Source organism: Ammospiza caudacuta, chromosome 3 (genome assembly GCF_027887145.1).
Source record: "Ammospiza caudacuta isolate bAmmCau1 chromosome 3, bAmmCau1.pri, whole genome shotgun sequence".
NCBI lineage: Eukaryota > Metazoa > Chordata > Aves > Passeriformes > Passerellidae > Ammospiza > Ammospiza caudacuta.
Window position 1 is genome coordinate 95,197,071 of NC_080595.1, and position 144,179 is coordinate 95,341,249.

General features: G+C 39.5%; 2 protein-coding genes across 3 annotated transcripts; one reads left to right on the forward strand and one right to left on the reverse strand.

The window, feature by feature from the left end:
* Positions 1-14,426: 14,426 nt before the first annotated feature.
* On the reverse strand, positions 14,427-19,548 carry TPBG (trophoblast glycoprotein). The gene is made up of 2 exons (XM_058802284.1): positions 19,517-19,548; positions 14,427-18,818 (listed from the first exon to the last, which is right to left on the reverse strand). The coding sequence occupies exons 1-2, from the start codon at positions 19,540-19,542 to the stop codon at positions 17,543-17,545; spliced, it is 1,302 nt and encodes a 433-aa protein (XP_058658267.1). The 5' UTR covers positions 19,543-19,548; the 3' UTR covers positions 14,427-17,542.
* Positions 19,549-50,042: 30,494 nt separating this feature from the next.
* IBTK (inhibitor of Bruton tyrosine kinase) lies at positions 50,043-103,573 on the forward strand. Of its 2 annotated transcripts, none has more exons than XM_058800731.1 (29): positions 50,043-50,203; positions 57,925-58,592; positions 61,916-62,012; positions 62,345-62,469; positions 63,302-63,412; positions 64,598-64,768; positions 65,859-65,976; positions 67,696-67,876; positions 69,239-69,362; positions 72,107-72,284; positions 72,988-73,162; positions 73,988-74,581; positions 76,065-76,151; positions 77,065-77,147; positions 77,248-77,285; positions 79,058-79,151; positions 79,539-79,640; positions 80,392-80,509; positions 82,155-82,215; positions 82,906-83,033; positions 84,358-84,470; positions 85,061-85,209; positions 85,399-85,562; positions 86,745-86,837; positions 87,952-88,107; positions 92,963-93,115; positions 99,490-99,558; positions 99,659-99,791; positions 102,085-103,573. In XM_058800731.1, the coding sequence occupies exons 2-29, from the start codon at positions 58,269-58,271 to the stop codon at positions 102,208-102,210; spliced, it is 4,065 nt and encodes a 1,354-aa protein (XP_058656714.1). In that variant the 5' UTR covers positions 50,043-50,203; positions 57,925-58,268; the 3' UTR covers positions 102,211-103,573. The 2 variants fall into 2 exon arrangements, with proteins under 2 accessions (XP_058656714.1, XP_058656715.1); XM_058800732.1 differs by having other exon boundaries at positions 87,955-88,107.
* The last annotated feature ends 40,606 nt before the right edge of the window (positions 103,574-144,179 follow it).

Here is a 144,179-nt window from a genome sequence, read left to right on the forward strand (position 1 = left end):
TCACAGACCCTACCATACCAAGTAGGGAAAATCATGCACTGTATATGTTTAACTGTTTAAGTACAGAGTTTACTGGCAAATGAATGAAGTTAATGTTTTCCTTACCACTAAGGTATATCAGATATTCTAAATGCTTGTTAGAATATGTCAAGTAGGCTCTACACTTGAAACATGAGGCTTTGTCTGTCTGCTAGCTGCAGAACTCAGTTTGAAACTCAGAAATGGCTGTATATGATGAAGTTGAAAAGCATTTTTAACATAGCATTTATTCCTGTTTTAAATGGCAATTGCTTTTCCTATGTATGTTATTGCTTTGAAATATTTCAGATTGTAGAAATGACCAAGGAATTTGCTAACAAAAAGCCCTAAAGCACGATAATTACTGCTAACTTTCTCTGCTTGCCCCTTTTTTCACAGTGTGTTTCTTCCAGCAAAATACTGCAACAAAATGGAAAAGTTGAACCTTCCCCTCTGGAAGCCTTTTAAAAGGGAGGCTATAAATGTTTTATATTGCATCTCAGGGTATTATGCTGCTTCCCCAGGAGGCCAAGTGTTCAATAGGCAACCATCAAAGTGCTTTAGGTTAGTTACCTGCTTCCTCATTTACCTGCATGATCATGACATCGCTTACACCCACCACCAGTAATGAGTGGCAAGGAGAGCAATGTCTTTGGCTGTATGAACACCTCTCTTGGAGACAATTATACTTGCAAATGAAGTGATCTTTCTGTCACTGGTATTTTTTCTACATCTCGTCACTGCTGATCAGCATGAAGAGCCTTTACAGAGAGCTCCCATTTCCATCTTAAGGGATCTTTTTCCATGATTATTTTCTTTTCCAAAGAAAAAAATGTCATAAACATGTGAGCCTGCTCTTCTCCTTGAAGGTCCATCATTGACCCTCTCTCTTTACAGCCACAAAAATCCTAGTTGTTTTTCAAAATGGCCGAGGACAATTAGGCATTGGTCAGGCATTTATAGAAAATGACTTTAAAAAAAATTCCTTATTTTTTGTTAATCTTAATGTTTTACCTCTGGCTGTACTGAGAGTGACACCACAGCTCTTCCTTGAGCAAAAGGAAAACTCTGAGTGAGCCTACAGAGTTATGTACTTACCTGTCTACCATGCAAATGGAGGCATGTGTAGCAAAGAAGTCAACTCATGTGTCTGCCTAAATATTCCATCTGGAAAACCCAGGACTGCCATGTTTCCATATGAAGCCAACAGGCAACTTTCCACCTCATGTGAGACCTAACTGTACAGCACAACCTCCAGACCCTGTTCCTTCTCACTTCTGCCCTATTAGGCTCTATGCTGATATTTTTGTCAAAAAACCTACAAATAATTACACTGTAGAGGGCTAGCACAGATTTTGGCCATGATATTTGCAGCTCATGACAGTCCATAAGGAACAGAATGGTCTTAAATGCATCATGAATACAGCTGTGATCATGGTAAGGAGAACCTTAACTGCTTGGAAAGTGACAGATAAAAAGGTTATTTGATACTACTGTTCAAATTTTAATAGTATTTGTTAAACTTCAGAATTAACATCTACAGCTATTAATGAGGACACTTTCCATCTCTTAGAATTACCACCAGAAACTCCTCTGCCTGAATCTGAAGGTGACCTTTGTAACTGTAGAGGTGAGGTATTAAAGAAAGCTGATTCATTAACTAATTAATGGAAGCTAATTATGCCAGAGCTTAAAAGGAGTTGTGGAACTACATATTGTGTTTGTATTACTGCATTAAACATTGAGCTGTGACTTGTGTAAACAAGCTTAGGTCACCAGACTAGAGGCAGCTCTTGCTGATGAAAAACGAAATGTGATAAATTTCTCCATCCCAGTATAATTTCTTTACTAAGGTTAGGTTTAATGAACAAACCTTGTATAAAATAAAACATATAGATGATTAATAACAGTTTCATATTACATGAATAAAATTATAGCTTTTATAGTTTCCTTTAATAATTACTTTGCAAATACTACCAGTGAAAAACTCAATGAGAATGCATTTTAATGAACTGTATTTTACAGCATGAAGTACTGTTTCACTGCTTCATAAAAGCATCTTTTTCTTGGATAATAAACAATGTAGAAATGGTGCGATCATTTTACTGAAGAAGGCCAACTTTAGCATTACTAAATAACTATACCAAAAATTGTGCTGATTGCCAAAGCTCAACTGGAGTTGAGCTGTAGGGGAAAATAAAAGATTTTTCAAATATATTAATGGCAACAGGCAGTGTAAAAATAACATCAGCCCATTATAGAGTGAGGATGGTCACCCCCACAAGCTCAGACACAGACAAGGCTCAGGTGTTTAATTCATTCTTTGCCTCTGTCCTCAACATGGATGATGGACCAAGAGGCTCTCAGTGCCCTGAGCTGGAGGTTCATGGCTGTGAGAATGATCAACAGCTGATCCTGAAACTGTGTGGGACCTGCTGCCCTGGCTAGATCCCTGCAAATCGATAGGATTCATCCAAGAATCTTCAAAGAGTTGGCTGATGTCATCCTAAAGGCTCTCTTAATGATTTCAGAGCAGTCTTGGAAATCTGGAGACGTCCCAGCTGACAGAAAGCTGTGGAGTGTATGATCTAGCAGCTCACTGGAGCTATTGGATGGAACCAAACACTTCCCTCTCTGCATGAGGAAAAGTTCTTTCCTGAAGGTACTTTCCAGAAGGGACAATTCTTGTCTTCCCAGGCCATGGAGGGCACCTGGAGCCACTCTGTGACTACATACCATCACAATGCAATCACTATCTCACTTCATTGCAGATCTGCACATGAACCAGGCAAAGTCATTTGGCTTCAGACATTTAGGAAGCTGATGTCTCCATGACCTTAAAAACCTGTGAGCATTCTCCAACCTTTCCTCTTTTCACCCCAAAGATTTACAAGATCTATGCCACAGACCTCATGCTTAAGTGTTCAGCCACTTCCTTCAAAAGACAGCAAAAAGATGAGTCTCTAGGAGCAAATCTGGGGTAAAACTCCAGCCACAGGAAAGAATTGTCCAAGGGAACAGCTTGGCAAGCAGGGGCTCGTAGTTGCTTGAATTAGTTGGCCTATTTCCTGAGCCAACAGGTAAAATAACTGCAAAATACATTACATGTTCTCTAAGTCACAATGTCCTAGAACTATTTCAGTCTTTCCTAAAGGGCTGTATGTATAATTACACATATAAATGTGAAATATATATGGAAAGCAAATTTGTGTCATAATTTGATAAGCAAATCATATTAACTTTGGTGATGGAATTTTTAAGGATATTTACCTGCAGTACAAAATAAGTGTTCTCAAGATAAGTTCAAGATAAGTTCAAGATAAGTTGGGGTTTAACAGGGCCTTTGGGTGATATAAAAGTCTAAAAATATGACATAAATCACACCATAAGAGAAGTGTACTAGTCTCCTTTTACTAATAAAGTCTAACTATTTGGTTTAGCAGCTCATTGCATTAACCATCTTTTCTAGTGATGAGTTTAAAAAATTATGAGAAAAATCACAATCTGCTCTCAGAACAGATGCAAGTCAATCACCTGTCTCTCCAAGGCTTTCTCTCAACTCATGAATTAAAAAGCATCATTGATGCAACATGATCAGAAGCATAATGTAGCTGAGCTATTTCAAGGAGCCAGAGGCACAGTGTCCAAAGAAAGCACATCTACTTGTTTTCCTTTGGAGCGAAGTCAAAATTTACAAGACACAAAATGCTTGGGAAAACTATCCTCTACCTCCTGCTGCAATGTGTTAAGGCTCTTTTCCTTGCAAAAACAATGCATTACTTTGTGAATGAGTAGCTCAGAAGTTCAGGACATGCTTATTTTGCTGGCCAGGAATATAAATAGTTCACTCAGAGAAATCACCTGCTTGAAGTACTGGGTACACATTTCTGAGCTCTCAGCTACTTTCAGATACTACACATGCAGCTCCCACTGAAGCTGATTAATTACAACTCCATACACAGACAGACCTTGGGAACTTCAGCTCTTTTGAGAAGGATAATGTAAGGTGGCCAGCTGGAAAAAACAGAGGAATGGAGCAGGTGAGCACCTGCCTTCCTCAAATGCCTGCTTACAAGGGCTGCTGTGTACTCAAAAGAGCTCAAGTTCCAGCAGAGGATAAATATTTGTTACAGCTAACAGACATCTTTGCATAAAATTAGCACATTTGGAAGCATGTGAAAGAAAATAAATGAAAGAGAAGCAGTGCAGTGTTTACATTACTTTGATACAAACACTTCAAAGCAAACTAGCCACAGTCCTTAGGACTGACTGGGCCACAGCATCCCTCAGAGGTTTCTGCAAATTCTCTTGCACAGACCTTTTTATCAATTTATTTATTAAAAGAAAGCTCATGATAAGGTTCATGGCTGTCCTCCTGCACAAGGAATTTGCTATGAGCACAGGTGCTGTGCTGAGGGACTGGGCACACCTGGCTGTCCCCAGAAAAGACAGCACAGGCTTGGGCTTTGACAAGGAGCCCTGGGCAGGCACTGATGATATTCACAGCAGCATGGATTCCAGCAGAAAACTTGCTCCTGGTAATAAAATCTAAATCATCTGAAATTATTTCATCCTCTTTCACTGCAGTCTTTTCACAACCTAATTCTTGTTCACTAAATAAGATGTCTCTTTTCATTTATTTCTGTATAAGAGATCTGTCCTGTGTTAATTTTTTTATATTCTTTTTAAGAATTGTTCTGGCAAAAAAGCAGGTATCTTTCTGCTGTTGTTGCTGTAGCCTTGAAAGAGGCAGTCTCTCTGGCAGAGAAAATTCTCTTGCAAAGGGTTCTGTATTGCCACAGCTAGAATTCTCATACAGAAAGCAATGTACTTTAAGCCAGCTCAGGAATCTCTGTATTACACTGGAGTCTTTCCCCCAGTTAAGCATGCAGTGTTTAGCTGTTTTAAAATTCTTAGGCCTGTCTCAAATTTCCTCATACAAAAATCTCTTTCCTGGCAAAGCCTTCTTATAATATTAAGTACTTTTTACCCAAAGATAGTATTTAGTCCATGGTAAGTATTGAAGGAGGAGGCTTAGGCATTTGGGGGATTTTTTACACTATTCCAAAAGAGCTGGTGGTGTTAAAGCAGTGCGTGTCATTGGAGAACTAAGAAAGGAAGTTAAGTGTATTAGTATGCACAGCATTACCATTATTTATTTCTAGTAGCATTTGGATGCTCCTGACAGAGAACTGTGAACCAGTGTACCAGGTAATGTGGAAATACAGAACAGAGTTACAGGTGTGCCCTACTCCAAAAAGTTCACCGAAAAAATGTCCCTAGGTGGCCAAGAAGGCCAATGGCACCTGGCCTGGATCAGCAATGGTGTGGCCAGCAGGACCAGGGCACTGGTTGTCCCCTCTGTACTCTGCAATGGTGATGCCACAGCTCAAGTGCTGTGCCCAGTGCTGGGCCCCTCACTACAAGAAGGACATTGAGGTGCTGGAGTCCAGAGAAGGGCAAAGGAGCTGGAGAAGGGTCTGGAGTGCACATCCTGTGAGGAGTGGCTGAGGGAGCTGGGTGTGTTTAGCCTGGAGAACAGAAGATTCATGCGTGACCTTATAATTCTGTTTAACTCTGTCGGCCTCTTCTCCCAGGCAACCAGCAACAGGACAAGAGGAAATGGCCTCAAGCCACACTAGGGCAGATTCAGGTTGGACATGAGGAAGAATTACTTCAGTGCAAGTGTTGTCAGGCATTGGAATGCACTCCCCGGGGAAGCTGTAGGTTCACCATCCCTGGAAATATTCAGGATAGGACTGGACATGGCACTCAGTGCTATGGTTTAGTTGGCATGATGGTGTTTAATCAAAAGCTGGACTCAACAACCTTGGAAGTCTTTTCCAACCATAGTGATTCTATGATTCTCTGATAGCATGTTTCTAAAAATATTGTTCCTAATGTAGGTAGAACACTTACCTATTCCTTCTTTAAAATACTTAATTGTTGAGTCATCATTTTGACCTCCCCGTTTTTGCACTATCACAAGTCCTGCTTTGCATTATCCACTAGTAAAATTAAAGTTTCAAATGAAATCAGGGTAATTACCCTGTCTTTTCCCTCCCTTTTTCAAAGGCAGCCCTCTCTGTTACTACTTTGTGCTAACGGGAAACCAGCAGCTGATTGGCCAAAGAGAGCTATTTGAGTACCTAGCACAAATTACACCTTAGAACATTTTTCCTGTCACTGCTAGAACTCTGCCTCCCCAACCAAATCTAAATTATCTCTGCCAAGAACAATTTATCCCCAGACCTTAAGGAAATACCTCCTTTTCTCCTGAAGCTCCTTTTCTCCTTGTTGGACTGCTCCAGGTCACACTGGGGAATCACACATTTTGTGATTTTGGAATAAGGATGGAGGTCTAGTCCTCCTCTGTAATCAGCTTGGCTTATTTCTCTTTGCCAGTACAAAACAGCCACCAAGCCAGGATAACTGGCCACAAAAGGATTTTCTGGCAGTGCAGAGAGACCAGATGCAGAAAGACCAAAGAGCCATCGCATGATGTCCTACATGACCTCCTTCACTACAATGGGTCTGGAGACCTGTGAGGTGTTGCTGTAACGGGAAGGCCTCTCTCCTTTAGAGCCCAGAAAATGAGCAATCCAGGACAAAAGCAGCACTGGATCTTACACCACCCTTCACAGAAGTGCCCTTGTTCCCCTATCACATTTGAAGATGGAGACCTTTTCACGTTAGAGAAGCAGGATGTGACACCTGCACAATGTACCTGCCATGGTGACACCCTCTCACAATGCACAAACACCCACTCTCCTGCTGACAAATTGGATCATCTCTTGGTAATTATCCTGTCGGTGTTTTGACAAGAAAATTCAAGAATATCCCAGTCCCTTGCTCTTTTTCTCTGAAGGCATACCGTCAGAGAGATGCAGATTTTAAGGAGAAAAAGTGTCAAAATATTGGCAGCATCCTCATGCTGAAGGAGCAATAAAAACAAAGTGAAGGCAAGGGAGTATTTTGTGCTAAACTATTCACCCAGGATAAGCTTCTGTCTGACTGTTTTACAAGTTACAGAATTCTAAGCTACTCAGAAGACTTAATAGATGCTAAAAATTGCCATGCTAGCCTGAACTATAATTCCTGTTATCAAAAGTGTTTATTGCAAAGCTTACTGCAATAATTAGTTCTAAACTAGTAGACTCTATTTCTTTTATCTAAAAAAGTAAACAAAATATAAATAGCTTTCAATTAGCATTATTTGCAAAAGCCTGCACATGAGTTAAAACTGAAATATTGTTTTCCAGGAAGAAAGCATGGCCTGCATATAAGAAATTTGTGTTTTTGTAAATATAAAATATGCAAGAATTCTAAAATGTACTATGTAAATGTGCATGTATATATATATAAAAATGCATGCACATAAAAATACTGAAAATGCAAAAAATGTATTTTATTATTTGTGTCATTATGAGTGAAGATATGAAGAGCAAAATGGTATGGACATGTTTCCCCTCATCCTTTAAAGACAGTAAGACCAATTCACAAGCTGACCAAGTTGCATGTGCATCTCCAACTCACCTTGTATTCTTCACTCAACTGCAAAGCTCAGATCAGTACATGCTAAATTTTGGCTGATGTAGAAAAGATATTAAAACCAACTGTGAGCTGCAAATATTGTTTATTTATATAAGAGGATGGCATTCGTGTCCTTTTAGCTGGATGGTCGGACACGGATCAGTCAGAACAACACAGGCTACAGGAGAGGAGAGAGAGAAGAGAGGAGAAAAAAAAGAGAAAGAAGAGGGGAGAGAGGAAGGGAAGGGGAGAGAGGAAAGTTCACAGGGTACTATGATGCCCACATTTGAGAGCTTTGCAGGATCCTTAGGGAGGGAGTTTATTAACTATGACGTACTTTAAAAACTTACTTAATTGGTAGGATCTTTACTCATTTTTTCACTGTTTCTAAGCAATCATTTTCCATGATAGGGGTTCCATCATGGTACTGAATTTACGCGCAGCTGACCTTCTATTTCCTGATGCAAAACATAATTTTAGGAGCATTTATCATATTCCTTTGGAAAGATTAAATTCTAGGACTAAATTAAAGAGGAGAAGAATGTCCCTAACATTTTCTTCTAAATCAGACAAAAGGCTTATTGCATGGGAGACAAAACTTTCTCCAAGCAGCAGGCTTTGCAAAAGAACTTAGTTGTCCGGGATTTAGGGAATATCATAAAGCAAACCCACCTTTAAGTGCAAGATGCTTTACTTTGCTTATGCCTTCTCTCAGAAACATAAGGCAACACAGTGCATACAGTATCCCTCAGCTATTGTGCACACTTCCCTTGGGAGGGAAGGAGAGAACAACAAGCACTTCATGCATTACTGGAAGGCACAGAGTGCTGTGTAAAAACTACAGGAAGAAAATGTATAGCACATTCTGGCACTGGTACTTTCTGGTGATCTAGATTAAATGTTAATGCATGAATTAGCTCTGGATCTAACAACATAAAACCCTGAACAAACCTAAATAAACCCTAAACTTATGAAAGAATCTGTACTATCTTCTACTACTGCATCACAATTGCTGCCACATCCTTCTTCAATAAGTATAAAAAGGAAAGTCATTACAGGAGATTTTTGGCTCTACCACCTTCCTTTCTTAAGGAAGTTTGTTCTGTCGAAGGTTTTCCCTTTTCTACTTCTTCCTTTCACATGGCAGAATAATGGAAAGTAAAATTAAGAGGGTCCTCAGTAGCACTGATGTACTAACCATTGATCTCCTTGTACTAAATATACCCTCTGCAAATTCATGTGCTTTCACTATTGAATGTATAACAATAAATAAATATGTGAGGCAAATATATTTCTGTGACCAACATTTCTTGAATTCTCATCAACAATAAGATCACTAACTATTAATTGTTTGACAGATGAGATTTTTGTCTATTAATTTGATTTACATCAACCAGTTCCTGTTTACTTCAATTTTCCTTCTAAATCATGGACAGACATACAGGTTTTGAATGAGGGTATAACTTGTACACAAAAAACCCTAGAACTGGACATGGTGCTTCACACTATATAAGAAACCTTTTGGATATACTATATTCTGTCCCAACTGCTAAATGCTAAGGATAGTTTGTATAGCTCTCTACAGTGACTAATACTCAGTTTTGAGTCCTTCCCTGCCAGTGAAAATGATTTTAGCTGGTGAAAGTACTAGTATCATCTACTCTAAGCTGGTGCACACTGCATCATCTGTGTGTGTTTGAAATAGGTCACTTCAATTCACGTTACTCTGTCATTTATCAAATCCTATCTGCTATCTCTGTAATTTTGATCGGAAAAATTGCTAAAACTACAAAATCTACAAAAAGAGCTTTATTAAGAACAACAGTAACCCCTACTGGATTGTGATTGTCTCCCTGGAAACCTAGGAGAAAAAACCACCTTGCACTGCTTCGTGAAAAAGGCACAGTCCGCATGACTGTGATGAAGAACGAGTTATTTCTCTGCTTGCAATAAATTTCCGTGTCATCATTTCCTGGATTAAATTGGAAATCCTGCTGAATTTACACTCGAGCTTGCTGAAAGACATCTGTTCCTTGCAAGCTCAAATTCAGAGCATTTTTTTTGTATTTACAGATAAGTTATGAAACCAGACGTATGCCAGCTAGTTTTTTCTATGTTAAAATTACAAGTACTAGAATGTATTTCTTTATATGCTTGAAAACAAAGGGACTTCACATATGAATAATAATAATAATATAAACAAATTAACACAATCTGCTGAATGCATGTCCTAAACTCATCCAAGTCCTGCTGGAGCACATCAGAGTGGTGTGGAGCTGTAGGGAGGAGAAATGGTAGCAGAGGTAGCACAAGCCACTGTAACAGAAACCTCACAGGCTCGTTAAACAGCATCTACATCAGCATCACAAATTCAGCATTCCAGCCTTTTCTGCACATCTAGCATTTCTGACAAATGAAGAATATGTTAGCTGAGCTATTTTCAGCGACATTTTACTATCCTGTCAGAAAAGTTCAAGCACTGTTTCTGCAAGTTTTTCTCAAGACTATCGTCACAAAATAAGATCTCCCTGTTTGTCCCTGGAAATTGGAATCAGAGAGTTTTTCTGGGCTACCACAGAACTTTTTAGTATGTTGAAAATGTAAACATAAAGGGACTGACAGCAAAAGGGAAAACCTAATGAAACACTGTCAACAAATATAACCTTAATAATAATCTGCTTGGTGATAAATATTGAGTATTTGATTTTATGCATGATTTGTTTCCTAGGAGTTCTACCTTTGCTTATCAATGTGAAGTAATCAAGTTTGTAACCACAAAGTTGATAGATAAAAGTAATCTGAATTAGGGATGATTAAATAAGATAGGGAAGAGGAAACATATTCTGGATAAATGGTGCTACAGAGATCTCAATTTGAGAAATTACAAAGAAAGCAAAGACTTGGGAATTTCAGGAATTCTTACAAGTAAGTATTTATATTTTCTCTCATATACCTTTTCACATTGAAGATTGTGAAAAGGCATTTTGTGCAATTTGCCTTAAAAAGTAAACAAGCGTAATTTTCCAAAAGGCGTTCAAGAACTTTTGTAAATGAAGCCCCATTAAGCTACTTTGAGAGAGGGACCCCAGACTGCAGACACTTTGGAAAATCTTGACCACTCAGCAGCAGTTTTTGTTAACTTGCTGCTAATGGTCACAGTAGGTGTGCTGCAACATGAATTATGACTTATGTCCTTCTCAGAGGCATTCCCCGCTCCCTTTAGGCACTTAGGTTCCCTTTTCAATCTGTGGGAAAAAAAAGCCCCTAAGCTAGCCAACAGAATGTTGGACAGGAGAGATGGTGTGTCTTGGATTTTACTTTTCTTCTGTCTCTACTAATTTTACATTATGTAAATATATTTATACATGTAGGTGTGTGTATGCAAAATGCTTCTGTGTACATGTAAAATAAAAATTCTTGTCTTCTAATGTTTAAGAATTCTTAGTCCTCTCCAGGCTAACTAAAGTACCCACCTCTGCAAAGATGGAACTTTGCAGAAAGAAAATCAGTGGAGTAAAACTCCTCACTGAAATGTATTTAAATGCGTAACTATCTGTAGGATTCAGTTATTGCTTGTTCATGAGCTATTAATGAGAATTAATGAAGACACCTACCTGAAGAAGAAAACTGTTAATGCAATAGCTTCTTCCTTTTTCTTTTTCCATCTTCAGAAGCAGCTTAAATTACTCAAATGCTCCAATGTGGTGTCAGTTCATGACTGCTTACAGCATTCTGGTAATAAACGTTACTTTTTTCTTATTTTGTTATTTCACTACCATTACTTGATGAAATATTCAGTGAATTATGTTGAAATGTCTATTTGACTTTTGATAATGACCATTTGGCAAAGGAGTTCTTTATTGTATCCATGCCCATGGCATCACACAAAGCTACCCTGGGCTATGCTGCAGAAGGGAAATTCTACTGGAACAAATGGAACACCTGAAGCAGACTGTGGCCAGATCCTACAACAGTTCAGCTCTGTGATAAAACTTGGGACAGATCAATCTACCATGTGCAAAGCCAAACTTCCTTCTGTGTTAGCTGTTCTAAGAACTAGCAAAAAATAATAGCAAACAATTTAGACACAAAACTAAGTTATCAGCTATTGCTCCTGGGACAACCCCAAAAGATTGTTCCTACCTAATAAAATTTTGGACATCTGTATTAGCTAAATATGAGAAGATAAACAGCCATTCTTCCCTTGGATTTCCATGAGGTTACAATATAAACAATTTCATTAAAAGAAGTTGCAGGAATAAAAGTTTGTCAACTGAATGCTTTTTTGTACCACTCTGGTTTTCACCTGTTTTCTCTGTTCCAGCAGCATTTTTTCTTAACAGTTCCATCAATAATAACAGCACCTTTATATTTCACTATGTAAATATGTATTTGAAGACTTTAAAACACAATCTGATATGGTAATGAAGAAGATGAAAATACATTCCTGGTTAATTTAGAATTGGCACCTAACTTGAAAATTAATACCATATATATTCAAACCAAAAAGAGCTATCAAATTATGTCTGTAATAACAAAAACAATTGAAGCATAATCTCTTATATTCACTGGCCAAATTTCTTTCTAAGTAAATCAATGAGGCCAGCTATATGGACCTTGCTTTTTCATTATTCTATCATGCAAATTCATAGTCCAACCATCAATTTGGGCTAAAAGGAATACAACTACTTTTAGTAAAGACCTCAAAATGTGTAAGGATTTATAGTAATAAAATAAACAGAGTGAACATATAACATGTATAAGCAATCTGGTAAATATTTTATTGGGGTTTTCCTCAAGAATATTTTTTTAATTAGGAAACCAAACTTCAATCAGAAAGTTACAGCTGTTTCTTGCACATCTAACATTTCTGTAACATTGAAACATTCTAGAACACAAGATTTCTAGCATTTTCATCACCGTATGTACTGAAATATTGCTAATTTATTCAGATGCTTTCATGCATAATTACTGGAAACACAAATCTGCTTTTCTGCTAGTCTACCATCAGATAGGAAAAGCTATCTAGTGAATACTTTGAAAAATGTAAGTAATTGCAAATATTAAATTATTAACTATACCACAAATATGCTGTCTAAAGTACTGGTTTAATTTCCTTAATAGTTTGCTTTTTCTATTTAGGCTAACATTGGGAATGCAAATACTGATTTCAAGCTTTGCCTACGCAACAGATGACTTCTGGCATAGCAAGGTTTTCCAAGGATGTGACAACACATAAATTGTAACACAGTTGAGAAAGTGAAAGTCCTTTTTAAGGACATACTTATACTGCAAACCTGTACTTTTCCTTCTAAAGGCTTGGTGGGGTTTTTTTCAATGTGGGAGAGAAGTGCTCTTACGTTTATTGTGTTGGTATAAAGCATCACTTTTCTGCTACTGCTGTATTGACTTGGGAAGCTAACAGAGTACACTTACTCCTGTATCACCAAAGGACCCTCAGCTCCCACGTGGTTTGCCTCTTTTCTGAGTGAAGTACCTAATGAGTGCTGCACTCTCCAAATGTTCTGCTTTCTATCTATCTCCTGGTTTTGTTTTTTTTTGTTTTTTTAATTGGGCTTTTATTGTTTGATTTCAAGCCAAGGTCTTTTCCCCTTGTAAGCAGCATATTTGCAAAAAAAAAAAACAAAAAGGATTATTAAGTTATGAGCTTGATGTGGTCATTATTAAATCAGCAGGCACTGAATTAAATTCAATCTTCTATTATATTCCACAAGAAACTCACAGTGGAAACACCTTCACTGCAAATATTGTAAGATGGGACAGCACTTGTTAACAAAATGTTTCTATTTATAGCAACAGGAAGAAATTTGAGCTGAACCTACAAAAATGACCAGAAGGTAATGGACAGATTCAATCAGGAATTGTTCCTATCCATAGCATTGTGACTTCCAGTGCTGACCCATTACGAAGAGGTATCTCTGTTTCATCCACAAGCTTCTCCCTTACACTTTCTCTTATGGAATATAAATGTCATTTTGGAAGCTTGAAACCAAAACATTTTTCTTACCAAATGCTATTTTCCTTCATCATATGCTGAGAATGAATGGTTCTTCTTGAAAATTCAGCTGCTAAAGAAAAAGTGCATATCAAATTTTCATTCTGTCCACTTTGACAAAGGCTCTTTTCCACATTAAGGCTTAAAGAAAAATAAAGATGCTAAACCTCAATATATTGGTGCAGTCAGACTGATTTCTCTACCTGTGCAGATTCATGATACTCTTTTTAATGGATTTCTTGAAAAAATGAGGCAAAAAAGAAATTATGCAGATGCAGAAAGACTGGAGTATACCACAGGGAAAATGCTAGAAGAATAATGAGAGTTGAGATCCTAGTGCAGTCATATTTTGAATAATTTGCCATGCCTGTTTTCAGTGACATCTCAGTCAACAACAGAATGTGGGTCTGAGCAGACTGCTCTGCTTGCTGCCGTGTCACTGGGGACTGTCACCAGTGCTGAAAAAGTAAATTACTCAGAGTGAAAAGATTTGAAGCAGTTGTTGCAAAACTTCAAACTATTTCTGGATGTCAGAATTACTGGCAATATTATGGCTTGGTAAAATAAATATTATCTAGAAAAATAAAAATTATCTAATTTAAAGCTACCTTGGTTAGAGGAGGTTTGGGGGAATTTGTTTACCTGGCAACATCACTTATCCCAAGTGTTTTAATAAAATATATTAAAACTATGTTAATTACTTGTGCTATTTTTCTAAGAAAATTATGAGATTGCTACAACTAAAACTAGCTTTAACAAAGCAGCTAAACCTTGGAAAAATTATCCTTTCTGCTTCTTAGCTGTGCAGCCTTTTATGAAGATTTATCCAGTACTTTATAGTCTGGATGTTTTTCAGCGACAACTATGTCACACAGAACTTAGGGGATTTATGTATACAAAACATATTTTAGAGGTATTTAGAACTACATGTGTTTTATCAAAGAATGAATGAATAAGCTGCTCTGGAAACAGTCAGTTGGAAGTAGTCAATTGGAATCCCAGGTGTCAAAGCAGAGTAGGATTATAAAATGTGCTTCAGAAGAAAGTTGAAACTAATTATTTTTTAAGTGTTTCGTTTTTAACCACATTCTGGAGTAGTGTGGGAGCTACTTTTATGTGTCATCTGAGTACCACTGTTAATTATTTTGTAAAAGAAAAGCAAAACAAATTTCAAGCACTGTTTATGGAAGGGAATTTAAGATCAAATAATGCATTGTACAAAACACCAAAGCATTCACTGTTGGTCAAACACTGTAGGGGAACATCATCCAACACAACACTGACACATGCTAAATGTTACATCCTAATAAATACACATGTAAGCAAATAACAAAAATTGTTTTTAAGCAGCTGTCACCAGATCTCTAATAAATTTCTATTACATTGACTAAGATACAAAAATAATAGTAATAATAATCTTTAGAATAATATGTGTAGTAACAGTAACAACAGTTACACTTGCTCACTATACAAATACTTGCTCCATTGGTGAGAGACTGCAATGAAAGTCGTTGCCTATCCTTACACAGCTCCACAAACACACGGCCGTTACATTAACACATCACGGATAATTGCTTTTACTGTGGTTAAAGTATCTGTTCACAAAACTCAGGAAATTGCCCAAGAAACGGCTTGGTTTGCACATATTTTATCTATTGTATTACAGGAGCATCTTAAGCAAGGATGATGCTCTACTCCTCTTGGCACTGTACAGGTATGTGTAAGTTGATAATCTCCAGGATAACGGATACAACGAAGCACACGGCACAGCTACTGTAAATTCTTACATAACCTATCTGATGTACACCAAGTATGAAGGGTTTGCATAGTGGCAACAGCAACAGTTCTTCACGCGGGGGTTTTCACACTATCCTTAAAATATGGGCAGCTAATATTGAGACGGGCAGCCTGCTTTGTAAGAATTGACAAATTTAATTAATATGCCATTATCCAGATATTGCTCATACATTCAAATTACAGCAGGAAAATATGCTATCACTCATTCCACATTAATTGCAAAATATACTGATTTACAAAACGATAGTTGTACTTAATATCCATTCTTTTTTTACTTTTAAGGGTAAATGCACATAAGTACATTAAAAAAATCACTGCTGTTAAACAAATCCAATTTAAAGCAGTAGAAAATTAATCAAAAGCAAATTGTGCTACTTGCTTTGTCTGAAGTTGCAAGATGAGAAACACTTTTGAATAATACCAATGCCCAAAATAGATTATATTTCTTCTGATACTTTAAAGACTATTTTGTATTTGAGCTCTTACCAAATGTATACATCTATGAGAAAACTGTCACTTTCGAAAGCAAAAGGAATTAGCCAGCAATTCGTAAAATTTGAGAGATGCTCAAGAGCTTCAAGTAACAGTGACCATGGAAAAAGCTCCACAGATAAACTGATATATATCAAGTCACATCACACTTTTACAGCTGGTGTATTTTTTTTTCATTAAAAAACCATAAATATATTAGAAAAAGTGCACTAATTATTGGCAGCCACTGCAAGGTTCTTGCTAACCTTTCTATATGTGGTCAGAGTTGCATCTTAAATTAGGCATTCTGAAGGGTTCTTTTGCATGCTTTATCTATTTACAAGAAAATGCATTCCCAAGCAAGTAGCAAGCAACATACCATACTGAAGTGCACCTGTTAAATGCATAAATATAAATGTAAAGTTCCATCGAGTTACTGGAAGTAGATCGCTACAGAACCTCACAAGTACCAAGACCTTAAAAAGGAACAGCAATCTAATAACTGCTGTAGTGATGCATAAGCCTAGAGCTTCCTGACTGCACGATTGAGCTGCATTTAATTTAGTTCAGGACACACAAGTATAGTTTTTTATAATAAGCCATTCCATTCAGGTAAAATGTTCTTTAGCTTACGTACTCCACAATTTAATTTGGTTGTTTTTTTGTTTTTTAATTTGGTAGAGAAGACCTTATGAAAATTCTATTAGCTTGTACCTTCCCAGGAAGGCAGACCCTAGCATCTGTCTTGACATTAGGCAGGTGCTTTCAGAGGGCAGTCTGAGGGGTTTGTGCCAAGTGAAACTGCTCCCGTCGTTTAATTCTCAGTGTAATTAAGCTCAGTGTAATTCTCCTAGCATATATCACAAAGTTGTCAAACATTTATGGCTCTAAGCTACACATTTGTATAAACTTTTATTCATATTACTACTTCAGGGCTATTACTTCGGAGATTATAGCACTATTCACATTCTTAGATGTCCGTACTTTTCTCATTGAACAGCAAACACAACAGTTCTTGTAAGACTGTTTATTGAATCTAACAATTCAGACTGAGTTTAGATGGAGTTTAGATGGAGTTCGTATAAAAAAATTCTGTCAAGTCACGTAAACTGCAATCAAAAATAACTACAAAATAGTAAGAGACTTACTGAGATCATAAATTTCCTAACATGTAAAACTATACAGTATTTGTGCATGCTTGCTATTTGATTTCCTTCTGAAGAGCTGTTAAAAGGAGTTTGTTTGGTTTTTAAAATCTCAAGATAGTCTATGAAATGTAATCATCGCGTCTCAATTCAGATATACAAGATCAAAACTGGCACAGAGGAACATAACATTTTTTTTTCCCAAAAAGTTGAGGCAGCTTTTGTTGAATGGCGTCTGCATTAGTAAACGTTTTATAAACTCTGGTGGCTTTGGATCATCAGAGAGAATCCTTTTTTTCTTTTGGCAACTTGAAAAATTTCCCACAAGTGCAGACAGGTAAGGAGGAAAATAAGTAGCAGCTTGTTTCCTACACACAGCTGAACGCCATGCTCAGCAGTTCAGTGTCTCAAAACAAAAATTAACTTGACATCACAGGGAGGCATATCCCCCTCAAGTTACAAGCATGTCTGAGACTTTTCAGGGGAGATGGAAGCAAGCACAAGCATAAGTCTACTTTTCATGCATAGGTACTTTGAACTGCCCTGCAACCGGGGCATTTTGTCAGACATCCGAGTTGGAGCTGAGGTTTGTTAACCTGGGGTCTGCGTTGATCTCGTATCTGTAGTGGTAGCCCTCCATGTGATCCCTACAGGCATCTCTGATGTTGTGCATCCACTTTTTGATTCCTTTTCGGTTCAAGTACAAAACTAGGAGGAATATGGCCCCAATGAGAGCCAAGACTATCCCCAGGAAGACGTATGAAGTCTGAAGCTGGGAGGGCAGGTCTATGGGCACGGAGCAGTTCAGGTCCGAGCCATTGATCTTCAGCAGGGCTTTGCCCAACATCTTGTCAGGGGAGGCACAGGTCAGGGCTTCTTTGCCCTCCACCTGGTCACTCTCTTTAAGCCAGGCCACCAGGTCCTCGATGGCACAGTCACAGACCCAGGCGTTGTGGCGCAGGACGACGTGCCGGAGCGCGGGCAGGCTGCGGAACTGGGCCAGGGTGCTGTTCCACAGCACGCCCAGGGAGTTATCGCTCAGGTTGAGGCTCTGCAGCTGGCCCAGTCCCTGGAAAGAGACATTTCGCAGGCCCACCAGGGAGTTGTTGCTGAGGTCCAGCAGCCGCAGGGCCGGCAGGGCGGTGAACATGCCGGCGGGCAGCAGCAGCAGCCCGTTGTCGGCCAGCTCCAGGCGGCTGAGGTTGCTCAGGGCCCCGGACTGCAGCAGGGCGGCCAGGCTGAGCAGCACGCCGTGGTCGCGCAGGGCCCCGCGGAGGAGCAGCTCCTCCAGCGGGCTGCCGCCCTCCCCGAACGCCTGCGGGCTGAAGGAGACCAGCGCGTTGCCGCTGAGGTCCAGCTGCCGCAGGGCGGGCAGGGCGAGGGAGCCGGCCTCCACGGTCCGCAGGTGGTTGCCACTGAGGTTGAGGGAAGCGAGGTCGGGCAGGCGCTGGGCGGCGAAGGAGCCGGCCGGCAGGTCGGTCAGGGGGTTGCCGGTGATGAAGAGGCTGCGCACGTAGGGCGGCAGGTCGGGGGGCACCGCCGTCAGGTTCCTGTTCACGCACTTCACCGTCCTGGCCGGCTCCGAGCACTCGCAGAGGGCCGGGCAGCCGCCGGGCTGTGCCGATCCGCAGCCCAGCAGGACGGGCAGCAGCAGCCCCAGGCAGAGCGCGCCGCGCCCCGGCATCGCGCCCGGCCCGGCCCCGCACGCAACTTTTCCCTTCGGGCGCCTCCGGCTCCGGGCGGCGCGGCGAGGCGGGGGCCGGCTCCGGGCAGCCCCTTCTTCGGGGGCAGGCGTTTCCCCTCGGGGGCTGGCTCTGCTCCGCTTCCCGCAGCGAGACCTGCGGCAGGGGAGGAAAGGGAGACGGCAGCGGCGGGCGGCGCGGCTCCTCTTGCCCGCGCCCACCCGCCCTCCCTCGGCCCGCGTCTCGCCCCCCGCCCCCGACAATACGCGGCTCTCCCGGGTGGCTCCGGCCCCGCGGCAGAGCGGGAGAACACGCGGAGGGAACAAGTTTTCGCCCACTTCCAGCTCACGCCGCCACCTTCCCACCCGACCGTCGACTCCACCGGCGGAGCGCGGAGAGGAAGAGGAGGGTCTGACCCGCCACCGCCCACCGTGTCCCGCCGCTCCCCACCTGCCCTCCCTGCCCCGGGGCTCTTCCCCTCCGCTCCGCGGCCGCTACAAACTCCCGCCCCCAAAACCCACCGCGGAGAGCAGCGGAGCCGAGCCCGCTCCCGGACCCCGTCCCTCACCTCCCGCCCCGCGTACAGCACAAACTCCGCCGCAGCTCGCCGCCGTCTGCCCCCAGCCCCGCCGCCAACTCCGCGCCCACCCTCGCCGCGCCTGGCCCAGCCTCCGCGGGCAGGAGAAACCAAGCGCCGCCCGGCCAGGGGGAGCCGCCGCCCGCGCCCCGCCCGGCTCCCGCCCGCCGCCCCCGCGCTCCAGCTCGGCCGCCGCCGCTGCCCGGCCCGGGAGCGGCTCCGCTCGGCGTCCCGAGCCCCGCGGCCCCCGGCCCAGGTGCTGCTGCCGGAGACTCACCTTGCCGCCGAGCGGGGCCGCGCCATGTGCAGCCGCGCCGTGCGGGGCTTCAGCTCGGCTGGCCGGGCGCGAAGCGGGTCCCGCCCGCCTCTGGAAGGGAGAGCCCCGCGCTCCGCTCCCCGCCCCGCAGCGCCGTGCTTGTGCCTGCCCCGCCGCGGCTGCGGGGCGCCCTTCCCCGCGGCTTCCACGATGGGCGCGCTCAGGCCGGCGGCAGGATGGGGAGTCCCGGCGGGTTTCGGGCGCCGGGGTGCCGAGCCGGCTGCTGGCGGCCGCTGCCCCTGCCCGCCTACCCAGGGATCGTGTTTCGGGAGAGGAGGGAACAACACAGCCACAAAATACACCGAGTGAGCTCCAAAGCTAAAGCAAAAAAGCCCCAAAAAATCCGCAAACAAATCCCAAACCAAAATAACACCAAAACTACACTTAAACCCACCGGGAACTTTAGAGCTCCTGAAATATATAATAGTAGTGATTTTTAAGAAAAGAAGTGAACCTGCAAATCGACAATTCAAGACTGAGATTTAAACTTTATTATGGTGAGGAAAAGCCTGTAAGTACCTGTCTGCGTGTGAAATGTTTAGCAGCTTCAGTCGCTGTGGCTGTCCCAGAACAGGGACAGGCAGGGCTGAACAAGCCGGGTGTAACAAAATCTGGTTTGCAACCTAGTAACTCCCTTACCTTAACCTACAGTGGGGATATTTGAGGAAGTCGTGAATGATGTGATCTGCCATGTGGGCTGTATTTAGCCACTGGTCCCTAGAAAGTGATTCAGATCATTAAATAACACCTAATTAACACAAAATATTCACCAGTGTATACAAATAACCAGCTTCAGCAATGTGAAACAAAGTTTTGAGGCGATGACTCCTTTGGGTTTTCCTTATCCTTCTGTTGACTGCCTACACAAGATTTCCTTCTCCCCATATGTCAGACTTACACTCCTGCTTTCCTGATAAACTGTGTTCCTTTTTTTGGTAGAGTCAGCAGGAATCGCAGAGCTGCCAAAAGCCATAGGGGAAATGAAGAGATGAATCCAGTATGAAGTCTTGATAAAATCAGCCCCAGAATCTGGAGAATAATGAATTGAAGCACCGGTTTCTGCCGGATTGTTCTCTCTCTAGCCTGACAGTGGTGTTACAGTGCATCAAAGTCTGGGACTGGGGTGACAGGCAAGGGCTGTCCAGCTGATGGAGCAGCACAACATGAAGCTTATGGAGAAAAGAAAATATGCAGTGGCTGAAGTAATAGTGATACAAATGAGATCTTGGACTCACAAGAAGTTCCAGAACTTTGGGAAGTTATTGCTTTAATAACTTGAGTGGCACTACACTGCATGAGATTTTAGTTGGTTGAGAGGTTGCTGACATGCCTCTTAGTATAGTGCTCAAAAAACCAGATAGGTAAAGATATCTTGCATTTTGTGAGAGAAAGACTTGTTCTCCTAATCTATGAAAATTCTTTGAAAAAGTCAAAGAAACACCCCGATCCTTGAATTGGACAGCAGTAAAATTCAGTGATCAATAAATAGTTTCCAAAAGGAGATGGCTTTTAAAGATACGTAACTGAATATCAAAAATAAATCAAAGAAAAAATACTAAATCAGCATAAACATAAACACCTTTGATAAAATATTTAGATACAATGTCATTTTGAATTAAATAATACAATTAAGAGCAATTACACTGATCTGCTCATTGTCCTGACCATAGTTTTCCTAGCAGTTCAGACTCTTCCTGACTGTCTAGATGGGACTATGCCTCTGGTCCTTCACAGCAGGTTAGCTCTCTGGGCAGATGATATGCTTTCTTTCCATCTCTGTGAAGTTGCTCACTGACAGGTGCTTGAATGTACTGCAATAATGCAAATAATAGATAACAAGTATTTTCCTAGTCTTTCCTATTATTCCAGTAGCAAATTGTACCTGCAAAACCTGCTTAAGCTTGCAAGAGGAAGAAAATAACTTGTAATCTGATTTCTTTTCCTCTTTTTTAGATAAAACAATTTTTCTCAGAGGCATACTCTGAAAAAAAACAATATGGTACTTTCTGGTGAATTCATCTATACTAAGTGGATTTCCTGGATGTGTTTGTAATATGTACTCAGAAAATGAAAAAAACCCAACCTTGATGTGTTTCAGATCAGTTTTGGCTGTTATGATTGATTCATTTGTGAATTTGCATTGCACAGACCATGGAATCTCATCTAGTAGTTTTTTGCATAAAGATTATGCAAAACTTCTGCCTGAGTTAAAGTAAGGGTTTAAAAATAGATTGTCTTGGATAAAGGACACAACCTGGAAAGTAATTTACCATTAGGAAACTGTTCCTGTGGCTGATATTTCCAGGGCTTGACTGAGAAGCTCATGTTAAACAATGTGGGGGTTGAGACAATGCTTCAGTCTGCTGCTCCAGGCTGAGGCTGGATGATGTGCTGGCCATCTGGAATCATGAAGGAAACCTCTGATCCTCCTTCTCCAAAAGGTTAAAGCTTGCTTCGTGTGACAGTGATGAGATCTGCTTGCCTTTGAAAATCAGTACTGCAGTAATTCACCTTCCACAAACTGAAAACCTACCTAAGGGGCTGCAGAGTCATGGGGACAACCTCTGATAACTGCATTACTTGACCATTTTGGTGTTGCTATTCTTTTAAGACTCAGCTTAGAAAGGAATAAAGTATCATTTGTAGATGCTCATGTCACTCCACTGTCCTTAGGAAAACCTGAAAGATTCTTTAGATACTGAAATTTAAGGCTGTTAATTAAGCTCATTGAGATGGATCCCATCCTAAACAATCTTCTCAGTGCCCCTTTGGACAGATACTAAACAATGCTGGATATCCTTTTTGAGTGGCCTGACTGCAGCTGATGTCCAAGGAGTTGGAATAACTTGGGGTAGGACTCAATGCAATAGTGGTCATCTCTTTTTTTATTTTTATTTTCTTTATCAATGGGGACATTTTTGTTTCATCTGTGAAATGTTTCTACATTGCTTCAACATTGCATGAAGATACTCAGCACTTCATAGGAAGTGACCTTGGAAGCGTATTTATAATGTGCTAAAGATAATAAACTAAGTGAGCAATTGTACAGAGACCAGAATTCTTTTCTTCTACCAAAAATATCTTCCCACAAAAGTGGAAGAACAAGCTGCAAGTTCCATCTGCTTCCTCACATAGAGAGATCCAGCAGGTCCTCCAAGGGACCCCTTGTTTCTCTTGAGGCTTCACTTCCTTTGAACAAACACCATCAGAATCCTTAAGATTGTGTCATAAAACTACTTAGGTAACCAAATGTTGCCTTGAATTCTTGTTTGAATTTTATTTAGCATTCACATGTTCACAACCATAAACATTCAGGCTCCAGTTTTCTTTTTAGGTATACTTAAATTCATGTGATAGTTTTGGATTGAAGCTGTAGAGAAGACAATCTTCAAGGAATAGATATTTGCATTTTCTTGTATGCTTTCCATTTTTTTATATTGAAAAAATGGAAGTTAATTTAATACAGAGAATGTTGATTTTTAATACTGTGAAAACATAAAGTTTGCCAGAACTAACAGAAAAAAATATTTTAGCTGAAAGTAACCTTTTTTGGGGGTCTTTAAATATGTTAATTGGTTATCAGTGCACTGTTTTAATTTCTGGAGACTCCTGCATGATTAGCTGGGAATAGAAGGGACCATAGGAGACAAAGTGCCCCCATCTGTATGTAAGCAATGCTGAAAACTGCTGCAACTGAAGATGGACCCTTCAGCTGCTCCCCAGGTTTCATGGTAGTGTTTTATTGTTAAAACCTTTTACTCAAATGAGAAAAAGCTATTCCTCCAGCAAAACCAGCTACCAGACCTGGAGTCAGGAATGTACTAGCAAAAAAGATTGGGGAAGAGGACTTGCTGTATTCCAGATGCTGTATTCCAGGTAAGCACTTTGTGCTAATTCCTCTGCCTGTACTCCAGCTCTGCATGTTCTGACATGTAGAGCGTCTGCAACATGATCCAAGCTGCATAACTGCTTACAAGATCATCACAATATAACTGAGAATTTAACATGCTTAAACAGGTCAGGCTAAATTTTCAATTGTGCTTTTATTCTTTCTTTGCTCAGGAACAATGCATGTCTTACTTTTAATCTATCTTTGATGGACTCCTATATGTATTTTAAAATGGTAATTTCTTTTTCATTTTTCTAATTTTAAGTATGCAAGTTTAGTTCTTAGACCTAGGCTACTTTCCAAATACATTCTACTTAGAGTAAATCACTACAGTGAGTAAAACTCTTCCTTCTACAAAATAAGCTTTCTGATTTTAGTCCTTCTTGAATAACATGGTTTCTGATTACTCCTTATTACTCTGATTCACAATGCAGGGTGGATAATATGAGTAGGCTTCAGCTAGAAATCTTGTGTATTTGTGTCCTTTTGGGATATCCATCTAGATGTCTGAAGGCAAACCTGGGAAATTGGCTGAGCAGACTATTTGTTGGATTAGTATTGCTCTGGGCCATGGTGACCTGCCTTGCTGCCCACAGTCACTCCCAGCTGAGGCTTTACTCAAAATCCTGCTTTTTTAGCCAACTGGCGATGTTGTCTTCTTTACAGTGTGTAAGGAAGGCACCATGTTGTATTGAGGTGCTGGGTCCCAGTTTTTCTAGAGGTCTCTTAAAGGATGGCATAGGTTGGGGCCATCCCTGAGCTGTAGTGGAGAAAGGAAGGGAGAGCTGAAATACACTGCTTTCTTCTTTGTCTCTGAGAAGCAGAAACCCAGATCTGCAGGGAATTTGGGCCAATGTGTTCCTCACACTTCTCTCGACAGTCCCACTCGTTCCTCACTCCGCAGGCAGTGCTGTGCCAAGGTTTTGCAGCCCCTCGTGGTGCCAGGGGTGTTTCCCAGTTTGCCCTTGCTTCCCGGGAAAGTAAGGGTGGCTGACTCCAGCTCTCAGGGTTGTGGGAGCTCTAACCACAGAGGACTGCAAGTTGGGAGTATTTCCATGGAAAGCCTTTTTCATGAAAACATTTTCGTCTATTGAAACTGGAAGCCTTTGTAGGGAAGAGTTGAATTTTACGAATTCCCCATTAAACAAAACACAACAAAAAAACCCAACCCAAAAAGGCATATAAAAGGCTCAGCAGATTTGAGAACATATGGGGTTTGATTCTCCCCTGTCTTACACATTGTGTTGTTGTTTACGATCTGACAAAGCAGACCTCTCTGCCTGGGTAGGATTCTCCTTTACAAATATGATTGAGCACACAATATTAAAAGGCTTGGTGAATCAGTCTCCTGCTTCTTTTCCTTTATGATGGTTGATAATTTGTTACCTGCATTTGACCACTGTGGCACATGTAGGTTTTCTTTGCCTTCCCATCCTTCTCCATCTTTAGCTCAAGACTTTGCATCTTTCTGGGTTACTACATCTGAAATGTTTTAAAAGGAATGCATTCTTAGGGATTGCATTCACCCAATGAGGGTGGGAGGAACAAGGAATACAGTGATTTTTTTTTTTTTTTTTTTTGTGGAGATGGCATATTCTGTCAACAAAGGAGGAGGAAGATACCTTCCTTCCCCTTTAGTATCGATGACTACACCTGAAATACTGCATTCCATTCTGGCATCCTATGACTGGAAAAAATGGCAAGACGTAGATAAGAAAGAAAAGAAAGAAAAGAAAGAGAAAGAAAGAGAGAGAGAAAGAGAGAAAGAAAGAGAAAGAAAGAGAGAAAGAAAGAGAGAAAGAAAGAAAGAAAGAAAGAAAGAAAGAAAGAAAGAAAGAAAGAAAGAAAGAAGAGAAAGAAAGAGAGAGAGAGAAAGAGAGAAAGAGAGAGAAAGAAAGAAAGAAAGAAAGAAAGAAAGAAAGAAAGAAAGAAAGAAAGAAAGAAAGAAAGAAAGAAAAAGAAAGAAAGAAAGAAAGAAAGAAAGAAAGAAAGAAAGAAAGAAAGAAAGAAAGAAAGAAAGAAAGAAAGAAAGAAAGAGAAAGAAAGAAAGAAAGAAAGAAAGAAAGAAAGAAAGAAAGAAAGAAAGAAAGAAAGAAAGAAAAAGAAAGAAAGAAAGAAAGAAAGAAAGAAAGAAAGAAAGAAAGAAAGAAAGAAAGAAAGAAAGAAAGAAAGAAAGAAAGAAAGAAAGAAAGAAAGAAAGAAAGAAAGAAAGAAAGAGAAAAAGAAAGAAAGAAAGGAAGGAGGAAGGAGGAAGGAGCAGTAAAAGTGATTTGGAGGCTAGATGTATGCTGACTTACATGGAAAGACTAAAATAAATTTTAAAAGCTTAGGCAAAGACTTGCTCAAGGAAAAAGGCTACAGAAGATATCTCTGTTTCAAAACAGGCTAAAATTGAATGAAGAGGGGAGCTAGTTGTAGTACTTCAAGGTGGATAGAGGTGACTGGATGACATTCAGGAAACAAAAATGCATGCTTAGTATAAAAAATAAACTTGCCTATACTATAGATTTCTGCCCTTAGTACACTGAATTAGTGGTAGTTTACTGTACCTTTTTATAGAAAGTATGTCAGAATTCATAGAAGTTCCCTGTGCTACAGTCAGCTAAATGAACTGGTGAACACATGGCTCTAATACAGGCTTACATTTCTGTCATGCCTGAAAAGAGTCCCAAATATCACAATGGCCAGTGGGTGTACGTGAATCTGTCTGTGTGAAAGGCAACTCTTATTTTTTCCTGACTGCTTCTTGTAACTTTGGAAATCTCATTCCCTTAGTTCATGGCTGTGAACACTTACAGATTTTGTACAGTTTCTGGCTATTACTTCAGTCCAAGTACCTCTCACTAGAGTCCAATCTTTATATACCTTGGAAGTTCTATATCTATCTGTCAGTCCACTATGGTAACAGATGAAAAGATAAAAGGGAACTAATGCGGTAATTGAGTATTTTAAAGAATGCATTCTTAATTTTTTCTTTCTCTGTTTTTGTGATGTCATAGCCAAGAACCACAAGATCCTCTGCAATTATATGCAGAACATATAACTGTAGTCTGTTCTGGCATTCTTTTTCCAATAAAATTAAAGACTGGATCAAAAGATCTCAGCTTTCTTTGGCCAAATTTGCATGCTTAAAAATATGCTAGCTTTAATGATTTAGTGCAATATTGAAGCATGATACATGTCATCACCAGCTAGCCATGGAAAGTTAATGTCACTGGGCTGAACTATTTTAGTATCTTTTATGGGTAACACAATGTATTTTACATTACAAAGTCTGTTATAATTATCAGCTCAATGTTGTAAAAGGTTTGAGGTCTACCCCATTAGGTTTCTTATTTCTGAATGTAAACTGGAAAGAATTTCAGTTCCAGAAAGAGAGCCAAACTCTTGCTATGGCATTAGAGCAAAAGTCTGCTTAGTCCAGCATATTGTTTCTTATTGTGGCCAACACACATTGCTGAAGAAAGACATTAAATTCTGTTCAAACATGAACTCTTCAACATTTTTCCGAAACCCTGCTGATTTGTGACTGAGGGACTTTTGAATCAGAGCTTAAAAATCTTCAGTACTATGAGCATGAGTACTGTTTGCCAGTTCTTTTCACTTGGAAGATTTTACAATGAAAATATTCTCTGTTGAAATATTCTTTTGTTTCAACCTAAAGTTCAAAAACAAAATCATGCATCCTTAGTATCTGGAAAGTTTTTTTAAAAAAGGTAAAATAGTTACAAGTTTACACCATCCCTTTTCATTTTCTAGCTCTGAAAGATTTCAATCATAGGATGTCAAAAGATTGGGAAAAACGGAAGTGAAGCTGTGGCCTTAATTAGTCTGTTTACAGTCTGGGACAAAATGGAGAGAGAGAGACGAGAATAAAGGGGACAAAATTCTAAAATATCTAAATTTAAAATGAATGGTATTGAACATAAGGAGAAACAGAAAACATTTTATTTTTTAGATCTATTTCTGATCCATCTTTCCATACAATACTATTAATTAAGTGACAAGAAAAAGTATTTAAACATTTTTCTGGGAGAAATTACATTTTTAACCAATTTTAGTAATGACTTTCTCTAGCCATCTGAATATGTCAACTAAAATATTTATTAAGATATTCAAGATTTCCTGCCTTTAAAATTCAGTAGATAATATAATGTTAAACATATTAATTTTAAATTTCCATATATTTGTAATACACTTCAGAACCATCGTGTATGCTTGATATTATTGAATAAACTGTTGGAAATGCACTTGCACAATATACATCCTGCAAAATCTTTCTGAAAGTTTTGTTGGATGGTTTCTTTGTTTCATTAGGGCCTCCCTGTGTCATATTCAGAGCAAAATGCCCTATAGAGTGTAAAATGGCTTTCTGAAGCTCCTTCCCTTCTCTGGGTGCAGACAGCCTCTACAGAAAATGGGGAATGGACATAGAACATTTTGAAAAGAATATTAGTTTGAGAGTGAACAATATATACCTGCAATTTACTGCATGGATATTGAGGGTGACAGAGACTTACTGAGGCTGCTCTGACTCACACTTGGGACAGCACAGTCACAGCCTACAGCACAAACTCAGACTCTCAGTCCCCATATTCTTTTTTCTACAATTCATACCCACAAAAGGGTAAGATAAAAGAAGTAATTGGAAAAAACAGTTTCCAGTTGTGTATAACCTCAAGGCATTATGGACACACAGATATAGAGGTTCCCCTAAGTGGAAGAAATGTATCACTGGAAACACAGAATAGTGGGGAAAAGATGGCAGCATCACAGCCTGCAATGGAGGCAATGCAAGATAACATATCAAAGGTGTTCTTGATGAGGATTTCCTGCTTGAAGAGATTTATGACATGAAATTTGATCCAGAATGGCAAGAGCTTTTTTTATGACTAGGTTAAAATATTCTGAAGTTTGGGATGCTAATACCAAGTATATAAACATGATTCTTGAAAATTAACGTGCTGCTGGGGAAAATGGCTGAGAAGCAGTTGTTAAGATAGTTAAATCATCTTAAAAAAAAATGCCCTGAACTTTTCAGTGCTGTATATGCTTTATTGTTTCTCATATAGATGTTGCTGATGGTAGTTTTTTACCATAATTGACAATTGATCACACTGGGCATGGAGGTCATGCTGCATTTAAGCTGGACAAAATGATACTAAGCTATAAGTGCTTTCTTGAATGGAAATCAGTTTCAGTATTTAAGAGTTATTTTAATGTGAAAAAAAAAAATTTTAGTATTTGCAAAACTACAGGGGCATTACTTGTTACATTTATATATTCCTATTCAAAGGAATGGGAGATGAAGAACACTTTGGCATTTTTTGAGGCTGCAAGTAAAACTTCTTTTTTTTTTTTTTTTTTTTAATTTACCATTCTACAGTGACAGAAAAGTAATTTTCTCTCTTTTTAGTACTTTCAGTATTTTATTTATTCCTTTCAGTCAACATCTTCTTTCTGACATGTTTAGACAAACTGCTAACTCATGTGCCTCTACAGAACAGCTGCAATCCAGGAAACAGCCAGGCAAGGTGGTAGGGGAACCAAAAAGGACCGGATAAATTCATTTGCTCTTCACTGTGTTTTTGACCAAACCCCAAAAAGTATTAGGAGGATCATAATTTATTGGTTACATATAGTAGTGGTAGATTTTCTACATGCCATGAATGCTAAATCTCTAGTCAGTTGGCATTTGTCCATCATTTAGTATCAGTTTGAAACATGCCTTGACTTTGCCAACCTCATGCTGCCAATTCACAGTTCAGAGCTGCATCAGAACAAAGGCAAAGTCAACTGCTGGAAAGATACAAGAGAAAAAAGATTGGCCTCTTTCATTTAATGAGTTTAAGATCTCATATAATGCTGCTAGGATATCTACTGCTGGCTAGATCTGTTTCAAAATCCTCTATTTTTACTCTTCCTTCAGGAAACAGTATTTTAGCATACCTTGAATCCAGTGGGGCCACCCAATGGAAAAATAACTCTATAATAATGGAACATTGCTTATTTATATATTTGCCCTGGATGGTGTGCAGTTATTTTTAAAAAGTCTTGGCCAGTATAGAAATTGAGCCTGTGTAAGGAGAGAGGGAAAACATATTTGAAAAGCTGTCACAAAAGACTAGGACCAGTATTTTAACCAAGATGTACATGAGACAAATGATGTAAAGTTTTGAAAGCCACAGGTAATGTGACACTCTGCAGATGTTTTTAATCGGAGGGGAAGCTCTGTAGAAATCTTTTTATCTGATTACAAAGTTACTTATGTTGCAGCTCAGAATTTAACTGTTTCCCCATTCAGATAGGACAAAGCAATTCCCAGGTTCTATTTTTGTCATTTACACTGGCAATACTAAGTCTGAAGGCTAGAACAATCATTTTGTTATCTCAAATATTTTTTCAGGTTTTTCAAAAGAATTGTAACTCATATCTTCCTCAGTTTAGGTCCTTTGTTTGTTTTCTTCAGGTTAATTGATAATAGACTGACGATTAATCCATCAGCATATGAATTCAAGTTCTGTCTGATGATGAATTGCTTCATTCAGAAAAAAACAACACTTTGGCAAATGCCAAAGTGGTTCCAGGCATTTCATTCATTGTAAGTTACTAAATTCTCAAGTCAGGGCACTTTTGTAGAGCTTCTAACTATTTCCTTGTTACAGAGATATTCTTGTCCTCACTATTCACTGTTGGTGTCTCTACAAGGTAAATATATACTGTTTGCAGACTCTGGATAAGTAGAACAGCACTACTCAAAAAATAAAGCTTCTAGATAAAATATCAAAATATCATCCTTGGGAATAGGAAAAAAAACCAATTAACAACTTTTGTTATTGACTAAATTTTTCTACTCAATCTATAAGGAAAAAAAATATTTATGCTTATTAAATCTCAAGTCTTACCTTGCCAAATGTATTCTTAAAGAAGGCTTATTAATTGTTCAGGCAATGCCTTTAATAGTGAAACATGAATGGGAAAAATGTATCCCATAATTACTTTTTGATGGTAGCTTCTTCTTGAAAGAAAACTAAAAGTGCTATAATTATTTAATCTAAAAATAAAGTTAATTTGTAAAAAGCAATACCAAGAGTGTAAAAAGGTCAAATGTTGAGCTTCAAAATAAGAGAGCTAAATTTGTCAAGGCATTTGCTAATTGTATGTAAGAGAGGTCTTCAGTTGGATGGGGAAGAGAACTATTTTTTCATTCAATTAATTAAAAAAATAACCTTCTGTCAAAACTTGGATTAGATTGAACAAATAATTTTTTTTTTCATTTAAATTATATTTGCTAAAGGCTTGGACTTTTTTTAAACTGAGATGTCAAGTGAATTTTGATAGGAGTATTTTTAGTTTGTTAAGGCTACAACTGACTTTCTGTATCTCAGTGGTTTACATGCAATAATAAAACCTTTCTAGTTCTGGAAATATAGCCTCTCTTATTTATACACTCAGACTCGTTTATATTCTTGGATTAGTACGAAACCACTTTCTCATGGATCTATGCTGCCTCTCTGGAAATGAACGTGGGCCCACGCATATAACTCCAGCCTTTGGGAAGAGGGGAGATTTGCAGGAGAAAACCTTTGCATGTGGCTTTCTTAGGCTGTAACCTCAGCCATTACACAGATTCCTTTTTATTTTTACCATTTCCTCTCTGGCAATGACATTTGCCCACCTGGTTATGTTGTGTAATATGGAAATGTTTTTGTGTCGATAAATTCTGTTGGACTGTTGCACACGCTGTCAGATAGCATTGGCAATCAATGAGGCATTCAGACTCTGTAAATTTTAAGTTAATCAGAACTTTTCATTTTATTCAAAATTCAAAATTCATCACTTATGTTGGCTTCTTTTGTTTCCTATACTGGTTGCTCCTTATCAACCTGCTGTAGCTATTTTCATTTCTTTTGCATATGAGATTGCTTTGACTGTGTTAATATGATGAGACCTGCTATTTTTATAGGAACAGAGTATACTTTTTCTTTTTTCTTTTTCCATAGAATATTATATAAAACACCTGGCAGCTTAAGAATCCCAGAGATGCATTACATGGAGCTGAAGTAAAAGTCTGCCTTTGTTGAAATGGGCAGAAATTATTTTGGGCGCAATGCTAAGTGCATTATAGAATATATTATTTTGCTTACGAGATAGTCTTTGAAAAATCACAATAATGTGAAAATAGGTAAAACCATTATTTTTCAACAGCTTAGGTGACTTGTTTACTGTTTCGTTTTAAAAAGTTAACATCTTTGAGCATTTTCAATTTTTGATGAGGCATTTTTTATCATGTTCATTTTTGCTAAAGTAACATTTCTTCAACCTCAGATATGGTTCCTATTACAGTGATGATAAACTTAATTATAGAACAGGAATAACTCTGCTGGGTCAGAACAAATTTAAAATTACAAGAGCTGCTTGACTAAATTTCAATGCTGATTCTACAAACAGCTCTATATGTTACATTCCTGTTCCTAGCCGAGTCCCAGGAAGGGAGCTGCACTCCATACTGGGCTCTCTCTATACAGAGACAGAAAGAAAATCAGCCCTGTACTAGCATTTGTATCAACTGAAATATTTCTACTTGCCAGTTGGTGAGTGTAAGAGTAGTAAAAATACAAATCCTTGGAATAAGGCAATGCTTATTTCTCCCCAACTTGAGAAAATTTTAATTTACAAAAACAAGTAATGAATAAGAAAGGATTACATGTATTGTTTTTTAAAGAAACCATCCTGCATTTTTCCTCTGGAAGGCACTGATTCCATTCAAGCAGAGTTAGTGCTGAGTTCTTTTAACCCAGTTATCTTCCTTACTAGTTTCTCACTTCCATTTCTGGACTTTTCTGGGATCCTGGGTAAAGTTATTTACTAGATTGCATCTCCTAGATCACACACCATTTTAATAATGATGATGGTCTTTTTTGGTACTTTGGTATCCGAAATGTATCTACAACTTCCATGGCTCTCTGATACTCATCTTCTGGACAAAGTAGCCCTACAGCTGTCAAAAAGCTTCTCTGATAATGTGTAGAGCATCCCAGAGATGTCCAATGCTTTTCTTTAACTCATCATAAAGAGCAGCCTCTAGACACTGTAGCAGATCTATTCAGTCTTAATGGTTCACAGCAATCATCAGATTTATGAACTCAGCTGAACCGGATTTTTTTTTTTTAGTATCATCATTTCTCACAGGACAGCTTCAAAACTTACATTTTGAACAAGCTGACAGTTTCAAACTTCTAAAGGCTTCCCTCCCCCTTTTTTAACTTTTATCAAAGTCCTTCATAGGGAGAATTGGGATTGTTTTAGTGAATTAAAATGTTGATATCATTTGGCAAGGGGGATAGATCTAATGGGAGACAAAGAGTATTCTGAGGTAAAATGGCTTGTGAAAGGGGTCATATCTGTAGTGCTTTGAGTCAGCCCCATTTGTTTAGCAGCACGTAGAAAGTTTGACTAGCACTGGTATATATGATTATTTTATAAGCTGCACATATGTAACATGCACAAACTGAACTGAACTATGCACAATCACTATAAATGTCTACAGCTGCATGTACAGCACTACAGATATGGTAAAAAAGGACTGATTAGATACATTGCAGAGTCACAAACCTGAACTTTTTCCAGCAGCTGTAGTTTTATGGGGAGGCTCTCATGTGTCCCAGGAGACAAAGGAATGCTTTCCTCTCTCCTTGTGCAAGGGGCACAATGGGCAGCTGTTGAAAGCCTGGTTTCCTCATCGAGAGGCATTAACATTTTCAGTACTCCTCTCACAGCACGAGAGATGCTCTGGTAGCATTCTCTCTTGCACTAAGAGAAGAAATTACCTCCCCACCAGTTTTTCAGGTGCATGAGGCAAATGCCTGGCACTTCAGCTATATTGTTGTAGGCATTGCTGTGCCAGGTAAGTGTGCAATAGAATGAATTACTGCTGTTTGCCAGAGTGACTGAGCACTCTGCTGAAGGTAACAGGAGGACATTTGTTCATGTGCTTTCAGAAAAAACTCCTTAAAACATTCTAATGGACTTCCTTTCATTATGTAGCTAGCTACATTTTAGGATCTGAGGAAAGCAATCTGAGATGAAGTGCATGAGGTCACACTGGAATTTTTTTCTGCTTTCTTGACTGATGGGAGAATAATGGTTTTGTTTATCTTTTGTCTTAGCAGCTGGTAATTCCTATTGTCCTTTCATCTCTAGATTGTTTTTCCTTCTGCAGGACAGATTGGAACCACAGACCTAATCTTCTGCTACTTTATATCCTATGCAGCCACTTACAGGTGTGTGTATAGTTCACCTTACCAAAATAACAATGCTTTACAGAGACATAAATTAGAAGATACAAACAGTGAAAGCAATTTAAAGAGCAAGACAGGAGATAATCAAGTCCCAAGGAGACAGAGAAACTATGTTTAAGTCTTATGCCATCTGGACACAACTTTTTGTGCGTGCTTATGAGTTTAAAATATCTGTAGGTGCTGAGGCATCTGAAGGTTCAGCGACATATGCCATTTTTATGCGACGAGCAGCTGAGTCCCAGATCAGAGATTTACTAGCTGTTAAAGGGAGATACTCCTTTAAAGACTGCAGCTGACAAATTAGGCTTCTTAGTTTTCAGAAGCTGCTTTTACAGAAGAAGTTTTCTGTATTTTCTTCCCCTTCAGCTTGTCCTTTCCATAAAGCTGTTCTGGCTTTGGTTTTTGGCTATGTGCAAGACATGGCAAATGCTGCTGTGCAAGGGTAGTGCCTGTACTGCTAATACAGAGCTCTTTGTTGGACAGAGTTGAGAAAAATCTGGCTGTATCCTTTCATGCTGAAAAAGACTGAATACAAAGCTTTAAGTCATATAAAAGTAGGCTGCAGAAAGGAAACAACCCTGAGGAGGGCTTGTAGCAGCAATGTCCTTGCAGAGTAACCCGTGAATCATCACATTGACTACATGATATCATTAAATCCCTCCTATTTAGGCCTGTTTACTGCAGAAACTGTGTTTTGTGTCTCATCCTTTTCACAGCTGTGCAACACCAGTCACTTAAAAATTTCTTAATGGGTCTGTTACCTCAGAATACCACCTCTGGGTATCTTTCTCCAGCCTTGTTTTTCTGTGCTTTGGTGAAAGGATAGCATAATGCCACGCAGTATAAAACATGCCTGCACTGGTAAGAAGAGTATAAAGATTTTGTTGTGCTGCCATATAGCTGGCCCAAGGCATAAGACAGAAACATTGCTGCAGACTCTTTCCTAAGGCAACTAAAAGACAGACAAAATAATTTTTCACAGGTTGGTTCTTTAAGGATGCTATTGAATTATAGGGAAAAACAGGTTCCTTCATTGCTTTTTTGCCTTTTCTTTTTGCTTGGGAGCTGAACCAAGTCTGCTTAATGAGCTTTGGCATGAAAAATGATCTTTGTTTCTTTCTACTATTTTCTATAAAAACAGAGCTGAGAGAGCAAGGAAGAATACCTGAAATACAAATGGGCATGTTCAGAGAGAAATGAGCAGTTTCCTCAAGATAAAGCAAATGTCAGAGCACAATGGGGCTGGGGACTGGAGTGGCAGGGTCCCCCCCATGAGCTCTCAAGGTCTCATAGCCAGGAATCCCATCACCACAGCCAGCCAGCATGGCAAAACCCCCCAGGGTTTTCTTAACCATGTAATTGCTGAGTAAACTGATACCCAGCAGCGATAGCTGAGAGGTGCTTCCAGTCCTTATTTCTTTTAAAATCCATTTTAATCTGTGATTTTTTTTCACACAATGTTACAAGGAGTCTGTAATCTTGTCACTCCCTATTCCATTTACACTCTCATTATGTGAAGGGATGGAACAGAACTAGTATGGTGAGCCAACCTGGAGTGTCCTGGCTCTCACAGTGATTTTTAAATATTTTCCCATATACCTTGGAAATGTTACATACCTTGGAAATGTTACATACCTCTGCTAAAACACCTATTTGTAGTCTGGGTACTATTATGCTATTATTCCAGTGTTATGGCTGATAAGAAAGATGTCAGAATTGTTCTGTGAACTGTGTAACATCCTGTGGTGTATTCCACGTTTTCTTTCTTTTTGCATAGCTGGCCCATAAGATTCCTGCCTCTCCATCCTGTCCTCTGTCCTACACGTTTATTGCCATGGCTCTGCTGCAGTTCTGTCGCTCTCAAGCAGGTTTGTGAGGCTCTGCTGAAAACAAGATCTGGTCTGATTTGGATTAAAAAAAGGAGTACTTTTGAAATCCGCATCACTTCAGTATAGATCTAGTGATGTGGGACTACATTACTGACACTGATCTGAGATGATACTTACTGGCTAAGCAAAAACTTAATCCAATCCGCTCTATAATCTGCCCTGAAAAGTTGATTCTGTTAAAAAAAAATAAAAATAAAAGCAGCAAGTAGCAAGCTCATAAAACTGTTTTTCAAGAAGTAGCAGCCACATGTTCTGCAAGCAGTTTACTGCTGACCAAATACTTAAGCAGAAACAGCTAGGGAAGATGTATGCATGGCAAAAATTACTTTTACAAATGAAGAATGAATGAATGAATGTTTTTGCATTTTTAACATCATTTTGCATTTCAAATACTACAGGTTTTAATTCATCTTTCAAAGTACTGAACATTCACTGAGTTGCCACTTATAGATTCTGAGCACAAATCTTTTTATCTCACTTCCAAATGATGTCAAATTAAAACAGTTCCATATTTGATCAAAACAGCATCAGAATTACAGCAGAGTGTCACTCTTAGCTGATGCTCCAGGCCAGTCTCCCTGTTCTGCTCACCTATCCAAGCCTGGAAATGTTCCTGCTGCCTGCAAGTAGCTTGGGCAGGAGCTGAACAATATTTAGCACAAGGATAGCTTTTCAGGTAACTACAAAACCAAATAAATGTGGGACCATGTGAACACATTCTGGGTCAGGAGAACTGCACATATTTAAGAGATAACTTCTGTTTCCAAGAGCTAGCAATAGGATTGCAAGTTTGCTTTAGAGCTGGATGGAGTCCTCCTACTCCATATTATACCTTCAGAGTAATGGGAAATATCTTATTTTCTTTATTATTGGAGAAAGAAGATGAAAGAATGGTCCAGCTTATCAGTGACTTTCTTTTTCTCTGGGCTGTTGGTTATTAGCTGTCTTTGACATGAGAAAGAATAGAAGTTTTTCAGCTCAGTGAGGAAAGGATATATACTCCCAGATAAGAGGACTGGCAAAACCAGGGAAGAACTCACAATTTTGCTTGGCCAAATGAAATAGAAATTTCACATGCCAACTTCTCTCCCTAGTTTTGATTCTGTAATGAAAATGTAGGCTTGCAAGTAGGCTTGCAAGTATCTGACAGAATTTCATTCTGTCTCTAAATAGTCCCATAACTATTTAAACAGCTAAATACAACATGAACTCATTTACTTGCAGTAGTCTGAAAATATGTTTCCCTGGTTCTACTTCTGGAAAGTATACCATTTTAGCTAGAAATTTTAGTTTCTTAGACTGTATTTCCCCCATTTTAAGAAAAAGGCTATCCAAAATACTGCTTAAAAATATATCTTGCCATTCGTTTAATTTATTTTTGAGTAAGCCGGATCAAAGACCAAACGTGTCTCGACAGTGGCATCTAGTGGCCTAATACGTGCGATGTCCTTGAGAGAGCTGCAGCCTGTTCTTCTCAACTGATCAGTGTTTGGTCCACAGATTTGTACCTTGGGAACTCTCCCTGAGGGAGACTTGAAGGCTTCTTCCCTCCAGAATAGATGAGGAATACATGTAACAGTTTGCACGGGAGATGATGTTGTTCTGGGGAAAGAGGTCCATGCCTTTAGTTCAGTTGCGAGGAAAGATTTGCCCTTTGCACATCTGAAAAGATTTGCTGTGTAATGAAACCATAAAGGGGGATTGGTGTCTTCTGAGAAAGTATTTAAGCTAGTCTGACACATCAAGTCAAACTACAAGAGCATAAGGTCTTGAATCTGACCATGAATTTGTGCTGGGGAACAGCAGAAGAATGTCCCAGCAGAACTAACAGGAACTATTTAACCACTTGAGTGCATAAAAAAGAAAAGAAGGAAAAAACCCTTTTTTCCCCCTGTTTCTAAATAGCTTCACTTTACTTATGTTTGTGCTACTGTACTTATAGTGTGTCCACTACACTGCAAAACTCCAGCCTACTGTCATGAAGATGTGGATCATCATCTCGAGTCACGATCTGGGACATGAGATTTACCTTCCCAGTCAAAAGAGGAGAGAGAGACACCTATCCTATAGACAGCCATGATTATCTACAGCAATGTTGTCTACATGTCATCATTGACTGCCCAGCACTGAGGAGTTCAGAATGGATGTAAGGATAGGAGCTGACTTGATTCTTGAGAGAATTCTTTACAAAGATGAGATACAGGTATGAGTGCAGTGAGATACACTACAATTGTATTATTTGGACTCCCATTTTTGGAGGTCTTAGTCCCAGGACATGGGGCCAGGTAGTTGAATTTACTGTTCATTTGGAAAGGAAAGCAGGAGAGAGTTGAGTGGATTTTTTGTAGTATTGTTGCTCAATCCATGCTGTCTCAGAGACATTAATGATCTTTTGGGCTATAGTACTACTAAAACACTCCTTTGTACCTGCAGTGTTGTACTGGATGCTCACACTGTATAATCAACGCTAAAAGAGGAGATAGAAACCTATTTCATACCTGGAAATAAACAAAATTAAAAATCAATCAGAAATAATTACATCAAATTTGGGATTACTTTATTAAAATTTAGAAATCAGCATGGTGTATGAAATCTATCAAATCTTGTGCATCTTCTTTGTGAAACTAGAACAAATAGAATTTATAATTTCCATATATGTTTATTACAATGGCAGTTCACAGAAATGCTGCTGCTTAACTTCTGCTATTAGAATCCTTAGCAGAAACTCAAACAGTTATATCAAAGTTGCTAGACTTAATGTTGAAAGCTATTAAGAAAAAAAATCCTTAAAGGTGTTAATTGGAAAAAATCTATATGTTTTGTGACATAATCTGTCTGAAATACAATGTGTTTATGTATGATCTATTTACAGTGGGGCTAAATGATAGCTGGGTAGGTTGGAGCTATCTGTGAGAAGAAAAATGAGCATTTTCAGTTTTCCTATTCTTTTTCCCCTGCAATTTGGCATATGTTGGATGTCTTGGAGTGAGTCCACAGGAGGGCCACCCCTCCTAAGAACACAAATGAGAGAGTTTGGGCTGTTCAGCCTGGAGAAGAAAAAGCTCCAAGAAGGCCTTACAGTAGCCTTGCAGTACCTAAAGAGGCCTGTAAGAAAGATGGAAAGTGATTATCAGGCAGTGATAGATAAAAGTCTAATGGTTTCAAACTAAAAGAGAGTAGGTTTAGTTTGGGTATTAGGAAGAAATATTTCACTGTGAGGGTGGTAAGGCACTGGAACAGGTCAGAAAATCTGTGGATGCCCCATCCCTGGAAGTGTTCAAGGCCAGGTTGGATGGGGCTCTGAGCAATCTGGTCTAGTGGAAGGTGTCCCTGCTCATGACAGGAGATTGGAACAAGATGACCTTTATGGTTCCTTCCAACCCAGGCCACTCTGATTCTGTTTTGCTGAGGAGTCAGTGATCACGAACAGTTTCCTACAAGGGACAATTTAAAACAGAAAAGTTAAGTTCCTGTTTTTAGCAGTCCCAATAAAGGTGCTAATTTAGATTGCTGAGACAGACCATGAGACTTCACCATGGAGTGAGGAAGGATGAATCCTCTTCCCGCTGCCTGATGCAATGTTTAGCAAGCCATTGGCACAGCTGAAACTAGGTCAAGGGAAATGCCTCGAGTTCCGAGCCTGCACTCCACAAGCTAAACTTGCAAAGAAAACTGCGGTGCCACAGTTTTTGTTGCAGAATTGCCTGCTAACTGAGTAACACTGAGGCGTCATCTGAGTGTCGCAAGACTTTCCCGACTGTAGATGGCACTGCAAGGTAAAATGCAAAGGTGTGTCTCTAGTAGCTGTAGAGATTTTATTCTCTTGAGATTGTTTTTTTATCTATCAACACTGATATCCAGAGAGCATTTTATGACTAAAGACCTAAAACGAAGTAAGGTAAGGCCAGAGGAGACCTGTCTGGAGGTGATGGAAGGAAAGCTATGCTATCTTTGCCAACATACTATTTAATGCAGCGCTACTGGGGACCAACACCTTCCACAAGAGCAGCAAGTTGCTACAAGGATGGACACGAGTGGTGCAGGACAATTCCAGTCTCCCTCTGCCACCCACACTGAGCACAGCAAGATCCTACTGCCAGCATGGCCACTCTACGTGGGGCTCGATGCAAGAGAGGGGGTCAGATGCCTTTTTCAGGGATAGCACCAACATAGCTGCATCTGGGCATGAAATGGACAGGAAAAAAAAACCAAAACAGCTGTACCATCAACAGGATGTTTACTTAGTCTTTACAAAAAGTTTTTTAAAAAAAAATCTCTTTCTTCCCCATCATCAGAATAAGGAAAGAAAGGCAGTTTCTCTCTGTTGCCACAGGTTCAGAAGAGAAAACCAGATCTTCTTTTTCTCTTAGCCACCATGATCTTTCCTCTCCCCTCTCTGTGAGACTGCCAAAGACCAGCAGTGTTATTTGCCATGGATGTGGACTCTGAGATTTTCACTGGAAAGTCAGTATGAAGCCCAAGACATTGGCTTTATTCTCTTGTCTTTTTGTCCATCTCTCTTCTCCACAGAGGGTTGATGCTCTGAAATAATCTGCAGCCTTGCTCCTTCTATTCAGTAAGATAAGAATGATGCAGGAAAGACAGGCCACAAAGTAAATTTTTTGCTGCACTTGTACAATAAACTTCCCCCAAAATAAAAGAAAGTCCAACAACCACTTTATTTAAAATCATGCTCTTCTGCAAAATATTTCACACACAACAGATGCTACTACAATAAATTTACATATACTGCAGTCTCTGATTTTATTGAAAATTACATTTTAGTAACTGTCCCTTTACCAGGTTCCACAAAAGTTCTTTTAGTACCTGTGGGATACCATTTTAATTTTTGTTTCATGTATGTTAGGCCCTTTATCACAGAATTTTACAAAACATTTTTTAAAAATACGGGAATTCTGAACAAATGGAGGACAATGCATTGTCACCACACACGTCTCATATCACTGATAACAACCTATCCTCTTTGTGTACCTGGACAACTACAATAACAGAAAAATCTACCTTGGGGATCAGAGAGGCTCCCAAGGTCTAATTAGACAAGCTGGAAATCCTGGAAGCTGAAGAGGAGATGTTGGAGTTTCTGACATGGCATGGGTACACAAAGTGCTCCAGCCATGCAAGATGAAGAACCTGCTTTTCTGGAGCCATGGTTTGCTGAGAGAAAGCTCCTGGAAGCTCCCACCTCTCCATTTCCTACTTCACAGGGGAACTCTCAAGTAGATTGATCAGTCTGGGAAGCCCACATCCATCACCATTGTCATTTCCATGCTGTTTGATCCTTGGACTTCTCCACACTTTCCTTAGATTGTTATACATCAGGAATTTAATGACCCAGTCTGTTTGAGTAAGAGGATAAGCTTTGTTAAATCAAGATGCACATAGTTTTAGTGAATTTGGAGACACTTTTTTTTTGCAGGCTTTCCCTTCTAAGAGGTGTTACATTGAATTTTGCTCTATTAGTTCTGTAATACAAATTTTCTAGTATATTATACTTGTTGGAGAATTTTGCTCAGACATGGCTTGAAGGAAAAAAGGCCATGAAAATATATAGCTGATGGAAAAGTAAAAGGCAGCTGTAAGCAGCTAATTCTCAAGCCTGTTTCCCAGGCACATTTCTGTAAACGGCAAGAGTTCTCAAGCCTGTCTTCAATAACAAGTAAACACCTTGTCCTTGGATAAGTGTCGGGAGTTTAGTTCAAGCATGGCTTAAAGAAAAAGGCCACGAAGCCATGCAACTGAGAGAAAAGTAACAGGTAGCTGTGAAACAGTTTCAAAGCAGTTTCCAGCCTGACTTCTATAAACAATTAGTCTCTCTCAGGCATCCTTGTATAAACAATAAGGTTCTCAGGCAGTCTTCCCATAACAAAGGTAACATCCTCTCTGGGAAAAGATGGCACCCTGGGAACAGTTATGGAAGTTTTGAGAACCGTTCGTATCACAGTGAGAACACAGATTTTGTTTAATGTAAACAATCAACGGTATTGTAAAACAAAAGGAGTGGTTAGAGTTTTCTCTGTTAGCCTATCATAAAGCTGTATTTTGGGATATGCATGAAGTTCGTTAACACTGTTATTTAAAGTGACTGATCGATCAATAAATTCGGAGTTCGATGCATTATAGGATGGTCATTCTCCCCCTCACTTCAACAAATTGGTGACACCCGGACGTGATAGCGGACACGACGATCGCGGCCACCACGGGGATTGCGAACACCAAAGGATAAGTGAGGACTGGTTCAGGCTCCGAAGCAGCGGGAGCGGCAATAAGCGCGAAATTAAAGCGGAGGAAAAAAGAAAACCGCCGATACGCGCCGTGCCCTGGCGACAATATTAGATGGGTCCAGCTGATGCGTGCGGCAGAAGTCTGAGAAAACGCTGCTAGGTGAAAGTGCGCACTTAAAAAGAGGTATGGAAAGACAAGCCGCATATGAACTTTTTATTATGTTTTTGCAAAACAGGCAAATTAAGGGAATAGACTTATGGAAGGAATTGCAAGGTCTTTTGGCTTATGGTCTGGAACGGGGAATCTTTGTGAGTCCCCACACAGTTTACGAGTTAACGGAATTGCGTGAATTCGGTGATTTATTGTCAGAGGCTGCTTTAGAGAGTGGTAAAACTGCCAAGAAGCTAAGCAGGCCATGGCGAGTGATATATGGTGCACTGTTTTACTGTCTCTCTGAGTGCAAGACAGCGGCCGCAGCTCGTGGCGCTTCCGAGTCTGTGCTACTCCGAACTCGGCACGGGCGCTCTGCCATGGGGAGCAGCCGCGGTGAGCGACCGCCTAAAACGCTGCGCTATAGCGGCGGGAGCGGAGGCAGCGGCGGGGAGAGCGGAGCCGCCGCCGCGGGAGCCGAGGCGCGCCGCCCCGGGAGAGAGCGAAGCCGCCCCGGGAGAGAGCGAAGCCACCGCGGGGGGAGAGCGAAGCCACCGCGGGGGGAGCCACGGGTGCAGCGGTGCCTGCAGCGGAGTCAGCCTGCCGGCGAGTAAACAAAGAGCCCAGCGCAGGGGGGGGTTTCGCCCGCTCCGACACACGCGCCGCGGGACTGGAGCGCTTTTTGCAGCGGGAGCGTTTCTCCCTCCCCCCTACAGCCGGCAAAAGCTTCAGTTTAAGACCTAACAGCCTAATGGATGTAACTTTTGTCAACAAAAGGAAAAGATCCCTGTTGAAATTAAGAAACAAGTGATGGTAAACAAGGAAAGTTAAAGGCACTTTAGTTCTTCCTGGCAGAGACTGAAACAGGAATCAGCGTACTGTATGCATGGGTCAAATTTCAGCCGGTTTGGCTTGGCATTGGTTATGCTGTCTTGAAATCACCTGTATTGGCAGAGACTTTAACATCAGAAGCCCAGATGGCTCAGTCAGTGGAACATCAGACTCTAGAATTATATTTTGAAAAGTTTAAAAATGTTAAGATATGTTAGACTGATTGTATGAGTGAGATGTTGTGAGTGTGCTTTTTGATATAGAAATGCTATAGCAAACACGTGAACAAAGTTATTTTAGCTTAATATTTTAGAATCAGGCCTGTAAGTAAGTTATAGTAAATGCTATATTTTATGTCTATAGTAAGTTTTATCTGTTATTAAGTAGTTTAAGTTAAATTAAATGCTAAATACTATTAAGGTTAAGTTTGTTAAGTTTATTTGCTGTTAAGTTCGAGGTCTGTTAAGGTTAAATCATATTAGGTTTAAGATAAGTTAGATTCTGTTAAGTTTGATCTTACATTATTTACAAATAAGTCTAAAATCAGTTAAATTTTGTTATAGTTTTGTTAGAATTAAGAGATTTTACATGTAAGTTCTGTTGATTTAAAATTCTATTAAGTTTAAGTAAAGATAAGTTTAAGTAATGTTAAGTTCTATTAAGTTTAAATATTTTAAGTATTTTAAGTATAAGTGCTATTAAGTTTAAGTGATGTTAGATAGATTTATGCTTTTACGATAGGTGTTTGTTTTATGACTTGTGTTCAAAGTGCTGTTGTGAACATCAGAGAAACCTTGCTAGCTGAAAATACTATTTAGTTATTAGAATTGCCTATTCTTATGTTGCAAAGAGTGTAGCACAGTTAGCCCATAGAATTTTGAAGCCAGTTAAGTTCTATTAATTTGAAAATAAGTCTGCTAAGTTAAGTATTTTAAGTGCTTCAAGTGCATACTACTTTCTCACCACTCCAAATCAACAAAGGACTGAGAATTACCCAGCTGATACCATTTCAGCCAAATGACTAAAGGATTACAGACTATAAAACTGATTTTGAACATTTTTGAGAAACCCAGGGAAGAGGTGGATGTGAAAATCTCAAGGACAGAAAGGATCATTTTCAGACTTGCCTTTCACCTCCTCTCCAGGTTTACATAAATGAAAACAGCTAACAGCTTTCTTTTCTTAGTCCAATTACCACCTACCGTGCAATGCCTGATAAGGCCCGACATTGTGGCTCAGCTGAGGGTGGTTTTAACCCTTTGGGATAAAACGCTGTTGCCAGACGACCAGGGAACTGATTGACATTATTGAATCATTATCATCTTTCCATATAAAAGGACCGGCAAAAGAGAACTGCCTTGAATGTCACAGCCCAAATTGTGCTGCTTGGGTGGCACTGTGTTGTGGGGGTTGTGACAGGACCTTTTGGGTGGATCAGTTGTCACATTTCCATTTATGGTGTAACACCTGTAATTATAGACATACCTGAAAACATAATTGGGAGTGGGCTCTAAGGAACGAAACAGGACTAAACACTGCCTCAGCTTTAGATCTTTATGAATCACATGAGCAGAAAATCTTGGCTTATTATCGGTGGGAGGTACAGTGTATTTTGAAAAGGGTTAAAGGTTAAAAACTGATAAGAAAAAAAAGGTCAAAGTAAAAACAGAAAAATGAGGTTTACTTTTGTTATATTGCTAGGTGTAGTGGTAGCTGAAGAATTAAGGGTAATACAGTTTAATCAACCTAGAGATAATGTATGAATAACACTTGCTAGACAGATTAATCAGTCGTCGCTTTGTCTCAGCATTGCCAGTATCGTCTCCTCAAGAATTCTGCAGTCTTATTAATAATCGTGCTTTATGTATGCACAATATGGTAAATATTAAATTGCCTGCACAGAAAGGGTATACTGCCAGTCAGAGTGATGGCTACCAACAATGTCTGTTAATTCAATCACTTAATACTCTTTGCATTCTCCACCTGAGGAGTTGGAGCTTTTTGGAAGTGCAAATGCTAGCATGACCAGCACTTCCAACAGTGGATGGTTTAGCTTTGATTATTCTAATCCTCAAAAGATGAATCCATATAAACAAACATGGGCTACTCTGGATTCAGCTCTAAAGCCAAACATAGTGTCTAAACAACTCTACAGCCATTGTAAAGGCTCTAGCATCATGACACCTAAGAAATTACCTACAGGAATATTTCTGGTTTGTGGAGATAGAGCCTGGAATGGAATACCAGCCCAACCTCAGGGTGGACCTTGTTATTTAGGCAAGTTATCACTATTCCACCCTAATATATTTGTGTTAATGCAATTAAGTCATAAGACAAGCAGGCAAGGGCGCAGCTTACATGACTTGGACTGTAGTCCAGTGGGGGATCCATGGTTCTGGAGTAGATTTAAACAAGTGATTGTTCCAGCTCTCCTACCATGGGGTGCTGCAAGCAAAGCCATGACTCTAGCAAAACAAATAGGGTGTTGGGCTAAGGGTGAACTAAATAAAACTTCACAGATATTAGATATGTTAACTTCAGATGTACAAAGTGTTAATCACGCTGTTCTACAAAATAGAGCTGCTATAGATTTCTTATTATTAGCACAAGGCCATGGGTGTGAAGAGTTTGAAGGGATGTGTTGCATGAACTTATCTGATCATTCTGTATCTATTCATGCTAAGTTAAAGGAGCTATGACTAGGGCTTAACAGCCTTAAGGAAGAAGAAGGATTGGGTATTGATGAGTGGCTTAAAAGTTTAGGATTGGGACCATGGCTAAGAAACCTTGTAAAATATGCTATAGGGATATTAGGTGTACTCTTATTGCTTTTGCTTATCTTGCCTTGTTTCTGTAGCTGTATCCAAAAGATGGTTAGTAGGATGATAGAGAAAATGTGGCAAACTAACCTCCTTTCTTTTAAAGAAAAAGACGGGGGAAATGTCGGGAGTTTAGTTCAAGCATGGCTTAAAGAAAAAGGCCACGAAGCCATGCAACTGAGAGAAAAGTAACAGGTAGCTGTGAAGCAGTTTCAAAGCAGTTTCCAGCCTGACTTCTATAAACAATTAGTCTCTCTCAGGCATCCTTGTATAAACAATAAGGTTCTCAGGCAGTCTTCCCATAGCAAAGGTAACATCCTCTCTGGGAAAAGATGGCACCCTGGGAACAGTTATGGAAGTTTTGAGAACCGTTCGTATCACAGTGAGAACACTGATTTTGTTGTAAACAATCAACGGTATTGTAAAACAAAAGGAGTGGTTAGAGTTTTCTCTGTTAGCCTATCATAAAGCTGTATTTTGGGATATGCATGAAGTTCGTTAACACTGTTATTTAAAGTGACTGATCGATCAATAAATTCGGAGTTCGATGCATTATAGGATGGTCGTTCTCCCCCTCACTTCAACAGATAAGGTATGGGAAAGCAAAAGTGACAAACATGGAAGCCTTGAGAACCTTTCATATTGGGGTAAGAACACAAATCTTGGTTTCAATAACAAACCACAGGTATTGAAAACAAAAGGAGGGGTTGGTGTGTAATCTGTGGCAAATGATGAGCTCGGGTTTTGTAATATGTATAAGCTTAATTAACACCACTATAAAAGTGTGTAAGTGGGATCAATAAATCGGAATTCGATGCTGATCAAAGGATGGGTCGTCTCCCTTCACTTTCTACATATACTCTTTTTTTTTTCAAGTTCATTAAAGAGAAGGACTTTTTCAGTAGCAGAAGTTAAACTTGATTAATATTTTCTTCAGCAGAGTATTACTGCTGCCAATAACAATTATTACTCAAGGCTCCAGAGGACACTGGTAATAATTAGGCCAGCTAAGGCACATAAATAGATATGTGAAGACAGAAATCTGTCACTTGACATTTAGTATAGCCAAAAAGGAAAGAATTAATTGTTTTTATTTTTGATATATAGATTGAACTTTTTGATTACTCACTTAAAAAAAACCAAAACACTCTTTCCCCTCAACATCCAGGATCAATTTTAGACAGAATAAAGCACAAAGTTCTTTTTTTTCCTTTCTGTCACTTAAATCTCCTCCTCTAATTCCTCCAGTAGCCTAAGTCTGGTGCAGACTACAATGGATGGATGGAAAAGATTAATAGGTCACTAGAAAGCTGCCTAATGGGGTAATGTCCTCCCTATAGCCTAGATTTATCTTCCCTAACCTTAAATGAGTACACACATTTAGAGCTCAGTCAATTTGTAATTCTTCAACAGTCAATGAGCTGAGAAGCATATAAAGACAAAAATACACTCTGTAGGCTAGTTAAGTTGCTCAAAATTGATGTTCCTCCTCAAATTCTGAAGATGGCAAAGTATACTGGTTTTCCTTTTTAAGTGTTGCTCTTCCTTCCTTTTTATGGATCAAAGTCTAGAGCTTCTATAAAAAGTAACAACAGCAGTTAGAGACATATTTTTTCCTATAATTACTTGTTTATTTCTGATAATTCAGATCTTTTCGTCACAGACTGAAAAAAGCCAGATGAACAGTTCTTTATTGACAGACACATGCTACGTGTGTCAGGAACTTACAAATCTGGCTGTTGGACTGCCCAATTAAAAATCCTCTTCAGTGACTTGCTGGCTTTTCATCTCCACATCTGTAATTTTTTCCAAAAGACTTAAAATAGTATTTTATGCAACAGTGTTGCAATTTTCCACAGCAGAAAAACCAAAACCAACAAAAGTAATTTAAACAGAGGCTCAAGTTACCCTGTTTGAGCTACTTTTGTTTTACAATATTACTTTTGCATCTCAACATAGCTCTGCAAATCAAGCTGTAGCATCCTGGTTCTGTGAATAGTTTGCTGCTGCTTTTGCAGAGCAAACAAGATAGCAAGAATTTCTATTATTGTGTAGGCTGGAGTAAATTAGAAAAACCTAAACAATAAACAACAGGCAAAGCAGTTAACAGCTTATTTTTCCAAGCATATATTAAAAGTTCTGCAAAGATAAAACTCTTGCATAGAAAATGATAGCTAAAACCCTTTGGTTATTCTGTCAAAGTTTTGTCTGGCTTGGATTCTAATCAGGTTCTATTCATGACTCTGTTCTTTTCCCACTTTTCTGGGTTGCTTGCTGCAGTTTTCTATTCTTCACAGTAGCATTTATTATAAAGGACCTAAGGGGCAGTCCAGCTTCCAGATATTATCTTTTTTTCATATGGAATCTTAGCCATTATTCTACTTTAAGCCTCTTCATCTTTCCATCATGCTCTTTGCTGCTCCAAATTCGGTCCAGGCTATTCACTTGAATTTGTTATTATGCAACAAAGCATTGCTCAGAACTGACTTGAGCCGTATTTGGACCTCCTCATGTCCCCAGATGGTCATCTCTGTCCTTAGGCCAGCTGGCAGCAGACTTGGAGTGTGGCCACCTCCAACCTTTATTTGTGACTGAAGCACTAAGAAACTATCACTGGGAAAATAATGCATAAATAAATTTCATGTAGCTTGCAGTTTTAGTTATAATGGTGAATGTCTGCTGGCAAACCAAATGTTTATACAGAGAAAATCATAGAGCAGATTGTATGGTTCACATTAACTGAGTCAGATGGCACGGGTAAAAATGCTTGGGATTCACCTAAATACAATTCATACTGGATCTTTCCCAAATTGAACTCCTACTAAAGAGCATAACTTTTTTTTCAACTGTTTTGTGGTATTAAAGATAGCTATGCTCTTTCAAGGTCATAATGCTCACACAGCATGGGATAATGCTGTGGCTTTAAAAAACATATAGGAACTCTGGCCAGTACATTAATATCAATACATCATTAATGTTTTTCTTGGAAAAAATACATCAATTTCTTTTATTTTTTTAAAGCTGATGTGTGCTTGTTTTACTCTGTATTTTACTTTGGGTACCGCTTGTCTTGGGCTCAGCTTCCTGCCCTTAAACAGCACACCCTAATCCTGTCCCTGATTTAATTTGTAATCTGTGCCACCTATTGCATCACCCAAGACATCCACCAAGAAGGGCTGAGCCCTCCCGGAGTGCCCCGCAGGACTCACGGCTGTGCCACTGCTTGTGCCCCGCAGGACTCACAGCTGTGCCAGTCCTTGTGCCCCGCAGGACTCACAGGAGCAGCTGTGCCACTGCTTGTGCCCCGCAGGACTCACAGCTGTGCCAATCCTTGTGCCCCGCAGGACTCACGGCTGTGCCAGTCCTTGTGCCCCGCAGGACTCACGGCTGTGCCAGTCCTTGTGCCCCGCAGGACTCACAGCTGTGCCAGTCCTTGTGCCCCGCAGGACTCACAGGAGCAGCTGTGCCACTGCTTGTGCCCCACAGGACTCACAGCTGTGCCACTGCTTGTGCCCCGCAGGACTCACGGCTGTGCCAGTCCTTGTGCCCCGCAGGACTCACGGCTGTGCCAGTCCTTGTGCCCCGCAGGACTCACAGCTGTGCCACTGCTTGTGCCCCGCAGGACTCACGGCTGTGCCAGTCCTTGTGCCCCGCAGGACTCACAGCTGTGCCACTGCTTGTGCCCCGCAGGACTCACGGCTGTGCCAGTCCTTGTGCCCCACAGGACTCACGGCTGTGCCAGTCCTTGTGCACACACCGCCTTTGCTTACGAGACTGCCCCGAGACGGTGTCAAAAGCCCCACAAAAAAATCAAGATATATCCGACACATTAGACCATTTGCTCTGTCAGAGAGAGAAGCTGCTGTGGTGTAACACAGTCTGAGTGGGCACAGCCTCCTCCCTGCTTTCTCCCCATTACTTTAGGGGACCCACAGGCTGGGTATTTAACTATTTGCTTTTGAGCCCTCCTGGAGGGAGGCGTGACCTTACCAGAAACCCATCCCACCCTCCGCAGCAAGGCACGGTGCTTCTCCGGGCAGGACTGCCAGAAGGAGGCCTCTAAGCTCTGCCGCCTTCCGGATAACTCCAGCCCGTTCCCGTGCCCCACACGAGGACCGATAGTCACAACCCAAACCCCGCCGGCCATCTTGGTTTAACCCCTGCAGCGCCACGGCCGCCGGGGCCCCGCCCCCTCGTCCCCCAGACCCCGCCTGTCAGTCAATCCGGGCTCGGCAGTGAGGGGCGGGGCCGAGGCGGCAGCCGGCAGCCGCAGCCAATCGGCGCGCGAGGTGCGGCGGCGCGGCGGCCAATCGGCGTTTCGCTTCTTCGTGGGTGCGGCGGCCGCTGTCGGTGCGCCCGCTGAGAGCCGCGGGCCCCGCCTGTCGCCGTCGCTGTCGCCGGCGGAGCTGTCGCGGTAGCGGCTGCAGCCTTAGCCTGGCCCTGCCCCGGAGTCACTGAGGATGAGCCCCCGCGCTGCCCAGCGCGCGTCCCGCCCTGCCCGCCCGAGTCCATTCATCTAGCGACTGGTGAGGGGCGGGCCGGAGCGTCCGGCGGGGGAGCCGCTCGGGGGACGGTCCTGGCGGAGGGGTCGGGACGGCGGCGGTGGGCGGCTGAAGGAGTGGGGAGAGCTCCGGGCAAGGCAGCCAGGGCGGGTAAAGGACGGCCGGCCACGTAGAATGGGAGGGGACCGGCTTCGTGGCTCGGCCTCCTGTGTCAAGAAGTGTCTCGGCGCTCCTCGGCTACGTGGACGCGTGCGGTGGGAGCCGGCCCGGCCCCTGCCCCTCTGCCTGCCCCTGGCCCCGCTCTGGCTCCCTGAAGCGCTGCACACCTTCCCCCGCCCTGACACTGGCAGGAACCTCTGGCCAGGTTTCCTTAGCTGCGGCTTCAGGGAAAGCCTGGCGTGTTTCTCTCCTTCTTGGTGCTGCTTGTCTGTTTTTGGTAGCAGCTCACAGTGCTGCTGGGTTAGACCAGCACCGTAAGCACTGGAGAGCCGCGGTCTCGTTAAAGTATCCTAAGTTATCTTAAGAGGATACTTCCATGCAGGCTTCCTAGGCGAAATACAGCTCTTTTTTTTGGTTATGTGGTCAGTGTAGCTGTCTGTCTTTGTGGAAACTGGTCACAGTTTGTGGTTTACAAAAAACAGTAATCGCCCGCCAACATCTGGTGTGGGTAGGCTGCAGTAAAACTGTACCAGAAGTTCCCAGTTAATTCAAAAACGTCACTTTTTCCCAAGATGGAAAAGTCCTTGATGGATTTATCGGACATAATTTGAAGTGGGGTGAAGTTCTTGTGCGCACTTGTGGTTTGTGTGGTTTGTTGTGTTTAACTTCCCTTCAGCATTATCTGTTTCAATAAAGCCTGAAGCAAGATCTTGATGGATTGTGCAAGTGGCTGTAGCTGCACTCACTGTACTTTTGCCTGTAGCACTTGGTTTTAATTTTTTTAAATAGTACTAAGTTATTAAGCATAAGCAGTCCTTGGTATTTCTAGATAAGCACAGCACAGTATTTCACAGTTTACTGTTTATGTACAATGATTCCCAAGTGATAGATGTGCTCTGACGTTTGGAGCTGAATTTAGCTACCAGTGGTACTTTGGTCTTTTTTTGACAGATGTGTCAGCTTGTAATTGGCAGTGCTGCTTAGCTCAGCTAGGAGCAACTGAATTAGGGTTGTTGCACTGCTGCATGTCTCACTCTGATAAGGATTATGCTGTTGTTGTTGAAGGTACAGAAAATCTGGAGAAAGCCTCTAAAGGTCACTTGTGCTGGGGTGTACCTGTGCTGAGTGGTGGCACGGAGGCCCCATCCCAGGAAAAGGAGCAGCAGTGGCCCAAGGGATGTGGTGGGCATGGTGGAATGTGGTGCCTTTCAAGGCAAATTGGTTTTCCTTCATAGCTTTGCTTCTGGGCAGGTCACATTTATTTATAACTTGAGCAGTTTGCTTGTTGTCTGGCTTGATTTGAGAGCCTCACGTGCATTCAGTTTGTCATTTGAAAATCCTTCCTGACATATCATCTGAATCTTTTATGAAATTTGAACAAAGGATGCTTTGTCCACTGTCTGGAGTAAAAGGGGCTGGAGTTTTGATGTTTCCTCTTTGTGTAACAGACACCTTATTCAGAGGCTCTGGGTGGTCTGCTGAAGCCACAGCTGAAGGAGAAAAGAGATCCAATTTGCTTGTACTCAGGGGTTGTTCCATAAACATTCTGAATCCTAGTGACTCTTTCTAAGTTTTTCCCTACTTACTTGCTTCTCTTAAAACTTGCTATCTGAACTAGAAGCAGGACTCTGATATTTTGTGCATTGAGGAGAGCAGAACCCTTGTTTTCTGTGTCTCAATGCTCCTATTATATAGTCGAGAAGAAGCTGCTTTTTTAAAGGTCTCTTTGTGGGAATTTCAGGCTGCTGAACCACTCTTATCTACTGCATAGCTTAGATTTACCTGCTTTTCCTTGTACATTCAATCACTTTACTCCCCAGAAAATACATTTTGTGTTCAAGGGGTTGGAAAGTGTAGATTTTTGCCTGTTCTTCAACAAACATACAAGGAATTTGTGGACAGGTTAAACTATCTCTGGATATGTAATCTGAGCAGCAATTAGTAGTCTAACTGTTTTTAAAGGCTGTGTGCCACCTGTACCTGAAAGGTGCACTTGCTTTGTTTATCTAGGAATTCATCTGTGTTTCCTTGAGGATATCTTGCTTAATGCCAGTGCTAAGGCTGTTATATTACTACCTAGCCTCAATTTTCTGGTCACTTTTGTCAGATTCTAAACTGTTTCTTTAATAGGTGTTGGTGAAAGTTGCCTTTAGGTAAGAATACAGTCAACAGAAAGTCCTGGAAAAGTGGTAACATGATAGCAAATTCCCATGGCTTTATTTCTGTAAGCCGTTTTTTATTAGCTTTCTAATCAAGTAGTCTGTTTAGTGAAGTTTGCTTTAGGTACAAATATTTTAAGGATTTCTGTGCTGTTATGGTTACAGGTCTTTTGTGATGTTATGAAACAAATGTGAATGGACCAACGTGGAGAAATGTCAGCATGCTTGTTTAAAAAACAATCCACTTCCATTCTGCCCTGGAAATATTTAAGATACTGCAATACCCTTATAAGGATAGAGATAACCTTCCTGAAATGTGTGATGTTGCCAGTCTCATTTCACTTTGCAACTTATTATCAGAAGGAAAAGAAAATTAATTTAGTGCCGTCAGAAAAAACACATTATTTTTACTTTTCTTTTTTTTTTTTTTTAAAGGAAGGGTGTTAGGCTTGACAAGGAAAGCTGTATGCTTCTTTTATATGAAAAATAGAAACCATAACTTAGTTCTGTTTTAGGAGAACCAAATGAGGGGAGCTAGGTAATTTTTCACCATGTGCATTTTAGGTGTGACTTAGTAAAATTAAGTGTAAAATTAGTAAAATTTAGATGTGATTTAGTAAAATTAATAACACTGAAAGAATAAATTATTAAACTCTGACAAAAAAGCAGTGAATGGAATGAAGTTATGCCAATTTTAAGGTCTTGAGAAATATGTTTTTAGTAAATCAGGCCAAGGATGGGTTTCAGGGCCATGTGACTAATTTGACAGTTGAGTTACTTTAATGCAGTGCACATTGAAGATGCAAACCCAGCAATCTGTCTTTGAGTGGTGCTGAATTCTGAGTAGCTGAATCTCTTCTGTGTTCTCTTTCACTTCCATGTAAGACCATTGTCTGTGTTAAATGAAAAAAGGCTCAACAGCAGCTACCAGCCACTGTCTTGGTACCAGTACCCACATCCATGTCAGCCAGGTTTTGTTGTCTCTAACCAGTACCCACATCCATGTCAGCCAGGTTTTGTTGTCTCTAACCAGTACCCACATCCATGTCAGCCAGGTTTGGTAGCTCTAACCAGTACCCACATCCATGTCAGCCAGGTTTGGTAGCTCTAACCAGTACCCACATCCATGTCAGCCAGGTTTGGTAGCTCTAACACCCGAGTGTAGGCTTTCAGGAAGAATTGAAAGGACCACAGATGGCAGTTCTAGTATCAAATCAGACTGGATGCTAGAGGCATACATTGACACAGCCACCCATGAGGTGAGGGTTGGTTGCTGTTTCCTTGTACCTCTGAGCTGAGAGCACACAACCTCTGTGGAAATGCTTTCTGGAAAAAGAGAAAATTGGGGATGCATTGATAGCGAATATGGTACACAGAGAGAGGTTTCTGGAACTTCACAGTGGGAGGCTTCTGCCAACTCTGCTTTTCCCAAATGTTGAGATTTCACATCTGCTGTTTGCAGGAAATGAAATCTATCACCATCATCCTTAGTCACTAAGGTATTTGTAGAATCTTTGTTCACTTCATACTCAGGAGAGGTGTGACAGCTTTGATTTTTGTAGTGGCTTCCTGAGAGAAACAGATTTTTGAGACAAGCACAGTGGGTGCGGAGCTGCTGTTCAGCTGTAGGAGTTCTGCCTCCATAGGGTCAGATGATGCATGTGACACCTTCCTTCTGGGAGGGTGTCTGACAGCTCTGGTGCAGTGGTGCCTTGCCTTCCCTGAGGGGGAGAGCTGAGTAAGACAGCCCTACCTACCCACTTGCAGGAGGTGAGATACCACAAACACTTTCTTGCTACTAAAGAATTGCTTCCAAATTGGTTCCAATCTTTTAAATTTTCCTGGGCTGTGAACGTGTATAATAAATAACTCATGTCTCTGAAGGCTAGAAACCCACTTGCTGCTGAAATAAAATATCTTTGGGATACTTTGAATGCTGCTCTAATTCCTTCATTTTTATGACTTTTTTCTATAATGTTAATTAGGAATCAATTTTTAAAAATAATTTGAATTCCAGATAATGCTTACTGTATCATAAAAGTGTTAAAAATATTATAGCTTTCTTTAGCTTTTTATGTCTTTTAATAATTACAACATTAAGAAGACACTGGTATTGTAACATGGATGTGATTCATGCTGAGTAGCCCACAGAAATATCTGCAAATAAAAGTGGAGACAGATAATCAAAATGGCACCATGTTCCAGATCATCTTAATTCAAAATTTAAAAAATGTTGGTGCTTCCTGTTTTGTGCTTGTTTTAGGTGCTCACTGTTCAGCTGGGACTCCATATACTAAAAGTAAGCATTTCATAGTGGAAATGCTTTCACACTGACTTGAGCTTCAATTCACAATTTGAAAGTTTTAAGGTTTCTCTTAAGGACTTCCTTTGTGGAACAGTCAGGTTTGATGATCACCTTTTTCCAGATTTTGTTTTAATGTGACAGCGTTTGTTGCCAGTGTGACAGCCTTAAGTGAAAACTTGATCTACAGCCTTCTGTCTTGAGCCCAAGGTGTATATATATATATATATCAATATACTAATGCCATATTTAGTTTTGTAATGTTTACGGTAAAGAAAGGCTGGGTTGGAATGACTTATAAAGAAATAATTCAGCAGGGTCAGGTTTCACATAGCTGAAGTAAATGTCACTGTGATGGAGTTAGTGTATGATAGGCAGGCTTATGTTTCTGTTTAGTAACAGGCTTTTTATTCTTTTAATACTTGATTTGTTATTCACATTATTTTGGTGTTTGGTAGGCTGGAGCTCAGATGCCTTCAATAAGTTTTTGTGTGGCCTCTGTTCTTTTGTTGTAATGGCACAAATCTCAGGATTTGCTTTCTTCTGGATCATTTTCTCATGCGATTCAGTGCCTTAGATAGGTGTGGATCTGCACAAAGGAAGGTGTGACACAGGGGACAGCAGGACTTCTTTCTTGGGTGGTGGTGCCATTTCATACCAGTTTAACAGATTAGTCAACCTTATGTCTCCCCTGAGTGATTTTCCTTAATGTTGTTTTTATCATTACCTTTATTTTCCTGTGTAGCAACAATAGTAATGCTTAAACAATGAGCTGTATTTAAGATGTGCTTTACAAGGCATGCATAAAATTTTTACTTCCGTGACATAATTCTGTTGCCTAGTGTCATGTTGGTGAAATGTGATACATTTTTTCCTGTAGATCTTGAAATGTTTGGGGTTTTTTGTAGATTTTTTGTTTTGGTCTGTTTTTTCATGAGGGTGTTTTGTTTTTAATTATTAGTTTTAGAAGAGTGTTTGATGTGCTGGCAGTCTGAGTGTGCTAATAGTTACCCATCACACTTCGATTCATTGGAACAAGAAGTCAGGTTGTATTCTTGAAATCAGAGCTTTTTTCCAAACCTGTTACAGTAATTTACTTCTCTTTATAATCTGAGGCTTGAGAAGGTCAGAGGACAAAAGTCCACACATATATATGATAAATTTCTAGAGTTACTGCAGAAGTTTGTATGTTGTTTGGAAAATGCCCTGTAGAGTGAACTAAAGCTTGCTGTGACAAATCTAAGCTGAACAGTTGTGGTGAGTTCAAGTCTTGTAAAGATTTCCTGGTGCTACCCCTGGTCAGGGATGAGGGACAAATTGTAGTGAATAAAAATGATTTTTGTTTTCTTTTTCATTTGCCTGCTCTTTGAACTTGTTTTGAAGGTATACACTGAACAACTTCTGGTCCATAGATTTGCATTCTGAGTATTGTAACCCTTCTGAATGAGGTTGAAAAGTAATTGTTGGAGGCTTGGTTATGAGATATTTAAATGAATACTCTGGACTAGATTTTTTTTTCTTGAAAGTTTAGATTCTATTGCTAATGTTTGCTCTAAGCTGATTGCTTGCAGCTTTATGGAAATCTTGATTCTTAAAACAGGAGGAGGACTGGGATTTCTCTTTTCCAGACAAAATCATATTTTTCTAATATGTCTTTGCAAATAAAGTTATTAAGAAAATATGGTTTTAGATTTAGTGGCTGAAAAGCAGTGGAAGCTAAGCTCAACCTTTTTGATGGGGTTGGAGTCAAGGAGTAGGATGTGAACATTTATAATGACTGCTAAGCTGAGTAGGATGGGAGACTTTTGTGTTTTGTTGGTTTTCTTTTTGGTGTTTCTTATCCCTGTCTTATCCCCCTCCCCCCCATTCCCCACTCTGAGGGCTTGTTAACATTTTTAGTTTGTTCTTTTTTAGCTTTCAGGATGGCATTGCTCAGCTTCTCTTGGAATATTTTAATTGTGGGTAGAACAACTTCAAATTACGTTTTGCATAGCAAACAAAAACTTGAACTGAATACTGTTTCACTCAGTTTGAAACATATCTGGAAGGCTGAAGAGTGATTTTTTGGGGGTTTTGTGCATAGTGATGTATGTAGTTCACTTTTTCTGCTTTCTGAGTTTGTGTGTGATTTTTGTACTGAAGTCTGCACATCTTGTGACACTTCTGACTATAACTGCAGACATTTCGTAGGCCAGGTGAGTGTTTCTGTCAGGCCTCCTTTACTTTTGAGAAGAGGGATGCCAGAGAAAGATGTATATGCTAAAGATAAGTTTGCACAGCTAAACAGAAGAGCTGGATGCCCCAGACTGTAAATATATATTTTCATGAAGAATTATTCTTATTTTTGCTTCCTGTTTCTTCTTCTTTATCCCTTACCCCTTCCAAGTTAGACCTCTTTTCTTCTTGCCTGTTTCAGGAGCTTTAGACCTTAGCCCTGCATGAGTGCTAACAGCCTGAGTTCATGTCTCTTGTACAAGCTGCTTTTATTTGCTTTGGTGCCATCCTCCATCCCACCTTTGTGAGCAGCTCTGGGAGTGGTGGAGAGGAGCCTTCCTATTGATTCTGCAGATTAGAATTGCCAGGGACATGGAAAGATGTTGGGGCCAGGGAAGAGAAAGTGGGACACAAGCCTTTTATTGCAGTGGTTGTGAAGTTTGGTGGTCTTCCTTCTGCCACGTTACTAACAATGCCTCTGTTAGCAATGGTGTACTCAGCAGCTGAGGGGATTTTCTGGTGGATGGCTTCCACCCCCCCCAGTCTTTTAGTTCAGTTCTTAGTTTCTGATGACAAAGTAATGATACAATTTGACACTAAACAGTCAGGATCATGAGGATTCTCAGGGTGGGACAGCAAACTTTTTTGGATCTAGTTTACTTTGTGGCCTAAACAATTTATGTTAAAGAAAGGTAGGAGGTGCCTTTGGAGGCTGGGGTGGGGAAGGGAGTAATGCTTTTTTAATCTGATTGGATGTCCGAGTATAAGCTCGGATGGCATGGGGCAGGTCAGTCAGCCCTTGTCACATTGTCTTGTCCTGTACTTGCTAGTTTGATATGCAGTTAAATCAGTACAGTTGCAGGGGTAAAAGGCTTTTGTTTACTAATCTGTTCTGGTTTGCTCTCTTTCAGGTCTCCCTTGCAATTATGGAGTTTTAGAAGAATAAGGTAGTGTGGAGGGGGAATCCCCCTCTGCACGCTAGAGGTAGTTCACTTTTGGAATTTTCTACGGACAAGATTATTTGTTATATAAGATGGTGAAATAAGACTTCTAAAAATATATATTTATAAATATTTATTTGGATCAAGTGCCAAACATAACAGTGCAAAGATTTCTAATGGCAGCTCAATAAGCTTGGATTTACATCCTTGGAATTACAATTTTTCTAAGGCACTGTGTTGTGTACTGAATTGGAGTGCCTTGATACACTTAAGGGTTGTTCCCCTTAAGGAGAAGAGCAGCTTTAGCACTGAAGATGAATTCTTACATGCCAGAGTGCACTTCAAAGTGTCGATCTCTACAGCATGCTCTGGATGTTATTTCTGTAGTTACCAGAGGAAGTGAAGGCCAGATCAAGGCCTTTCTCTCTTCTTACTGCTACAATGCTGCAACTATCAAAGATGCCTTTGGTAGAAATGTTATACATCTCGCTTCGTCCTGTGGCAAAAAAGGTGTGCTGGACTGGTTGGCTGAGACCAAAGGAGTGGATCTCTTGGCAAAAGACAAGGAGTCTGGATGGACAGCTTTGCACAGAAGCATATTTTATGGATACATTGATTGTGTTTTGTCATTACTGAAGGTGAGTGATTTGCAGCTGTAATTTACCTTGGCACCTACCATGTTTAGAGTTTTATTGCATTTGTAAAAGTGTATTTTTAAACTTGACTGGAAGCCTCCTGAGGCTTGTCTTAATACTGTGCTCAGATTGCAGTGCATTGATTTACTTGAAGGTTGTCTCTGTTAACACAGATGTCTGCCTTTGCCCATGCAGAAATCAGCACTGAGAAAGGATCCCTGATTAATTGTGGACTTCCTTGAAGGCTTGTTTATGTAGATGATATCAGGCTCAGGATCTTACAAACAGAGAGTGCTCAGACTAAAGATACTCTGAAAATAGACCTGTGGTAATTGTATCAATTGATGTTAGAGAACATAAAAAATAAGGGAAAATTAAATGGAGCTATAATTAGAAATTAATCTTATATTTTAGAGATAAACAATTAAAGATATGGAGTATTCTATTAAGTGACTCTCCATTTCATTAGTATTTTAAACCAGGGCTTTTGCTCAGTCCCCCTTACTCCTTTCTTACAACTGTTGTTTCTTCCCATCCAATTAGCAAGTTGTATATATTTTTAATTAATCTTCCTTCTGTTCCTCCTTTTGCAAGTACAGCAAAGAGAAGAGATGTTTGTTTGAGATGTTCAGAGTCTCTTTAACCATGTGAAAAAAATGAAGTATTTGTGGTTCGGTGGTTTTTAAAAAGAAACCTTTTAAGGCAGAGAATGTTCCATTTTGAATGCAGTCTTTTAAAATTACAGTGACTAGCCATTTGTAGATGTAACTCTCTGCTTCCTACAAGACTTTAAATAGAAAGATGGTGGATCTGGTAGGATCTGATAACTGTTAAATATTTATTTCATGTGCTGTCCCCTTACAGAGTGGGGAAGCTTTCATTCAACTTGAAAAACGTAGGTGTTTTTATAAGCATTGTACGTATGATTCTGTTCTCTAGAAAAGTGGAAACTGTGCACGTGACATATGAAAAAGTTTTCAGTCCTCTAGTGCATGTGTGTATATCTGTATCTTTGATATTTGCTTACAGGAGGCCTGTACAGCCTTTCCCCAATGTCTTTACTTTTCTGTGAGTTACATAAGTGAATGAGATTTTTTTGCTAGCCAGCTCTGCTGATATTCTTCTAAGAAGCAGCACAAAACGGTTCATGGAGGATGCTCTCTCCTCTCAGTTCCTTGACTGAAGTCTGTCTCCTGTACTGTGTTATGAAAAGGATGTGTTCTTAAGGTATTATAGCAACAACAGAAACTGATTATAGAATGGAATTATGAAATAGGTGAGATAGAAGGAGATCTAAGATTGCCTAATCTAGCCCCCATGCTCAGGCAAGGTCAGCTAGAGCAGACCAGGGCTAGGTCTGGTTGGATTTTGAGCAGAGCATCAGACATTTCTGTTCCAATGTTTTACTATCAGTGCAGTAAAAGTGTGTTTTAGATTTAAACAGGATTTCTTACATGTTAGTTTGTGCCCATTGCCACTTTTTCTGTCACTGGATATCATTGTCATCCCTACCTCTAACCTCCAATTAGGTATTTATTATGTATGATAAGACATGCTGTCCCCCTCCCCCATCCCAAACCTCCTCTAGGCTAAGCATGCCAGCTCTCTCAGCTTCTCTTTCAGTGTCAGATGCCCCCGTCATTATCTTCATGGTCTTTTGCTGAGCTTGCTCCTGTGTGTCCTTATCTGTCTGGGAGTCCAGACCTGAACCCAGCACTCCAGTGCTGAGTAATGCTTGCTGGCAACACTCCTGCCTGCAGCCCTGGATGCTTTCAGCATTCTTAACTCTGAGCTTGCTGGCTTGTGGTCATCTGGTGGTCTGCAAGAGTCCCTAAGTCCTTTTCTACTAAGGTGCTTGCTAGTCATTCAGCCTCCAGCTGTACCAGTTCACCGGGCTGTTCTTCCCCAGGGCCAGGATTTGCATTTCCCTTTGTTGAACTTTATGTGGTTCCTCTTCCTGTTGCTCTAGCTTGTCAAAGTCCCTTTGAATGTCAGCATAACCCTCTGACTTATCAGCCACTCCTCCTGCTCTCCTGTCATCACCTTTGCTGAGGGAGCAGCACTCTAGCCTATCATCCAGGTTATAAGTCAAAATGTTAAACAGTACTAGCTCCAGAATGAGCCTCTGGATTCCTAAACTAGTGTGGATGACAGACTTCTGCCGTGGGCTGGAGGTGTTCTTGGCTTATTCTGAGGCTGTATCTAACTACAAGATTTGCCATGCAGCAGTTGGAGTTTGTTTTCACAAATTCCAACCATGTGAATATCCCTACAGCCTCTGTCTGCTTGTGAACATTTTAAACAACTTCCAGAAATGGAGAATATCCAGCTATCTGTTAGGTCATAAAAATAGATCAGTCTTTTCTATTATATGGTGAATTAATCCCAGCCCTGTTGCACTAGGGTTGTCTTTATAATTTGGAGAATGTGTGCTGTTGTTCTTCTGGGGAATGTTTTTTTCAGAAAAAGTTGTATTTCATGTGTTTGCCTCTTAAGTGTGAGGTTTTCCAAGGTATCCTTTATATTAGTCATGACCTCAGGTACAAGGTATGCAGGTACAGCTGAGTTGGCTATTGGATTCTGTTTGAGGACATCTGGAGTCCCCTTTTGGGAGGTGATTGATGGAACTTGACTTCCTTCCTAAAATCAATGCTGCTGTAGCAGCAGTCTTTTTTATTGAGAAAATGGTATTTACAGAGATTGTCTGTGTCTAAGTTCTGAAAGAATGACCTGTGCATGCTTTGTGCCTCTGAACCTTCTCTAATTCTCTCTTTCCTGGCTGTTTGTGTCCTCTTGCCTTTTCTCAGCAACCATGAAACTCTGTTCCTTGCTTGTTTTCAAAGTAATAGTATTTTTTTTTTATTTTGTCACTTGTCTAGCTTGTCAAAACTGATTCTGTAGAATGCCAGTTTAAGAACATGCATCCTTTGAAGCTGGTAAATTAATTTTTGGTGAATACTTGCCATTCATGCATCCTTTGAAGCTGGTAAATTAATTTTTGGTGAATACTTGCCATTCCTAGATGTCAGTGCTTTATCTTCACATCTGTTTCCTTTGTGTTTTGCTGGTTACAGTTTATTATACAGTCAGTGTTGAGACAATAAAATCCATGTTAATATATCAACAAGATGTATACATGGCAGAACAGATTTGCAATGTTCTTGGTTTGTTTTAGATTTGCATACAGTTTACTTGAATCTGAAAATTTTCTTTTATCAGTATTAAACTTCAATTAAAGATATGATTTGCTCCTTAAAAGGTTTACCTGGTTTACATTAAGCTATGCAGTTAAAATTAACTTCAGTTCTTCTCCTCTCCTCTTTCAGCATGGTGTTAGTCTGTATGTTCAGGATAAAGAAGGCTTATCAGCTCTGGATCTTGTGATGAAAGATAGGCCTATCCATGTGGTGTTCAAGAAAACTGGTAAGAAATAAAATAGTCTAATTTGTATTTTGCAATGAGATCTGTTTCAACAATGTATTAATGAATGCGCTAGTTTATACAATGTTTTCTGTTTTTAATTGTGACTTCATAAATTGTGAGATGCCTGATGCTAGTGTTGATCATCTGTACAATATTATTGGAATATTTTGTCATGGTACTTTACTTCTTATAATACTAAATGTTTTTAAAGTTCAGTTTTAGGTAAAAAAAAATTTCCTCTTCAATTTTTAGATAGAAATAGCAATTGCTGTTTTTTGAAGTCAATGTGCACAATACTGATACATTTACTAGAGAGGATTTTTTCATTACAGATCCCACAGAAGTCTACACCTGGGGAAACAATATAAATTTTACTTTGGGCCATGGTGGTCAGCAGGGTAGACATCATCCTGAATTGGTGGACCTTTTTCCTCGGAATGGCGTGTACATTAAACAGGTATTCCTCATGTATTACATAGGCACTTCTCCTGGGGAGGGGTGTGCAAGGGGGAAAAAGTGACCAAGGGGAGTTATCAAACATTGAAGATTTCCATGGAAAAACAGTTCTTGGTGCCTTCCCCTCTCTGCCCACCTCCTTACTTCCCTGCACCCCCATTCACCATCACTGAAATTGTGGTTCTCTGTTTTCTGGGGAGAACAGGGGTTTCTGTGTTATTTACTTTGGATATATGGCTTGTGTGTCATTAATTAATGACACTTCTGTAACTGTTTTGAGCTGCTGACTTCCTGTGTGACTCCAGTCACACTTTGAACTGAAGTGGAATAATAAATGTGCTTGGTACTTGTTGAATTAAAATTCATCTTGTGTTCAAAGCAGCATGTGCTGTTAAGCACATGTCTCTAATAACTTCTTGTGACTTCAGTTTGAGAATATTTGAAAGTTTAAAGTACAACTTGAGCAAACATTCAGGGCAGACAATCTGTGCTGCAGTCTTAACATGTTTTCTTTGGCATTTCTGAGGCAGCACCGTGGACCTTAAAATTCAGTCTTTCGAGTTTCTGTTAGCCTGTGGGGCCATGCTTGATCTTATTTTAATAAACTGAAACTGTTGATCTCTTCAAGTAGCTTAAGGCAGTACATAATATGTTTAAAGCAAGTATTTTATGTGTCCTATGATTTAATACCACTATCCTACTTGTATTTTCATGAATATAGTTTAAAGCAGAACTTCTTCACAAAGTACTTATGGCAGGTGTTTTCAGATTATCCAGAAAAATTAATCTGTCCTATGTTGCCTCTTCCCATCCATTTTTTCCTCTTTTTTCAGGTGGTACTCTGCAAATTCCACTCTGTGTTCCTTTCCCACAAAGGCCAAGTGTATACATGTGGACATGGACAAGGAGGGCGCTTGGGTCATGGTGATGAGCAAACCTGCTTGGTATGCTGTCTTGTGTTACTCCTTGTAGTCTGCTATGATGTTTCTTTTATTTCTAGCAGCAAGGCTAAAAAGGGAATTAGAGTTTCTGTCAGTGTACTTTCAAAATGATTTTGCTATTCATTTCAAACCAATCTCCTTGCTTCCCACTAAGTAACAGAAAAGCTTTCCCAGTGCTAATAGTGAGGTGGCAGAGAGTAGAGAAGTGTGCATTTAATTATAGTTTAACTTCAGATAGCTAGATGCTGTGGTCAAACTTGTGTTATGGCTGAGTTGATTTAAAGGCCAGCTGATGCTAGATAAGAGGAAGCAAATGTTTTTTGTCTGGGCTTTTTGGCAGAGGAACAGCAGTACAGTGCTGGGAAGCTGTAGTGGCAGGAAGAGGGCTGGTAGGGTTGTTTTTTACTAGACTTATGCAACTTAATTGAAAAGTCATTTTCATTTGAATAGTACATTGCTGCAATGCACAAAACTAAAATTTGAGAGCACTAAATGTGATAACAATACAATTCTTAGACTTAAGCATCTTATCCTACCTTGTAGATGCATTTATCTTGCAGCATAGTCAATTTTAAAAATTACTAATATTGAGTATCTGGTGGAAGTTGATATTCTATTGCTGAATGCTATAGTGGAGACTGGAGCTTACATTTTCTTACTTTTTTTTAAAAGAAAGTAATTCTGTTAAATTAGGATTTTTTTTCAAATTGCTTTTCAAAATTGTGATGTTACATGGTTGAATAAAGGAGAAGTCATGTTAGAGTGCATCGAGACTCAAAGATACAGAACTGCTTCCTTATTCTGTGAAATTTCATCAGGATTATCCTGTGTTGGAGGGAGATAGCTTTAGTGTTTGTGGTACTTAAAATACCACGTGATAGTTAATATTTGTTCAGCTGTCCTGAAGATGTAGTTTCCAACCTAATTCCAGAGCAGGTGGTTTAAAATTCATCTCTCGTCATAGAAAAGGACATTTCCATGATAGCATTTCAAATGAAAGTAGTTAATCTTACTGCACTGGATGTGCTTGTTATGTTAATGAGTGTGTTGTGTGCTCAAATGCATTTTATCTTTATTTCAATATTTGGTCATGACTTTCTGTTGGTGTAACTTTAGTTTCATGGATGGCCACTGGTTAATAACAAAACAACATGCTTTTGTATCAACTATTTTTTTTTCCTGATTCAGGTTCCAAGACTTGTTGAAGGCTTAACTGGTCATCAGTGCTCCCAGATAGCTGCAGCTAAGGATCATACTGTTGTTCTAACAGAAGATGGATATGTTTACACATTTGGTTTGAATACTTTCCATCAATTGGGTATTCTTCCTCCTCCTTCTAATTGCAGTGTTCCAAGACAGGTAAAAATAACATCAATCAAAGCTTAAATGTTTGGTGTTGCTGTTTTGGTTTCTCTTAAAAGAAAGTAAAATGTGAAGATTATAAAAATAACCACTAAGCTTTTTCAGAACAGCAAAGTTTAATGTGAGTTCAGATAAATCTTGATTCTGTGTTATCAGACATCTCAGATCTTAACTGTGTTCTGATAAATGTCTGAGTTTGTAACCTGAACAAGACCAAAATTTGTAGTGTGATAAAAGGTACAACTGCCAAAACCCTTTTCTTCGCCCTTCCCCAAATTGTTCTGTAGCTAAAGTATGAATAGATATGTATCACTTGAGAATCATGGTCTGAACTCCTTTGGATCACTGGATGATGGATCTCAGGGTTGGAGCATTACATCCTTTGCTGGAAGCACTGGAGTCGGTGCTTTGGGAAGAGTAGTGACAGGGAAGAGGGGGTATGGGCATCAGCAGCTTAACTATATTTCTATGCCTAATGTCTATTTTTTTTTTGTAAGTAAAGAAGCTTTAACTTCATCTGAAGTAGAGCAACATGGCACTATTAGTGTCAAAAAGAATGATTGGCCAAAATGCAACAGGATAGTGTTTTGGGGTACCGTGTGTTCTTTAGTAGTGTAATGACAGCTCTATATCCACAATATTTGCCATGATTTTATCATCTTAAAATGGAAAACTTAAGTTAAATGTGAAGTGTGGAATTAGTAATGTAGTGTTCTGCAGTGTTTAGGCCATTAGGACTTGCAAGTTTAAACTTCTAGTTGACATTTTGCAGCACCTGAGTCTTTTGTGGCTGTGCTATTCATGTCCTGTTCAGTCTTGTTCAACATCTTACATATGAAGACAGCCTAAGGAGACTTGATTCTAGTTCTGATTAGCTATTACAAAAAGTTTTGTTCTTTTTTTCATTAGTGCAATAGTACCCCACTTGACAAACTTCTGGAATAATCTGATTTATTAGACTGTATGTGGATTGATATTAGTGCTTCATTCTTAATGACTTTAGGAGTTAAATGTTGTCAGAAGTTTGTACATGTGAAATTCACCTGTTGCTACTTAATATTAAGATGTACTTTGGATTTGTGCTTAGGTTCAGGCAAAAAACCTGAAAGGTAGAATGGTGATTGGAGTGGCTGCAGGCAGATTCCATACTGTGCTATGGACTAAGGAAGCAGTGTATACCATGGGGCTGAATGGCGGCCAACTAGGTAAGGTAGAAGCATTCTGACAGTAAAACCCAGCCATTGAAAGATGTTGTTCATGCTTAACCTATCATCTGCTTCTGAGAACAGAAGCCTGGATGAAGCTTTTTTCTCTCTCTCTTGTTTGTTTTTTTTAACCAATCTGATGACATCATCCTTTCACACTTCTTTCAAAGAATATTTTTCATTCCTACCAATTACTTTCACATTTAGAGATGACGGGAGCTTGTCAAATTTAGCTCTCATTTGAACTCTTTTTAACTTTTACCTTCCATGTATCTTGTGTGGTCCTGCCACTGGAGACTTTGAGGAAATGGAATGTTGCTGTGTTGGAAATTACTCCAAGGCAAGCTTGTCTCCTTCCAGCAATCTGGCTGGCACTGCCTTTAATAAACTATAAATTAGCCTTGAGCTTTCCTGCCTATGTCCTTCTTTCATGAAGCACTGTAAACATGCTTCTGATAACTTTTTCCATACTAACTTTTTAAATACTTGCCTATATCTAGAATTTTTTCAGCAATACCATTACCAGAATCTTCAGTTAACTTTTTCTTATTCTGAAATCAAGAAAGAACCTTTTAAAAATATATTACCAACTGGTGAACTTGATTTTTTGTATGAATGGGGCATTTTAATTGCTTTTATCTTTTTTAATAAACAAGTATTGCTATATTGATTTGGATTTGCATTTTTGCAGTTTTGGGTCTATGGGCAAACAAAACTATTAGCTATCTCTGCTACTTAATCAGTTCTGGCCTCAGGTTCCAGGTAGTTTTGTATTTCTATGTTAAGGTGTCAAAGGTATGTGAAAAAACTTGTCTTTGTCTGAGAAATACCTTAGTAATGAGTGTCTTCTTGGGGTTTTTTGCCTTTTTTTTTATAAGCACCCATCAAATAAGCTTTTTTTATGGTTGCTTATGTTTTTGGGATTGTTCTGGCTAGCATGTGGCCCAGAGCAGTACCATACAGAGACAGTAATTGAATCTTAAGTGATATTATCTGTGTCAGCTGGGCACCATGGTAGACCTGTGGTGGTAAACCTTGCCCCCATCAGATGTTTGAGCATAGCCCTACATTGTCCTGTGGCAGGGTTGCTGCCAGCTGTAGAGGCAGCTCTGCTGCTTGTTTCTTGGTATATGTGCTCTGCTCTGTGATGCCAAGAATCAAAAATCAGGATTATGCCATGTATGAGATTCCTGATGTTAGGTTTCTTGTTGCAACAGAGCAGCAATGATCTGTTTGGTTTGTTTTCAGAGATATTGCATTACAGCTCCAACCTTTTCTGTTTCATGTAACTGCTGCCTTCTTGCTTACCTGCAGTTACAGTAATTTTTTAGACAAGCTTATTTTTTTTGTATTCCAGTGTGCAAAATAATCTGTAGTTTATGCCAGTGTTATGGTAGTTCTACTATCTTGAATTTTTGTATGATCAAATAAATACTCTTTTTTTGGACTCAAAGCAGTACCACCACATTGAATAGCTTCCCTGTTGGATATGCCTTACTTCATTTTTATGTATCAAGTCTTGGTTTTCAGGTGTTTGTAGTGAAGTAACAAGTAGGTGTGGTGGGTCTCATCTGCCTAAATATTTTAGAGACAAGTTATCCAACTACCTAAAAAATCTCCTGGACTTTAAAGGTTCTTCAAAGTAGTGTCATAAAGTATCCTTTAAATGCACAATGTGTGGAATGACAAATAATCTTTTGAGTGTGTTGTATTTTCTAGGTTATCTGCTGGATCCTAATGGAGAAAAATGTGTAACTGCACCTCGCCAGGTCTCTGCTCTACACCATAAAGACATCTCTGTGTCCCTGGTCTCTGCAAGTGATGGCGCTACAGTATGTGTTTCTGAAAGAGGAGATATTTATTTACTTGCAGACTATCAGTGCAAAAAGATAGCTTCCAAGTATGTGTTACTTTTCTAATTTGTCATGAAGAACAATAGGGGAAAATTTCACTGTAGTTGTATACTTGCAAGCTATTTTCAAGATTTTTGTGCATAAAGTACAGAAAATACAGTGGTGCCCTGTAATTTCTTCATTGGTAGTTCTTTCATATGAACTAGGGCTATCATTTTTGTTTGTTTCTTCATTTTTTTTTTTTTTTTTTTTTTTTTTTTTTTTTTTTTTTTTTTGACAAGAGGCTAAGGTGCCACTTACTGTTTACCAAAGATATTTAAAGAAACACATTAGGAGGAAATATTATGTGCCGTAAAATTAAAGACATTGAAACTGGTATTTTTCTTCCCCTGTTACTCTGATTTTGTCTAAGTGCGTCTTGGTAGAGATGTTGAAGATCTGCAATTCTGTTTATTTATGTTGTTATGATTTTGAATCAGTGATTTGGGGTCTGAATTTCCTAATTAATGTGTAGATATAGTACATTATAAGGAGTAATTTAGGTTGCAAGGAGGACATTGTGAAATCCTCTGGTACGTATGCTAAAACCAGGGTGTAAAACCTGTTGAAGAAGCTGGATTCTTGACTCATGAATTTAGGAAAATATTTAATCCTGTTCTCTTTTACTTAGTTTGCAATGGCAGATTAGAATAGATTTTTTTTAGATTTGATTTTCCCACATAACTCCCCCCTAGTTTTTCAGCTTCGCTTCAAATTCTGACAGTATTTATTGACATATTACAGCTTAATGATTGCTTTATACTTAATTTCTACATAGCTGTAAGTGAAGGTGTTGACACTTGAAGAACCTTAATGCTGTGTCCTGTGTTCTTATGCTAAGCAACTGAAAAAACATAATGAATATGGTTTTGATCAGCTAAAAACCAAGACCTAGCAAACCCTTGAGAAGTGACCTGCTGGGACAGGATAGATGTTTTAATACAAACAGCTGAACAAATTTTTGTAATGATGAAATCAAAGCTACGTAATCTACTGATTTTCACTCATAGAATGAGTGACATTCATGAAATGTAATTCATGTAATGAATTTCACTCATTACAATTCTTCACAAATGTAATTCTCCATTTGTGAAGAATTACAGATTGTTCACAAAATCTGTAATTTTATGAAGAACTTACAAGTATACAATCTGATATACTTAAAAACAAAAGAAAAGTTATAGTCTGCTGTAATATTAGCAACTATGTTAACAGAACCAGTAGAATGAAACTAAACATAAGTAATTTTTCAGTGTCACTGCCTCAGCTTTACTTTTTTACTGCTTGTGTAAAATAAAAAGGTAACTGTCATAGAACCAACATGAAGTACCCAGTAGGGAGGTACTAATTTACTTTTTGTGTTCTTTCAGACAACTGAACCTTAAAAAAGTTCTTGTCAGTGGAGGATATTTGGAGTATAAAGTAGATACCCAGCATCTTAAAGAAAATGGGGGTCAAAAGACTTGCATTCTGGCACTGGATGAAGCTGGAAGGGTAAGTTGTTATAATTATAATTATATAGCAGGCTGCATAGTGATTAATTAAACTTTAAATGTTAGACAGGACAAAGTCATGCATAGAAAGTAAGGAATTTCACAGAATCATAGAATATGCTGAGTTGAAAGGGACCCACAAGAATTGCCAGGTCCAGCTCCTGGCCCTAAACAGCGCCATCCCCAAGAGTCACACCAGGTGCCTGAGAGCATTGTCCAAATGCTTCTTGGACTCTGTCATGGTTGCTGTGACCTCTCCTCTGGGGAGCCTCTTCCAGTGCCCAGCCATCCTCTGGGTGAAGGATCTTTTTGCAGTAAAGATACAATGTCAGGCCATTCCCTCCGGTCCTGTCACTGTCACCACAGAGCAGAGATCGGTGCCTGCCCCTCCCCTTCCCCTGCCAAGGAAGCTGTCACTGCAGTGAGGTCTCCCCTCAGTCTCCTCCAGGCTGAACAGACCCAGTGCCCTCAGCTGCTCCTCACACAGCTTCCCCTCAAGGCCCTTCCCCATCTTTGTTGCCCTCCTTGGACACTCTCTGATAGTTTAATGTCTTTCTTACATTGTAGCACCCAGAACTGCCCCCAGCACTGGAGGTGAGGCTGCCCCAGTGCAGAGCAGAGCAGGACAATCCCCTCCCTTGCCCAGCTGGTGATGCTGGGCCTGATGCCCCCAGGACAGGGTTGGCCCTCCTGGCTGCCAGGGCACTGCTGGCTCATGTTTAACTTGCCATTGACCAGGGCTCCCCTGTGCTGCTTTCCAGTATCCCATTCCCCACTCTGTCCATACATCCAGGGTTGCCCATCCCAGGTCCAGAATCCAGCGCATTCTCTTGTTGAACTTCATGTGGTTGGTGGTTGCCCAGCTTTTAATTTGTCAAGGTCTCTGCAGGGCCTCCCTGCCCTGGAGGGAGCCAGCAGCTCCTCCCAGTTGTGTATCATCTGTGAACTTGCTCAGTATCTCTCTCAGTCCTGCCTCCAAGTCACTTATGAAGATACTGAAGAGAACAGGGCTGAGGAGCCCTGTGGAGCAACCCCAGTAAATGACAGGTCACCAGTCTGATGTCACGCCATTCACTATTTTTTTTTCCCTTACTATTTAAGTGCTGCTTTACAGGACCCTACTAAATCCCTTTTTTCGATCTGCTCACTGAGAGATCTCAACCTTCACTGCCATCTAGTGGTGTTTACAAAGAAGCTTTTCCTGCTGAAATGCCTTCTTAAAGAATGTTGAAAAAGGTGCTTGTATATCAAAATAAGGAGCAATGTGGTCATTTCCTTTTCTTCCCTCGCATTTGGCTGAATAATGTTTTGAAATGATCTTATCTTTTCATTAGGTCATTAGTTGTCTCAGAGATGATAAACTTTCAATTCAGTATTTGATCATGTGAGGTGTAGCCTCTAGCATCTGTAGTATTGGTAGTGCCCCTTCAGCATCTTTGGGACACAGCTTTAGCAGTAAGGAATTACTTGTTCTTCCTGCACCAGAGGAAGAATGTCCATGTGCATTTCATATCTTTCCGTGTTGAATACTGACAAGTATTGGGATCTTCAGTGCTTTCAGGCATTATAAATTATTGAATAAGGAGAGGGATGGCATCTTAACACTTGGGTTTACTGAATCAGTGCTTCCTGGTTTGGCTTGATTGCATTTTCTTGAAGGGAGTACTGTTTAACCTAGAAAATAAATGTCATAAAGGGAATCTTGTATATACATACTTGAAGAGAAGATGTAAAGAAGATAGAGCCAGGCTGTTTTCAGTGCTGCCCAGATCCAGGACCAGAGGCAGTGGGCACAAACTGAAATAGGGCAGGCTCCATCTGAATATCAGGAAGCACTGAGGGTGGTTCAGCACTGCCAAAGGTTCTCAATTAAGGTTGTGAAATCACTATCCTTGGAAATACTGAAAAGCTGTCTGGACGTGTTCCTGGGCAGCTGGCTCTGGGTAGTCCTGCTTGAGCAGAGGGTTGGACTAGACAACCTCCGGAAATCTCTTTCAATTTCAACATTCTCTAATTCTTAGGGCTCAAGGCAGGGGAAGTGAAATAGGTTACTCAAGTTCTTCTGCCCCTTCCTTATGTGGATGCTAACAGACCTGTGCAGGTCCTTCAGTGGTAGAAAACGAAGGCCTGACTTTAGCACTGCTGATGCCACATTCTGACTTCATCTTGCTTGGGCTGTCTTTCAGACATGTACAGTGTACCTTCTTGGGGTCTTGCTGTGCATGCAGTGCTTCATATTCCTGAGGGTTTTGAAGTTGGTCATGATCTTAATTTCAAACCTAGACTGATGCAGAGAAATTTGAGATTTTTGTCAAGCAATTAACAGGAAAATGATTTAAATTTCCAGTGTGCTAGCTTTGAATTTTGTCTAATTTACAAGCAAACCAGCTGGACAAATCTGTAAATTAAGAACTAGATAAAACTTGTTTCTTGACTTGACACCTTTTACTCTCCTTGTCAAGATGTCAGTAAAACTTGTCCTATGCTTGACTGCTGTGAAGATATTTCAGTATTTAGAGAAGGTTTTCAGATGCTCTTCATGAGCAAATGGATCTTGATAGCATGATAGATTTTCCTTGTTGTACTTGTGGATTCTCTCTAATAGATGCTCGTAACACTTTATCCTAAAATTTTTAATGTCTTTCTCCTTTTATATGTTCTTGTGTTTAAAAAGTAATGTGTAATATGTAACTGCTTTTAAATGACATGAAGATTTTCCCTTTCTTGAAAAATTTGATATTATAGGTGTTTTGCTGGAAGTCATCTAACAACTCCATGAAGCAGTGTCGTTGGGTGTATGGCCGGCAAGTCTTCATGTCTGATGTTGCCTTGAATGGGAATGAAATCATGTTTGTGACACATGATGGTGAAGCCTTCACAGGGAAGTGGCTAGAAGAAGGGAAAAAAAACTCAGAAAAGAAAGGTTAGCCAGGATTTCTTAGTGGTTTTTAAGTACTTTTAAATCAGTAAAAAAGTTTAATTGAATCTTTACAATCTCTAATAGTATTATTATGTGGCAAGTTTGTTCTTTCCTCTGTGACTGACAGTTTTTAGCATTGACTGCTACTGGACTCCTTCCTCAGTAATACTAAGATTGACTTTGCACCCTTCAGTATACCTTTAGGTGGAGATTTCTGGGAAAAAAAATACTTCTGGAGAATAGTAGTAGCACAATGATCTAGTGTAATGATCTTGTCACATATTAGATGATGAGTCTGAAGAGAATTGTTACTGAGCAAGGGAAGGAACATATACTTGCTTGCTCTGCTAAGTCTGTGAAACCTGTTTCCCAGTCCCTTATCTGGGCACAATTCAGGGTCCGAAGCAACTTCCACCTTATTAGCTTGGCTCATATTACTGAAAGTAGGTCCTTATGGTTTGTTTTTCTGCAAGGAATGTATCTGTCTCATACAGGACAAAATTTTAACTGAAATTGTCAGCTCTCCTCCTATATGTTCTGTAAATAAGCAAGCTGCAATATTCAGCGTGGTTTAGCCTTATTCAATTACTCCATCAATGGACATAGCAACGTCATAGTCTTGCCTTTTTGTTGTATTAGTTGTATTTTAATGAGCAGGATTGTTCTATGATGTGTATTCACTTTCTGGTTTTTTTTCTTTTAACAGAACCTGTATCAAGCCTTCAGCATCCTTCATGTGATGTGGCTTGTGAACATGACACAACCAGTGTGTATGAAAGAATTCGACTTCAGAAGCTGACTTTTGTCCACCGAGCTGTCAGTATTGCCACTGATCCTAGTGGCTGCAATTTTGCTGTATTACAGTCAGATCCTAAAACCAGGTATATTTAAGATAGCAACAGCTGTAATTTTTCCTTTTTTTTTGTGTGTGATTGTGATTGAACATTTCTTTTCCAAACAGTTTTTTGGCTCATACAGAAGTCACAGTAAATACAGTTATCCATACTGCTAGAGAATAGTACTTTGTTAGTTATTATGTTGAAGTTATCTAAAGGCCTAAGCTTATGTATTTGCATAATAATACACATTATTGATGTCTTATCTGAAGTGCTTAAGGCAAGCATTTGCCATGTATTTCCTAATACACTCTGAGTTCTAAGTACTGTAGAAATTTACTCCTTCAGTAATCACCAATAATCAGATTTTAAGTAAAAGTGATAGGTGAATTTTTGTTTGGTTGGAAAGAAATGTATAAAGTGAAATAAATAAATAGAATACTGGGCCATGTTTCTTATGCTCTCATAATAGTTTCCAACATTTGTGATAAATAGCTGAACATTAGCTTTTTTCCCTTATTGCTTTAGTTTGTAATATGAAGTATAGCAAGCACATTTCTGTGTTTTCACATTGGAAAAGTGAGCTGAAGATAAGATAGTTCTGATAACACTGGTACAGTATAAAGGCAAAATATTATATACTATAAATACACTGAAGCTCGACGAGTCTTCTTTATGTAGTTTAATTGCCTAAATACCATATTATTAGTTATTCTTGTAAAGAACAGGACAAAAAATGTTGAGCAGTGCAGCAATGTAAGAAACAAAGAAACCAAATGAAAACATCATTGTTCTCGTCATTAAACATACTATGTAAAAAGTGATGAAGGTTTAAAATAGTGTTTGATTATGGATTTAATTTTATTTTAGTCTCTATGAAATTCCAAGTGTGTCACTATCAAGTTTTGGAATGGATTTTGGCAAACTGTTGGATGAAACAGATGAAATGGACAGCATCCATGATGTGACTTTTCAGATTGGCACGAGAACGTACCCCGTGCACAAATACATCTTGGCCGTACGCTCCGACTTCTTCAGGAAGCTCTTTCTTTCCAGTGACAGCCAGCTAGACACTCCAGACATCTACCGTAAAGATGAGGATGCTGTTGGATGTGATCTCTATGTAATTGAGAAGGTCCATCCAGATCTGTTTGCATACCTTCTGCAGTTCATATACACTGATACTTGTGATCTTTTGACTCATGGTTATAAGCCAAAAATCTCATATAAAGAAAAATCAGATGAATATCAAGATACTTTAATTTCTAATCTCAGCAAAATGAGCTTTGATGAAAATGTCAATGGAAAGTCTGCATTTGAGATTTATAGAAATAATCAAGTGCAAGTTATAAATGAAAAACAGAAGAGCAAATCTAAAAAAGGCAAAGCTGGTGATGAAGCTAACCTCATTAAAATGTTGCAAAGTGCAGCAAAGAAGTTTGGGCTCAGCAATTTAAGTGGAAGGTAGGTGAAAGGAAATGCATTTCTATTTGACAACCTCTCCCTGTAGTTTTATTATGTAAGCTGATCTAACTTCAGTTTTTATGACAATAGTGAAAATTAAGACACTGATGTTAGAATAGAAACTAGGGGTAGATGATGAGGGGATGCTGCTTAGGAACTGACTGGGCTTATTTCCAGTACATATAGGAGTTTCAGGTTGGTGGGTGGTGAGCTATTGCATCACTATTTGGGCATCACTTGGTTTGTATCTGCTCATTCTGTTAGCATTACTACAATGTTCCATTCTTCTTCTGCCCTGTTAAAACTGCCTATCTCAACCCACAATTATACTATTTTTTTCCCAGTTTTCTCCCCCATCCCACTGGTGGGTGGTGAGGGCAGAGTGAATGAATGAGGGACTGTGTGGTCTTTAGCCAGATGAGGTAAACCATGACAGTATCCTCTAAGACATGAGCTCTGTGAGATTTGATATCTGGGATAAATCATCTGGCTTTCCAGAAAGACTGTTGTAAAACATCAGTACTGGTTATGTTAGAGACAGCTGATCTAACTGAATTTTGAACTGCATAATTTCTATACTGTGGTCTGTAGTCTAGCAGTTTTTTCACAAGACAGCAAATGTGTTTAGTGTAAAACACCACAAAGCAAATTTAAATTCTTGCTCAAGTGATGTAATTTTTATGTTACATACTGAAACAAATGGAATTGAGATCAGAATCACACAGAATCACAGAAGTTCAAGACTGGAAGAGACCTATAAGATCATCAAGTCCAGTCGATGTTCTAACTGTTCAACTAGATCATGGCAGCAAGTGCCACATCCAGTCTTTTTTTGAATTCTTCAAGGGATGATCAGATGTCTCTGTAGAACTGCATTAATCGGTTTGGTTTTTTTTTTTCCCCTGCATTTGTCTCTTCCAAAGAGGGATATGAACTTTTTCAGTTTTCTTACTGAACTTCTTGCATACACAGCCAAGATGTGAGGCTGCTGCTAAAACTGAGTTCCTAAGTAATGTTTCTGTGGTAAAGTACTTTGCTTTAAAGGTGTATTACTTTGTAATCCCCCAGCAGCACTCCTGAGTCTTTACCATCCCATTCACAAACCTCCTTTATGAATTAGGATGCTAAAAAAGCCTGTGCTGAATCCCAGCCACTGTCTTTGCTCAGTTTATTGGCTGGTACTGATACGTATTTAACCTTCTGGTTTTTGACTCTGTAGTATTGAACTTTGGCATTAACTATACAGTATAGGTTTCATCTCAGATAATAAATACATATCTAAGGTGAGGAAAGAATGTCAGTTACATTTTGCATCTTCCTTGAAGACCTTTAAAGTAACAACTGGCTTCTATTTTTGTATGATGATTCGTTTTCATGTTCACAATATGAGCCCACTGAAGTACTGTTACTTTGTGAAACTGTTCTTAATGGTTTGAACTGTATACTAATTGTGTTGCCTATTACCAATGGTAATAATTTGCAGGTTGGATGGAGTCAGATTAGAAAATGGAAAAATTAACGTTGTCAACAAGAAGAATGGGAACAAACCAAAGTTAAATCAGAAGAAATGGTAATTTTTTGAAATCAACTTTCCCTGCCCCACTATCTTCCTCTTATGTCATCTCTTTATATGTTAAGTAAGGGCTGAAGTTGATCCAGCTGCCTTTTAACTTCTGGTGTGCAATTGTCTCTGTCAGAGTAACTCAGGTTTGGAAGTTCTCTGTAGATATTTATAGACTTGATCTGTAGATCAGTAACTGGGGATAGATTACGTGTGATATATCCTTGTTTCTTTTTACTGTTCCTTAAGGTGTTCTGTGGATTAACTGTGTCATTGAGTGCTAATGCCAGGAGAAATGTAATGGATAATCCAGTCAAAAGCAATTTGACTTTTGTAAATCTGCTTTCTGTAACAATAAGAATACATGGATTGGAAATAAGCAAATGCTTTCTAAATTGCTTTTAGCAAAGTGATTTTTTTTTTAATTTATTGATGTGATCGAGTTACTTATACCCAAAGTCCTGAATAGTCTGTCTATATAGGAAAAGCAACATTGCATGACAGTAGCTGGTTTCACAGAATTGGGCTTCATTCCTAAAATGCATCATCAAAGCCTATGCTACCTCCTGATCTTGAAGAAATAGGTAACTTAACCATTTAAGACCATTTAAGATTGATGAAAATAAGCCATAATTAATTTATTTAATCATAGCATTTTTGAAACAGCAATTGACTGAGTTTTGAAGGAAATATTTCAGATGGAATTTTTAAAGCTTAACTTTGGACAAAGAAATTCTCCCTGGAAAGTATAGTGCCTGTTCTTTTGGGTTCATGTTCTGTGGTATTATTAAAGGTCAGGTGTGTGTTATTTCAAAGGATAAATCCTAACTTGCTAAAGTTATCATTTAATTGTAGAGTTTACAACTTGTAATAGTTGTAAATCTGAATAGTCACAGTTCTGATGCTATTAAATATCTTCTAGTTCATACCTCTGCGATGTGACCCTGAAATCTTTAGATGGAAAGGAATTCCCGTGTCATAAGTGTGTACTTTGTGCAAGACTTGGTATGTGTGTGTATTTTTATATCTTTATATAACATAAGTTATATTGTCTTTTTTAACTGTCATTTTATTGCATCTTGAACTGAAATGCCTTTCTTTACAGATTATTTTCACAGCATGTTAAGCAGCTCATGGATTGAGGTAAGTTTGCCAAAACCATGTGTGATGGTACATGTTTTTTGCATCAAATAAGTGACAGCTTTTCAGTTTTTCCTATAATAACATATCCTAAATGCTAGGTAAAAGAAAGGGTTGGATTCTTTGATTCTATTTGCAAGGAAAAAAACCCACAAGCCACATTTTTGGTTACACTGTATTTGTACTATTGAGATTGTGTATTAAATGAGAATAGCAAATGTAATACTGTATATCGAAGGAAATTACTGCTTTTGTTTTAGGGATTTAGTTTGAGCTAGTTCATGGATTTATAAAAACCATTGACTGGACTGTTCTTATGGGATACTGCTTTGGATGAATTTTCATTTTCTTTCTGTAAAAGATTGTACAATTTAAATAGTATGCAGATTGGAATAGCTTGTCATATGTACTGAGTGCAAGAGAGAACAGGATTGAAGGTCAGTGTGTAGAGCTCCAGCTGACTTTTGCTGTTAAATGAAATAGAAGATACCAGGGACTATTCTACTTAGTGACCAACTGCTGTTTCAAAAGGTGTAGATCTTTGATTTGTCTTGGTTCCTATTTGCCAGCTGTGTGTCAATGCCCTGGTTGTTCCTGGACATTGTAATTCCAAAAAATGTCTCTGTTTAACTACCTGATCACTATTGATAATGTTTATGGAAAGAGAGGAATGGTCTAAATGGAGAAGCATTTTTCTGAGACTAAAAACTAAAGCAGTGTGCAGGAGTTCCCCAAATTTCTAGTTTTCTGGCAATACATTAAGAACATTCAGTACTTAAGTGAAGTACTGGCAGTTCTGTTCTGCTGTGAAACGGAACTTCACCTGTCCTCCAGGTTACTGTGCTGCCTTTTCCCAAGTCATCCCTGAGAAAACATATTTGCAACAAATTATGGATTTAAGGGGTTTTTTTTGAGTGTTGAATGTCCATTTTTATCATGGTTTTGTATATCAGTAGTATACAGTTCATAAGTTGCCTATTATTTTGTAAGTCAACCTAATTTAACCTAAATTAATTAGTAAATATTTTATGAAGCAAGGGCTGTAGATGTTATATAAAAACCTTAATGTCTGTAAGAGATTTTTAACCTTTAGAAGGAAAATATGTCAGTACCAGTAGTGTGTTATAAAGCAAAGTAAATATTTTAGTATGAAGCTTTACTTGGGTACCAGCTGAAGTAAACCAAAATTGTTTAGCAATGATGTTGAATAAACACAGATGGTGACAGTTGTATGGTTTAGTGGCCAATTTTTGCTCTTACAAAAGCTTTATCTTAATGGTTAGGATGGTCCAAATGTAGGACTTGATGAGGACCTTGTTTTCAGAGGTATTAACAGTAGTGATTACTTCAGTATTATTGTTATTTGGGAACTCATGATTTCATTAGCTCTTTTGACCTTGAAAGGAAAGCAGTTCAGTACTTGCATAGAGGGTTCCTGTAGTTCTACTTTTAGGCAATTGTTGGTAAAGTAATGTAGTCAAGGAGGATTGTTAGAGTAGATGATCAAAGTGATCAAACATGAAACTGTTTCATGGGTATTTATTCAGAAGTTTGAACAGATTTTAATTCCTTTGCTACAATCAATTCTTGATTGAGAAACTTGGACAGATTTTGTACTAATGCTTAAGTAATTGATGTTGAAAATGTCGCCTTCAATCTGAGTTATTTTCTTAATATAGGTACTGTCTTAATTTTGCATTTTATTCCAAGTAGTCAGCCTCTCTTATTCTTTCTATTTCTTCTTTTTTTTTTCTTTAAATATTTCTGCTTTTTAGGCTACCTGTTCAGCTCTGGAAATGCCCATCCATTCTGACATACTACAGATAATTGTGGATTACTTGTATACAGATGAAGCTCTTGCCATCAAAGGTGCCTTTAATATATTTTCAACTGTAACTCTTGCAATTTTTATATTTTTAAAATAGAAATTCAAAACTTAATATGCTTGTGTTGGAGTTACATTTAAAAAAATCAAAATTCTTGACTCTTTCTTTGGAGTTTGAGGGAATAGCAGTACCCCAGGCCTTGTTTAACCTTTTCTTTATTTTGTCAAACTGCAGTTTTCCTTTTCCCTCCTTCTGTTGCTTCAAAAAGTGGATTGCTGGTGCTCTTCTAAGCTATTTCTTGTGCTGTGAAAATCCCATCAAAATTTGCGAAGCCATTATATTTGTGCTTTGGTAAAATTTCATTGAAGCTGTCTCTTTTATAGTTGCTTTTGATTTGCCCGCAGTGTTTATATGATGCTTTGTTTTCCAGATTCTCAAAATGTGGAATTCATATGTAATGTTCTTGTGGTAGCAGACCAGCTTCTTATATCTAGACTCAAAGAAATCTGTGAAGTAGCCATTGCAGAAAAATGTGAGTCCTTCCATATGTATTGTAAAGGGTTAGAGAACAAAAAAATGCTATTTTTAGATGTTCTTGCCTTTTGCAGCACAGGATTTGTGTATCTTCCTTTCAGGTGATTACATTTTGATGTTCATTGCACATCTGCTAATACTTGCTTCTTTAGTCTGAGCAATATTCTAAGTTAGCATAATCTTCCATTACTTATGCTCATGCTCTTTAATAAAAAAAAGTAAAAAAGAAAAAACAAAAAAAATCTAAACCAAATGAAATCTTCATTTCATTGAATTGAAATTTCGTTTTTTTGAAATATGATAAAATGAATTCTGTTTCTATTTCTGTCCTTGTATTTAGTGTTCCCTCTCTCCTCTTTCACTCGCCTTATTTTTTCTTTATCTGTGCTAAATTGGAGCATTTGGATGTTTAACAACTGTTTATGCTGTTTATGAAACTTACTACTTTTCTATTTTTGTCTTTCTTTTTCCTTTTTTTTTTTTGAACTGCTGGGTTTTAATATTTTGAAACTGATCTGTTTGTAGGCGAGGCTTTTTAGTTCTGTGCAGCAGCCATGGCATACAAGCTGCCACAAATAACTTGGAGCTCCCTATTGTTTATGGCCATTGGAGCATTAGCATTTTTTCTAGGAATGGGAAGTATAAGATATGTTTCAATAACTAGATCATGCTGCACAATAAGTATTAAAATGGCTCCTTGATACTACAGCCAATTATCTAATATAGTTTGTTGGTTTTTGTTTCTGCAGTGACCTTAAAGAATGCTGCTGAGCTGTTGGAGTTCTCAGCAATGTATAATGCTGAACAGCTAAAATTGTCCTGCTTGCAGTTCATAGGACTCAATATGGCAGCTTTGCTTGAAGCAAGGTAAGCAGAAATGCAAATATATTCATGTATTAGTTGTAAAATCTAAAAAGCCCAAAAAGGTAAAAGGATTGGAATAACTAATATGGACAGTTTAATGTTAAAATGCAGCTGAATGCTTCTAGCTTAAAGGTAGTCTCATTTTTGTCAGTTAGGGAGAGAGAAGCTAGTTAAATCTCTGTACATACTGTACCAGTTCTGTAATACAAAACCATATGTTACAGTCTGGCATGAAGAACCTCTCTGGAATTCAGTGGGCTTTAACATTAGGTCTAGTCTTTTCTGGGGTTTTAAAAGCGTTTTTGAAGATGCATAAAGCTGCTGTGGGGCTTTTCCGTTCATTTCGAGGTTGTTTTTTGGGGGCATGGGGATTTTTTGTTTGTTTTAGGACTGTTTGTTTGTGTGGATTTTTTTTTAAAAAACATGGTTGTTAACAATGAATATTTGATTTGTTTTAAGCAGGTGTACTAAATAGCTGCTTCATTTTCCAAAGAGGATGGGCCTGTCCTCTGGTAGTTGTTTTGCTTTAATGTCTGCAGTGAGAGCTGAACAAATTTATTTATTATCCTTGCTTTCCACAGTGGTTCTAAAGTTCTGAGAAGCTGAAGGTGTGCTCTGGCCTTCCTTCTCTTGATGCATTTGGACAGGCCGTCAAATTGTTTCCTAAGTACATATCATCTTCTCAGAGCAAACCTTATCAGCACTGAATGAAGTTCTTTTCTAGCAAAACCTTAAGAAAAACACCAAAAAACCAAGCCAAAAAAATCTCAATTGTGAGTTCTCTCTGTCCTTTTTGTCAGACTTCTTTTCACTTAGAGAAGTTCTTAGAGGTCTGAAACAGTTCAGGATGCCAGCATTTCATTGCCACGTCACACAGTGGCTTCCCTTGCATCCCAGATACAGAAGTTCATTCATATTAGCAATTTCCCTCTTCCCCTCTCTATAAAATATAAACATTCTAACCTTTGATTTTGGAGAGAAGAGTAAAAATCTAGTAATGTTGCCTTAAATATTACCTGGAATTCAGACTAGTTTCCTCTTAAGCCTACATGTAATTTTCTTATTACAATTAGGAGTCTGGCTACATTTTAATGAAAATCTGAAAATGTTAGTGTTGGGTAGAAAGGGTTTTAATTTGAGAGACCTTGAGAAACAGAACTAACTCCTGACGGCTTTTTGCAAGGAGAACTACTCACATGGACAAGACAGTTTTGTTAAGTCAAGTTTGTTGCTGTAGTATTATTTATTGGCATAAATGTCTATGTTGTGTGTTGTGTTTGACTTTTATGGAGAATTTACACAGATTTGGAGTATTTAGATACATGTCAGGAGGACGGTGTGCAGAAATAGGTAAAGCTACCACTTCTTGGTAACTTAACTATATTGGTCTCTTTTGGCTGTGACCTTAGGTAAAGGTAGGTGGGAAGGTTGTGTGTTTAATCCTACCCTACAACAAAGGTATTGATTAGTTTTTATTTTGTGTTCAGTGTCTTCCTTTAGACTCTGACCGCCATGAATAGGTGATAATACCTAGGTGAGATTAATCCAAAATGTTAATCTGAATTTTTAATTAATGTGATTTTTTTTATAAGTTGCTAAGATGACTGTGATATTTAAGGATAAAAATTTTTTTTTTTTTTTATTTTAGGACTCTGGAAGTCTTAAGTGATGAAGTTGTGAAGGATCTTTCTGTTTATTACAGGAAAATGGTAAGTGGTACAACTTGAGTAAGCTGATTAGGTGTAAAATGAGAATGGATGTGATAAATACATACCTGAAGGGTCTGTAGGTGACAGGCTGAAATGGAACATCTGACTCAAAAGATAAAGTTGTCTTCTGCTATTATCACTCTCAAGGAGTCTATATTTCATTATTCACTAGCTACTGCTGCTACAGTGTTGTGTCTTTTAAATTAATTAGTTGTACACATGAAACATATTAATGTTCTGTAATTAACAGTTGTTGCTTGGAACAGTGTAAGCAAAACCTAGGGAAAAGAGCATCCCTTACTTAGAAGGAAGCTAAAATGTTCAGGGTGATCATATAGATGTTAAAATCAGTAAGAAGAATAATGTGAAAATTGAACTGTAATGCAATGGTGAAAGCCAAGACCCATTATAATCCAGTATTCTCTTACTGTAAAAGATAAATGCTTGCAAAATCTTTAAGCTTTTTTTGCCATAAGTTAACAATAGATGAAACATAGGCATTTTGTGTCTGTCACTTAAGATACTTCTCCAATTTTGCTTAAAGATATAACTTAAGTTTATAAGCTTGTTAGGTAATTAATTACCTGATTTGTGAAAGGATTTTAAATGATGAACAGTTTTGGCCCTTTACATAAATTTGCTAGCATACAACTTCAGTGAAACTTAATGTAACAACTTCTGCAACTACAGATTCCAGCTATGGTCAGGAGAGTAATTACTCCATATCCAGATGGACCTGATATAAGTTCTTTTGAGCCTGAAGATGGAGAGAACTTTGTCTTTTTGAGGGAAGAAATGAATACAGAACAAAATTCTCAGTAAGTGTTTGTTTTTCATCAATATTTTTACTAGATGAACTGTGTGTGGTATTGGTGCCTGACTGTGTTTAAGTTCAGAATTGAAAGATTAAGAAATGAGATTTCAAAGACCATTATCAGTTTCCTTAAGTCTTTGAAAATGTTGCAAAACTGCAGCAGAGCACTTTCAGCTTATAAATGGCGTATGAGTAAAGGTTGCAAAATGAGCATTCACAGCTGTGTTTGGGGGTTGTGCATGTGATGAGAGTATCTGTATATGTGTAAGACCAACTGTGCAGTTCATTGTACTTCACTGCATTAGGAGAGATCAAAAGAAAAAACAGACTTGAATGTACTATAGATCTGTATGAAAAAATGTGATAATCTAAATTTCTTGATATTAAGAACTATCACAGACTTGTCAAGTGAAATACAGCGCTTTGTAGTATGATACAATGGCTTGGTAACAGGCTTCCAAATAGTGGGATAAAATGTCAGCCTGCAGAGGAAACCTCGCCTGAAATGTTGTGTACTGTTCTGAGCACGTGTGTCAGGAAAAGTTGCACTGAATAAACTAGTGTAGGTAAGAGCTAGTAGATCAAGGCAACTGAGAGGATGTTTTATATTCAACTTTAAACCTTCCAGTGTTTTTCAAGGCAGGGTGGTACCATCTAGGGAATTGGGTAGTCCAAGGATTGAAAAATAGACACCCCAAGTATGGTAGTGCTGCAGCAGTGGTTAAGTAGTTATATAGTTACTTAACAAAAATCTGCTTAAAGAAACTTTGAAATAGTGCACTGTAGCTGCATTTCATATAATTCTGAATATGTAGCTGCATTTCATGTAATTCTGAATATCTAGTAGTTTTGTTAAAATGAAAGATGCCTTTTTTAATTTGATTTCACTCTTCCTAATAGCATTTAGGAGAAAGCAAGAGAGAAAAAAGTGGAGAATTGTATGTAATTTGCTTTATGTCAGTTGCTGTGATATGTAGCAGGTTTAATCTGACCTAGGTGGCAGTGCCAGCCTGTGCAGCAGCTGTATCTTCCACTGTCTCAGCAGAAGTCTGTGTGCAGTGTAGTAGTCCAGAGGCTAGATCTAGATTGGAAAGAGTTTTTTTCTTTTCCTCCTGGATTCTTCTTTTCCCCCAGAGTCATTTATGAAATGGTTGTGCCAGTGCATAAGCAGAGAGGAGCCGGCAGCTAGTGCAGGCTGCTGAGGTGAGGTACCACTGTTTGAAGTATAACTGCTGCTGCTGACTGAGTAAGGTGACGTTGACATGGGGAGTTCTCAGTTTCTTTGGCTTTAATGCATGCTGTGGATTTTTTGGTCTTTTTCCTATTAGGGAAGCCCTTTTCAAAAAAGCAAAAACTAAGGCAAAAAAGAAGCCAAGAAAACGGTCTGACAGCTCTGGAGGATATAATCTGTCAGATATTATTCAGAGTCCGGCCTCCACAGGTCAGTGGGAAAGAGATTCCTTTCAGGTATAAAAACAGAGCATCAAGTGTAATATGCAATGCAATGTCTGTATTTCAAGAAGGAAATCTTAGAAAGATTATTTCTTTTCTAGTGAACACTAGAGTTGAATTTAAATAGTGAATTCTTAAGATAAGGGTTTTCTTGAAAGGCTGTTTGTCACCCTTTTGAAAGAGTGTTTGTCATTGTACCCAAGTTCAGCTAAAAGCATGTATTTTATCAAATAAAGATAATACACATTTTCTTATGTGGCTTTAGTAATTGGAACATTTCTCTTGTGGAGGTTTTTTTTTTCTGAAACATAAAGAATAAATTATTCACTTTTTATTGAGAAGATGGTAGAAGAATTTAAAGGAAAAGTGTTGTTATTTGTATATTCTGAGACAGAAGAAGAAAACTGGGAGTAATGTTATTCTGAAAAAATATTTAGGATAGCAAAAAATTTGCTTATACTTACCACTGGCTGGTATTCTGGACTAGGTAAACTGATTGCTTTATATTCATCATATGGTGTTGAGAATTTTTGTATTTAAGCATTGTTTAGTCTGGCTCTCATCTTTTTGTATTTCTAGGCTCAGTAAAACTGGATAAAGCTAACTCAGTAGACTCACTTCCAGAACTCTTAACATCTGACTCTGAAGGTAGTTATGCAGGAGTGAGTAGTCCCAGAGACTTGCAGTCCCCTGACTTCACAAAAGGATTTCATCCAGACAGGACTGAGGTTGGATTTCCTCTAAGCAATTTTTTTGTTTATCTAGTCCATCAAAAGCAGAGTTTTTATTTAAGAATCTTTCTGTGAACCTGTTGTACAATGGAGTAGATGACTTTGAAGAGTTGTAGTTTATTTGATTAAGAAAATAAAATTTAGTGTTTGCAGTGTTTATTCAACTATTTTCTGCCTCATCTTTAGATGAAGGACAAAGTATGCAGTCCGGGTGTGAAACCCTCTCACCCTAACAAGGAGATGAAGTCATACAAGGGAGCATCAGCAGTGATGCAGTCTGTTCCACAGTCCATTCCCAGTGCCAGACACAGCTCTGCAAGCTCTCCCAATTGGGTAGCAACCAGTTTCAGGTGCAGTAATACTTACAGTTGCTGGTTTACACTTGGTAGTGAAAGCTAACAATGGTCTATCTAGACTAAAAAGCTATTTGCTCTTCAAAATGATTGTACACATGAACTCAAGATCTTGGTAATTTAATAAAAGGAGAATATTTTGTAATTATTAATTGAGAAAAACAATGCTATATATATATATATATATATATATATATATATATATATATATAATTCTTTTTTTTAATTGCTTCCACTCCATACTTCTATTATCTGTTTTTATAACACCTACTTGGTTAATACTGTTAATACTGTGAAAATACAGGAGAGTTTTTTGTAGAATCATACCATGCCTGAAGCCTTTAGAAGCTCCACTGTACTTTGACATTTTTTAGGCCTTTAGACTTACAAGGGCTGTGAAAATCAACACCACAGGTACACTTGGTATAATGAAAAATTGAGTATTGTTTTTTGTGTGTAAGGAGAGATGGAGGAAGTGCTGATTATATTTTATTCCAAAGCCTGTCCCTGAATTGAGTTGAATTGCAGCTTACTTTACAGATGCCTTTAAGTACACACATTTTAATTTATAGTTTTCGTAGAGCTTGGGAATGTTTAGATTTAATTCATGCTTATTTCTGTGGAAGTTTAAAATTAGGTCATGTATGAAAAAGAGACTGATATCTGAAGTTTAAGAATGTTACTGATGTTTGTGTAGCACTCTGACTGCAAAAACTGTTTTGTTTATCATGTGAAATAATTTTAATCCTGCACTTAAAAGAGATCTAATCCAACATTCAGAGCTGCAAGCAGTGCCTCTCTATAACTTAGCATGAGCATTTCACTACTAAATAAGTATCCTTATTTAGTGATCTAATTTTTTTGAAGTAATCGTAATGTTAGGTATCTAATTTTTAGGGCTCTAATTTTTTTAAAGTAATCATAGTTCACATCTTTTTGTTTCGTACTATAATGAGTCTTGAAAGTATTTTTATAGTGTGCTCTTGAATATGTATATATTTATAAAAGTCTTGTCAGAAACATTTTATTTGCGGTTTCCCATAATTGAGGAAACAGACATAAATTATACAACCAGTTACCAATGCTATGTATGATTTAGAGGATTTTAGTGAAGGCTGGAACTGTGGAATGTAAGTAAAAATCAGTGTCTTGTTAGGTAACTTTTTATTTTTCATTTAGTCCTGCCAGCCCTCCCGCTATGGATCTGAGAACCATCATGGAAATTGAAGAAAGTATGCAGAAATGTGGAACCATGCCAAAGGCAAATTCAAGGTTGGTAAAAAACCAAAATCTATAAAAAAGTGTGATAGGCCTAAGTTGTTATGAATTTACTTAGTGGTTTAGGCCTTTCAGTTTAAAAAAAGCAGGAGAAAAGTTGTGCTATTTGCTTTTGAACAGCTTTGTTTACTTCATTATGTTGTTTTTCTTTGAGCATACAAAATGAATTCCTTTATTTTACTCTAGTCTTACTTTGTCAACTACTGCAAAAGAACAAGTAAGCTAGTATCTTAAATAAGTGGCCTGTCCTGACGAGCCTTTCTGTTTCTGACCAAAAAGAATTAATTCTTGCCCTTGGACTTCGGAAATTACTTGTGCACGAGTACTGGATTTGAGAAGTTCATTTCTTGTCTTGCATTCTCTGACCTCTCTCAGAAACCATGTCTTGATATTAACAAGTCTTCAGACAGAAGCAAGTGGGGTTCCTCCTTGTAGAAGCATCCCAAAAGACATGGAGATAAATGTGCTTCTTTACAAGGCAGTGTGTTAAAGCTAGTGTTGTTTAAGTGGCAATGTGTGGAAGAGGAGAGGAGGTGACTCTCATGACCTTTGAGGTGTGGCTTTCTTATAAAGGAGACTTAGGACAGTACTCATGGAACCTGGTAAAGGCTTGCTGGATAGATTCAGAAACTGCAAACAAAACAGCCAAGACTGAAGAATCCAAATAGCTTAGAAAAGGAATATTGTTGCAGATAGAAGAAATGGCTCTATGCTATTGTATACATTTTTTTAATGTATGAATATTTTTGGTTTAAGGGAGCTAAGCTTGAAAATCTCTAAAAAAATGACAAGATTAGAAAGTAGTCTTCATCTGGTGGTAGTCCCCTTTTGGTGACTTGATTCCTACTCTGCCTGTTTTCATTTATGGACATCTATGTGAAGAATATTTCTGTGATGTTTTCTTTCTGTCATTCTTGATATTAATTGATCCTCTTTTTTTTTTGCTTCCTAGCCATCTGAGCCCTTGTTTCCCCCTTGCCTTTTGGCACTCTAAGCAAAGTATTTTTAGGGAACAAGTTATTTCTCAGTTTAATTTGCAGGATTAAAGGTGAGTCATCTCAAAGGACATAGATCTTACAAATTCTTTCTTTGCAATGTCCATTCCCAGCAGAATGGTGTCTCATGGAATCAAGCTTTCTCAGAAGCAAAGGAAAATGATTGCCCTGGCAGCAAAAGATAATGGATCAGCTAGCAGCCCAGAGCCTACCACTCTAGTGACTGCACCACCTCCACCCACAAAAGTTGCAAAACTAGGGAATGTGTGGTATGTTATAAATCAAATATCAATTCTTTTTCTTTGGAGAGTTTTACATTGAATAGGCAGACTGATCTATTTGAATCTACATTTGGAAGTAATCTAGAAATGCAAAGGGAGTAGGGAAGTGCAGTGGCTGCAATTTAACAGTTCTTTGAAATTTTGCTTTGAGTCAGAAGACTGCACCCCATCTGGTGCTTTCCTGTGTACAATGTTGTATTTGCAGATGGTGTTGAAGTAAACCATAGAAGAAGAAGAACTAGCTCCAAAACTTAGTTAGGAAGAAGTTATTGAAAACCATTATAGATGGTGCTTTTTCTCTGTCAAACCAAAGGAAAATGTTAGCCCTTCCTGGGGGAAGGTCTGGAATGACTTTGGACTAGAGAAAACTGACCCAAATTAGGGATAACAAAGTTATCTAGGTGTCTTGGAGCTGGAGGGAGCATTGGATGCTTCTAACAGTTTTTATGGTGGAAGGATGCATAGGGGCTTAAAATCACTTTGAATGCTGATCACATACAATTTAGAAGTTTGAGTTTATATCATAGTAACTAATGCAAAAATAGTTTATCATCTGTTCAGTGAGTTAGGTTTCTAACAAATATAATAAGGTGCTAGCTCAAGTCATGCTTTGTTCTTCACTTTTACTGTTGGTATTGGATAAAAGCATAACCAAAACACGTAGAAGTTTCACACTATGTAAATTTAATGGGTTTAATTATCTCAGGAATAAACCTATTTGCATGCTCTATGCATGAAGTAAATGTTCATTTAAAGTTCATTTAAGTAAATGTGGCCATTTTTCCAGTTTTCCCTGTTCAAGAAGGTCTAGACTTTTGTTGCAGATTACATTTGTACTGTTACCCTAGAAGAATTGTCAGTCTCCTCTCCCTGTAGCTTATTTGGTTGTACCTCAGTGGGAGCAAAGGTTTCAGCATACCCATCACAATCACTCTTAAGCTTTCTCTCTTCTGAATTGATTTTCATCCATGTACACCTAATACTGAAATTTAGGGTCTCATTTACTCCCCCAATCTCTTAAATTTGTTCTGTTGTGATATTAGGCAAAGCCCACAATTTTATTTTTAACAGGAAAGACAAATGAGTTGGTTTGCGTTTAAGGATTCAGACTTTTCCTGATCTCTGAACAATAATTGAGACCTTGACAAAAGGAGAAACAAGGTTTGCAAGATTCATCTTCTGAAGTCTAGTGAGTGGATGAATTTGTATCCTTAAAACTGCTCCTCTCAAATGCTTTGAAGAACATACTACCTGCTTTACGCAGGTGATTTTGCAGGTCAAGCAGCTGGTTAATTATTTGCCTTAGCTAATGGAGGTGTCACAGGGCTGTTACAGCTCTGAGGCTTAGAATTTACTAGGAGAAACTGATGGTTGAATCACATGTTGATGAGCAGAGTAAACACTGAGTCATTCTGTCCTTTATTAAAAAAGGGATACTCTATCTACTGTTTGTAATCTCACCACTAATGCTGAAATTATCCATAAAGACAATTAAATATAAAAATTCTAAGAAATAAAGACAAAATTGTTTATAGAAATAAAATGAAGGTGAAGGAGAATCTCCATCCTTTTATCATTTGCAATGACAAAGTATGAAGGAAATCCTGAGGCAGCTGATGTCTTCTTTGCCTTAGTCTTTATTAGTAAGTTGAGTCATTCTCCAGGTACCCAGCCCCATGGGCTGGAATGAATCCCCCATAATCCAAGGGGAATGATATGCTACACTCTTAGACACACACAGGTCCATGGGGCTGGATGGGAGCAACCCAAGGGTACCAGGGGAGCTGGTCACAGGTGACCACTGAGCCACTTTAAATCATTTACCAGCAGCCCTGGTCAAATAGAGAGGGCCTGGTGTCTGGAGGTGAGCCAATATGACTCCCATCTAAAGAAGGATTGGGTGGAGAATGTGGGGACTACATTCTGTCAGCCTGAGCTGAGCTCCAGGAGGCTCATGGGGCAGATCATCCTTAGTGCCTAACATGGCATGTGCAGGACAACCGGATGGTCAGGTCTAGCCAGCATAGATTTAAGAAAGGCAGGTTGTGCCTGAATAGTTTGACTTATTCATACTATTCATCTACTCTCTGATAGATAATTCTTTACCTATAGAGTGTTATTTAAACTGCAAACTGCCTATGAATTCTTCCTTGTTTTTAAAAAGCAAATAAAGACTGATTTTTGAATATCCCTCGATAAATGTCTCCAAAAAGTATATTGTGCTCTTAAGGTTCTGATTAAACAGTTTTTGGAAAGAGCTGGGCCTACTGTGTTACACAAACCATCTTAGGTGGAAAGGCTAGGGTACATTTCAGGAGGATGGAATCCAATCTAATGCTCATATGGTCACCGTGCGTGATTCCACTCGTTCCTCCTGCGTTCCTCTGGCTGCCGATCTGGAAAATGCCGGTAGCTCAAGAGCTCAAGCGCAGAACCGGTGGGAGCTTTATGAAATTTTAAAATTAGACCTCACTGCTGGAAGAAAGCATTTATTGAGTAAACTTCAAGCTGCTTTAGGCAAGCGATCAATTATTCGATTGCCCCTGCTAGTTATTCAGAGTACTTTTGTGTGTAAGGTAGAATGGTTATTACTCATCTGCGCTAATATTATATTTGCAGTTAGTCTGTAAATTCACAGTGGACTGTTAATCGACTGCATTTGGCAGTTGATTGAGCTTTCCACACTTGCAATATAGTCAAAGCCATAGAACTTGTGTTCCAGTGAAATCAGATATTCAACTTGGATGTTGAACACAGTGAAGCACACTTGCCAGAAGGGTGTGGGACCTTCTGGCTTTTTTGGGTTGACTGAAAGTCTGTTATACACTGTGCCCTACCTTTTCCACCAAGAGAAACCTCCAGTTTCACAGTTTTTTGGAAACTGAACCTTTGTTTCTTCCTTTGAAGAGAACTGAAAATTAGAAGGGAAAAATAAAATGCTGCTCTAGTAATACTGTGAAAAAAGTCTAAAGTTAATTGCATGTTGACTTTATTAGTTCTCTAAACCTACTTTGATCAAGGAATTGGGAGTGTTGCTTACTTGTTTTTGCCTTTTTTAAGCTCAGGAGAGTCTATGGCTTTTCAAGACCAGAGGCATGAAGAAATTTGAAATCTCTCTTGAGAATTAACAATTGTGATCCTGATGTCTAGGTTGTTGGTTTGACAGCTTATACTTAATATCAGCAGCTGTTTTGGAACTCCATGCTTTGATGGTTTGCAGTTACATCTTAGAGAACCATAGTCATACTCTATGGTTTTTTTTAAGTATAAACTAGTTTTTCTAATTTTGCAAATTAGATAAAAATGTCAATGTATCAGACAGGACAAGCTGAAATTTAGAGTTGTTACGTGCTTGGAAAATTTTGTACCACCTTTCAGACAAATCATTTTAAGCCTCAAATAATTGTTTTGGATAGGTTCACAAACTGAGAATGACACAGTTGGTCTTTTTGGGAGATGTTGTTTGTGGGTTGGTTTTTTTTTTGGCTCTCTGTTGCAAGTGGATCTGATTGCAGTACAGAATTTTTACGGAAATGGATAAATCAAATCAAAGTAGGCTACTTAAAATGTTACTAGCAGAAGCAGCTTCTGTGACAGCAGATCCCATGGACCATATGCCTACTCAGTACAATAGTTTTGGGGGAGTTCTGGTCAATCACTTGCCTGAACTTCTGTGTGCCAGCTGGTGGTAGGAATAGAAGATGTGCAAAATGACTCTGAGCCCCTGTATCTGGAGGTTCCTATTCTGCTTTTTGTGTCTTCTGTGTTGCTTATCCAATATTTAAATAAAGAAAAGGATCCAGACTTAAGCCAGGGTGGTCTAACACCACACATCATACATAGATTTCAGGTGCTTTTGTTGTAACATTTCAGATACAATGTTGTGCTTTTAAAATTCCCTTGTCTTTGTTACCTTAAATTGTGTCCCACCCAGATGTAGCTTTAAAGTCTTTGACATGGGATGCTGCTCTTCTTATGGCAGTTGCACAAACAATTGTCATAGTATAAAAAGCTTGTTTTACTTCTGTAGTGCTTATGAAGAATTAATTTCAGAGCCTTGATAGGTAAGAGAAGGACTCATGGTAACTGCCTTGGGTTCTGTAAATAAAGAGGTTTTGGGTTTAGAAAGTGGTCATGATACCTATGATGCTAAATTGCCGTGTTTTCTTACTGGTTTATTTTTGAAAGAGAATATGCAGGCTCTAATTCAATAACTTGTGCTTGGACAAGTAAAAGAAAATTGAGGATACCAGTTTTTTTGAATTTCACTGTGGATTAAGGGTTTATAGAGCCTCAAGCAGGTATGAGTAAACCATTCAGTATCTTGGGAAGAAAAGATCAGGTGTACTTGACTTTTATGGTGGTAAACTGCCTGTGTTAGACCAACAGTACCTGGAGCATTGTGATTTATGAAAATACTTTTCAAGGACTAGCACTGTTAGAAAAGGTGCAGCATGTCTAAGAGAAGCTATCTATGAAAAAAAGAATTAATTTATGAAAAGATGAGGTGGGGGGAATAGGTGGAGGAGTGAGGTTTGATTTTTTCTTTTTTTTTAATTCTAATGACATTTCAGAACTACTGGCTTCCTCTCTTCTCATAGATATTTATTTCCTGTTCTTTATCTATATGACTCAAAATGACTTACTGTAACAGATGGGGTCTAGGATGATAATGGTGGTATACAAAACCAAAGTAACAATGTATTTTTAGTAATAAATGTATTTTTATTTGTATATTTAAGTAGAAAGGCCTCTTTGCTATCTGAATAATGGAATAATGTGGGATCTGGGAAACTGCAAGTATCAAGTGCAATGGTTTTGTTTCATTTTTGTTTTTGAAAAGGTCATCTTCATTACATTCTGCTTTGCCAAAGTCATTCCGTGATCTTGTGATGGAAGAAGAAAAATGTATGAATGTGAATAATTCACCTGGTACCGGTATTAAAAGATGTGGATATAAAGGATCTGAGGATTCATCTGTCCAAAACACCATAAGGTAAGAATACATTTTTGATGATTTGTCAGCCATTGTACAAGAAGCACAATGACCTGTTGAATTCTGCTGAAATAAGAATAAAATTGTAATTTAAAAAGAGCATTCTTCTGATGATTTTGTTAATAAGATTTTATGAATGAAATACTATAAAGAATAGAAAGCTTAAAGACTTGAACAATTTAATGCCACTGCTAATACTTGGTTTCAGTTTCAAAGTGTTTGTATCCATATAGATGGATACATGTTTATATATATTTAAATATATATGTATATATATGTGTGTGTATATATATATGTATGTATGTATGTATGTATGTATATAAAAACTTCGGGCTCCAAACAAAACGTATCTGAATTTGTTTGCTTATGTATCTATGTATCAAATGATAAACCAGTTTTTTCTAACCTCTGCAGTAATTGGATATTCATGAGCATTCAGATATGGCATTCATGAAATATTTTGCTAAGAAGTATTTTTGTGTAACCACTGAGTGGATAAAACTAGTTTATTCAAACACAGTTCTGGCATTTCCTAATCTGAGTTTTCTTATAAGATGACTTTATTATTTAAGTGCAGTTTTTCATGGATTAGGCAGGCTTACAGAAACATCGATGCACTGGTTTTGTCAGTGTGTTATAATTACTGTGGGGCTACAGTTCTGAGGACAAAATAAGGCATGTGTGAATAATATCTAGTTATTAGACAAATTGCTCTTTGGTCAAAATGTTCTAGCCATGCATCCTCTTGCTACCTCCAATAGAATCTCTGTTCTGGGTTAAAATAACTGCTTAAACTGAGGAGAGAATCTCAGCCTTATTCTTGAAGGTCTGTATGACTGAACTGCCCACCCACCTGCATCTCCTCCCCCTATCATAAGTAACTTTGAATGCTAGATGTTTAAAATATATTTACAAAACAGAGAGCCTGAAAATCTTTCAGACTCTGTCACCTGCTGTCTGGAAGCACTGCAGAGCAGGTGACCCACAGTGGTAGGGAACCCAAGTGTGACAGCACAACTGGCTGGTGGCTTCCCTGGCAAAGGCACAGCCCCAGTGTGCCCGAGGGAGCTGAGCAGGGCAGGCTCTATGGCAGTGAGCACAGACAGGTGCATTGGGATCAGGCAAGGTTGACGTCAAACCTGCAAATCAAGTCAGGATCAGGAACAGCAAAGCTGGGCTTGGCCATAGCTGCAGCATAGCTCAAGAAAGGCCTGAGGGACTGAGCTTAAGTGAAGCTCTTGCATAAAGAGAGGGAGCTTCTGTAATCCTTCACACAACTCTTCTTACAACACAACTTCAGAGCAATCTGACTCAAATTTACACAGCTGTGCTGAGGGAGAAGTTTGCAGAGCTGTTGGTGCACAAGGAGCTGTGTCATTTTCTGGCTGGTTTTTTTATGAACTCCCATTCCATTGTCTTCCAGTAACTGACTCCTCTGTGAGGAAAAGAAAGTTGTTCTGGATCTTGCTTTTGGTTGTTCAGCTTGTATAAAAACTGGTGTTTCCCTAGGACAGAAGTAGTACATGTTTCACTGCTATATAAAGAATAAAATGAGGATAGAAATGTAGGAACATTGTGTGTGGGATAGTGTTGAGAAGAGAGGTAGGAGGCATTTGGAGTGTGTGTGAAGGGGACGCATTCCTCAGGAACAGAGGGATAAAGATGAAGTTACTGTGGTGAGTGGAGGTGTGGGGACATGAAACACAAATTTGCAGAACAGGTATTGTTCATTTTGTTGCTAGGACAATAATAAAACTTTTCATTATATGGGAGATGGCAGGGGCTGGTAATAAGAGAATTTGCACTGGATGCTATTATTAGCTTTGCCACAACAGCTCTGTAATCTTCATAAAGTCATTTCTTTTCCTTTTGCATTGCTCTGTCTTGTCAGTGCAGTCTGGCCTGTCTGCATGCTCACAAAGTGGACTATTTTAGCTGAATGCAGGCTTAATACATTAAATGTCTGAAAATGATACATTAAGCTAGTGGAAGACTAGTAGATGGCTAAATTGACTGTCATCCCTTTGAAGAGAAGGTGCCTCCAAAGCCATTTCAGGTTGTTTTTGAATTGTCTCTGAAGATGCCTTTTTTTCCTAGTAGCTATAAAGAGCCTAGGTGACTAGTTCCTCCGTCTGAAACTTAGGAGTGGAGTTTCTAGTTTGAGGTAATTTTTTTGACTGTACAATTTTGTCAGAGTAGGCTCTGATTTTTTACCTGAGGCATTTAAGGGCTATTTATGTGAAGATTAATTATCTGCACCCTTACCCCTTCCTTTTAAAGGGGAGGAAATTACACAAACATAGAGATAAGCAATCCTCATCTGTTCATGTGAGACTTGGTGATGGTACACTGAATATACTTGCATGTCATTATGTTCCTGCTTTGTCTTTCTCCTTTGGATAAACTGTGCACTAATTAAAATGACAGTTTCTTATATCTCTGGATGAGGGTATTTTGGATGGTGACATAAGCATTCTTCTATGTGCTGTCACTTACCAATTTTTGCAGTACAGATCTTTTTTTTTTAGGTAAACCATGTCATGAATTGTGGTGATTTGAACTGCATTTAATCCAGAGGCAGATCGTTCCAAGAGCTGGGGCATGTGGATGTGGCTGTGTTGTTTCCAGGGGCACCTCAGCCTTAGGAGTTATGCTGTGCATGTGTCCAGTCCAAGCTCAAAGCATGGGGCTGACATGACTTAACTCAGTTGTGGCCGCCTGAGTTGTGTTCACGGTGTTACTCCAGGGAGCAGGGAAGCGTCTTAGTGGAAACAAGCGTTTGCAGCTTCGTGTGGGAATGGCCTAGTTCTGTCATGGCTAATAATGAGCTAATATGTAGCTCATGACTCAAATGGTACAGCAAAACCCAGGAGGGTTCTGCAGGAGACCAGGCTTTGTGTTTTTTTTCTGAGAGCAGTTTTTCTAATGATCAGGGAGGCACCAAACCTGACCTGGCGTCTCATGAACAAATACTCCAGAAACACTAGGGGGCTCAGGGCTGGAACATTTTGGTGGCTGCACAAGAGTCATGGCAAGTTCAGCCAGCTGAGTTAATCAGGTTGGTTCAGTACTGATGATACTTGGCTGGTTTATGTCCATGCAGAACCATTTATGTGTCTGCATCAGTCTTAATTTCTAAGACTTCCAGATTTCCAAGTTCTATGTTTTTGTGGCTCTTTTTCCATTTTTCTGTATATGCTAGCTTCACATTTCCTGTGTATTCCATTTCCAGTCATTTTGATGCCAGCTGAGGAATTAATTTAGAATGTTGAAATATCTGCAGTTGATTTAATATCTGGACTGAGTTAGCAGTCAAGCTTGTTAGCAAGGAACACAGATGTACGTATATACAAACAGCTTCAAAATACCTGGGCTTCTTCCTACATTTTAAAGCCCCATTGACTTTAACTGAGGGAGATGATATAGGTATTTACTTATGTTTTAATTGATCGCTAGAGCATACTGTGATGCTGGAACTATTAATTCCAGTTTTGGGAAATTCCTGCTCAGGTGATTTTTTAGTTGTTATTTGGGTTTTTTGGCTTGTTTGTTTGTGTAGAAGTCGGCACATTTGTTAAGTGTAGCAATCCAGTTGGGTTCATTTATAGTGTAGCTGTCAAATCAGATACTGTCAAATGTGCTGGAATGTGAGTATTATAAAAGCAGGTGGAAAAATAGATGAAATTGAGATTTAACATCAGTATAAAAGCACAGAAGGTTTCCTTCATCTCCTCTTTGTCTTCCTTTTCTTTGGTTCTTTTCTGTTTTTCAATGTTACCTTTAAGTGCAGTAAAAGCCTTGAACACTTGCAGGGATGGGGCATCCACAGCTTCCCTAGAGGAAGACCTGTTCCAGTGCCTCACCACCTTCACAGTGAAGAAGTTCCTCCTAATCTAGACTAGACCTGCATTCTTTCAGTTTGAAGCCTTGTCCTGACATTACATGTGCTTGTAAAAAATCCCTGTCCATCTTTCTTTCAGGGTTCCTTCATGTATTAGAAGGCAATAATTAGGTCACTCTGACGCCTTCTCTTTTCCAGGCTGAACAAACCAATTCTCTCAGCTTTTCCCTGGATGGAGAGGTGCTCCATACCTCTAATTTTCTTGGTGGCCTCCTCTGGACTTGCAGCAAAGTCCGTGTGGTTTTTGTGCTGAGAACCTCAGAGCTGGATGCAGCAGAAAAATAGTGCCCTGCTTTGAAATCACAGAATAATTTTGATTCTGTAGTTTAGCCTCCTGCTCAAAATAAGTGAAACTAGATCATGTTATGCAGGATGTGGCCTGGTTGAGTTGTGACTGCTTCCAAGAAGATACCCCAGACTCTTTGGGCAGCATGTTTCAGTGGATAATCATCTCTGTATGGTATTTTTATTTTTCCTTTTATCTGTGTAAGATTTACTATTCTACCTCTTGTGTATGTTGCCTCTTAATCTATCATTGTGCTCTTCTAAGAAGATTCTTGCTTCATCTTTCTCTGTCCTGCAGTTAAGTGCCTCACTTTAGGATTAAGAAAACACATTCTTCCAAATTCTGGACCTGTCCCAACCTAACAGCATCCTTCTTCTATTGTGGAGCCAAAATTGAGGATGATACTCTGTATGTAGAGGAAGAAATACAACTTCCTCTGCCTGCCTTGCTGCAGTATTGCTAGCACAGCCCAGCACACAGGTGGCTTTCTCTGCTGCAGAGGCACTGGCTGGTAACATCTTCCACTTATTGTCAGCCAGGACTCTGCAGGTTCTGCTTTCTCTCTGCTGCTTTCTAGCCAGTCAGTCCTGGCCAGTACTGCCTCATGGGGCTGTTCTTTTCCCAATACAGGACCTTGCACTTGCCTTTGAAATTCATTGGTTCTCAGTTGCCCATTTTTCCAGCCTCTTGAGGGCTTCTGAAAGGCAGCCTGACATCCAGAATATGCACCATCCCCAACCTCTCCACAGCCAGCTGTGGCCTGCTGAAGGTCTGTTCTGTTCTATTCTGTTCTACCAAAGATGCTTAACAGGATTGGTTCCAGTACCAGTCCCTGAGGACCCCCACTAGTATTTAGTTTCCAGTTGGACTTTGTACAGCTAATCCATTTCCAGACCATTTTCCACCCATCTTGTAGTCCCATTTACTCAGTTCATATTTTTCAGACTGAGAACAAGGATGCATGACCTGGCAATGTGCATTGTTTGTTTTGTGGGAAAAAATTATGTTTTGTGACAAAAAGCTCAACACGATTAATTTAAATCCGTTTTTGATGATGGATGTTGGATTTCAGATTTTTTGAGATCTTGCCCTTACTACTTAGTGGTAGGAATCATGTTTTTTGTTATCCTTGGAATTGTATTTTGGGGAAAATATTTCAGACAGAGAACTTGGATGTTACTGGAATTCTCTTAACTTTCTATAGATTTTTTTTCTGTTTTATCCAAGAGCTTGTGGTCACTTACAAAGGATTACCAAAGCATTAAAGAAAATTGAGAGTGATTTATTTAAACAGCAACACCCTTAGAGTTGTTTGCAGTGCCATAGAATAATTCAAAAAATGTTTGCCAGCATGTCACTTTATGCTGTAATACTTTTTTAAGGTTCTGGAAATTGCAAAACTATTTTGTCAAAGATAGGTGTTAAATCATGAGAATAGGGCCCTCTCTTCCTACTGGCGTAGGATTTTTCTGACAAATACACTTGTCTCTTAATGAATACAGTGTAACAAATATGAGCTTCTTTTTGTTGAGAGGTTAACATTTTGCTACTGAATAAAATACCTTCCTGTCAGGAACTACATAAATATTTCAAGCTTTTTTTTTCTATTCTGTTAATTTTAGTTTTATGCTGTTCTTGTGAATGTGAGAGGTGGTTACAGGATGTGTACAGAAATTTCATAATTTCTGGGTTTGCACTCAAAGAATTTACTCTAGTGAGATTGTAGCACTGACTCTTTTGCATGAACCACTTACTTTGAATGCAGGACAGTTCAGTTTTTTATCTTGATTCTTTATCCTTTTAACTTGAATTTTTTGTTCATTCATATTAATTGCTAACTTTTATGGGTACTGCTGTTAGTGCATAACTCAGTTGGCTAATTTACATGTAAAAAAGCAAAAGAGCTTTTTTTTCAAATAATCAGAAATAAAACTCCTTTTATCAAATCCTCAGATGTTAGGAAATGTCAGAATTAATGCCCAAGATGAAATTCTGTTAGGGTCTGGTAGTTAGAAATGAGAATCAGTGTCTTTTTCAGTCTCGGTATCACACTTAAAAACAAATTCCACATTACATGCTAATGCCTTTCCTCTGTAAAAATCCTACACATTTGTTGTGATTTCCTACTGCAGATGTAGGAGAATGCTCTGTCAATGACTTTTTCTTTCCTTTCCTACCTCTCTTCAGGTGCAACACTAGAAGTAATCCAGGTCTGGAAGACCATGTTCTGGATTCTCCACAGCTGGAGAGTCATAAGTAAGTTTGGTAGTGGCGTGTGTCCTGGAACTTTTTTACTGTGTGTTGTGCTGATCTTGATGTTGTCTCATAATGTTGTTTGGTTTTTCTTTTTTTGCAGTCCTTGGTCAACAGCATCACCAGCCAGCTCTCCTGTGACAGCACCTGTCATGTTCTCAGCTATTGTAGAGGAAGAGCTCCAGCAGGAAGCTGCTCTTATTAGGAGCAGAGAAAAACCTTTGGCGTTGATCCAGGTAAAGTGCTAAGTTACTGCTGCTCTAAAGTAACACAAGGAGTTTCCAATGGCTCTTTCAAAGATCAGTTATTAGTATATTAATTATGTATTAGTACATGTCATTTACATAGTGATAGCAAATATAATTTAATGATAACTTCACACTGCTATTTGATAAGGTCTGTTAAAGTCAAAATGGCTGATAAATGTGATAAATGTATTTGCAGCTTCAGAGAATGGTTGAGTTTGGAATGAACCCCTGGAAATTGTCTAATCCAAACCCCTGCTCAGAGGAGGTTTAGAGCATGTTCCTAAAAGCCAGACAGCCTTTGATTATCTGTAAGGATGAAGACTAATGGCCTCTCTAGGAAACCTGTTCCAGGGACCACCCTCACATGAAAAATGATTTTTAAATGCAATTTTCTGTTTTCGGTATGTGCCCATTGCCTCTTCTCCTGTCTTTGGGTACCACTTAGAGGAGCATGGGTCAGTTGTCTTTATTCTCTCCTAGCAGGTACTTATACACTTTGATATGATCACTCTAAGCCTTCTTTTATCCATGTTAAACAAGTGCAGTGTGCTCGGCATCTCCTCAGTGACAGATGCACTGGACTCTTAATCATTTTTATGCCATCTCATACTGGGAGATCAAGAAGTGGACCCAACATTTCAAGTGTGTCTTGCCAGTGCTGGGTAGAGGGAAAGTGTCATCTCATTTTTCTGGCAGTGCTGTCCTTCATAGAGCACAGGAGGCTGTCACCCTTCTTTGCAGTATGAGAGCAGTGCTGGCTAAAAGGCTAAATGGTCCATCAGGACCCCAGCTCCTTTTATGCCAAGCTGCTTTCCAACTTGTCAGCTCCCAGTGTGTACTGGTGTCTGGGATTTTTCTTCCCAGGAGCTGGACTTCATGTTTCCCTTTCTTGAACTTCATGAGATTCTTTGTAGCCCATTTTTTCAGCTTTGTCTGAGTCTCTCGGGCAGTACAGCTGTCTGGTATATCAACCACTCCTTCCCATTCTCTACTGCTTGCAACCTTGCTGAGGGTGCACTGTGTGTAATTGATGAAGATGTTAAACAGTACTGGTCCTAGTCTCAGTGTTGCTGTGGTGGACTTTGTGCCACTGGTCACACCCTCTTTGAGATCGCCAGTTCTGCCAGTTTTGTCTGTCTCACGTTGCATTTATGAGGTGTGTCCTTAAGCTTGTCCACTTAAACTCTTAGTTAATACTTAAGCTGTACCATTTTCCCAGGAAGCACCTAGTGGTCATTCAGATTCCCTTGCCCTTCTTAAAGGGTGGAATGACACTTGATTCCTAGTCCTCAGGAATCAACCCTTATTGCAACAATTTTTGAAAGGTTTTTCTGAGAGTGGTCTTGCAGTCCTTTTGGCTGGTTCTGATCTCCAGGACCTGGCATTGCTAGTGACATGATCTTTACACCTAAGACCAAGATGAAGGTCCCCAGCCTTTTCCATGTCTTTTTCATTCAGTAGTGGATCCATGTTGTCTTTTTTTTTTGCAGTAGAAGCCTGTTTTGCTGCCTTTCATATTCCTTGCCAGATTTCACCACAGATGGCCTTTGACTTTCTTAATTCTTGTCCTTTGTGGTCACATAGTGTCTCTGTTCTCCTTCTGTATGACTTTTTTCTGCTTCCACATCTTGTAGGCTTCCTTTTTTGCTTGGGTTTTGTCAGGAGTTCTTCTTTTCAGCTGTGCAGTCCTCCTGCCATTCTTATTTGGCTAGGAAGCTCATTGGCATGGCCTGTTCTTGAGCTTGGCAGAGGTGATCTTTAAAATCAACCAGCAGTCCTGGAACTTTCTTCTTTCTGGGGCCAAATCCCATGAATTTTTCTAAGCAAATGCCTTCACAGTCTTCTCTTCTAAAGTCTCAAGTTTTTTGCTATTTCTCTTGTTCCCAGCTTTCAGCATCCTGAACTCCAGCATCTCATTGTCATTGCAGCCAAGGCTGCCCTCAACCTTCGCATCCCTGACCAGTCCTTTTTTTTTTTTTTTTTGGAATATCCATCAGAATGTCTCCCTTGATCACCTCCTTCATCATCTGTGTTAAGAATTTTTCACCAATGGGGAGGTATTTTAGAGTGTTTGTGTCCAGCTCTCTTGCCTTTCCAGCAGATATCAAGGTGCCTCAAGTTTCCTATGGAGGAGCAGGGCCTGAAAACATGAGGTTTCTTCAAGCTGTCTGAAGAATGTATCATCTACTACTCCCTCCTGATTAGGAGGTGTGATGCATTCAGGACCAGTAAAGTAAATGTAGACTTGACACTGACATACATGCTCTTTTTTTCCTTCCAGATTGAGGAGTGTGCTATTCAAGACTTACTAGTCCACTATGAAGCTTTTGACAACCCTGAAGAATTTGTGACCGTTGAAAGGGCTCCACAGGGACCTATAGCAGCACCCATGTGGAACAAGCACTAATTTGTACTCTTCACAGTCCTCCCTCCCACAGTTCTCACAGCTGTATGTGCACTTTTGAAATTGTAATTCTTCTTACAAGTAATACAGGACTGGAAGAATAAGAATCGTGTAATTTTTAACATCAGCATTAAAACACTGCCCATAATCACTAGCTATTTGTTAGAGAGAATGAAATAATGTGTTCACTGTGTCCTTTACCCACAGTATCTATTGTATGTATGTTTTGACAGCATTTCTTTAATGACATCTATAATTAGTAATGGTACATGAGGCTGTAGATGGGAATGTATTTGCTAATCTTAAATTATAAGGGTTTTTTGTTAAATTAACAGGTGAAAAGCGAGTGTTTATTTTGTGATTTAACGTGGAATTGAATGTGCAGAATTAAACACCTTTAAAGTTTGGGGGTGTGTCCTTCAGACCTTTCTTGCAAATTGGGAATATTGGGAAAAAGTTTGTGCTTGAACTTCATGTAAAAGTATAGTTTGACAATGCAGTTTTGGTTAAGTGATGTGTGCAAGTCCTGGTTCCCTGGTTGCTGTGGCCAGCACGTTTCCCTGTTGTGCCCCAGGCTGTGCCCAGCCATGGCCTGTGCTTGGCTCAGCTGTGCATGTTTGTCACTGCTGTGAGTGAGCCCTGCCTCGGAGCAGCCTGCTCTGTCTTGAAGTAAAGCACACAGCTCAAGAGGATGTGGTGCCATTTATTAGCCCATCTGTAGTCTAACTCTGGTAAATATGGTATGGTTTTAGAACCACTGTGTTTGGGGATGATTCACTTGCAGTGCTGAGGAAATCAAAGATCAGTGTATACGTTGTTGAAGCTGTAGGGGCGAGTGCTTGACTGCGAAATCTGCAAATACCTGAGCTGCAAAGATTATCATAGACGGCTTTCAATATTGTGTTCCAAAGTTCTCTGTGCCTGGTTGAAACAAATTTATAGATATTAAAAAAAAAAGAAAAAAAAAAGTAGCCTTATCTGCAATATTTTGTCTAGTTTGTCTTGTTTGTATAGGTGTGTTTGAACTTGTGCTTCCTCAGTAATGTCAGTACTCATGAACTCTGGAAAACTGGAATGGAGAGATCTACAGAAAATGAATGTAAAAATTTGATCACTGTGTGATAAAAGAATCTTGAAAAAAGTGATGTAGATATGTCTTAATGATTTCAGGTCAAGCTACACCAAAAATATCCCCCACAAAAATTGTAAAAAAAAAACCCAATAAACCATAAAATCTTGATTTATACAAAGTTAGTGTACTTTTATATGCTGTCTATATATAATCAATTATTTAGGTAACTAGAGTAATTGATAAATATTTCTTCTGTGTCTGAAACAAGAACTGCAGACATTTTGAAGCTACACAGGCCAGGAAAGACGTAGGTTTTGATTCTGTTTTGAATTCTACTGGTAATTCATTCACTAAACTGATGGTAATACTTTCATTAAAGGCTTTACTTGGTGCACTAAAGGGCCTTGGGGCCTGCTGAAACTATCCTCTGGTTTAAAAGAAAGCTTGTGTACTGTGAGAAATAGCTATAGAAGCAGCAGGCCTTTCCAGGTGGAAACTAATTTATTATCAAGTGTAAAATTGCTGTAAATTTGCTGATTTGCTTTTTTTTTTTTTCAAAATATGCCATTGAAAATTATCCTGAAATTTTAAGAGGGTTGATGTTTCCACCATGCCAAAGAGCTTGACTGCTTTCAAGTTGAGGTTTTATTGTCACAGTTTGTTTAGGCATCATCACTGGTTATATGTAATATTCATAAACAAAAGTGAAGAATGATCAGTGTACCACTCTTCTGGAGTTAAGAACACTAAACTGCTGTGATTGAACAACTTTGTTAAGGCTAAAATGTGTCACAGAAAACTGTCATTTTCTAGCTCTGATGCCCAACTTTGTGGCCTTTTTTCTTTACTCCAGACATGAATTCAGCTCTCATCACATTTTGTCATTTCTGGGCTTGTTAACTCCTTTAACTTGCACAAAACCACGGTTCAATTCCCAGGTTCTGGTGAACATAATGCAGCACATCAGAGTTTGCAGTGAAGAACAATATTTCACATATAGATTTATAAGTTAAAGGAGATGTATTGCAGCTATTTAGTGTAAGAAATACAACTTTAACAAAAGGATTCTACTCAAGTATTTGTTTTATCTCAAAGACAAATGAACCATCCTCTCAAATAGGTTTCCTTGAGTAGGCATTTTGTCTTTTCTCCTTCATCATTCATTATCCCCAACTTCAGTAACTTCTTAAAAAATAGAGGGATAAATAAAACTTGTGAATTTTCTTCCTTCAAATGGAGGAAAAAAAAAACAATTTAAAATTTTAATAATACTGTGCTACCTTCAGGACTTGCTGTTACTGTCTAGGCATTTGAGGGATGCATAACTCTTCTGCACTGTAAGTAAAATGAGAGACTTCAGTCAGGTGTAGAATCTTTGCTACTTTTGTTCCTCAAGGATAGAGGTTGTTTTTAGTGACTAATCTGACAGTATTGTTGAATGGAATTTCCATATTAGGACTGATTGTGCAACCTTTCACAGAACAGAATTGACAAAAAAATTACTGAATTTCCTAATTTAGCTTTTGTTATGAATCTTGATGATACCTTCCTACTGTATATTTTTTAACTGAATTTCCCATCCCCCACCCTGTGCTTAGCATCATTTATAGGTGGTGATAGATTATTTTAGCTGCATGTTTTAAAATGAACACTTTTGAACTTCAGATGTGTCCATTTTTTTGTCCCCATGCCTGCCCCTCCTTTTTTTTTTTTTTTTTAAATAATATAAAAAGAGACTCTGAGCTGTTTTGACAGCATTCAGCTTGATTGTGTTCATTGATTGTTCTGCCATTGAAATGATGTTCTGCATCTCCTTGGCAGCCTGGACTCTCCTCCTTACCCAAACAATTGCTAGCTCTGATGTAAAGACAAGTCAGAACAGAACACTGGTGTGTTAGATCATATTCTAAATATAAAGGTAAAAGATTTACACAGGAATAAAGTAATTTAAGCTCTTAATCCTTGCAGGGTGTCACCAGAGACACTTTGTAGTAACAGGAGCTGTCAGTTAAGGTATCAAATGATCTCGGAATGTATTCCATCCATTCTCACTCCAAGAAAAGTTTGTAGAATTCCACTAAAGTGCCAGGTACTTAAACTGAAGGGAAAGGTTTTCTCTATGGCCTGATGTGCTGGAAAATGTTGAGATGTTGAGGCATACAAAATTAATCCCTCCTGTAAAGGCTCTAGATGTGGCAGACCTGAGAAATGCCAAGAGGGAAGGGACTATTTTTGTAGTGTTGCAGGTGTCTAACCTTGAGAAAAAATCTTCATTAATTGCAGAAGGCCAGCAAATCCACAAACATGCAATCTGAGTTTGAAGCGAAAGGGTTTTAGCAATGATGCAGCAGAGAAGTTCTTGTGAGTTTAGGGAATCCCTCTAGTGGCTTGTGTGAGATGTTTCTTGCTCACAAGAGTGGTATCTGACACAAACTCTACCTAGAAAGTTTTTGCTTTCCAGTAAAAGTCTTCCTGAACTACAGTGTGTATCACGGAACCAAAAAAATGGCATTTTTATAGCAGCTTTCAGATACCTGCATGGGACACTCATTACACTAGTCCTTCAGCACTTGTAAACTCTGCTTGGAGGAAAGGAAGCTGGATGTGAAGAATGTGCTGGAAATGAAGATACTCCTCAGGTGAGGTGCCTGTTGTTCTAGCAACAGTTCTGCTTTCTGTTCTCTTTTCTGTTTTTCTATTTTTCGGTTTTTCTTTCTGTTGTTCTGTTTTTCTGGTTTTGTTTTTCCTTCTCTATTTCTCTATTTATCTTTACTTCTATTCCTCTTTCATTGTCTATATTGATTTCTGTTTTTATTTCTCACATAGTATACTATTTCTTTAGCATGACCTGTCTTTTATCCCCTTATTTTGTGGCACCTGAATAACATGAGAAAAGAGAAAACATTTGCAATGACTTCAGATAAGGACTGGCAATACTAATAGTTAAAAGTCTGCTCTTTAGATCAGCTTTGAAGAATGCACTCTGGTTTATCAAGGTGTTGTTTAAAGTATGCTTTATTTCCTGTGATTCAAGTGGCTGAGTGTTCTGTTTCTATACAATATATAGATTTCAGCTCAGGCCTGAAGCATGAAATTGGGCCTTGGTGAGTGGTGAGTGACTGAGCTGAGGTCACAGACAGTAAAGAATTGGGCAGTCAAGTGAGGGCAGCATGACAATTCTGGAGTGACTTCTGAGGACTCTGCAGGGGAGTTCTCTCCAGCTCCTGGTGTCTGCCTGGGCTGGGTCTTCTGCACCTCCATTCAGAGCACGTGAAGGTGCCTGAATTGGCATGTCTCAACCTTTGCAAAGAGGGAGGAAAATTCCTTGGTTCATGTTTTCGGGAAACACCATGAGTCTGTCAAAAGCATTAGCTTTGTGCTGAGTACATTTTCTTTGTGTGGCTCGTCTTGGAGAAGGAAATACCCAGTCAAAATTAGGCCACTCAAGAGGATTCATAATCTCATGGAGTGGGAGAACAATGTGCTCGTTCAACTGCAGTTTTCTTGGAGGAAACTGATCCAGGGAGATAGAAAAGTTTGAGTCAAGTGGTGGTTTAGGAAAGATCATCACGCTCCTTGATCTTGATTTAAATGAATTCTTTGTAGATCTACAGAGTTGTTTTAAAACACATATTTCTAATGTTTGGGGTCAATTCTTCCAAATCATGCATGAAGTTTTCCGATAATGACGGAAATATAATTGTTAAAAGCAGGGATATGCTTGGGGGATTTTTTCCTGTTTCATTTGCATAAAGGATGTATGAAAAACAGATAAGCAAGCAAACAAACAAAGGCAAGTTGACCTTACAGCAGACTTAAATAGATCCCCTGCATTTGCTCTCAAGCAAAAATGTACAGCTGAGGGAAAATAGAGCCAGTTCTCTCCTTAATAGTCATAATTTTTCATTAATAATTCTCATAAATTTTCATTAATAATTCTCAAATAAGAACATGAGCAGGGAAAAATGGATACAGATGTTTTTATATCATTCTCATTACTGTAAGATTTCTTTTTTTTTCCTCTTCTTTTCCCCCGTCTATATTATTTTAAAGTTTGTTTCAGGAAGATAGGGAGTGCGCAACACCCAAGCCTGGATTCTCAACTAATTTCTCACAGGAGTAAGCTGTTTTCAGATTTGTCTCCTCAGACTGCATGCCATTAAAGTAGAAGAGGGGTCTTTCTTCTTCACACAGTCATTTTGCCACCCTGTAATTCTGTAGGAATATGCCAGGCAGTGGACCCTGACTAGAAGGAAATAGCTGCCTGCGCTGTAGGTGGGGTGGCTGGGAGGGTGCCAGGTGCCCTTTGCTTTAAGCACAGCCGCTGAACCTGCTGCGTGAGCACGGCTGCAGCCCCTGTACTGCGGGCCATGAGGTCGTGAGAGCTGTGCAGGGACTACGAGCTGCTTGCTCCTGCCTCCTGCTCATCTCTCTGCAGTCTTCATGATTCACCAGCTGTGACTGCCTTCAGTGTCACTGGGCTTCGAGGCCAATTTTTTATCTACTGTTGTAAGTTTGTACTGAAGGGGACCCCACCATTTCTGCAGAGGTCATAGATTACAACACAGCACTTGTGATGAGAGCTGTGCTTATGCCATTTGGTGACACAACTCTGGGAACAACTGATACATTAGCAAAAAAGAAAAAGGCATAAAGTATGTATTAAAGTTATTTTTCTCTTTTCTGTATACACATATACAGATATTTTTGTTCACCTGACCTTCTCTATACTGCCTCTATTGCAGTAGGAGGGAAAAATGTGCAAAATCTAAGTCCTTTTCCCACTATGTGTATTTTAAGATGTTGACAAGACACCTTGCCCATGTTCATGCATACTGCAAAGATGGAATTGGGCTGTGAGTGCAGCAGGGTTTCCAGGATCACATCTTTGTGTTACACAAACAGTTGCTAGCATGTGGGCTGAAGGAGAATGTGTGTGCATGCACGTGTGCATAGCTGTATTTGCTCATGGTTGTAGAATTGAATTATATTGCACCATTCATCAAATACAGGTAATATGTTATCTCTTCCCTCCATCTCTGTGTACTCAGTGGTAGTGAACCTTTTCATCTGAACTTTATCTATGTGCTTTGCAAATGTTAACGATTACGTCTCACTGTATTTGTGAGGCACACCGACTGTGCACTCTTATCCAGCTTCCAGGTGGTGGCTGTCAACAGGCAAGTAGGAAGCTGGTTAGTCTAAGGCTCAGCAGTACATTATGGTCATGTCCTGAAGGAGAATCTGGAAGTTTCTCCTTTTCTTGTCCCATGTGGAGCCTGTAGCTCTTCTGGAATCAGCTATGTAGGCTAAATGCTGAAAGGCTGAATGCCTTTCAGCCAAGATTTGTTCCTCTCTTTCTCTGACCCTCTCTATGAAACAAGTGCAGCTGCTGCAAGAACAGGCTTGCACCACAAGCAGAGGTGGAAATTCCACTACCAGGACACTCTTTTCTCATTGATGGCATCAAAAATGAGGTTTTGGCTGAAATTTTGCTGAACACCCATTGTAAGTTGCAAGCTGCAATTTTTTGAGCTACCTTTTATTCATTCTCATCTTTTAGTTTTTGACATCTTCTTTCCTAAAAAGAATAAACCCAGGATTTACTTAGTTTTTTTCTCCCTGCTCCTTAGCAGCTTCAGAATGAGCAGTAATAACTGAAGGTCTAGTATTGATAAATCTTTGGTGGACAAGGAGATGGAAAGGTTTATGTGCTACTGTTGCACATGGCAACAGATTTTAAGCCCATTGAAAAATAAACCTAACTGCTGACCTGGTGCAAACTTTTGTTAGAGCACAAAATGTCTTTTTGCAAGATGTTGCAAGATTCCACAGAAAATCTTTACTAGCACTATAACACCTTGCAGAACGCTTGGGTGTTTCTGTGCCTGTGCAGCAGGCCTCTGCAGATTTCAGTATCTTCAGCAACTTGGGCTAAGTACAAAAAGGAGTTAGAAGTGCAAGTTACCAAGACTTTTATTGTTTCCTTGTTTTTGATCATATGACAACAAACTATTTTCTCCTCCACAGCATAATCTTGATAATGAATTTTTTTCTGTAGCTGTTTGTGTAGTACTGTGTTGTTCATGAGGTGCCTGTCAGCCCATTTCTTCAGCCTGTGGAGGTCCCTCTGGAGGGCAGCACAGCCTCTGGTGTATCAGTCACTCTCCCCAGTTTGGTGTCGTGCAAGCTGACAGTGCACTCTGCCCCACCACCCAGGAACCTCCAGGTGAACCTCTCATTTGGCTTCTGTTTCCAAGTGTGTTGGATGCTGCTGTGACCTTTGTGGGAATTATTATTTGATTTTTTAAATTTCATTTTTATTGTAGGCTGGATAATAAAAAATGCTTTTGTTTGTATCAAAAGAAGAATTGAGGCCTCCAGCCTCTTTCTCTTGTCCTGTTTTGGAAAGGTCAGCATAAGGCAGACTTCTCCTACTACCCTTCTGTCACACTGGAAATCAGAGCTGGAAATCAGAGGAGTCACATCTGTAGCCTGGGGTTCCCTTTTGGCAAACTAATTATCTCACCAAGAGAAAACTGAATGTCCATGCCTTTGTACTGTGTAGGAATATTTAGGGGACAGGCTTTCCCTTTTGACTGTCCAAGGGCCCTGTTCAAACATCAAACAGTGGGATCTTTGAAGTGGAAGGGCCCTAAATTTGGGGACAAGCACCATTTGATTGCTGAGATTAGTGCTATTGACACCAAGGTTGTGGGTTTGTATCAACCATTGAAGAGTTGGATTTGAGGGTCCTTGCGGGTCACTTCCAACTCAGGATATTGTGTGACCCAGGAGAACAGGTTAAGTAGAATATAACCAATACCATTAGTCTAAGTACCACTGTCTCCTTTTCAATTGCTCAGGAGTGTTTCCATTTCTCTCCATTTAGGGTGTGAACCCTCTTGCCTTTTCCTTCCCTTTGGTTTGGATGAGACATCACTGATGGGTGAAAGAGATCTTTTCTGGCTGTATCCATCTCAGGCCTCACCATCTACCTGCCTCCACGTTTCTGTGTTACTGAGATGTTAGGTGACAAAAGCTGTCAGAGTTCACTTACTGGTAGTGCCTTTGTTTACTTGTTTCAGTTGTTTCATTAGTGGGAAAGGAGATTTCTCTGTTCACCACATCCGCATTTGTGTCTTTCTCAGCTTTACTTAAAGGCATTGTTGATAGGGAGTGTCAGCATGGTCAGAATTATTCTTAAACAATAGTTTGAAGCAGATTACTCATTAATTGTCTAACTCTAATATATTCATTGCTATTGCTGTGATTCTGTTGTTGCAGCAAGGTCTTGACCAGATTCTCAGAAGCTTTACTGCAGGGACAGAAATATAAAAATCAAGCAAGCTTTTAAAGCTTATTTTTTAAATAGGAAAGAAAATGAATCTATGAACTGTTGCAGGCAATCTACTTTGGATAGGACTTCTTACTGGTACTATGGTAAGATGTTTAGACTGGAGATAAAGAACTCTGAAAGGACAATTTTTGCATCAACTATTTTCAGGCAAGGAAAGCACAGGAGCCTTATCTCCCTGTGTAGCCAATGCAAGGATTGTTGTGGATGCCTTTGAAAGGAGCAATGTAGTGGACTGAAAATCAATGCTTTGCCTTATCACATTTAAACTCATTGCTGCTTTTTTATTTTTGTCTTAGTCTAGCTGGGTCCTCCTGAAGGACTGTAAATCTGTTTGCTTTAGCTTTGCATCTCAGGGTACAAAGCTGAAGAATATTTTCAAAAACGAAATGTTTTTGCAAAATAATTCTATGCAAATCTCTCTGATTTAGACTACTGCTTCACAAAGTTTTTGCATGCAAGAATCATGACCTGCCCCAACTGTAGGCATGTGGCTATGTGGAAACAACAAACTTGCATATTCTGCTCTTTAATTTGGTCCTATAAACAATTGTGGATTGCTTATCATGGCCAGATATTAACAACTATGACATATGGTTCAGGATTTCTTTGGGTTATGTGATTGGGTTTTTCATGGCCTGTTTGTTGGAGCTGGTTTTGGGGTTTTTTGTCATACCCATTGCTCCATCCACCACCAGCCCCTACCCCAAGTGAAGTTACAGATGAGAAATGAGAAGTAGAGACATTTAATATGGTTAGGGACTGTGGACTGGCATATGAAAGGTCCCTTTCTACTTCAGTCAAAGAAGGAATTAGGTTAACTCAAGTAGGAGTAGAGTGCTGTGCATTATTATTTGGACACATATTTTCAGCAAGGATGATGGGATGAGGTAAAAACTGTTGAAAATGTCACTTTCTGTTTAATTTTTGTCAGTTCTGGCATTTGGGAAGGAACAAGAACAGTTCCATGTTTTCATTCTTGAAATATTGCTAATAGCTCATAGCAGCTGGGGGAGTTGCAGTGGGTAGAGCAGAAAAGTGCAAACGCATGGCAATTTGAAAGATTTATCATAGAATAAAAGTTGATGATCTTTTATTTATTAAGGACATCAATCAATGTCCGTTCTGGAAGAAGGAAGATTTTATGAATAGGAATGTAATATTTCTTTAATTAACTTATTAGAAGTGTTCAGAGTTGGATGCTTGTAATGCTGCCTTGGACTCTGAAGTAGTATGCTGATTTCCAACAGACTCAAGAACTGGCTTTTTTACTCTTGCTCTCTTTTTTAATAACATCTCTTTTGGATTCTACCGCTGACAGCATAATGATGAATTATTTCACTTACTGGATGTTGAATCCCTTTTAACCTTGCTGAGCAGTTAACGGGGAGAGAAAGTAAGTCTTGGGTTTTGTGAAGTTCATCTGTGAGGAAGAACTGGAAAATGTTATAGAATCCTATGTCCTGTTGAGCTGTACACATAGAGTATTTCCCTTGTGGCTTCCCAGACTTTATCAGACTTTATCAGTTTGCCAGCCCTGTTTTCCCAAAAGTATCTGTGCCTTGAATATCTCCAGAAAGTACGGCTGCTTCTTCATGTGCTCTCCTGTGGTGGTGCAGCTGTGGCTGTAGAGGCAATGTATTGAGCCTGAGCCTTTGCAACACTCCTGGCCTCCTTCTATCAGGTTAGCATATTTTGGGTCACGCTGAAAGGGAGGAAAAAACCCCAAACCAGGTTGTGTTTATTTTAATGTGTTATGTGTTAAACTAACTGAAACATGGTCTCGCAGTAGTAACATTACCAAGGGCTGTTTTAAGGTTTTATGATGGTATTTCATGGCAAATACTAACTATATAGTACCAGAAAGCTTGCTTTAAAAGAAAAGAGAAAAAAAAAAAAGCAAGGATTATTTTCTCATTAAACCATCTTATGCTCTTTATGCATGCCATGGAGTTTACAGTAACTTCTAGACAGTGCTGTGGAGGTACAGGAATGTAAGCAGTGAAGGGGGGGATGGAGAGCTGACTGAAATCAGGAACCAAGCTCCTTCTCATGCACTTTCACATATTCACTTCTATGGTAGGAAATGCTTCCTAATGAGCTGAGGAAATTTCAGGCAAAATTACCTCCATTCCCTGTGGATAAAAGCATTTCAAACCGATAGATTGTCACAGAGAGTCTTTTGGCTTCCTCCTATTTTGTGTGAGACAGGAGTGAGACACAAGAGTGCAGCGACCTGGTCCTGCTTCTTCTTTCACACTTGTTGTTCTGACCAAGTAAAAAGTCCTGAAAGTTGTTTTCAGTTTCTTTATGTAAGATCCTAGTGCCTGTTCAGGGAGACTGCATCACTTTTCCCTCTGTCATATTTGTTTGAGATGCAAATTTAAAAATCAGGACATCTGTTAGAGTAGATTAGCTGACTTGTTGATACGTTTGTGTCATGGTTTAATCCTGGTCACCAGCTCAACCCCACACAGCTTCTTGCTCATAAAATACTTCTGTTTTTCTTTTTTCTTTTTGTTTTCTTTTCTCTGCTTTCTTTTTTCCTTTTAATTTTTTTTTCCTTTTTTATTTTTGCCTTTGTTTTCAATATTTTTTTTCTTTTTTTTAACCTGTAAAAAATTCTCTGGAACTAGTAACTCTAAAATCTAAACCCTGCTGCTAGTGCTATGAGCTGTCATTATCTCTTTGGCTCTTAACTTGACTTCTGCAAGTACCATGACCACTTAACCCAGTGCCATGGGCTGAATTTGGCAATTCTGACTTTTCAGAAATAGCTTTCCCGCTGACAGTGGCTCAGACTTTCGACAATCCTTTTGTTTTTGATGATCCAGTCATCTTTTAAGTGATGCTTTCAACCTGGCTCAGCTTTTCTCTGTGTTTCTTGTCTTGATGGGCACAGAGAGGAATTCCTCTCTGGCAGGGTCAGTCTGGCAGAATAATAAATATGCCCACTTTGAAACCTCTGCTTTTTTCCCCTGTGTCTTTCTAGTGCCTGCCTTAAAATTCTCCATTAGTTGAGATGGAGAAAAAACAGGAGTTTTCTGTTTGATTGTGAGGTCAAAGTTCTTGTTCAGTGGATGTGTTTTCACATAGCAAGGCCATTGTCTCAGCAATTAGCTATCCACCTCTCAGTCACTGTAGTGAAGTACCTGTTTGGACTGTGATATTTTTAATTTAAAAACGAAACAGAATGAAAAAATACACCCCAAAACTCCCACAACCCCCTAACCAGCTAAGTGAGAAAAGGGGAAAAAAAAGCAAACCCATAAACCCCCCTCTACTCATTGGCTATTATTCTCTAATATCCTCTGCTACTAGTTTTTACCTACTCTTTAAAGTTCTGGCTGGCTCTTGTCAAGAGGGCATTTATTTCAAGATGTTCTTTCCAAGTATTTCTTGACCATCTCTTGATAATGAAGCTGATGTGCAATCCAGCAGCTCACTGCCTTTTCCTGGAGTGGTATTTCTGCTCTGCCTGGCTGATCTCATGCTGTATGCTGATTGCCTCTTCATTCATGCTTTATTTTTCAGGATGTGGTAGCTGGCTTCCAGCTCCCATCAACACTCAAGCTGCAGTGTGCTCAGACAGTATCCTGTAGAAGCTTACTCCATTTGTTGTCTCAGGTGGCAGATGTACTTGGAGGTTTTTGAGAAAATATTAGGAGGTTTTGTACCCTAGATTATTGCTCTGATAATGTAGTAGCATTTCTACCTCTTTGGAGTCAGTGATAGACAATGTGTCACTTATATACTGTATCTGACTTGTAAATAAGCTGGTTTTATACAATTTTATTTTTTTAACTATGTCTTAGTTTTAGTGTATGTCTCAGGTTTAGTTATCATATACATTTTTTTAATTCAGAAGCTGTGGCTTTTCCTCCCTATGTGAAATTTCAATCTTTTCCCCTTTTCATCGGTCTAAGTGCTGTTTATAGTAAAGTTCCCAGACTTATCTTATTATAGGTTTAATTTGCATTATTTTAGTGCACACTTTAGCATGGGGAAAAAAAGTGTTGATTTTCTCTTTGGTTTCTGTTTTCTTGCTCATTCACTGCTGTCTTTTTTTGTTTGTTGGGGTTTTTTTTTGAGGGGTATGACTAACATTTACTTTTTACTTACTGTGTTTCAATAATGTCATCTGTGAGAAATCTCAAAGTTATCAGCAGTTGAATTTGTTCCTGAAACCCCTGACATGATGATTCTGTGCATAAGGTTTTTCCACTGAGTTTTCTACACGACATCACTGCTTTTCTAATTTTATTTTTTCAGTATCTTTTGCATTTGCTATTGACTGTGTGCTGGTTTACTTTCTGTATCACTTGCATGCCCCCTTCTCTTTAGTGTTCTTGTTTGTGTACAAGCTTGTTTCTCAGGTCTGTGCAAGTCTCTACTGTTTGCTAGAGTTTGCATCTTTCTGTGCTTTCATTTCAGCTGTTGCCTTTTCCTTTTCTGTTACTAGTGCCATCTGTTCATCTCTGGAAACTGGGTAGTTACACAAGCCTGTAACTTTTTTTTAGCTTGACAAAATATTATTGTGGGCTTCCTTCAACATCTTGATAACCCTGTTCAAAATGTCATTCACACATGCCATTTTTCTGCAGCTTTAAATACTTTTGGAAAGTTTCCAGGATTCCTCTCCCTCACTCCCCACAATATTCTGTTTCATTTAAATGCCCTGGCATTGTCTTGTACCAATTTTTAATTGCTGCTCCTTGCTCCACTGCACTTTGCTTCCCTCTCCCAATCTCTTTCTCTCTTTTTACTGCAATTGCATGGTACCTCTCTTTATCTAGGGGAACACTACTTGTTATACATCTTCCCTTTAAAGTTCACCTATTTGTAAACAAGAATCTGATCTATTAACAGGTTGTCACTGGTTATATTTCATTTATGCATTTCTTTGCAATATTTGTAGCACCTGGTTTTATGTCTGTTTCTGCAGTCTAAATCTTTATGCAACTTTGCTTCACCAGGGAGCCACTATCACACTCCTTTTTTTTCTAGCCTTCTTATTATTTCCAGATGCAAACAATTTTCTTTTTTAGCCCAGATTAAGGTTTTTTTCAATACAATTTAGAAATGGGATTGAAGTTTACAATCTTTTCAGTGCTTCTACAGGGGCCTGTAAAACTGTGGTCAGAAACATCTCTGGTTACAGTTTTCTGTTCCCACAGTGTGTTGATAATTGTTAGCCAGCACATTTGGACACTAAAAGCCATTTCATACACACCTGGGATTTCCCCTTATCTGATACCTTTTAATGTACTATCTCATATGTGAGTTTTCAACAGTTAGTGCTAGTGTTTTAAAGAAGCTTAATTAAATATCTGTGAAATCAGATTCAGAGAAATCAACAAGACTTGAGAAGGATAAGGTAAATCAATAGAGGGGCTCTGCCAGACCAGGAAAATAAAAGTGTTTCAGCTACTTCCAGCAGAAAGCCTCCAGTACCAAGCACGTCCCCTTTATCCTGTCCTGTGTAAGCTGACACATCATTTCAGAGGAGCTGAATTTTTGTGAGGAGCATGTGTAGAGCTTGCTGTGGGAAGCTCAGCAGTGCATTTCTGTCTCAGGAACATTTCTGACTGGCCGTGCCATGGGCAGGGACAGACAGTGCAAGGGGAAGTCTCTGCTGAGCTGTCTCTCCTTGTGGGCTTTACTACATAAAGTAATTTCACTTCATATTCTTACATTCCTTTTCTGTTCTGAACAAAGGAAACTGCTTTATATTAAAATTGAAGATTGAAAATAACCCTGTGAATTAAGAATTTTGAAACTCAACAAGTTTTGAGATTGCAACATTAACTTAATCAAATCCTGATCTAAGTACAAGTCCTTGACATTTAATGCACAGAGTCTACTATTAAAAAGGCAACTGACAGATCCATAAGTCCAGTAAAACACTCTGAACAGTTTTACACTTGTGAGTTGAGTTGGAATCTTGGTTATCTCTGAATTTTAGCTTCAGCTTCCAATCATTTGCTTTGTATGCAGGGCCTCAATGTATTTATAATCCCAGAGGATGTAACTGAGTAACTTTGTGAACTAAATGTGCTGGATTCCTATGATGATTTTCATCTTTTTAGTTATTTAAGAGCTCTTTATTAAACATGTCTGGATTTTTTTATTCTTTTCTTCTTGAAGTCTTCTTTGAAATGTGAATATTTGTGTGCTGTGATTTGCTGCAGCACTCCACAGACATTGCAGTATAACCAAATGCTGAGGTAGATAGTTTCCCTGCTTTTCTCATCTGATTTGTTGACATGTACAAAAATCCCATGTACAAAAATCCCGTCATCATCCCAACTTTCTCATCATCACTGTTTCCTTGGTTAATCTGTCATTCCCACTGTGGCTTTTATTTTTGCCCCTTTATGTCTGATTTTACATCAATGTGCAGAGGTATGCACTAGCTGCACACACAGAGGCTGCCTGTTGCAGCCAGAGGTCACAGGGGGCTTTTGGAGCACCTCCTGCTCTGTCTCTGCCTGTAAAAGTGGGCTGGATTTGCTTTCCTGTGCAGGTTTCTGGATGAGGTGGACACATTTCCCCTGAAAACTTATTTCACATGTGGAAAATACCACCACTGAAGGAGGTCTGGGAAAAAAAAAAAGGGGTTTTTTAGCCTCAAGAAAATAATAGTAGTGGATCTTACAAAGAAATAGAAATGCACCATGCAGCTGGACCATTGAGGACTCAGCTTAAACACTTGAAAAATCCTTGTGATAATAAGTATGATGAAGCCTTGCCATGACTTCCCTAGGCAGTCTTAATCACTGATGTCTTTAAGAATAGGCTGTATGAAGGCAGGTGTAACTAATCCCCACTCAGGATAAGGTGATCTGGGTTCCCATCCAAGCCATTTCTTCCACTTCTTGTGCAGACAGCCTCTTGCAGAGTAGCTCACCTGAAATCATGATCATACTCTCCTAAAAAGGGAGCACTTTCTGCCACTGCTGACATCTGTATGAAACTGAGACCTTTATATAAAGAGAGTTATATGAAATGTTCTGCATTAAAGGCTGTAATTACTGCAATGAACTTTTAGTATTTTTAGTGACGAGCTGTGATTAGTTTGATGTTCATGAATCATGCAGGTAAGCATTCAGACCTGCCACTTATTAAGAACACTAGCAATTTTTTCAGGACAAATTATTTTAGAGTAATTAATAACAACTCCAGAGAGCTACCAAATCTCCAGAAATGAATGCTTGGAGGGAAAACAATTATAGAACTAATAGATATCAAAACATAAATCTCACGTGCCATGGCTGGATAGCAAGATTTGACTATCAATTTTTACTGCTTGGAAATTATTTTTCCTTAAGCATGGTCAGAAATTACTTTAATTATTTCAGTTTATTTCTGGAAGTGGCTTTTAATTTTCATCTATTTATTTAAAGGGCCATTTAAAGTAGTTAGAGCTTGGCGTTGTCTCGATGAAAATTATGTATTAACTCTACTATGCCTGTGTGAATTTGCAAAAAACATCCTTTTTAAAAACCCCATGATGTTCTTAAAAAAGGATAACTGTGATTTCAGTTCAGTAACTGAAGCAGGAACCAGGTGCTTTTTTCTTGTCAATCAGAAGGAGAAGTATAGGACATAATGCCTGGTTTTCAGTGGAGAAAACTACTACTACAAGAGCAGTATGGACGTGCAAGTGTGCATGAACAAGTAAATCAGGTTGGCACAAGTGCCTGATTTAATCTGCTCCATTTCCACAATTTGTAGTAACTACATAGTCTCTTTAGCCCTGATCCTCTTCATAAAGTGTCCCCACACCCCTTAGTTGCTCAGAATTAATTTTTGGACAGCTTCTTAGCGCTTTCTTTTGTGTCAAGTCATCTACAGAAGCAGAAATGAAGCCATTCTATAGGAAGTGCTCTGCAGTGCTGGACCTCATAATTAGGTGTGGTAGCTGTGGGTTCCAGTTTAAATTCTTTTCACCTGAATAAAACAGAGGGCATGAGACTGTTTTGGTAAGAAATCACAAAATCACTTAGAGTTTATACATAATAGCTGACTTTCTAGTGGCCTTTTATTGAAAAAAAAAATCAATAAAAGAGAAATTTTTGTGAAACCCAGATCAAGACCCAATGAAACTGTACTGTAATATTTTTAGTTTAAGTGCATTTCTTGTGGTGATGGTTTCCCAAGTTTTTTTCTACTCACTAGTAGTTATAGTTAACTCAGTCAAAGTAACTGTGGCAGATTTTATTTTATCCCCCCAACCCCCGCTTTTGAGTGTCACTAAGAAGGTTAAAAAATGAAGCTTAAGTGAAAGAAAGAAACTGGCATCTCTTGAGAAAAGCAAGAGCAATGTTGAGCAGGGCACCAGAGAAATGCAATGTTTCAGCTTGACACTGCTTGGGCTGGACCCCATTGTGAGACAGAGAGAGAGAGTGTAGCACATGAATTTAGTGCACAGGCTCAGATTTTACCACATGTACCATCAGTATCAGCCCAGAGTAGTTCAATCCACCTGTGCTTGATCTCATGGTGGGTGAGGGGACACTGCAATGAAGGAGGATGTTGAGAAGTCTGACAGGGCAGTGGAATGTTGCATTGCTCTATGGATAAGGCATGCACAAAACAAATCAGTTTTGAATAAAAAGCAAAATCTACAGTAAAAACATCCTCTTTGCCTTGAGGAAACTTCCTTTCTGCCTTTAGACCTCTTGTCCTGTCACCCCACTTACCTCCACTACAGCTGAACTTGCAACGTCCCTCTAAGAAAATCTGCACTTTGCAGATCTATTGTTTTCCCCTTATTGCGAGAGTTGGACCCACCAACAGCTCTGGAAAGGTTTATTTAGATTCTAAGTGATGAAGATATTTGTGAAGAATGGTGTAGGTGTGGTTTTCCCTGGTGTCCAGTCATATCTTTTTGCCTCCTGCTCCTGAGAGATTTAGTGGACCTCTGAATCAGGAGCCTATACCAGTGAGGCTCAGTTGTGAATTTGGAGGTGAAGAAGATTATGAGGCTGGGGCCAGAGCAGGGGTCTCTGAAGGGTTTGAATCTCTCTGTGCCAGCACCACTGACACATTCCAGTAGAGTTGAGAAATCAGAATTTTCTTTTAATTTCACTTTCTCTTGGACTTTTCCAAACCAGCAGTGGATCACACTTGCTTCTTGGCCTCACAGTTCACAGCTCCACAGGACTTTTTCTCTGCTAATCATGACTACACAGATTGTTTCCTGAAGCCACACCACTTGCTGACACAGGGCAGAAATGTGAAAAACAAGAAGGCTAGACATCTCAGAAATGCCAAAGGTGAAAATCCCTGCATAATATGACTGCTTTTCATGGCAATTTAGCTAGTGGAAATGAGGAGGAGAGCCAAAAAGCCTTTCACAAGTTAGGTTTCCACAGACCACGAACAAACAGTGAGTTCTTGGTCTGGAAACTGCAGTAGAAACTGGCTCAGACAAGGCAGCCCAGAGCAAGGCCCTGTGGCTGTACTTTCCCTCTTTATCCCTCCCCATTTCACACACACACACACACACACACACACACACACACACACACACACGCCCCTCAAAAGCCACCAACCCAGTTAACACCTGACCAGTGGTAAAAGGTGCAGCCTCAATTCATGGGCATGCCCTCTAAATCATCTAAGGAAAGGTCTCAGACAGTCCAGTGGTTAAGATGTGGGTGGCTGTAGAAGCCTTGTGCAGGGATAAGGCTCTGTGTACTGGCATTAGGAACTGTTGGAAAGAAAGCTGGCAAAGTGGTTTTGATCTTTGTGGCTGAACACATCCTAAATACATTTCAAACCTATTTCTGCTGTAGCCTGACCATGAACGTTGCCTCTGGAATCAAAATTTCTGGCTGTATCTTCCAGTCTGAGTTCTTGCTGTATTTCCTCATTTTCCTTCCTGCTATATCTTTTTTCCCTGTCACCTTCCTATGTGATGCCTTTTCTCTTACCATTTCTTGTCATCTTACCATTACAGTAACTATTTCTTCCTTGTTGTGCTTCCAGAAATGTGTTTTAGAGACAAAAACAACACAATTTTTAAAGGTCCCTCCTTTCTGCTTGCTGTATCTCATATCTCACACCTCCAGTCTCCCAGCAGGTATGTCCAATATCTTCATGTTTAATATAACCAAAGGGTTTTTACCAAGTCTGAGGCAGTCATGTGAAACAGTGAGGCTTACAGCAATTTTGTGGTGCATACAGGGACCGATGGTGGCTGCTCTGGAAAACAACCTCCTGCTCCTCTGAGTGCCTCAGGGTGTTATTTCACAAAATGCACACCTACTTAAGAAATGTCAGCCTGTAGGGGACCAGCTGGAAGCCAAAGCACGTTATGACTCTTTCCCTGCTCAGCTCCTCTCTGGCTGGTGCATAGCTGGGGTTTGCATCACTCAGCTTGCCATAAAGAGCATATGGAGCAGCCTGGGTGTCTGGGGGAGGAATGCTCTTGCTTTGCTTTTACTGCCAAAGGGAGTGACAACATCTTCTGGGTGTGTTTATGCCAATTAGTCCCCAGCTGTGAACTCAAGGTGGGCAGCAGCCTCTCTGTGCCTGCTGATGATTCTGTTTCTCAGAAGTGTGGAGTGGGTGGGAAAGTTTCCAGGTAAGAATGGATTTGTCCTTGGTACATCTCAGGTAACCTAGGATGTACCTAGCGCCCTCATCAGTAGCTGTGAGCAGCAGTAACCAAGTTCAGGTCTGAAGATACAGTCAAATTTCTGGAATGTTTCATGCCACATTGACTTAAACAAAGCCATAATTCTGAATAAGAAAATAACAGAATAAGAAAATATCCCATGGATAAGGGGCAGGTCTGAAGGCAGGGTTGGTTCCCCTGGGCTGCTGAGATGAGATGTGCAGTTTCCAGTCTAGCTATCCTACTAACATAAAAAAGGCAGTATCCTCTCAGTAAATTTTGTTGGTCTTTATTAACATGTGCATTTGGGAAAAAATCCAAAAACTGGGTCATGCCCATGTAAGGCAGTTGTGTTCATGAACTGTTTGTTGTTTGTCTTTTTTTTTTTTAATTTCTTAACCAGAGTTTATTTTCAGTCTTTTGTCAAATGGCTGATGGAAGACTAATGTTCAAGCAAGCTATGCAGCATAACTTTATTTCTTCACTACAAAACTCGATGCAAATGAGAGAGAGCACTGCCTGCTTTGAAGTCAGATTAATCTTGCTGAAGCTCATGCAGCAGAAAACCAACAAGCAAAATCATTGTAGGGAATCTATTGCTTGAAGAGTTAGGCGAGAAGAAGAACTTCACATTGGTGTGGGGAAGACTGGGTTAATATGGTAAGCATGCTTTGAGGACATTTCTTCCTTAAGGATATTAGCCTTACTTGAACATGAAAGGTAAGAACACTTCAGAAAATGTATTTGCAACCATTATCTCAGTTAATTACCCATTCAGATTGAAACATTTAAGGATAATCTCCATTTTGTAATTAGAGTTATTAATCTGTTCTTCAATTTTTCCTGCACAATTCATGGCTCCCAGATTACTTTGAAGGCACAGGCAATTTAAGGATCTCTTTTATTTCCTTATCAGATTTGGTGCTGTGTTGGGAAGTCTCTGTGTGTGCAGGAAGTTGGTGCTTTGCAGTTGGGTGAATGAGTGCAATGATTACAGAACAACACTACTGTTAATAACACTAATGTAATTAGCATGGAAGGAAAAAGAATATTTCTATATAAACAAAAACTAGTAGAGCCTGGGGAAAGGTGTGCAACTGGCAGATGTGTAGATAACATTTTCTAATCTCCTTTCCACACTGATTGTAGTGCTCAATACTTGTTAGTGTTGTGTGGAACTGGAGATATCTCTGCATTCTTCTTCCTCCATCAAAGGAATTTTTTCATTTTGCATCTTCCATCGAAGGTGTCTTAAACTTGGTTGTTTGCTTCCTTTTTCATAAGCTTGGATTCCTACAATGTCTCATTTTCAGCTGACACCAAGAAACTGTTACTTCAATTCCATTTAAAATAACTACCTGCTGTCAGTGTTATTAAGTAAAACACACTATAAAATTAGTGTCCCTCAGTAATGACCTTGCTGTTGTTTGGATGTTTTGCCATTCTCTGCAGAAGTTCTGGCTGTGTCCTACGTTATTCACCAGTTTGTATCAGCAGTGACTGATGCAACATGACAAGATGTCAGAGCTTTTCTCCCTACCAGCCAGCTCCACCACTGAATGCTAATAACAGCACTGGGAAGTAACTTGTGGAAGAAGGGCTTGTGCTCTGCCTGCATTGCTGCAGGCACCTCTAAAAATTGCCATTTTAATGAGATTGCTGAGGAAGTGATGAATTTCAGATGCAAAGGATATTTTACAGAGCACTGCTACTGAAGTGTGCTATGAGACATTTGTGGCTCTTGATTGCCATAGGGCTATGTCTAATATCATGAGTCACTAATTCAAGTGCACAATGTTCTAATGGCATATTAACATTAATGAGAAAATACTAGGAAATCTGAAGACAGCCTGAGCACGCCAGTAATTCTCCTACTTGAAATTTTGATGAAGTAAGGGCTAACTGGGCATTGAAAGGTTAGCACCATTGAGACAGTAAAATTCTCTTTCAAGGAGTATATGGTTTGATTTATTGGAATCTTTCTGTAATTTGGATATCTTTTCTTTTAGTAAGTAGATCCCATTTATTCACTGTTATTGTTTTAAGTTTTTCCTCATTTTTATCTACTTTTATCATACTTAACATGTATAGCAAGTCTGTGCAGTAAAATAGAGAACATTTTAAACCTCCAAGCTCATTGTTGGAAAATTATTTAAACACAATTACTGGAGTTGTTACAGGCTATTTGTCATGGAAGATATTCAAACTCTCACCTGGGACCTCAAACCTGGAAGACTCATGCTGGTTTTGTTCTTAAATTAGATCACATTGCCATTCAGTGCAACTGTGGTATGCAGCATCTCTTAGTTTATACAGCTCATTTGTGTCCACTAATTGGTACATTTCTTCTCATTTATGTGAACTTTCTTCTGATCATGATGCTGTAAAAATGATTTCAATATTCTACATATTATATCTTTTAAATTTAGACCTAGGTCTATATGTTAAGTAATATCTTTAGTAAAAGGGAAATTCTTTAAAATGTTTTTCAAATAAGGGGATAGACTTTCTTCAACCACCCAGTCTGTCAGCACCCAAGACCTAAAACCTTTCCATCTGAAGACATACCAGCAGTGAGAGGCCATGGCACAGGAAGACATCAAATTAAAGATGAGGGGAAGCTCCATTTTGGAGGTTGGATGGCTCTGAAACGGATGTTTTCTAGATTTTCTGAACATTGTAGCAAATTGAAATCATCAGGCAAAACAAACACATTAAAAATGCTTCCTTTGTAGAGCATCAGTTGAATGGTTTGAAAAACAAGTGAATTCCTGAAATTTCTAAAGCACTTGTGTGGGTCTTGATTCGTATTTTGAATGCTTCCCACGTGGCCTGGTGTTCCCTGTGGATTGGGTGCCCATTTCAGGAGATCATGTTTAAGGAGTCCTGCAAGTGTTGATTAGGTGTTACAAGAGCTGGTAGGTGGGATCCATGTGGGCAACTGCTGAAGGGATACAGGAGGGCTACTCAACCTACAGCAAGCAGGCTTTCTCAGCAGCTTTGTTTGGGTGGATTAGTAACTCTTTTTCCTGGTTTTAAATCCTTGTGCCTCTGGGCTCCTTGAATCTGCAAGGAATAGGAGCAGGTCAGGTGTTCTTATAGGGCAGGACACTCCTCTGGGCAGTGCAAAAGCAGCCTAATCTTTGTTACCTGAACTGAATAAGCCCTCAAAGGTAGAGTCTAAGTTAACACCTCATCTTAGAGTCTCAGTTACTCTGAGGTAAACAATTACTTTTTTTCTTTCTATTTCTATTTGTTTATTATTTTTATTTAGTTTCTAGACTGCAAAAGGTTCCATGGCAAAGGAAGAGCAGCTGAGCTGCTTATCAGAGCAGTCAGAGCCATGACAGACTTTGAGCCTATCAAGTGCAGCTGGGATGGTGTCTGGGCCAGGGTGCTGCTGTACGGTACATGTGCATGGCTAGAGGACTCTGCATCACCATTTCAGCCCGCATTCAGCACAAAACCCTCTGGAAACTCCAAGTGCTCAACCTGCACACAACGAGTGCTCCATCTTGATGCTTGAAAAACTTTACCCATTGTGCCAAAAATGCTTTGTGGTAACAAAAATTCCCATCAGGACTCACTGCAATTTGTCTGCAGAGAGCAAGAATTTGTTTGTCACCATGATTGCTGGCTGAAGAGACTTAGTGAAACTGTGAGTGGAGACCATAACTTTTGAAGAACTAGATTTTCTCTGGAATTTTCAAGAGTTAGTAATGTCAGAAATGCTTGTGGGTATTTATTTAAGTAAACTCACCTGTTTCATCTGTCTGCATCTATGTGCAAACTTTTAAAACACAAGTCAAACAAGTTAGAGGGTAGAAGTCCAGGTCAGAGTTGTCATCTGCGTAAAGCACTTCATCTGGCCTTTGAAAAATCACACACCATTTTTGTTCAGTCATCAGCTTTTATCGTGGTGCAAAAGCTCTGTTTGCTCTGCCCTCCCAGGTCTGCTGGTGGCAGTGGGCTTTGGTGCCCGAGAGTCTGGGACATCAGGCAATGACCTTGGTGTGAAACACTTCTTATTGAGATGTGTTTGTTTATTATGTTGGGGTTCTTTTCTGAAGAAGAGTAATGATGGTCTATTAAATATCCAGCAACCATTTCTGGCTATTGTTTTTGACTTTTAAACAAGTAATATTTGCACAGCAGGAAAAAACCAGTCATCCCCAGTCTTCCATGTTGGTCCTTATTACTGTCAGAGACTGCCTATGATTTTGGTTGTTTAGGATTTTAAAATTAAAAAAATGGGTAATCTAAAACTTTGTCTTTTTTTGAAGGTACGTGAGAAGAACTAAACATACTTAGTTTTTTATTGCTTGCTGGGTTCAAATATCTGCAATCATAATATGAGAAAATGCTCCATAAAGAGCCCATTTGAACAGAAATAAGTTTCTGTTTAAAAACAGTGTCAAAATTCATGCATAAGAAAAGTTTTAGTGGCCTCATAGTCTCATCAGAAAAGATTTGTCTCTAACCAGAATGCTGAACTCATATAAGGTAAACATATTTTATGATGACAATATAAAAATTTTGCCTGCAGAAGTTCATGGCATTGTAAGCATACACTTGAGGAATACTTTACTAAAGTAATTTCCTTCTTGTGGAGGAATTGAAAAACCAATACAATTTTGTCACTTAAGAAAGAAATAGATCATCCCACTCAGACCCTGCAGTACAAAAACTGGTAAAATTTTCTAGTGCAGACATGAAATTATAAAGTTGGAAATTATCTCCACAGTATAGAGGCAGACAGATTAGAAATAAAAAATCTCTTTTGCCTGTTTAAGCTACAAAAACCCTCTTGTACACACTTTAAAAATATACAGGAAAGAAAAATTGCTTCCTAATTTTGTTCTTTTTTTATGGTATATCTAAGTTAGTATGATCTATAGCTAATTTTTTTGCAAGCACTGACAAAGATGTGGGTGTTTTTGTTGAAAGATATTTGTAACATCACTACTTGATTGGGATTAGTGAATCAGAAAAAGCTTTTTAGCATGGTCTGTTCAGTATCAACCTGAGATCATTAAAGAATCTTCCTGTGCATGCACCATTCCAGTTCCCCATAAACCAAAGCATAATGAGGTGAAATGTTTGTCTCTACATATTTATTTACCGCTCTTGGATGGTTCAGAAAAAGGCCCAAATAATGTTTTTCCTGGTCTGAGAGGTAGCTTTATTGTCCTCTATTGGAAAGTTCATGTTGGTCCAGGAAGCAGGATTTGGACTTCATTTTGTTAGAAAAACAGGTTTTACTGCATTCTGAGTAATTTCCGTTGGCGACGATTGTGCTTTTGAAAGAAGGGTAAATAATGCTGCGGGGAGCTCCAGCACCTCTCATGGGAAACCTATCTCTTTTCATTAACTTATGAAAACATAAAACCAGGAAATGTGCCTATTGTTTATGTGTGAATTGTTGAGCTGTTGAGGGTACAGATGTCAGCTGTGGCTCTTAACAACTCTCTGCTTATCTCCCTTGATTTATATTGATGCACCACCATGCTTTGGCCACTGAAGCACTGAGAAGGGGTTTGAAGTGAAATACTACTCTGTGTCAAAACAGCTATCAGCAGATTAAAGAGGGAGCGAATCCAGAGAGGAGAAATGGGTTGAACAATGCAGACTGTGAGAGGCTCTGTTGTGTTCTCTCTGAGACCTCTGGCTCCCACAGAAGAGCAATGGGAGCAGGGAGGACAACTCAGCCTGTGCTGGGATGGTGCTTCCACGCGAGTTACAGATGCATTGCTTTGACATGTTTAGCACTCTTATCACTTTTTGTACTTCTCGCCTTGTGTTTACAATTGCACACATACCCTAGCACTATGTAAGGTGGTTTGTGCTACTCTCAGGATTCCTATTCCTCTATGGAAGGAAACAATTTAGAGAGGAAATGGTTACTGAAATGTTTAACAATGGCAGGAATGAGTGTGAGATGCTCCATCCCTGGAAGTGCTCAGAGCCAGGTTGGATGGGGCTTTGAGCGACTCGGTCCAGCAGAAGGCATCCCTACCCACAGCAGAGGGTTTGGAAGTAGATGATCTTTAAGATCCCTTCCAACCCAATCTGTTCTATAACTTTATGCTTGTATGTGGGCCTTGACACTATACATCTCCTACATACCATGGAAAATATCTTCTTTTATTGGAAAGCAAGAATTGGCAGAAAATTACAAGCACCCAAACCCAGGGCTTTAAGTTTTAGACTGGTTAGCTGCTGTGAATCATTAGAAGCTGCTGCTGCTGATTTTTCATTCCTGGGCTGTTATATTCTTTTGAAGTCAATGATTGAGACTGACAATGGAATAAATTTTTCTTCCTTATTAGAAAATGTTTAAGTTTAGAAGATTATGAGGCTACTTGGAAAGTTGCATCTGTGTGATGCTTTTGGCATCACCATTTTTTGCTTGTGGTAGATGATGACGGTTGCTCCAGTGGAAAAATATCTTGTGATACTTGTCTGTGCCTTCTGCACCATAGGGATCTTGTCTTTTTTTGCTTGACCACAGATGAAAAGATATATGGTTGGAGCTATCTGCTGAGTTTTGTATGCATGTATGCATACTTTGAAATAAATCAAGTGAAAAGGAACAATAGCTCTCTGAAGCTGTGTTTTCCTTGGCTATGCAGTCAGTGCCTGGAATGCAGTTTAAGCCAAATATCTGTAGGGATGTCCCTGAATGCAAAATATGGGCTACCCAGACACCCTTGTAACTGTGTCTGTTCACCAGGCTGTGGACAAGCCATCTGAATACTTTTGGCACACTGATGTCTAGTGGGTTTGCAGAATTGTGTTCATTACCAAGTATACCACTAAATGATTTTTGAGACTGTTGAGTCTTAAGATGCAAGAGTGCCTTGCCCAGCAGATATTGGAGCCTCACTAGATTCTGAAATTGAACCTGTGACACCAAGAAAATTGTTATCAGGGAATAAATAAGAAAAGAACCCTATATGCTGAAGGGTCTCTCCTGGACTTGATGGACCTGATGTGCCCTCCAGCAATTCCTGCCGTGCTATGTGAAACTTTTTAGAAAAGTTCTTCTCTCCCTGTCTGTTAAAATGGATGTAGTACTTATGGTGTTTGTGAGTTATCAGCAGGCAGAGAGGGCAGGGAGACAGATGGCAACATTGCACACATTCTGGGAGATCTCCCCTCCTCCAGGAGGGGAGAAGGTAACAGTGAGCATCTGAGTCACTGCAACTATTCAGATTTATTCTAGAATCTCATGGCAAACATAAGGTAACAACACCATGTACCTAATGAAAGAGTTTTTTAATATAGATTGCATGACTTTCTTCAGAACTCCAGAAAATCCCTGGGTGGGCAATGTATATAGACTGCATTACTTTCTTCATAATGCCAGAAAAATCCCTGAATATGCAATAATGCAAATTATGTGTCTCAGATCTGTTCTGTTATTGGGGAGGAAAATAGAAAAAGAAGGTAAGCAATGAAACAAAAGCATGTGCTCAGTACTGCTGGCACAGACCAGAAAGCAGCACTAAGGAAAGCTTCCCAAGTCTGCAGGAATTGCTGGCTGTAATTCTTGCTGCCACAGATGGCATCTTTACAGCGCTGACTTCAGGGGGACCTTTGGTGATTACAACACATCAAGATTTCACTGTTTGTTCTTGCTCTGGCCTGCACCCACTTGAAAGTTAAATAAGTAAACACTCAGATAAAGTCACCAATTTCAGCAGTTCTATCCATGTGTGTAACCTTAGGTGTGTGCTGAGCTGGGATTGCCTCTCCCAAGGCACCCACAGTTCTGCACTGTCTGCTACTGAACTCCATAAAATAATCTTGTTCACAGACTTCTGGAATGTCAGTGCAGTTCTTTAGATGAGTGTTCAGATGAGATAATTTCATCTAAAGCCAAAACCAGATATTACTGATGATAAAATGAATGATCCCAGAGTCCACTCTTTGGGGCTGAATTTTATTGGGATGGGTTTTGAAGTCTGCCTTATCTTCATGAAAGAGTTCTTTGAGTTTAGGTTGATTGAGAAAGTTTATTTAGTCAAATTAATCCCATCCACTGTGTGGATACTGCAAATAGAATGAAGTGCTTCTCTGGCAGATTCTGTGGTATAATCAGATTGGTTTTTGAACTCAAGGAAACAAGACATGCTGGTCAGACAGAGCTGACCTGAGACCTGAATGAAATTTATTCACTTGATACTGAATTTAATTCTTTGCTCTACTCTCTGGTTTCCTATGGAAATTTCAGGTATGCTTCAAACCTGACTATTTCACTTTTACACTGGATGGGGATTGCAGTGCTGTGGCTCCTCTGGAACTAGAAAAAAATTCCATTTACCCTCAGCATTGTTGGTCTTTATGCCTATTTTTTCAGAATAGGGATTTCTTCTCCCAGGGATCTTGTAATGGAACATAGATTGTCAGTAGTAAGTAGCACAGATAAAACAAAACCAATTGCTGTAGGACTTTGAAGACAGTTAAATTTGTGCATTTAGCTCAGATGGGTGAGACCACTGTGTGACAAGAGGAGCTCTCATTTAATGAGAAGGCCTGATGGATGGTGTTTACCTTTGCCTTTTCCTTCCAGCTAACTCTTTCAGGGGAGAAACTGTCCCGTGTTTGTCTGTCAGCCGTTTTGCTTTTCTCCTCTTGTGAGCTCTTGCAATCCCATTTGTCTGTCCATGCACGTTTCAGGCCATGATGGATGAATTGTTTGAGCATGATGGTGGAGTTGAGAGAAGTCAAGATTCAGACCAAAGTCCAGGGGAGTTTTTGTTTGCAAACCTTTTGGGCATATTTCTTGTTATTGTTAATGGACAACATAAAATCCAAATTACATTAGGAAATATGAAGAAGAGGAAGAAATAAGGAGGGAAATGATTGAGTGGGGGCAACTTAAAGGAGCCAAGATGGTGTTCATCTTCGTAAGAGGAAAGTTTCATTTTTTTCCAGCTTGCTTATGAGATTTTTGTGATGTTATTATCATGTGCATTCAGTATTTCTAGAAAAAAAGGGGGCTGGGAGTTCAACAGAATTTCCCCATGGTCATTGCCACTAGCTCTTATATTTGTTTGGTTTCAGAAAGGGAGTCAAGCATTGTTTAATCAAAGGACAAAATTCCAAATTTATCTTTAATCCTTCATATTGTTCATATTCTCTCACTCTGTGCATGCTGCCAATAGGAAGGGAGGTTGTGTTAGCTGCAGAATAAAGAGATGTTGTATTTTTTGGCAAAGCAAATTCTTAATTATTTTCTTTGTTCTGCTTTGGTATTCTGTTTCTGAGGTAAGCTCCAGAGAGATTTCTTGGAATTCTATGGACTCTTGGCCTAGAGTAAACGGATGTCTTCAGATTTCCAGCTCACCACTTGGATGAGAACAGATAGGTCTGCATGTCAAGAGAAAGACCTCTGTCTTATCTGATATGCTGGAGAGGATTTATTGCCTTGGAAAAATGAGATGCTTTCTAGCCAGTTCTCTTGGAATAGTGGCATTCCTAAGCTTTCTTGTTGGCACCAGACAAGCAAATGCCAGGAAACTCATAGTATACTTAGAGGCACACAGCTTTTGCTTTGAATTTCCTGTAGAAATTCTTTAAAGTAACACCCTCTCTGTGATTTTGCTGCTCTGAAAATTTAACTTTGTGTAGCAGGCTTCAGATAAATTATTAAAGAAAATCTTTTGCTGTTTCTAAGGTGAAGTTTATTGGTTTGGTTTTTAAATTTTTTAGGTAGTATTTCTATTAAACTAGGGGTCCACTATAACTATGAATGGTATAAAAAGTGCATAATTTTCAAACAGCATTTTTCAGCTCCTTTCTTTACTCTGAATTATGGTTCTCCTACAACTCTAAGACGTGTATCCAGCTTGTGAAAATATATGACTTTTGATAAACCATATCTCTAGTTTTTCCGTACACTGTATTTAAAAACCTTGGAATTGAATAAAGTCAAGGATGTGGTCCCAAGATATAAAATAAATGGCTTTTTTTTTTTTGTATAACCATATAAATGCCTTTTTCTCCCAGTCTCACAGTCATGTGATTCTTTGAGCTTTTTAGAACACTATATTTAATGCAAATGACCAAGAGATGTGTATTGTGAAATGCTGGAATGATGGTGATTATTTTTAATATATATTTTTCTTTAAGGACTAAATATCCTTTCTGAAGAGGCTTTTAAGCACTTGATCTTTCCCACAGTTATTCTTTGCTTTTGCTCCTGGAATGCTGACAGAAAAAGAACCATGAACTACAAAATGCATTTTTGCTTCCTGAATTTCATTGTTTAGGGGACTTAGAGTGGAAGAGATGCTATGTGTTCCAGTTCTGGAAGCTTTTTATGTCTGCATCTAATTCTAAGCATACATGTGCCCTCGTATTGCTGGGTTGCAATGCTCTTGGCTGTCTTGCTGAATTACAGACAGAATGCTCAGAAATGAAGCCTTGATGAATATATACATATGAATATATGTAACTCACCCCTACACCTTCTTCTCCCCCAAAACTGTCCCCTTCTCTCACTGAACATTTTGAGTAATATTATCAAATTGCAAAAGCTATAAGAGAAAAGCATATGGCAGTGAATTCAAATCTACAAGTTTTCAATATGTTGATGTCACTAAAGAGGCACAAGTTCATTAGATACCTAATATTTAGAGGAGTGCTTCAACAGCAAGAACAGAATACCGATGGCTAGATGAATAGGAATTAAATATATCTACATTGCTGCCTGGATTGACTTGTTTCCCTGCAACTCAATACAAATTTTATAGAATTAAATAATTTTCTTCTCCTAATCTAGTATCTGACTGTGCTTGGAAAAAAGGAGGCAAAAAAGGAGGCAAAAAAGGCACAAACTGTGATGCTTGCATTTCAGTTCTGTGCAGAAGCATCTTGAGCAGACATGTATGACAGCATCTGTCTCCCCAGCTATGACTGTAAATGAAGGGGTGCATCACTGACATGAGTTCAAAGCTCAACATCATCTAATTTTGCAGCTTGATGGGCTGGGCTAGACAAAGTGTTAGCTTTTCAAAACACATGAAGAATATTTAGCATGTTTAACAATAAAAATGCAAAGAGAGAACATTCAGGATTCTCCCCCAAAATCTGTGAAGCTTTGAGTGGGCACCATTAAAGGGTTGGGGAGCAATGAGAGATGAGGATGTGTTGGCAGATTCCCCCCCTTCCACTGAAGCTGCATTTCTGTTGGGACTATCAGCCTCACCCTCCCCTAAGCTGCAGCATGGCTCTCTCTGTGTCACCCCTGTCCCCATCTAGAATTCTTGGATTTCCTGGGCTAACCAGGATGTCTGGTCAGGACGGTCTGTACCCCACAGCTACAGAGCAGCCTGTGGCAGCAGTGTCTTGGCTGAGCCCACTGCAGCCCCATCCTGCCCCTTGTAGTGGATCTGCTCTTGGCCTTCCTGGTGGAGATGTGACTGGAGTCTAAGGATCCTTTCTTGAGTGATTGTGGCACCTGGGGAGGAACTCTTCAAGATGTGGTTAATTCTGACATAAGAGGTTGCAACTGCTCATAGCAATTTTTCCTTTTGAAATTGAGGGATTATTTAACATTTGACATTTGTTCACTGTTTAACTGAGATTCTGTCACAAAATGCCAATGTGTGCAGGTAAGTGTGTTCTCTGGCGCCCATGCCCTAATCCCTGGTGTGTGGGGTATTGACTTGTTGCTACCTCACTGAGTCACCTTAGGAGCCCTCCAAAACAAGGAGCCCAGAAACTGACAGGCATATATTGTTTTGCTTTAGTTCCCCTACAGAGATCAAAATGGGATATGCTGTGGTACCCTCAGAAGACTGATTTGATTTTTGACCTCAGCTATTGGTAAGGCTGGATTTTACAGAGTGGATTACTACTCCCTCTCCCTGAGAGAGATATGATGACATTCCATTGGTTGTAACATGTGGTTTATATTCCAGTCATAATAAGGACCAGAGATGATCTGTTTCAATAGTAAAGAACCCTCTTTTCTGAAGGCATCAGCTGTGAGCTACCCTGCAGTTACCAGGGAGAGAGGAGCCTTAAGGTGCAGAAAGGGAAGAGACAGACAGAAAGAGGAGAAGGAAAAAAGAGAGACTTTCTCAGTAGCATTGCAGTCCAAATTTCTCTCCCTTCCACCATACCAAGCTGTTGTTAATTAATTATTTGTTGGGAAATACTGCATTCCCATAGGCCCTGTCAGTGCCATCTTTGTCCCTTGTTGTTTTCTAGTAGCTGCTTTCGAGGTTTCTCCAGTTGTTGCTTGCTTCTCAATTTTAGAGATGACAGAGCTGCAACCTGAAACAGTAGATATTTTCCTCTTCACTCCTTTTGCTCTGCTGTGTAGAACTCTGCTCCTCCTAATGTACATCATACTAGGAAGGATCCCTCTTGCAGGTGTTGAAGGCCCTGCCAATGACATTTGTCATCCCCAGGGAAGTGCTGCCCAGCCCTGTGCATCCTAACAGATTTTGGGGAGAAAATATACTGCAAGTGAAAGGTCAAGAAGGAGCAGCTGCAGCAGGCTGACAGCCAGCTGTGATAACAGATCAAACTCAGCTGAACAAATGCCAGCATCCAAACAATGTGGAAGCAGCAGCTCATGGTAAGTCATGTCAAGTAGCAGGGAACTCCTTCTGTCCTGAAAGTTCACTTGATCTTGACACTAGTCTTTAATTCTTTTCCCAAAATGGTCAAGTTTCAGGTCTGTCATTTTCTATAATGAACATATTCTCTTCAGAGCAGATTCCAAGGAATAGAAAGGTGAAATTACTGTGTCAGGAGGGGACTTGAGAATCACATGAAAGAAAAATCAAACCAACAACCAAGGAACCTCCAAGCTGATGATTCCAGTGAAAAAACAGCTCTAAGTTCTGCCAAAGCTTAGTCTAGAGTTGTAAATTTCAAATTTACAACTTGAAATCTCCTTGCTTCCTCTGTTTGGAACATGGCCACTACATTTGCTTTGGAAACTTTCCTTTCCTTTAAAACTGTTTTCAAAAAGTGACCATATAGAATCACAACTTTTATAAAGTGCTATGGAAATGGAAACTCCAGTGCTCTTTTGTCTTCACAATGCTTGTCTTTCCTTGTTATTCCCACAGAAATACTCAGAGCAAAATTTCAAAACGGACCTTATTGTCATAAGATAAAGTATGTAATTTCTAGAAGCCTGCTAGCTGTGTCTTTTCTCAAATATCTCAAACAGCTGGTTAAAGACTCTGGCTAGCAAACTTGGAGTTGGAGATGCCACCACACTGTTCCTGGCTGCACAGCTTCTGAGAGGCAGGAGCCCAGCCTTAATCTGTGTCCCCAAGGGGTCTTTTGGCCAAGTGCACATTTTTGGTGTGATCCTTCCTTACTGGGTATGAGAGAATTGATTATTATTTTATTTAGCAAAATTTTAAAGGTGTGAACACGTTGTTTGGTTTTTATATTCTCATTCCACATTAAAACGGCTTCAGAATGAACGAACTGGTGTCTCAAGCCAAAGCTGAGGTGAAACTGGAAACCTCCTGAAGAGCAGACAGCAGTACAGTTTAACACCCAATGGTGACAAGTAAGGAGCACTTGGTTTCACAAGGCTTTTCCCCCCATTTTTTCCTACTTATGTCTCTATGAGCAGGTGAGGGGAGTCCTGGGGCAGAGGTTAAGGAATTGTCCTTTGATCTTTGGACTGCCAGCATGTTCTCAGGCATGATTTTGGTCACTAGTGACCAACATGTGTCTCAGTAGTACTCCGACATGATACAGGCATGTTATGGCCCAGGATAATTCCTGATAAATAATTTGGACAGGAATACTCTTTTGTAGGAGAAAAGAGAGGCAGATGGGGTATGGAAGGAAGGTGCAAAGTGTGGTGCAAAATCTGAGTCAGAAAATCCAACTTTTGTGTAGCCTTTGATTACCAGGTTTATGTAAAAACATCTTGTTGGTTTTAGTAAGGGACAGCTCTGACTCTTAGCTGGATCTTCACTTAAAGTGACTTCATCAATCAACTCTGTTATTTGCAATCACTTTTCTTTACTTTCATTTAGTTTTTTAGAGCCCTAGTTTCTTTCTATGACCTCCTTTCCTTGAAATGCTGCACAGTGTTTGCCTCCATGTTCTGAACAGCAATCAGCTGGTTTACAAAATTTGTAGAGACCTGCAGTGAGGGCTGGTCCCCTTCTCAGCAGCCATGGCAAACTGTTAGCACCAAGCAACAGTGCACAAGTCAAGGCTTGCCAAAAAGGAAACTGGGCTGTTTCTTAAAACCAATGTAGTCACAGAGACCAAGAAGTTTCACCATCTCTTTCTCAGGGCGTGATGGTCAACATCTGTTGTCATCAACGGAAAGATTCTTCATTTTGAAAGAACCACTGAATTGGACCATTACTCAGAAGGAAAAGTCACAGCTATTAAATCACCCACGCCTTTTCTTATGTTTTCCTTGGAAATCTGAACTGTCAGACCTTCTGAGAGTGATGGTGTCTTAGGCGGATGGACAGACAGTGTCTGGTTGTTTGGTACACCCTTGGTCTGCTGCTCTTGTTGCTTAATTCTGTGTTGGTGCATTCATGACAGAGTGCTAGCAAAGAAGTTGCACAATTTTTATGTGGAAGTCCTAGTATGCAGTATTGTTTGCACTTGGGACACATGCAGATGTAATTTGGAGATATAAAATTACTAATTATTTTCCAAAGACAAAGTTTCTTCTGAGGTGGGAACTGTGATCTGCTACCCACCTACATCTCTAGCAACTAGTTTTCAAGTGCTAATCTGTTTTGCTGGATGCCATCCAGGCATGGCAGTTGTGGTGAGAACTGAGTCAGAATCTCTGGTGGCTCTGAATTGTCATCAGATGTGTCAGAGCTATACCACAATATCCCTCACTTCTCAGAATAAGCTTATGATGATCTCTATAAGGGTCATGTCCCTGTTTGAATCCCAGCAGCCAGGCCTCCACTTCACATTTGTGCAGCTTTAGATCTCATGCTAGATTTCCATTATTTTCCCACAAGTAGAGCAGGAGGAAAGAATGTGAAACTGAGAATTATACTGTTGAAATGTTTTGTGTCTTAGTTGTGTGAATTTCCATCAACTTTACTGAGATGTAGGAGAGGTGGTTGGTAAAAGCTGTTAAAATGCAAAGATAAGATGAGCTGTAACCCCCTCTGAGTCACTGAGCAGCAGGGTCAGCAGCAGAGCTCTGTTTTTCCAGCCAGTTTAATTAAAAAACATAAACCATCTCGGTTCACTTACTTCACCCCAAAGCCTTTGCTATAAAATCAGATAGCCTAGGCTTCCCAGAAGCAGAATTTTCCTCTTTAGTAAACAGTGCTCTGTTAGGAAAAAGACCATAACAGATTTTTGCTGAAGGAAGAAGGCAGAAATGCTCCAGTGCAATTTGAAAAGCCTGGTTAACCTGTGCCCTTCCCTTTCCTACTCAGCTAGAATGTGCTGGCCTCCTCTAAGGACTGTGGGGCCCTGCTGGAGGAGTCACTTGTCACTCTCCATGCCCAAATGATCCCCAATTGGAGTCTGTGAGCTCCAGAGGATTTTGGTATGTAAGAAGGGATGAGAACTTCTGGAGTCTCTACAGCTCCCTTTGGAAAAGAGTCACTGCTCTCCACTGGGGAAAGAGGGCCTTCTGAGTTATTGCTGAGCTGCAGTTGCATTGGAAGAGATTTGCTTGCACAGCTTTTATCCCTGGGCTGTGCTCTTCCTCAGCTTGCAGTGTATTTAGTGGGTTTCAGCTCCTTGGATGAAGTGGAATAACAAATGAGATTTTCGGTCTGTCATGGAAAGGTTACTTCCTAGACAGCTTTTTTACTCTCTTAGGGAATAAGTGAAAAGAAAGAAAGAAAGAAAGAAAGGGTTTCTTTTTCTCAGCTTGGGTTGAATTGGTACCTACCATTTGAGCATTTGGTGTATTTGGTTTTCCAGAATTTCACAGCCCCCTCCTTTCCTTTACGTTTTAAGCAACCAGGTTCTCCTCCTAAGGATGTGATTGCAGGGAGTCTTGAACTTGAAAAGGCAAATATCTGTGATGAATCATTGCAGTCTTTAGAAAATGAGACATCAGTGGGAGCTTTTGATTTTGGCAAGTTTTTAAAATTAGACACTTTTTAAATCAGTAACCCAGATGCTACCCTTAATCTAACTGCTCTGGGATGTTCAGTGAGCCAGTCTCTACTGTCTGAGAACCAGGACTGAGGATTTTTTATAGTAAAACCTCTTCCAAGGGCCTATGCCATGGGGCAGTTTTGCAATTGCAAGTGAATTTAGCGTAACTGCAGAATTTCTACTGAGAGTGTTCATACATTGTGTTGAGGGTATCCTTACTGTTGGTTCAGTTCCTCAGTGAAAATCAAAGTCAGGCATGTCTCTTTATTTTAAAATATGTATCGGAATTTGTTTAGGGAGTGTGCACCTACTTTGATAGTACTTTCATCAGCTTTTAAAACCAGGTAAGCATTTCTGCACCAGGACAAATTATGGCAGTGTAATAGTAATAATTTAAGGTGGTGGAAAATCCTAGGAGATTGCTACTGGCTTGTATTTGGAATGAGATGGAATCCATTTTGTTGCCAGAGTTGTATTTAGCAGTATCAGGTAAAATCCAAAGAATAGAGATGTGGCTGTTGGAGATGTACCAGTGGAAGATGAGTGGTTGGATGGGTGCTTGATGCCATGGACATGGGAAAATCCATGGCAACTAATTTGACCAAAATCTGAGTAGCCTTTTCCCCCATATAATGGCAGGACTGATGGCAACATCAGTAAGTCAAAGAGTTCCTTGTTATTTTTTTATTATTGATAAGAAGAAGTAATAATAGCCAAACAATTATATGCAGGACGTGTATGAACTAGAGAATATGTGTGTGTACACCAACACACATGCACAAATTAGGGTGACAGATTAGTTAGCAATTCTCTGGCGAATGTAGGTCAGCGTCCAGAAGAATTGGTCTGTGAGTCCTCCTGAGGGAATATTCTGTTCTGAATCACCAGCCAGGCCTTTTGCTTCAGCAGGGTTAGTCAGCTCTCTCAGCTGGTGCTCTGTGTCAGGTCTTGATCATCTGTTTGTGATAACAGGGGTGGAAACACCAGAAGGCACAGATGAACTCCTCAGAAGCAAGCATTCTATTTCTGTATAAATATCTCTTGCAATAAAGGGAAAAGGAGGAGAAAATAAAGCAAATCTGTTATACAGTATCAGCAAAACTGTTGCTAAATAGAATGTTTTTGTGAGCAGTCAGCAGATGCTGAGGCTCAGATATTAGCTTAGTGACTGTGTAACAAATTACAGTCATAAGACTCCGTTCACTTTCACCATCTTGCACTTGTTTTGATGGCAAATAAGGATCTAGTTTTCAAGGGGGTGTTTTAGGGATTTTTGTTAGTTTTGAGGTTGGCTTTTTTCAGTGAAAATTCATGTTCCCTTCTGGCATTTACCAGACTGCGACTTAAGTCAACAACAGAGATCTTTGCAACGACCTCATTATCTTTTTCTCATTTATTGGTGTGACTTTGCCCTCTCTCTGCACAGGTAAGTTCCTTAAATCTCTTTGCAGGCTTTTGTGTTTAGACTCTTCCAAGGGCAGCAGCTTAGTCAATGTAGCATATAGCTAGTCTAAATTTTACAATAAATATCTTTTTAGGATTCTTTTCTTACTACCCAACATAATATTGGGCCTCTGTGGATGTGTGTGACAATCTTAACTAATAAATTCACAAAGCGATGGTTATGCCTGAGGTCCAACGAATTCCTGTTGTCCAATTGATGTTAAAGCAAGTTAGTAGAAAAAAACTTCGATTGGGCCCAGCAGAATTAGACCCTACACCTTTGACAAAACTCACATGGCTTGAAGAGCAGTGAATAAAATTATAATTTGCATTTGCTTGCAAAGCTGAAAAGGAAAGCATACTCTCTGCAGCTACTAAATGGAGCTTATGCTGAATTGTTTCTGGCTTGAACTCTCAAGGGAGAACACAGCACACTGGCTACACATGGATCTAGTCAGTGTCTGCAATAATCAAGATAGACAAGATTTTACTCTTTCAGATAATTACACTTCTCTCCAGACATCTGAAAGAGATAAAATAAGATTAGAGAAACATTTTTCAGGGAGACCTTTTGTCCCTTGTAGCTCTAATTTTAGGGCAACAGCTCTTTCTGATGGGTCTATGTACCACTGCTGTCAGCTGAGATGCTCTTATTGAACAGAGGTTTTACTGTGCTCTGGGTTATCTTCTATTTTAAAATGATCTGGACCAATGACATTTGTGGCAAACTGAAGCAACCCGCAGAATCCAGCCTACAAAGAATAAGTAGAAGTTAGCTCACAGAGGTCTGAAGCAGATATTTATTTATATTGCATGCCCTGCCCATGTATATAGTTTAATGCTAATAGAAATATTTATTAGCGTGGTAAAATGAGTTGAATTGAATAAGTTTGGAGATTCAACTTGCTGTTTTCACTTAAAAGACTCAACCAAATGGGAAACATTCTGGCCGGGCCCAGAGAGTGGTGGTGAATGGTGTTGCATCCAGCTGGCGACCAGTCACCAGTGGTGTCCCTCAGGGGTCTGTGTTGGGGCCAGTTCTGTTCAATATTTTTATTGACGACATGGATGAGGGCTTAGAGTCTTTTATTAGTAAATTCGCTGATGACACTAAATTGGGAAAGAGTGCAGATCTGCTTGAGGGGTGTAGGGCTCTCCAGAGAGATTTGGAATGGTTGGATGCATGGGCAGAATCAAACGGGATGAAGTTCAATAAGTCCAAGTGCCGAGTCCTGCACTTCGGCCACAATAACCCCCTGCACCGATATAAGCTGGGGACGGTGTGGCTGGGCAGTGCCCAGGTGGAAAGGGACCTGGGGGTGCTGGTTGACAGTTGATTGAATATGACCCAGCAGTGTGCCCAGGTGGCCAAGAGGGCCAATGCCATCCTGGCCGGTATCAGGAATGGTGTGGCCAGCAGGAGCAGAGAGGTCATTCTTCCCCTGTACTCGGCACTGGTGAGGCCTCACCTGGAGTATTGCATCCAGTTCTGGGCCCCTCACTTTAGGAGGGACGTTGAGTTACTTGAGCGTGTCCAGAGGAGGGCAACGAGACTAATAAGGGGCTTGGAACACAAGCCATACGAAGAGCGACTGAGGGAGCTGGGGTTGTTCAGCCTGGAGAAAAGGAGACTAAGGGGCGACCTCATCGCTCTCTACAACTTCCTGAAGGGTGGCTGTGGTGAGCTGGGGGTCGGTCTCTTTCTCCGGGCGATAACAGATAGAACAAGAGGACACAGTCTCAAGTTGCGTCAAGCGAAATGTAAGTTAGAATTAAGAAGCAAATATTTCACAGTAAGAGTGGTCAGATACTGGAATCATTTACCCAGTGAGGTGGTGGAGTCATCATCCCTTGAAGAATTCAAAAAAAGACTGGATGTGGCACTTGCTGCCATGATCTAGTTGAACAGTTAGAACATCGACTGGACTTGATGATCTTATAGGTCTCTTCCAGTCTTGAACTTCTGTGATTCTGTGATTCTGTGATTCTGTGCTAATTTTGTGGCTGACACCAAGCTGGCTGGTGCAGTGTGCTGGAGGGAAGAGCTGACATCCAGAGGGATCTGATAGCCTTGGGAGGTGGGGCTGTGTGAACCTCATTAAGGCAAACAGGGCAAAGTGCAAGATCCTACACCTGGGCTGGGTAACCCCCAGTACCAATCCAGACTGGGGTGATCAAACTGAGAGCAGCCCTGATGAGAAACAGGGATATTGGTGGAAGAAAAATTGAATGTTAATCAGCACTAAGCACTTGCAGCCCAGAAAGCCAATCCATTCCTGGGCTGCAGAAAGAGAGGCATGACCAGCAGAGAGAGAGAGAGAAAGTGAGGATTTTCCCTGCCCCACTCTTGTAAGGTGCTACGAGACAGAGCAAATCCATAAGAGTGCCACAAAGCTGGTCAGAGGGCTAGAGCACTAGAAGGTTCCAGGGAGAAACTGGAACCTTCGCCCTTCCACTTCCTGAAGGGAGTTTTTGAGCAAGACAGAGACATTCTATAAGGGCCTGTAGTGATAGCACATGGGGCAATGGTATTAAAGTGAAAGAGAATAGGCTTAGATTGGACACAAGGAAAATATTTTTTTATGATGAAGGTGGTGAGGCACTGGTGAAAGTTTGCCCAGACAAGTTGTACTGGAAGTGTTCAAGGTCATGTTGGATGTGACTTTGAGAAACCTGATTTGGTCAAAGATGTCTCTGCTATAGCAGAGAGGTTGCACTAGATGATCTCTAAAGGTCTCTTCCAACCTAAACCATTCTATGATCCCAAGTTTTTCAAGTTCTTGTTGCAGAAGTGCAAGAAAGTGCAGTAAATGGTTGGGAGGTTTTTGTGACCTCCATACTCTTGTCATACCTTAGAAAACATTGAATACTTGAACAGCATTCATCTTCTTTTGTAAGGCTGCATTTAATTTGTAACATCTGATGAAAATAAGTAAATTCCTTTTAGATGCTTTTGAAACACTTTGCAAATTTTCCAATATTGTATTATTTTCCTTGCTTGTGGCATATATTGTCACTGCAGTTAATGAATATTGTGTGTTTGGGATAGAAACACTCTCCTTTTTTATCTGAATGGAAATCATTCATATGTCCATGTGCCTTTTCAACGTGAGGTAGTTTATGCCTAAACAGCCCACTTCCATAAAGTGTTATTAACTGTTTTCCTATTTGAATTTTAACTACGAATTACATTACATTCCAAATGTACTTAAATAGCTTCTTTCAAATGTATGGATGAATGGATGAGAGCTGCCCTGTTCCCTCCTGAGCCAGGGAGCTCACCACCCTGCAACCATGAGGGGCAGCTCTCCAAATGCAGGGCCTGTTCCTCATGTTTGTATGGCCACAGGCTCGACTGACCTGTTTGCTCAGCAGAACAGAAAATCCCCTGAAGCACACAGAAATACTTGCACTCTGTTTGCACTTTGCTACACTCTGAAAACTCAGGGAGAGAGCATGGGGATGCATTCTCAGCAGGTGAAAACAGGCAGGGCTCAGGTGAAAGCTGTGGTGTTTTGCTCTGCAGCTGCTGTGGGGTTGCCACTGTCCATTAGGATATTGAACATTAAACAGAATCTCAGAGTAAATGTGAGGGTGAGTTTTTACAGAAAGCTATCATCTTACCTCTATTTGTTACTAGTGAAAGACTTGTGGAAAACAGATGAACATTTAGGGCACTTTCAGTGAAGTTTTTTTGTGCTTGAAAACTTATCTATTATCCAGTGGCTACAGTAAGTCCAATTAAATATATTGTTTCTCTTTAAAAGAATTACTTGCTATTATATGCTACAGCAAGTAAAGTGATGTTTTGCTTTAAAAAAAATGCGTGGAGAGCCAAAGATGAATTATCAGTTATGCCTCTTTCTCTTCTGCTTTGTATGTGGGAGCAAACTTGCAGGCAATGTTAACTCTAAATTAAAAGAAATGTAAACTTACAGATGCAAATCAGGGCTGTACAATTTAATCCTCATTGGAGATTATGCTTTTTACATGAACTTGTATGAAAACAGGTTTGGGATCCTCATTTCAGGTTTTTAATCAAGAATGAATTGCAAGTGATACTTGCTCAATTGGACAGAAACAATATTCTTGCTTGTCTGACAAAGGCCTTGGTTAAGCAAAGTCTGTAAATTACTGACTGCACAATGCAAAAAATATTCAGCAATATTCAACACAGCCAATATTTCCACTTCTGTTTTGGTTTGATCTGATCCTGTGAGATGCTGAGCACAATGAGGATCAGGTGCCCAGCAGACAGAAGTTCAGCCTATCAATAGGCTGAGGGTTTTTATATTGGTTTTGCGTTGGTGATACTGAAACACCTTTCAGCTGTGGTGACAACTCCTTACATCTTTGATGCACCACATCATGCTGAATGGTAGTGATGAGTCAAGATTCTTCTGTCTCCAACAATATTTGAGCAAACCTGGATAAAATTAACAGGTTCCAGCTGCTGGCTCAGCTGTGTCCTGCAGGGGGTCTGCTGGAGCCCCCACTGCCAGCTCCTCCCTGTTTTTACCTAATGCCTTCCTATCTTCCCTTTGCCCTGCCTTCCTGGTTTTTAGATTACCAATGTTGTCTTCCAAGGTCTGTTTTGCAGAAATATTTCTGTGTACAGGAAAGTGTACTAGATAAACTTGCCACTCCAGCAGGGGACATTTATTTAGTAATAGCTTGTACCATCTCCATTTGGATTCTATCTAGGACTTTGAGACCTATCCTCCCACTGAGAAATCAAAAGCAGCTGCGATCTTTCTTGACACTCCCAGAGTAAAAATTGTGTCAAAAGTGGCAATAAGTGAAGGTGAGCAGGGCTGGAGTTCATCTGTCCCTTTGTCTTTCTCACTGAAGGGACATCTGCTCCCAGGAGTTCTCCATCACCACCTAAGTTTCATCTGCAGTTTGCCAGGCAGTTCTGGAACGTGCAGCAGGGACCAGGGCTGAGGCAGAGCAGATCTGCTGTCCTTCAGCACAGTTACTAAGTGCCAGAATTTAGCTTACACACTGTGCTTCCAGCAGATGAAAGAGCAGATCTGAAAGGGCTATGGATGCAAACAAAAATGAAGAGCAGTATTTTCAAACACAGCCACTGCATGCCCATGGACTTACAGCAGATTTTTGGAAGCATTCCACGTTTCATAATCTCCAAAGGGAGCAATGTTTGTTGAATGAAACCACTCTTCTCAGCAGTTTTGTTCTGTAGCAGAAGGTGTAGCTTTTATGCCTGTGTTTGTGCACGCTGGAGAAGAGGTTCAGCTGCACTAAATGCAGTAAGGCTTTCCAACATAGAGTTAGAACCAAAGAGGGGCACCAGCCAAAGCACTCTCCTTGATCCATGTCTTCACACTAAGGACTTTGGAATCCAGAAAACTACA

Excerpts from the sequence above, each read along its gene's own strand:
- IBTK (XM_058800731.1), top strand. The coding sequence starts at position 58,269 with ATGAATTCTTACATGCCAGAGTGCACTTCAAAGTGTCGATCTCTACAG. Across the intron at positions 79,641-80,391 it reads AGTAGCCATTGCAGAAAAAT|TGACCTTAAAGAATGCTGCT; the intron begins GTGAGTCCTTCC and ends TTGTTTCTGCAG. Across the intron at positions 84,471-85,060 it reads TCAGAGTCCGGCCTCCACAG|GCTCAGTAAAACTGGATAAA; the intron begins GTCAGTGGGAAA and ends TTGTATTTCTAG.
- TPBG (XM_058802284.1), bottom strand. The coding sequence starts at position 19,542 with ATGGCGCGGCCCCGCTCGGCGGCAAG. Across the intron at positions 18,819-19,516 it reads CGGCCCCGCTCGGCGGCAAG|GTCTCGCTGCGGGAAGCGGA; the intron begins GTGAGTCTCCGG and ends CCCCTGCCGCAG.